Source organism: Podarcis tiliguerta, assembly GCF_965153285.1.
Source record: "Podarcis tiliguerta genome assembly, chromosome: 6".
Lineage (NCBI taxonomy): Eukaryota > Metazoa > Chordata > Lepidosauria > Squamata > Lacertidae > Podarcis > Podarcis tiliguerta.
Genome location: NC_139539.1, coordinates 39861272 through 39984477, shown reverse-complemented (window position 1 = coordinate 39984477; position 123206 = coordinate 39861272). Strand labels below are relative to the sequence as shown.

Sequence of the window (123206 nt, the reverse complement as noted above, 5' to 3'; positions counted from 1 at the left end):
TAAATCCTCAGGGCTATAGAGCTGCTTGTATTTATTTCACTGCTGTGTGCTTGCATGCTTGGTAACTAGAATACTGACCCTGGAGAAGGCCACCTGTACCTTATTCTGGGTGCGGGGAGTGGATCACAGGAGAAGCCAATGCCACGAATAAAGGGAAAATACAAACCATGGACATTGGTGTGACTAACAGGATGACAGCAGGGCCAGGCCAGCTCTCTTCCCATAGTCAAGGTCCATAGTACCCAAGAATGGCCAAGTCATTTTGGCACCAGAGGCTGAAAATCCCACAAGCACCTCTCCCTAAGCATAAAAATGTAGTAATAAAGCAATTCAAGCTCTGACCAGGCAGGGTGTGACACAGTAGCACAGCCACTGCCAGATCTGCAGCCCTGACATTCACACTGGCTGGGGGAGAAGGCAAGGGAAAAGCCTGCTCCGGGCTACACCATGCTGGAGCTGGCACAGCAAGTGGGTCAGGATCTGGCCCAATAGTGTTGTGGGGCCAGATTAAGATCCAGTGAATTCCAGGCTGGCTCAGCCCCTCCTCATTCCCAGAATGCCTCGTGTTGTCCTTCCCAATGGTGATAATTCTCCCCTTCCACACTTTCAGCCAGTGGAACAAGGAGATCCATGTGAGTGTTCCCCAGTCCGGATGGAAGGCTTCTTTCAATAGAAGAGGGAAGGAGCCAATTTCACCAATTTTCCTCACCCCCAACCAGAGGTGGAGCTAACTGCTTCAGCACCCAGAGCGAAGCACATGCTGTGCACCTGGGGGTGTGGCCAGGGGGCAAGATGCGCAGGGGGGGCGGAGAGAGCCGCCCATGGCGGGCTGCTTCCTGGGCGCGGGGGGGGGGGGGGGGGACTTTGCCAGCAGCCTTCCCTCATCCTTTTGACAGCTCGGGGGAGGCTTCCCCCTCCCAGGAACCAACCGTGACTCCCAAGCCTCCCCCGAGTTGTCAAAATGAAGGAGGAAGGAGGGAAGGCTGCCGGCAAGGTGGCACAGGGGGGCGGAGAGAGCCTCCCATGCCCCTTCTCCCGACGGCTTGGGGTAGCCTTGGGAGTCCCAGGTGGGTGGCGCGCTGAATGTCACCCCCCTCAGTGATGACACCCAGGTCATACCGCCACCACTGCCCCCTTCCTCCGCCCCTGCCCCCAACACCACCTGTCATGCTGTTATGAAGGGTCCCACAACAACACAAAGTAGATTTGGGGAGTGCTCTGACCAGGGCAGAGAGAGATGGAGGAAAGCAAGAAACTAAATATTTCATCATCACTCTCCCTTGCATAAGGCCAGAACATCACACTTGAATGCATCAGACTTGTCTTCTGGAACTACTTTTTTCTCACCTGAAGGAGCTTTGGATTAGAGGGAAAGCAATAATGATGGATTGAGTATTGTTTTCTTCATATTTTGACTGAAAGGCTATTTGGGCCTCACAAACATACTCTAGGAAAAGAAGCCCCAGAGCCTAATGAAAATGTCCTCTTCTTAAGACCCAGCCACAGAGATACATAATTGGCTTCTTACTATTATTGTCTGCATTAAGGATTAAAGGCTCCTTTTGGTTTTCTAAGGAAACACAGCAGACAAACATGTTTCCAGTTCCAGAGTTTGTTCACACCTAATGTCTGGACTTGCCTAATCCACCACAGACTTGGTAAATCCACAGGAACTCAAGGGCTAGGCCATAACATCAGGAAATGCAGCTGATGGCAGCTGCTGACATTGCTAATTTGGAGCTGCAGTCTATGTTGACCTTAGGCTGATCTAGGCTGTGGTGGAAAAATACATGCTGAGCTCTTTCTATATTGTCTTCAGGGCCAGCTCAATACATTTTGCTGCCTGAGGTGGACAAGATGGTACACCTCCACATTTCAAGCAGGCAAGCAGCCTCGACAGGCAGCTGAATCTTCCTTCAGTATTAGGGATGGGATAGTGTCCTCTGCAACACCTCAGGCAGCAGGCTAGTTTAGGGAGTCAAGGGCATGCTGTTTAGCAGACATAGGTGTATTTACAAACAGAGAGCAATGGGCCTTAGGAGAAATGATCAGGGGCTGCTGCCGCACCCCGGCATATGCTGCCTGAGTCAGGTGCCTCATTTTGCCTAATGGCAGGGCCGGCCTTGGTTGTCTTGCAATACAAGCCTTTATTCTCTCTAAAAAGCACGTTTCTGAAGCAGATATAAACTGCAGGTATTCTGCATGGATTGGATGGTCACATAATATTATGGAAACTAAGGAATTCATATTATTTTTCTGCAGATACAAGCTTTAAGTGATAATCAGTGTGATCACTTATCAGTGCTGTAACTGAGGGGTAAGCTGTTTGGACACCAAGTGATAAAAATCCTTGGGATCCTAAATAACAACTGCTTCCCCCTCCCCTTTACTGTACTTTTCCTGCTTGTCTCATTTTCTAGTTCTTGCAATAGCTGTAGTTTTCTAGTTCTTGCAATAGCTGTAGTTTGCATAAAATTGCAGCCCACAACAGCCTCCTGCCATGCAGACAGACCATGCAGAGAACCCAGAGAATCCATGCAGAGAATTCACACTTTCTCTACCAGATTTAATTGAAGCAGACCCTTTCTTCCTGTTTGTATCCAAAGCAAGCACACAGTTTGCCTTTCAGTTTAAAAACTCGCATTGAAATCAGCAGCACAAGGACAACGCAATATGTAAAAAATAATCATAATCATAATCATAAAGGAGTCTGAAAAATCCTGGAATGAAGAGGCAGAAATAGCAGCAGTATTACAGGTTGGAACATGTATTTACGATCATGCAAGAAGCAACAATACTGCAGAATAATTCTAATGTGGGTTGGACATCAGCTGTGTTTATAGTGATTGTGTGTGTGTGAGAGAGAGAGAGATAGAGAGACTTTTATCAATCTATGCTTCCTAGTCTCTCTCTTTGAAAACTTAGCATGGGGTAACTGGGGGGGGGGTAACTGGGTAGGCATCTATCCTGAGTAAGACAGATTCCATGGCTAGGCAAAATCTTACCATTAACCCCAGGGTCCAGTCTTTCTTGTTAGGTGGGCTGAGAGTGTGGATTTGAGAGGTATGTGTTGAATGTAACTTGTTCTCACTTAGTGCCAAACTTTGCAATCATAGAATTGTAAAGTTGGAAGGGACCCCAAAGGTCTATTCCAACTCCCTGCAATGCAGAAATCTCAACTAAAGCATCAATGACAGGCGACCATCCAACCTCTGCTTAGAAACCTCAGTCTGTTCCACTGTTGAACAGCTCTTACTGTCAACAAGTTATTCCTGAAGTTTAGTCAAAATCTCCTTTCTTGAATCCATTTGTTCAGCTCCTACTCTCCTACTTTTTCCATCTTCCATGTGACAGCCCTTTAGATATTTGAAGATGACTGTCATATCTCCTCTCAGTCTCCTCTTTACCAGGCTAAATATACCCAACTCTCTCAACCATTCCTCATAATGCTTGGTTTCCAGATAATCTTTGTCGCCCTCCTCTGCTCATTTTCCAGCTTGTCAATATCTTTCTTAAACTGTGGTGCCCAGAATTGGACACAGGCAGATGTGGGCTGACCAAGGCAGAATAGAGTGGGACTATTGATCTGGACTCTATACTTCTGTTGATGCAGCCGAGAATAGCATCAACATTTTTTTTTGCTGCTGCATCACACTGTTGACTCATGTCAAGCTTGTGGTCTACTAAGACCCCTAGATCCTTTTCACACGTACTACTGGTTTTTCCTGCCTAAGTGCTAAACCTCACATTTGTCCCTATTAAAATTTATTTTCTTAGTTTGGGCCCAGATCTGCAATCTGTTAAGGCCATCTTGAATCACCGAATTCAAAGGGACAGAAAGAGAAGGGTCTGTGTTTGGTTTCACTATGGGGTAGAGGAACTCCCTGGCTGAAATACAATTTTTAAAAAATGCAATAAATATATAAACCACTAAAAAAATAAACAGCAGAAGCTGTAATTAAAACAAATCTATAACATTCATAAGGACATATAAAATAACAATCAAGGCTGATTTACCTTTCACAGTTGCAAGAGAGACGACAAATGAATAGCATTTATCCCTTCCAAACTACAAAATAAAAACCTCCAGATGTGCCCATTTCTGCCTTATGATAAATCATAAAGCAGTTATTCTATTAGCAATCTACCACACATGTGCCATAATAGTTTGAAGGCAGGAAATTGGTACATAAACATTTCCCAGCATGGAGATGAAGTGATAGGATTATTGCGCCTGTTAAATTGCAGCCTTTCCTACACCTGCTCAAAGCACAGTGAGTCTGCCAGAGAAAAGTCATCAGTCTTAGGCCAGGCACTTGGCAGAATCTGCCCCAGCCCCACTTCCCTATGTTATGTCTAGCTACTGATTCTCTATCCAACAACAAGGTAGATTTGACAATATATTTGACAGTCTGCTCAGCAGTTGAACTGCTCCCCGCCCACCCTGAACCTGTTCTGGGGCTTCTGTCATCTCTCCAGAGCATTGGGGGGTACATGTGGGGTGGGGGGAACATTGGGAGTACATGTGGGGTGGGGGGGAGGGAAGACCCCTTATGCAAGCATAATTTGTTCTGCCTGTGCATTTATTACCACCCAGTGACTCCATCTGAAAGGGACCTGGTTTCCATTAAATTTATCTATGACATTTTCCGAGGCTGTGCAGTCAGTTTTCAAAGATGGCAAGGATCTTTTCTCCTTTTGTCCAGATCTTGTTAGGGGCCAAATGAGGCTCATTGTGAATTCTGTGGATGCAATTAAACTGCACATTTAAAAAAAAATGTAAATGGTTGAAGGAGTTGGAAGGTGGAGCTCCACCCTTTCCCTTCTGCTGTGATCCTGATGAAACACGCACACACATGGCTGCTATTTGCATTTGAAGGGAATCCTGTACTGGCCTTGAGAAGGGCAAATTCTTTCTCCACCCCTCCCCCATAGTCCCCATGCCGCTCACCATGTTAATTTCATTCACACAATGTCAGCTGGTTTGGCATTTTTTGTATAACACTTCCTATACCCCATTTCACAGTACAGAAGCCAAGAAACAGCACGATGTAATTATTTGAAAGGACTTTATACTAAGTTAGGCTGCAGGCCACCAGTATTTGTTGTTGTTTAGTCATTTAGTCGTGTCCGACTTTTCGTGACCCCATGGACCAGAGCACGCCAGGCACTTCTGTCTTCCACTGCCTCCCGCAGTTTAGTCAAACTCATGCTGGTAGCTTTGAGAACACTGTCCAACCATCTCGTCCTCTGTCGTCCCCTTCTCCTTGTGCCCTCAATCTTTCCCAACGTCAGGGTCTTTTCCAGGGAGTCTTCTCTTCTCATGGCCAAAGTATTGGAGCCTCAGCTTCAGGATCTGTCCTTCCAATGAGCACTCAGGGCTGATTTCCTTAAGAATGGATAGGTTTGATCTTCTTGCAGTCCATGGGACTCTCAAGAGTTTCCTCCAGCACCATAATTCAGAAGCATCAATTCTTCGGCGATCAGCCTTCTTTATGGTCCAGCTCTCACTTCCATACATCACTACTGGGAAAACCATAGCTTTTACTATACGGACCTTTGTTGGCAAGGTGATGTCTCTACTGTTTAGGATGCTGTCTAGGTTTGTCATTGATTTTCTCCCAAGAAGCAGGCAACTTTTAATTTCGTGGCTGCTGTCACCATCTGCAGTGATCATGGAGCCCAAGAAAGTAAAATCTCGCACTGCCTCCATTTCTTCCCCTTCTATTTGCCAGGAGGTGATGGGACCAGTGGCCATGATCTTTGGTTTTTTGATGTTGAGCTTTCTCCATAATCCAGCGCGTGTTTGCAATTTGGTCTCTGGTTCCTCTGCCTCTTCTAAATCCAGCTTGCACTTCTGGGAGTTCTCGGTCCACATACTGCTTGAGCCTTCCTTGTAGAATTTTAAGCATAACCTTGCTAGCATGTGAAATGAGTGCAATTGTGTGGTGTTCCAGTGTTTAGAAGGAGTTAAGTCAGATGACCCAAGTCTTCTTGCTGTGGGATAATTATTTCTCCATAATATTTATTTAATTCCCACTGTGTTCTAGGACTGCTTAAAAGTAACATGGTCTCTGCCAGAAGCATGTGCAATCTAAGTAGAATGAGCAAAGGAAGAAGATTGAGAATATTACTAAAATCTTGGCAGACAATAACAAACATCAGTAGTAGAGAAAATGAGATGCAGAGGTACAAAGAATAATCTGTAGGGTCCTTTTATTGCTGCTTTTCAGAAGCAGTGATCATTTCCAGTACTGCTCCTCAAGATGTCTCTGAACAGCTGATTTTTTTCTTCTGGATAACCAGCAGGCTCTTTTTGTATCCCTTCCATTCAAATTACAGGCTTAGGCTCTCATTGCCACTGGTGATGATGATGATATAATGAACATTATGGTCCAACAAATAGTTCCTGTGACACAGTGGCAAGATTTAAGTCTGAACTCAATGATAGCTCATAAAATTATCTCACGCAGGATCAGTTTTGTTTAGTAAGCTAAACAAGCTAATTTTGTGGCATTGTGCCAGCCTATGCCCTGGTTTTAATTGGGTGTAGAGGGCCATTGCGGGCATGAACGTTGATGCACATTTTTTGTAGCTGTTTCTTGGGCATTTTTGAACATTTTTGACTTTAAACACCCTCAAAGTAGGTGATAAAATAATGTAAAGAAAACTGTATCTCGATGAGCATGAAAGAAAGGAGATTCCAACTAAACATAAGGAAGAACTTTCTGACAGTAAGAGCTATTCAACAGTAGAATGGTCTCCCTTGGGAGGTTGTGGACTCTCCTTCCTTGGAGATTTTTAAGCAGAGGTTGGGTGGCCATCTGTCATGGATGTTTTAGTTGAGATTCCTGCATTTGCATGGGGTTGGACTAGATGACCCTCGAGGACCCTTGCAACTTTACAATTCTATAATTCTATGTCAACATTTTAATTGCATATTTATTTCACAAGGTGCACATATCTCCTAAGTGGCTTCTGAAATCAGACCATTTTGCATCCAAGCTATTTGTAGTGTTTACCATAGACACGTCTACTCAGAAATAAGTCCCATTGAGTTCAATGTGACGCACTCCCATAATAGGATTGCAGCCTAAAATATATGTAACATGCATGTTGCTTAACCTGTTTCTCCATCTAGTTTACTGCACGTTTTTGACAAGACCTGGTGGCAGATGCTTAATAGGCAGTGTGCAAGAAACAGAGCGATTCAAAGTAGAATTGTTTTATTTATAGAATTTACAAACCACTTCCCTTGAGGCACCCCAAAGAGATCTACAATATTGTAAAAGTGACATTACTGTATGTAAAACAGTTGATAATAGAGATAGACTTATAACCATTCAAGCAACAACAAAAATCCTTTTGCCCACTTGTGTTATTCTCACCAGGGTGGTGGCTTTGATTTGCCTTCCTGTGATTGATCCATACATACGGCTTTGTGTTTCCAACTCAAGACCCATTGAAGAACATCTCATCCAGTTCAATCTTTGAAAAACAGCTTTGAAAAGCTTTTTCATATTCTCCAGTGTGCTACCTTTGCCACTGTGGCGGCACGGGGTTGCCATTCTGTGATTGAACTTACGCTACTTGTTGAACGGTTCATTTATCCAGTCTGTATAATGTTTATTGCACATGTAACTTGTTAAGATAACTTGTGGATAACTTGTACATTTATCCACTCCATGATTACAGTATCTCCAGGCTTTGTTTTGCATATGGCACCTTAGTGTGTTTGTTGCTTGAATGGTTACAAGTCTATCTCTATTCTAGCTATTATTCTAGTAAACTTGGTTTCATACTTATAAGCCAGTTTGTGGTGGTGTTGCTTTGTTGCATTATTATTACTGTCACCACATTTGATACTTTGTGTATCAAAGTATCTTCTTAAAAACCCATCTTTAGATGCGGCCACGATGGCCAACTATCGCCCAGTCTCAAATCTTCCATTCTTGGGCAAGGTGATTGAGCGAGTGGTGGCTGTACAACTCCAGGCACGCCTGGAAGAAGCGGACCATTTGGATCCCTTCCAGTCGGGATTCAGGCCTCATCACGGGACTGAAACTGCCTTGGTCGCACTGGTTGATGATCTCCGGCGGGCTAGGGACAAAGGTGAGAGCTGTTTCCTAGTTCTGCTGGATCTCTCAGCGGCGTTTGATACCATCGACCATAACATCCTTCTGGACCGTCTTGAGGGGCTGGGAGCTGGGGGTACTGTCATACAGTGGTTCCGCTCCTTCCTCCTGGGCCGTGTTCAGAAAGTTGTGGTGGGGGATGAGTGTTCAGACCCCTGGGCTCTCACTTGTGGGGTGCCTCAGGGTTCTGTCCTCTCCCCCATGCTTTTTAACATCTATATGCAGCCGCTGGGAGAGATCATCAGGAGGTTTGGGCTGGGTGTTCATCAGTATGCGGATGATACCCAGCTCTACCTCTCTTTCAAATCAGAACCAGTGAAGGCGGTGACGGTCCTGTGTGAGTGTCTGGAGGCGGTTGGAGGATGGATGGCGGCAAACAGATTGAGATTGAATCCTGACAAGACAGAAGTACTGTTTCTGGGGGACAGGAGGCGGGCAGGTGTGGAGGATTCCCTGGTCCTGAATGGGGTAACTGTGCCCCTGAAGGACCAGGTGCGCAGCCTGGGAGTCATTTTGGACTCACAGCTGTCCATGGAGGCACAGGTTAAATCCGTGTGCAGGGCAGCTGTGTACCAGCTCCATCTGGTACGTAGGCTGAGACCCTATCTGCCCACGGACTGCCTTGCCAGAGTGGTGCATGCTCTGGTTATCTCCCGCTTGGACTACTGCAATGCGCTCTACGTGGGGCTACCTTTGAAGGTGACCCGGAAACTACAACTAATCCAGAATGCAGCGGCCAGACTGGTGACTGGGAGCAGCCGCCGAGACCATATAACACCGGTCTTGAAAGACCTACATTGGCTCCCAGTACGTTTCCGAGCACAATTCAAAGTGTTGGTGCTGACCTTTAAAGCCCTAAACGGCCTCGGTCCAGTATACCTGAAGGAGCGTCTCCACCCCCATCGCTCTACCCGGACACTGAGGTCCAGCACCGAGGGCCTTCTGGCGGTTCCCTCACTGCGAGAAGCCAAGTTACAGGGAACCAGGCAGAGGGCCTTCTCGGTAGTGGCGCCCTCCCTGTGGAACGCCCTCCCACCAGATGTCAAAGAGAACAACAACTACCAGACTTTTAGAAGACATCTGAAGGCAGCCCTGTTTAGGGAAGCTTTTAATGTTTGATGTATCACAGTATTTTAATATTCTTTTGGAAGCCGCCCAGAGTGGCTGGGGAAACCCAGCCAGATGGGCGGGGTATAAATAATAAATTATTATTATTATTATTATTATGTAAAACAGTTGAAACAACTGCATATAGAAAGGCAATTCAACAAACATTATAAATATAAAAAAACAGTGTAAAACGTCGACATCACATACACAAAATCAATTCAATTAATAGACGGGTAGCAGCTGGGATTTTAGAAAGCTTGTTTGAAAGAGGAATGTTAGCAGGTGTTGAAAAGATGATAGAGAGAACACCTTTTTGGTATGCAATGCCAGAGAGTTCCAAGCTGCTGAATGAACTATCAATTTTAATCCCGAAGGCAATGATGTTGTATGCATCATCTGGGCACATTACATGCATTCCTTCCACCCAAACCAAATAAGTAATCACACCCAAGCATAGGCTTTCTTGGGGGGGGGGGTGCAGGTGTTTCAGGAAGCCAGCTCCATTACAGGTCAGTGGGTCTACCCCTCTCCGCAGCTGGTGCTTTTAAATCTATATATAGGCCCTGATTTAGATTTGAAGCATAAAGAGCTGCTAAGCCATCAAACTGATGCCATGTAATTGGAAAAATTTCAGGGGATGCATATAAGTGGGTATGGTAGGTGGTTTTGCTTGAAAAGTTAACACAAATGTTAAAGTGTTGCCAGTGGGCCGGAAAAAAAGGCTTTTCTGAATGGGTTTGATACATGTTTATTAACTTTGTTAGCAGGACATGAATGATCTCCACCACCAACCTATACTTGATTTTGGACACTATTAACTGAGCTGCACTCTTTGCTCTGGAAAGAAGAGATGAATGAACTCTCTTTTGACTGAGACTGGAGCTCAGGGGCTCTCACTCAGCCTTTGGTATTGACAAACATACCTTGAACTTCTGATCTGAAATGCAACTGTTTTCTTTCAACAATGCAGCAGGGGGCAAGCATGCTGTTCAAGTTTTACACGCTTTAAAATGCATTTTTTTGTGGGGGGAGTAATCACATTTCTGGCCCAATTTGGTTATGATAGCTACTGATCGATAATAATGAGTTTCACAAATAATTTGTGTATTGTTGGGGGGATAGAGAATCTCCTTTTCCATTTTGTATGCACATTCTTCTGTCTTTTAGTAGCATCCAAATCTAAATAAGAAAAAGACACCTGATTATTCAAATACAAAAGCAAAATATTCTATCTGTCTGGGGAATGAGGGAGCACTGCTCCTGCTAACTTTGTTTTCTTTTAATAACATTCTTTGCCTTGTATTCCAACATGCAAATTTTTCCATTTATAATCACCATTTGCATTATTATCTACCTGCTACAAGATCCTGGTGTCATTCCATATGTTAATCACAACATAGTCCATGTTTTCTATCCTCTGCTTTGTATTTGGATTCTTAAATCACCTTATGCTTCCTTCAGGTTAGAAGTTAGCCTGGAATTAATTATTCCAGTGCCTGCGATGGCAAGGATGCAATAAAAAATGAGTGTGAGGTGGTGGTGATTATTAATTAAATAATTTCAATTTTGATGGTGTTCACACCTTCACTTGTCCGATGTGGATATCTATTTGGAGGAAGCCGGGTTTGATTTTGCTTTTAAATAACATTTTGCAGCAGAAAGCAGATAACAAAATCCACTGCAGAAAAATGGGGAAGCGAATGAATACAAAAGCCAAGTCACAAAATAATAGGCTTGTGTTTTCATTGCTATTGAAAAGGGGAATTGGATTGTTGGAAATGATCACAGGGCTGTCAGATCTACCTCATGTTGTTGTTTCTGTCCTTGGAACGGCAGAAATACTTTGCCCAGTGCAATTCAGCAGTGGCAGATAACATGAGTAAGGAAATCCTGGTGCCAGCCCTATTTTCCTGAAATGAATAGAGGAGATCAGGCCTCACTCAGACCTCCTGTATTACCCAAAGCCTACCCTTATGTCTACAAAATGCCAATATTGTGTACAACCAAGCCAGAATCCAAGGGTTTCCATTACTCACGTCTCTGTCTTCTCATGCCATTTTATACTAACGTGAGTACCTAGATTACGAGCTCCTGGGATCTTTCTAGACTGTGTTATCCTGGCTCAGTGACATAATAGCTAATGAGCTTGCCCATCCATCAACTCATTTTATATATTAAAAAATATTTATAGACCACCTCCTCATATCAAAACCAGCTGCTTTTGTAAAAGGCTTTAAGGTTTTCTACAATCAAGTGGTATATAATTTTTATGAAATAAGTAAGCTATTATACAGGTGTAATAAAGCATGAAACACCATAAAACAATGCAAAATAACCATCAAATAACTGGCTCATCTAGAAAAAGTTTAAACAACTGCACCACTGGGGGCCACCCCCTATGCATGGTTTTCAGTGGAAAATTACCTCTGCTCTGAACCTGGAGGTTTTAATTTATCTGTCATGCCTTCTTCTCCTGGCATCTGCTAAATCCCTTCAGGAACACAGAAAGCTGAGTTTGGTCATCTGATTCTATATTGCCAGCACTGACTGGCAGCACCTCTCCAGGAATTTCAGGCAAGTGGCCTTTCCCAGCACTACCCAAGGGTGCCAACTTGAATAAAATTGTGGGGGGGGGGGGGAGCCAGGTACGTCCCACACAATCAGTCACAAGATGTGGCAAACACACCCTATTTTAATGGCTATGCCCATCAACTTGGAGGAGGTGACGGTGATCCCTTCAAATATTTTATTGGGGAGGGGCAAAGGGACCTCGGTCCCTAGGAATTGGCTCCTATGGCACTAGTGAATGAACATAAATATTAAGATAAACAAGCTTTAGGGCTCCACTCTCTTGACCCCCCCCCCCCAAATTTCACTATTAATATACTTATTCTGAATTGTATTTCAGTTCCACAATTACTTTGATAAAATGAATATTTTGTTATGTGCAAATGGCTTTAGATACCTATTAGGTCCACAAATTACCATATAGCATATAAAAGGTAAAGGGACCCCTTGACCATTAGGTCCAGTTGTAACCGACTCTGGGGTTGCGGGCGCTCATCTCACTTTATTGGCTGAGGGAGCCAGCGTACAGCTTCCGGGTCATGTGGCCAGCATGACTAAACCGCTTCTGGCAAACCAGAGCAGCACACAGAAACGCCTTTTACCTTCCCACCGGAGCAGTACCTATTTATCTACTTGCACTTTGAGGTGCTTTTGAACTGCTAGGTGGGCAGGAGCAAGGACCGAGCAACGGGGACCGTCGCAGGGATTCAAACCGCCGACCTTCTGATCAGCAAGTCCTAGGCTCTGTGGTTTAACCCACAGCGCCACCCGCGTCCCTACCATATAGCATATATTCAACACAAAAAAGAGCGACAATTTGTTGTTGACAAAGGACAGCTGGACATATAAAGGGCCCCATGACTTTCATCAAACCTAAATCTGGCCCTGGGCACTACCTGGATATTGGGGTGGGGGGTGTTTTGAACCTGGGATCTTCTGCATGCAAAGATGATGGCCTGCCACCGAATCATAGAATTGTAGAGCTGGAAGATACCCCCAAGGATCATCTAGCCTGACCCCTGGAGCAAATGGTTCCACGAAAAGCAGCACCTGTTGAATTTCCGCCTTGCCGCTGACAACGCAGAGCGGCATCTCTAAAGCCGGGAGGGGGGAGGCAGCCCCGCCCCCTCTGCAGCCTCAGCAAAAAAACCCCAACACCCCAAAGCACCCCACGCCCGATGCCACCGAGCGACGGGGGAGGAGCCAGCGCCGCGCGAAGTCGGATTGGTCGCTCCCTAGCCTTGGCTCCGCCTCCTCCTGCCTCAGGTTGTCGCTGGAAACCAGAAGCCGCCAGTTCTGCTTTCTGCTCTCGGCCGGCCGGTGAGGAAGACCAGGGAGTCCCAGCCGGGGCGTGGAAGAAGGGCGAGACGCGCGTGGAAGCGGGGCTCGGGCGCTTTTCGAAGGGGAGCCCCTCGAAGCCGGAGCCGGTAAGCCCTCGCCGGCTCGTGCCCTGCGTGGCGCGCTTCTCTCTTTCAGTTCGGCGGCGCGACAGTGTAAACAGAGCAAAGGTGGGGCGAGGAGGAGGAGGAGGCTCCAGGAACAAGCGCCTTTTCTTCCAGGGCCCCCTTGGAGCTAAGCTCTCCAGCTTGCTCCTTCTCGGCTGCTCGCCTCTCAGGTTTTCGGTGGCTGTGTGTTGGGGCTCTCGAAGGGAAGAAAGTTCAGACCCCGGAGGAGACTCGGGGAACTAATTCGGTTTGGGGGAGAAGGCAGCAGCCCAAACAGACCCTGGGATTTGAAGGTTAACCTCACCTCTGACCTCCCTGGGTCTAGGTTTTGACATGGCAGAAGGAAACTGTGAGCTCTCCCTCCATGAGGACTGGTGACAGATTCCTCCACACAGAAAGCTAGCCCGTTACTGAGGTAATACAAGGACCAGCCTTCTCTCTTAATAGCTGGCTTTCTGTGTGCATGGAGTTATTTTGTATGGAGCATGCAATCCTGTGCAGGGTCCACTTGCGGTTTGGAGCGTTCACAAGTTTATCCCTGTTTCTTGTGTGTTTAAAAAGCCAGGCCATGCCCTGTGTTTATCTTTAGGTGCGTGCTGGTTTATCTGAAATCTTTGATGCCTGCAAACCATTCAGATAGTGAAGTTGGACATTATGTAACCTGGGGAGTCTTGTGTTCACCTGGAAGCCTCCCATATATTTTAAACCATATTATCCTGGCCTCCAGACCCCTTGAAGTGGACTTCTGTCAGGTACAAGCTTTGGCTTTTGTAGGAGAGGAGGAGGAGGAGGGAAGGGAAGGAACTCTGTTTTGGAAATCCAGTATGAGATTCTTCAAGCCTATTCTTCAGAGGTTTCTGTTTTTCTCTGCTACCTGATGTAATGTCCAAGCAAGAGTTAATCTAAAAGATTAAGCACACTCCTTTGCTCATACAACATTTTGGATTCCTCCAGCATCTCCATTGTTTTTCTGAGTTCATGGAGCAACTATCTTTAAAATACTTATTTGGCATGGTTTTCTTCCATAGAGTTAAGAGATTCCCTAAGCAAGATGAGATAATGCATAAGACTGGAGCCACCTGCCTTGCCAGACTAGAATTTGTGCCAGGGGTGTTTAAACTGACTGTTCTCTCTAAGAAAACAAAAGGGAGAGTGACTTTTGCAGATGGATGAGCACAATACTGGCATTAATTGTGAAGGGGAAGACCTAGTACCTTGAAACTTCAGGCTTCTGGCATTGATTTTTAATTTTTAATTTATTCCAGCCAAGTGAGTTGGAGTTGATTGGCATGTTGCTTTAGGGGTGATGAAATTGTTACTGTAAGGATGATGGGCTCTAATAAAGTTGAAGACAAGTATATAAGTATTAAGGAAGCTGGTGGAGCTGCTAGGCATTTGTAGCAGCTGACTTATAAAGGGACAGTGAAAAAAACCCATGGGTGGCAGAACAGGAAATCTGTTCAAATGTGACCTTCCTTCCATCACAAAGGTTTTTGTTTTTTTAATAGTAATATTAGACTGCAAGCATTTTCTCCAGTGGACATTAGTATGTTCTGTTCTCATTTGTATTCATCATTCCCTTCAGCTGGAAGTAGATCTAGAGGAAGAAGCTGTGCCATTCAGAGATGAGGATGGTTCCACTTTCATATAATCTTGGAGCGAGCACTTCATATGAAAGTATTCTGTAAAGAGCCAAGCTGTGCTGTTGCAAGCAACACCTTTTTCACTACTGTTGCTATGCTACACAGGTTGCCTAAAAGACTGTCTCCATTCTATTCCATCCCTTTCGTACATTTATCACAAGTCCTGAAATGGGAAGGGAGAGAGCAGGTGTGTGCTCAGTGCCTGCAAGCATTCTATGAAGCTCTGACCCTTCTCTTGGCTTGTGCCTCTTGCAGGAGTGCATATTGCACCACGTTCCCAATGCCTTTTATACGTCCTTAAACTTTTGACTAGTCGGCTATTCATAGTGCACCAGCGTTTTTGAAATTTTCCATGAGTAGGAGCAGCTGCTACATTTAGTGTCTGTGGGGAAGAATCCACTTTGAACCTGACTAACTTGAAGGAAGGAAGTTAAAAAAACAGAACCGGTGGCATTTGTTAGTACACTGGAGGAATGTTGTTAGTCAAGGCTTACTGACACAATCAAATAGCAAAGGTTGTTCCCTCATAACTGATATCTTGGGGTGTTCATCCCTTGTTTACTCAAACAAAGAATTCCAGGTTCTTTTAGGTGTATTGCCCACAGAGCCACCTTTCTGACACTAGCATCATGGCTGCTTACCTGGACAGTGAGCAGGTTGGCAGGCCAACAGAGAGGCTGGTCCTATGGTGGCAGCACCAGTTTGGCTTTGCCAAGACTTCTGTTCTACCCTGACTCTCCATTTGTACCATCCAAGTAAATGCCAGTGGTGCCAGTGTCAGGACAAGGGCACCACAGCACTGTGTTGACCACTCTTGAGTTACCCTGCTTCGTACTTTGACAAAATTCTTGATGCTACTGTGTTTTTCTGTGAATGCTATGTGACGTGGAATCTCTCTTGTTAGAGATTATTGGGTGACCACCTAGTCTCTGCTCATCAGATGTCTCCCATTGAATGTAACTGATCTGTAGAAAAGACTCTATGACCTGAAAATGCACATACTTCTGCAACCCAAGAAAATCTTTAATAATTTGTTTTTAAAAATACGCTGCAGTAGTAGTAGTAGGTTTCTTGAATTTAGCAAGGGGTTGGACTAGATTAGCGTTTCCCAACCTGTGTCCATGAGCTTCATTCAAGTGGTCCGCGATGTGTCTGTATTAAATATTCATATTGATTTATAATTGAATTTTTATTGCTTCTTTTATTTGCTGTGATACCATAAAATGCAATTTGAATTCAGGTTGTAAAACAACAAAATACAATATAAGAAATAAAAGAAGCAATAAAAATTCAATTTAAATCATGCGGCATCTATTACTGCACATTACAATTGCTACAGCAGGCAGGGAAATCATTAAGTGGTCTGCCAAGATGCTTAGCAATTTTCATGTTGCTGTTGGAAGTGGGGAAATTTTGGGTACCACTGGATTAAATGAACTTTAAGGTCCCCCCAACTATATTATATTATTATTGGTGTGGGTACAAAAGGTCTTCCTGGGAATTATGGACTTTCTGCCAATTTATTTCAATCTGCAATTCTTCTCTTGAACGTAGCAATAAAGAAGCTGAAGTGAGGTGAGTCCAGAGACTTTTATATCCCAGGGTAGTTAATTCCATAAGATACTGTTCTTGGGGGATGCCCTTAAGAATGTGGATTTGAACCTGCAGCCCCTCACTGATAATCTGCACTGTACAAGAGGCATTTCCCCTGTATAATCTACCTGTGTGAGCAAAAGTAAGAGAAGGGCAAATTGGGGAGTTCTCACTAGTTATGGGGGGGGGGGGCAGATCAATATATTGGGTAGAGATGCAAATAGTGTAGGTTAAAGGTCCCAAGAGAGAGTCCCTGTTCTTCTGAATAAATTCAGAATTGGACTACAGTGCATAATATATCAGCTGGCAGTCTTGCTCTTGCACATCTATTCAGGAAAGATTGAAAACTTACCCTGGGGGCTACTGTGCTACATCCAGTTACAGTGCTTTCCTTATATTAAGAGAGCTGTGGCTGCACATTCTTATGAGCAATTTAGAACACGGCAACCACTTGTGCCACTATAACTTATTTTAGAATCTGGATTGTTTCAGTTTCTGACATTTTAGCTGCCACAATGCAAATTTGATTGGTTTTAAGTATTGGTGGTAGCACCCTCTAGCAGCTAGCTCCAAGGTCCCTCATGCAAGGCAGCTCATCCACTCTAAACCACAAAGGAAAATTACTGCCCACAGAATAAAAACAAGGCCCTGAGGCATATGAATTTGCTTGAAGTTTCAAGTGGAGCTTCAGAATAGAGATAGAAGTCGAATGCTGACCTTGCCAGTCTTAGGGCAGTGTTGTGTCCTTCAAATTCTTTTTCCCTTGTGGCCTGCGACCTTGGACCCTTTCCCTTTCTCTTTTGAAAAACTCCAAATGGCAAAACATTATGTATCCCTGATGAAAGAAAAACTTTGGTTGTTCTTCTGGCCATTGAGTTTAATTTATAATCAATCTATGGAGGTGTACTTCATAGCTTTAGCTGTAAAACCCGTGCTTGCAGTTTGAGAAAAGAATATTATCTTTTTCATCCAAAAAATTTAATCTCATTTTTGTCATCTTCAATGTCATTTTGCCTTCCTGGAAACAGATATACAGTATTAGCATGCAGGACACTATGGAAAAGCACATTTTCCTTCTGGCTTTGTTACACACATCAGACTTTGGTCAGCTAAAAGGCAGGACTTCCTGAAGTTCACAAAGCTCTCAGTGGAGCAAAATATCCCTATCATGGTCAAAGTTATTCTTGATACCTTCCAGGTGCAGTACTGTAATAACATTGTTCATAAGAACAGTTGCTTGAGTTATGTGAAGAATTGTAGGGAGAAAGCTTCTCCTTGTCTCCTTCAATACTTTCAAAAAAAACTCCTATTGAGAGTCCCTTAAAAGTAGTTCCTGCTAGCCTGGCTTTCTTTCACAGTGCCAAAATTGAGTTATAGGGAGAAGTCAGAAGTAAAGCCAGGAAGTCAGACCGAGAAAGCAAGGCCCAGAGGAATGAACACAATGTGGCCTAGATCACACTAAGCCAAATCTTACTTAGTGCAACTGTGCATGTCTCCAGAGAGGAGATAATGGATGCTTTGCTTCATCCCTGGCTGCCTTCCTTATATGCTGTCATGAGCTAAGCCAGGGGTCAGCAACCTTTTTCAGCTGTGGGCTGGTCCACTGTCCCTCAGACCATGTGGTGGGCTGGACTATATTTTTTTTGGGGGGGTGAACAAATTCCTATGCCCCACAAATAACCCAGAGATGCATTTAAAATAAAAGGACACATTCTACTCATGTAAAAACACGCTGATTCCCGGACCGTCCGCAGGCTGGATTGAGAAGGCAATTGGGCCGCATCCGGTCCATGGGCCTTAGGTTGCCTACCACTGAGCTAAGCCATGGTTTATTGAGTTGTCTGAGCAGATGCTCTCAGTTTGCCCCCTCCAGACAAACCTTGAGCTATAAAGAGAAAACCTTGGTCACAGCTCGAAGTTTGTCTGGAACAGCAGCATTCTAAGTTAAACCATGGCTTAGATCACAGTAACATCACAATAGGAGGGCCAGAGAAGTAGCAAAACAACTGCAATCACTTCTCCAAGGAACCACACACTTGCACATTTGTACTAAGGTTTGGCTTAGGGTGGCTTGATTTGTGTGATGTATGTATCAGACAAGTATAGATTCTTTATTAAGTGTGTGGGGCACCCAATACCATGTACTTGACCCCATTTTTCATCTAGTATCTATCTAGTAAAAGGAAAATCAAATGATTGAAGTGCTCTTCTGGTTCCCCCCCACCCCAGGAAATTGGAATCTGTTTGTGCAATCTGCCTATTGAATCTGTCCCTTATCCCCTTATTAATGTGCAGTGCCCTTTTTTGCAAAGGGAAATGAGAAACAGAAAACTGCCTGGTGGCTGCTGTCAATGAAAGTGCCTGGATTTCAATCCAGCAAGCAATTAGGCTTTGCAGAACTGTAGGTAATCATCTAAAAATTCCATTCAAGATTCCTTTCTAAGGTGGCACCCCCCCCCCACTTGTCATGTCTGTTGCATCCTCCACTTGCTCCAACCCTACAGCCTTTGCTCTGGGGGCATTGTGAAGCTGTTCTTACTGAAGTATAACATCTACATTGGATATTGGAAAGAACAAATGCACTAGAAGCCTTATCATTTGTAGCAGTTCCTTGCAATATCTCACTATCTGCATTAGACATCTACTTTTGGAATATCTAACTGTTTTGAGACCCCAGTACTATGAATGATTCTGAGCATACAAAGAGTAAAATTTGGCTTGGTAGTGAATGGCTGCATCATCACTCACATATTTGGGAATAGTCTGAGGGTGCTACTTTCAGAAGTTCCTAAGCCCTGAATTGGAAAGCTAAAGCCAATGGAAAGGAATTTGCTCAAGCCCTCCATATGAGCCTGAGCACTCTTGAGTCTCAGATAGGGGGTATGTGCACCTTGTTCCAGAAATATGAAACCCAATCCAGATCTTAGGGGTATTTCTAGATGGTGGACTTGTCACATATCATGAATGCTCATTTGGTGTGTCTTGCCCTCACAAGCCACACAAGGATTATGCCAGTCCTCTTGCTGAGCCTTGCTACTTTGCTACTCCTAGCAGCAGAACACAGACTTTCAGAATTAGGTGGCACAATCCCAAACAGCACTGGTTGCTCCAAAGCTCAGCAGGAATGAGTGCCTCTTTCTTGTTGCACCTCTCCACAAACACACACACATATGCACGTGTTGTTCGGGGGCACAGTCTAGGGACCCCCAAACTCCAGGTCTTTTGCACTGAGCCCCAGATTTTCTTTCTCGTCGCCTTTTTAAAAAAATGCTTACAGGGTTGCTAGGCATGACACAAAGTGCTGTGACCCCCAGCTACAGACACCCCAAATTAATTTGCTCAAGAGACCTAAATCTGCACTATACATATAAGTTAGTACATGCATTTCCCTACCCCCATCTTCATATTTGTGTCATGGGCCTGTGCTCTGAGACTTTTCAGTATCTAGCAATGGCTCTTTGTGTACACACACATGGACTCTCTGACTCTCTCTCTAACACACACACACACACACCCAGAGAGAGAGAGAGAGATTATTGCTTAGCAATACAGTTAAATTTATTTTCTAGATTTCCACAAGTGAGTGGGAGAAACTGGTGTTCATAACTGTCTTATCTTCTTGGCTTCTACAGGGGCCAGAGGGCAGCAGATGCTTTCTTTCACTATCCCTGCATTCTGTAAACAATGAAGCAGTCAATATGCTTCTCTGCCACCTGCCTCCCTGCACAGACATCCATGTTGTATGGATTATTTCCAGAACATGTCTGGAACTAACCACACTCAGGCAGAGAGATGAGTAGGGCCAAAGTTGTGGCAGTCTCTTTTTCAGATGTGGGGAGTGGGCATTGGAGGGCTTGTGAGGCAAAGCAAAGGATGCTGTGTCCTGGACTTGGCTGTTTCATATCTGCACACCTTGATGCACTCAATTCATTTCAGACAGACAGGGAAGTAAATCTAGATGTACAGTCAGGACTAAGGAATTAGGTAAGGTTTTGATCTAATCTTTCTGAAAAAAGCAGAAGTGAGAAAAGGCATGTGGTTCCTGAAGACAGCAGCACATCAAAGGCATCCACTAGAGAAGCACAATAGAGAAATGTTCTTATGAAACAGGTGAGAGATTAGATAAAAGAGGAACAGAGGGAATTGTGATGGGTGCACAGAAAAGGCTAGCCTAAATCAGTCTAGCTATTATATACAAGCTGCCAGACCATTGCCTGGTACAATTGAAATAGCTCCAGATGAGACGTAAGGTCAAATCATATGTGATGGTGTAGTTATGTTTGTTGTTCATGTGCCTGCTCTATTCATCTACAAAGCAGTGCACGGGGTCTATTTTTAATATAAAAATGGATATTTGGGTGAGGGGAATTTAATTCTCCTGTGCCTTAGCTGCTGTCTCCCCAGACACTCCCCCTGCCCACTAGATGTCAATACCATGTGCTTTTTGGAACATCAGCATTTGCATTATAGAAGCAAGGAGCTTTGTGTCTGGCATAGAGTCCAGCATCCTATGTTGCTCCATTTCATCTTTCTCCTCTTAATCTCTGTTTCAACCTGTATTGCTGCATAGATAAGTTTGAAAACATGTCTGCAGAAGCCAAACTCAATTCACAAACTGCAAGAAGACTGAGCAAGACTTTTGATGGACTGGGCAGAAGGTGGAGTTTAAGCAAAAGTATGTCTGGCCTGCTCTCACACCTAATCTGATCCCAGCTGCTTCTGTAATCCGGGTGTCAAAGGATCCTACCTTATGCTTTGTCACCTTCTCTCAGGATTACTTGGAGCTTACTCAAGTGTTCAGGAAACACATGGGCATTCCTCCTGAAACCGTGCTGCCACTCAGAATGCACGTGGGAGATGACATGTTCAAATGTTTCCTTAACTCAAAACCATCATTTGCTTCCCCATATATGGAAAGCTTGCATGTCCAAGAAAAGGTAATCCAAGACCTTTATCCCAATGTGTTAGCTTTCTACCTGCAGGGAGTTCTTTATGTGGGGAAAATCTGGCATTCTTAACTATGAAATACCAGTGAGCTTCTTTCCCTGCTTTCCCCACTACTGCTGCTTGCATTGGATCCTCTCAGAAATAAACCAGGCTATTCCCCAGAAAATAGCTTGCCTTATTTCTGAGCTAATCCTCCTCCTACCTAACTCCATCCCTGTGAGCTTTGACATGCCCTCCCCTTTCCACTTAAATCTAGAAGCAGAAAGGATTCTGGAGCAGAGGGAGGAGAGGCAGGCTTACAGCAATGACTCTGGGAGGAAATTACATTTCCTTAGGGCAGGGGTAGGCAATCTAAGGCCCGGGGGCCAGATGCGGCCCAATCGCCTTCTCAGTCCAGCCTGCAGACAGTCCGGGAATCAGCGTGTTTTTACATGAGTAGAATGTGTCCTTTTATTTAAAATGCATCTCTGGGTTATTTGTGGGGCACAGGAATTCGTTGTTTTTTTCTTTCCTTTTTTTCAAAATATAGTCCAGCCCACCACATCTTCTGAGGACCAGCCCACAGCTGAAAAAGGTTGCTGACCCCTGCCTTAGGGCTACTTCCTTAGAAGTAGAGGTAAAACAATTTCTCTAAGATGTGTGATAGGATCTTAGATGGAATTGTGTCTCTCAGTGCTCGGCTTCCAACAACCATCTCTGTGCCAGATCCACAGCTTGTCTTCCTTCCTTTGGAGATCTCCCCAAGCCCCAGCCTGAGTATCTTTCAGAAACAGTGTAAAATTATTCTCTTTGCTTTGGAGAGGGGATATATAAGCTGGTAAGAGGACTCTAGGTTTCGGCATTTGTTATTAGCGATGGTGGCGTTTGCTGATTTTTAATTCTGTTATAATGAACTAGCTTAATTTTTGTTGTTATTGATTATTGTCAGACAGTTTGTCCACAACTAGGGAACCACTTCACTATGCTGAAGATTAGGGGGGGGCAACTAGTTAATGGATGTTTTCTCTAATTTAAAGAACGAGGAGTGCATTTTAACCAACTCTCTTAACATGAGTGGAAATATGTTCACATCTGAAAATATTTAATGCAGATTTCTCTTGGTGTGTTAGTTTTATACCTAACATTATAGTCTCTCTTATCCTTTTATGATCAAGGTAAATAGCATCTGGTGCGTGTGATTGTTCTTGCTAGGATGTTTTTGAGTGTGTGTGTTCGCATGTGTGTCTGGGCTATTTCTGTACACTGGAAGTGATTTTGAATTTGCTGTGGCAAAAGACTCCTTCACACTTCATGCATATCCCTGGCATGCACAGTTTATAGGTGTGTGTATCTCCTGTGTACCTCTCAGTGTGTTAGAGTCATACCATGGGTACACTGTGTATTCATGCCAAAGAAATCACTGAATGATCCTGAATTTCCACAGCGTGTGTATGTACACATAGATAAGGGTAAACAAAAAGGGCGTATGCCTCTTTCCACTTGAAATATACAGCATTACAGACATTTCACAAATTTATGTAACGTGGAGCATTCCTAATATTTGGTCAAAGCCAGGGGCGCAGCTGAATCTCTTGTTAAGTGATTAATAATTGTTGCACAGGACTAAGGAATTATTAACTGTGATTTGCTGAGCATGCCCAAAGCCCCCTTCGCCCTGTAAGATGCATGTTACAGTATATTGACTTCTGCCAGAAATTGCTGTAATGGCTCTTATCAAACCCAGTTTGTACATTCAGTTTATGTTACAGTTTACATATAGGACGCCAAAGATTTCTCAAACTACTTAGGCTGGATTAGTCCTATTTTACTTTAGAAGAATTTTTTTTCTTTACAAAGTCCCAACATCTTGTGTATCATCATACAATAGAGCAATTGTGCAATTTTGGTAATGGAATATAGCTTTTTGTGTGTTTGAGCTATGGAGAAAGGGGTGTGCGTGCTCACCAGTAATTGTACAGTTGTGTATTTGCAAATAGCATTGGTTTCAGTGGTCATTACTGCAAATAGAAAATTCAATGGGACCTAAGAAACTCATTTGTTTAGCTTTTGTGTTTCCCAGCTTGTGTATTAAAGACGTGTGTCAGGAAGCAGCTGCAATATGACCAAAGTCCATCATTGTAATGTTGAAAAAACTAGCCGCAAACCTTTATGCATTTATTCTCTCTCCATGCCCCCAACACTTGTGCTCCATCTTTCACTAATGAAAACTGAAAGCAGCTTGCAGTGCTTTTTGTAAAAATAAAATTACAGCTAAGACCAAGACTAAGAACAAATATAATAAAAACAGGCAATTAAACAACGTATCATTACAAGATCCTTGTAAATTTCAGTCCAAACAATCAAACATAACAAGAAGTCAAAAGATAACAGGAAGGATGGGTACAATGTAGCCAGAATGGTTGCAGAAGAATTGATACTTAGAATTTTTGCAGGGATGCGGTTTTCTGAAAATTTCCATGTTGAGCTTATCCTTAGCAATTCCCCCCCGTAATTATCATTTTTCTCTTTGATCTGCACAAGAACTGGATTTTTTAATTATACCCCTAAAGTAAACAGCTGCATATAACAATACATATAAACTGTATACAAACACGTATTAATACTTACAAAATTACCCTCAGAAATATACAACCATGTAGGGCATTATTTTTCCATATGTATTATATGTCTAATATACATAATATATATATGTGTGTGCCTGTATGACAATAAGTGAGCAGCTCTTTCCTAAGTGGGTGATTCAAACAAGGGGCAATTCAATCCAGTCAAAACTTGATTTCCATGTATAAATCCATGTAAAACAGATTCTTCTTCCATCCGTAACTTTAATGTATTATTATTAATGTAATGCAATTTATAATAAGATGGCAATATTTTGAGGGGGCAACCCTTTCCTCTGTGTTGAGACTCTGAGGAACAAACATGTTTTTACTTTATAGTGCACCAATTGCAATCTGAGAACTGTGAAATTTAGTGATTTCTAAGCTGGATGGAGTCTCCATGGAGACTGAAATGTTTCTGTACTGGTTTCTGTATGTTCCAGTCTTTCATGCCTCATTAGTGTCCATTTTGTTGAAGAGTAATTATGGCAGCAGAGATTCACACATGATATTCAGCAGCGTTGAAAGTGATTTTACGTTTATTTGCATGTTACATTGTGGCGGAAACTAGTGTTTATGTATGAAGCCGTGAATTGGTCATCAAAATTTTGAAGGGGGGGGGGGAGGCCATAAGGGAAAGGAAGGTACAGTGCACCAGAAACCAAGTGTCACCAAACCATGGTTGAACTCATGAAAGTGTGACACTAACCACTACTTCCCCTGGCAAAAGTGTTATTTCTCCAAGCTTTGTCTGAAAGCATCAAAGGCGGATGCTTGATGCCCCTGTCTGATTGGAGGCAGTTTTTATCCCTGAGTGTCATCTCTACATTTCTCAGTGCATTTATCTTTTTTCCTGATTAGACACCTCATTTCCACAAACCTTTAGACATGATAGCAAATACCAGTTTAGAAGCTTTAATTTACAAAGCTGTCATGTAGGTCTAAAAACGATGTCTGTGTGTCAGAGTGAGTTCCCATGTCCCGGTCTGCTTTGCTTTCCTCATATATCTACTTCCATCTCTGTCACAAAACCTTCTAGTTCTCAGTTATCAAACAAGGTAAAGTTCCTGTTTTATTTTTCCACTAAGAAGTTTGTCCCTAATCATGAATGCTGCACCCGGATGAAAATGGTGAATATGCATAATTGTGTATTAAATACTTGGGATTGCTTCTCTGCTGGTGTGTAAAATTCTTGAATCTCGGTCTGAAACTTGAAGCATCCGTGTTGCTATGGAGGCAGTCTGACATATCCTCCAAAGTCAGTGATGTTACCCAAACACCCAACCCAGGTATATGTGCTCCCACACAGATTCTGGTATGGTGAGCAGCACCCAGCATGAACTGAAAATGCACTCCAGAATCCTCTGTTCCTCATTAATAAGTTGCACGGCAAACAGACCCATCCAAAAGGCCTGATTTCCCTTTCTGCATTGTAGTATGTTATGCTCTGAGTATATACCGTCATACACCACCTGGATTGCTCAGTTGGTTAGAGCATAGTGCTGATAATGCTAAGTTTGCAGGTTCGATCCCTGTATGGAACAGCTGCATTGCAGGGGGTTGGACTAGATGATCCTTAGGGTCCTTTTAAGCTCTACAATTCTATGATTAAATCCATAATTAAACCAATTGGACAATGTAGCACATACATATGTGACTATAATGCATTGATGATTTAATGATTTTAGAGCATCAGGCTCATGTCATCAGCAGTGTTCTTTACAATAATAAAAGTAGATTACACATTCTTCTGAAACTCTTTCACAGGCAATGAATGTTTTGAGTGGGGGTTGTGTTCCTGACACCTGCACACAACTGGCAGAGAATGTGCATGCCTGCCCTGCCCCGTTATGACCCCTGCCTCACCCCCTTTTCCAGCCACTTCCGGCTTGTGGTTATGCACACATGCACAACCACACATGCTTTGAACGCATGCAAAACTGTTGTTGCCTGTACTCAGAATACTGTAATGCAGTGTTCTTCAACCTTGAGTCCCCAGATGTTTTGGAACTGCAGCCAGTAGCAGATTTAGGCGAGCGCAATCAGTTTGGTTGCACTGAGCACAGAGCCCAAAGGGATACCACAACTGTTATTAGGAATGGAGTGCAAGAGGTGGGGGGCACAGAGCACAGAGCGCCACTGAAATAACCCCATGTGGGTTATCTTCTAACTGGGGCAGAGAAGGCTCACTCAACCTGTTTATGTGGGCTCTAGGCTGCATAAGGAGACTCTAGGCCAGGGGTCAGCAACATTTTCCAGCCATGGGCCAGTCCACCATCCCTCAGACAACGTGGTGGGCCGGACTATATTTTTTTGGGGAGGGGGATGAATGAATTCCTATAACCCAGAGATGCATTTTAAATAAAGTACACATTCTACTCATGTAAAAACACGCTGATTCCCAGACCGTCCACAGGCCAGATTGAGAAGGCGATTGGGCCGCATCTGGCCCCCAGGCCTTAGGTTGCCTACCACCTCTAGGCTGCTTTGGATGCAAATAAAACCAAGATCTCGAGTACTTACATGGAGGAGGTGATGACAGCAGGACAAAAACTTGACAGCCTTAGATGGAAACTGCAGAATCTGCCTTAATCCTGGGCTTTTCAGTCAAGGGGGAAGCAAAGGCCCAGCAAATGCAAGGCTGGAAGCCTGGAAAGTTGAGTTTGAAGAGATCCCTCCAGCTCTGAGGGCAAACCCACACATGTGCACTCTGAAGGTAGTCATGTGTTTTGAAGGGGAAATACTTTTGAGCTTTTGAAAGAAGAAATCTGTTGCTCTTATGAAAAAGGAGTTTCTCTTTAGAGAAAGAAGAGCACCCCCATTTGCAAGCAGTACAGTGGTACCTCAGGTTACATATGCTTCAGGTTACACACTCCGCTAACTCAGAAATAGTGCTTCAGGTTTGCTTCAGTATAAGAACAGAAATCGGGCTCCAGCGGCGCAGCAGCAGCAGCAGGCCCCATTAGCTAAAGTGGTGCTTCAGGTTAAGAACAGTTTCAGGTTAAGAACAGACCTCCGGAATGAATTAAATACTTAGCCTGAGGTAGCACTGTATTATCCCTAGCATGAAAATAAATACCCCAGCCCAGCAAATTTCTACCTTAATTCCTCTCCTGACTCGTATCTGGACCTCCCTCCGTGCGTATCAATAAATCTCCTTGGGCCCCTGGGCAGGAACAATAGCAGCACTTTTCTGTGCTGCAGTGAGAATTTTCTTAGTGCTGTCCATGGGCTTTGTTGTTGCACAGTTTCTAAAGAGCTGTGGTTACTTTGTGACACTTTAAAGGCATTGGCTGTGCAAGCAATGTGCTGCCCCCCCCCCCCCCGGCCTCAAATTGGGACCCAGCACGGAATTATGCTGAGGTGGAAAGAAAGCCAGTGCAACACAGTGAAAGAGCTCTTTTTTAATGTTAAGCTCCCCTGCCTTCCTGCAGGAAAGGAGATTCCCTCAAAGTGTTTTCTGTTAGAGATTGAGAACAGGCCATTGGGAAATGAACCACCCCAGCAGCCCGCCTTCTGTTTTAAGCTCTTAATCCATCCTAGCCTCCTATTATGAATGATTAATTTATACAATTAGTAGTGTTATGGTAATGAGCTAATGGCATCTTTGTTGCCATCCTACGTGGGGATATAGCTAATTGCATGTTGCATGATTGTTCCCAGAGGCTTTTTTTAACACAAGAGGAGAGTGACTTCTACTTCCTGCCACTGAGGCAATGCCTATTACTGATCTGTAGGTGATTTATGTGCCTACTCAATTAGGTAGAGTATGGTGCTGGTAATGCCAAGGTCACGGGTACGATCACCATATAGGCCACCTGAATATTCCTGCACTGAAGGGGGTTGGGCTGGGTTCCTTTCAGCTCTACAATTCTATGATTCTAAGTACATAGTAGAATTATGACCTTCCCAGTAATGCACACTCAGGGGGCCCTAGAGGTACCCACAGATGCTAATGTTGCTCTATAATCTGCAGGCTGGATGCTTCTAAAGTGACTTTCAGGCATTTGATGCAACTAATAACCCAGACTCTACCCTGATTTCTGTGAAAACACTGTACCTTTGCATAATAGGTAAGCGCTTAGTAGGAAGGTGTTGATAGCTGGTGCTCCCGTCAGCCTTATGACACCTTCATGGCAGTTCAAAACACCTGAAGAGTACCACACATATGCCAGTTAATAGGGTAGGTTTCTGCCCTCTAATGGTGTATCCAGCACACACAAATTATTTTTCTAACTGTTCAATGGTTTGCATATTTCTTGTTTAGATGTGTACTTTGCCCTTAAAATATCAGAGTGGCTTATGCTAAAATTAGTAAAAGCATAATTAAATAACTAATATATTAAAGTCATCTGCAAACAACAGCATTTTTTCAAATGCAGCATAAAACTAATCCAAGTAAAATCGTTCAAAATATATTCATCTGATGCCAGAAAGGTATCTGAGCAGATGCTGAGCAAGGCTTTTTGGAGGAGAGTAGAGGAGAGCGCAAAATATGATCTGAAGTTCAACATCAAAAAACCGAAGATCATGGCCACTGGTCCCATCACCTCCTGGCAAAGAGAAGGGGAAGAAATGGAGGCAGTGAGAGATTTTACTTTCTTGGGCTCCATGATCACTGCAGATGGTGACAGCAGCCACGAAATTAAAAGATGCCTGCTTCTTGGGAGAAAAGCAATGACAAACCTAGACAGCATCTTTAAAAGTAGAGACATCACCTTGCCAACAAAGGTCCGTATAGTAAAAGCTATGGTTTTCCCAGTAGTGATGTATGGAAGTGAAAGCTGGACCATAAAGAAGGCTGATCGCCGAAGAATTGATGCTTTTGAATTATGGTGCTGGAGGAGACTCTTGAGAGTCCCATGGACTGCAAGAAGATCAAACGTATCCATTCTTAAGGAAATCAGCCCTGAGTGCTCACTGGAAGGACAGATCCTGAAGCTGAGGCTCCAATACTTTGGCTACCTCATGAGAAGAGAAGACTCCCTGGGAAAGACCCTGATGTTGGGAAAGATGGAGGGCACAAGGAGAAGAGGACGACAGATGGTTGGATAGTGTTCTCGAAGCTACCAGCATGAGTTTGACCAAACTGCGGGAGGCAGTGGAAGACAGGAGTGCCTGGCGTGCTCTTGTCCATGGGGTCACGAAGAGTCGGACATGACTAAATGACTAAACAACAACAACATCCCAAAACTGGGATACCACCACTGAAAAGGCCCTTTTCCAAATAGCCATCTATTACATCTTACTGGTTCTGATGTTCATTATTATAAAACAGTGATTTAACCTAAGCTGATCTGAGAATGTGCCCTCCTCACTCCCATCAGTTCAGAGAGTCAACTTGGGCTGCATCGACGTCCCATGGAAGGACCTGTGTAGCTGATGGATAAATTTGTAGAAACGTCACGAAACATAAGCCACCCCTCCCCACAAAGGGAACAGCGCTGAGAACCTGTAAGAGAAACAGAGTAAATTAAAATTTGTATTCTTCCCCACCTCAGATGTATTCAGATCTTGTTCCTGTGCTTAGTCTACTTCACTCACCCACTCTTCTTCCTCTTTGAAACTCTCCGATCTCTTGTTCTGAGGCAGCCGTTCAGCCTCCCACACAGGTTGAAGTTTTCTCTACATGCAAGTAACTCTGATTCTGGTGTCCTTGAGAAATTAGCAACACTTTCAAAAGAAAGAGAGGGAGAGAAAAGGGGGTGAACTTTGGGAGGCTGGGGAGATGACAGAACACAGCATGAGGTAGAGAGGGTGTTCAATCAATTCTGAGAAAGATGCACAGCAAGGTTTTGCTGCCCTTCTTGTTCTGCCCAAAAGTATTAGGTCCAACAAAGAATATGAGTAGGTTGCACTGATGGGCAGGTGACTCATATACACACTTTTTCTGTGTGTGGCTTTGGGCACATTATTCATTTGGTCTTCCCTGTCTTATGTGTAAATATGATAGTGATTCTGTGTTGTATCCCTAGTGTTCTTTAGGTTTTCAGGATAGGGAACTTTTCTGTGCTCTCCTGCTGCATATCAAGGCAACAGCCATCTCTACCATCTCAGTGTGGTGTAGTGGTTAAGAGTGGTAGTCTCATAATCTGGGGAACTGGGTTCGCGTCTCCGCTCCTCCACATGCAGCTGCTGGGTGACCTGGGCCAGTCACACTTCCTTGAAGTCTCTCAGCCCCACTCACCTCACAGAGTGTTTGTTGTGGGGGAGGAAGGGAAAGGAGATTGTTAGCCGCTTTGAGACTCCTGAAGGGGAGTGAAAGGCGGGATATCAAACTCCTCCTCCTCCTCCTCTTCTTCTACATGGAAGGAATTTTAAAAGTGCATGATAGCACTAGGCCTACTCAACAAGAGTCTTCTAATGTGGTTAGATCCCTGCTGCATGACCTAACTATCAACTCAGCTCCACTCACCTGATTTTGGATGGGGTAGCCCCCTCTCTTTCTCTTCAGTATGGCAGTGTAAGAATTGCCAAGTCACAAAGAGAACTCAAATTGTCAAAATTCAGACCTATCCCTAGAACATGATTATAGGCATATTCAGTAGGAGGTCACGAGATTCACACCTTTGTGTTGCCAGTTTCATTTGCTAGTTTTAATTTTTTTATTGCAGTTAGATTTCCATGAATTCAGTATTATTTCCCTAGCCCTGGCGATGATGGTGATAAGTAGTAGATACAGTATCTGCAGTAAGGATATTTGAATAAGCTACAGCTGTTGCTCAAATTATGAAGGGTGCTTTTCAAATGAATTTAAATGGTGTAAGTTTAGCGCCAAAAGCTGACCTACTCAGGGAATTTGCAGCACACTTCATTTGCAAAGAATTGCATACTGAGAAGTGATGTATGTATCTGTGTGGGAGGTACTGTGAAGGCCACAGGGTCAGAAACTGTGGTTTCTCTGAGCTTGTGAATATTTCCAGATTCTAGACGATAATTCTGAGCAGCTACTGGTCAGATTTTACAGGGATAGTATGAATGCTGGTTCAAAATCTATCAAACTGCAGAAAACTGTGACTCCATAATTGCAGAATCCACAGGGCTTTGTTGTTGGTTGTTGTGTAGTCCTGTACCTTTCTTTCTTTATTGGCACTTTTGGATGCAGTATTTTGTGGAAGCTGGTGAAAATGCCATGTATGCTACTCTTTATTAGGAAGCTAAGGTTTGCGTTGGGACTGAGCCTGCAGAAGCAATTTGTTTCATGTGTTATAGAAAAATGATAACAGAAAGGAGCATCTTGCCCCCATTAGACTATGACAACCTGACATGGGTCAAGATGTTCAGATCTGTACTACTTCTTCTTTTGTGGGAAAACCAAGCCAAGTACTCCATTCTCTGTGAAGCAAAGTTACAAGTAAGGCTATAAATTGGCAGAAAGGAGGTAGAGTGTTAGGATCCAGGTCAGAGTTCTGCTCCTTCAAGGCCTTATCCTTGAGAAAGAAAGGAAGTGATCTTCTGGGGTCATCCAGCCCTGGAGAAATAAAAGCCTTCAGTTCGTTGTTCACTTTGAGCTTGTCTTGCCTCATCTGGGTGGTCTTGCTAAGGGAGGGACTAGATACTGCAAAGCAAAGTTGTTTGGATGAAGGAGCTAGGGTTGTTATCCTACTGTTATCCAGAATGAGGCAACCAGTTTGGGGTGTCCTGATGCGGCAGGGAAGTGCTAAGTTATTTAATTTATTGTTGTATAATAATAATAATAATAATAATAATAATAATAATAATAATACCCTGCCCATCTGGCTGGGTTTTCCCCGCCACTCTGGGTGGCTCCCAACAGAATTAAAAACACAATAAAACACCAGGCATTAAAAACTTCGCTAAACAGAGCTGCCTTCAGATGTCTTCTAAAAGTCAGATAGTTGTTTATTTCCTTGACATCTGATGGGAGGGTGTTCCACAGGGTGGGTGCCACTACCAAGAAGGCCCTCTGCCTGGTTCCCTGTAACCTCACTTTTACTGCCAGAGAAAACCACATGCAGATTTTCTGCCTTGGCTGCCAAAATAATATGACCAGCTTCCCGGGAGATATGCAGCTTCCTGGAAGATGGGGAGAGACTTGTTTGCCCTGCCTGAGGTAGCAAAATGTCTTGGGCCTGTTCCAGAAGTAGTAGTAGTAGAGCCTGGGACTGGAGAAGTGGATTGTTCACTTGTTTAAGATTTAGTACCAGCACCTTGCATGATATGCTGCAAAATGAAGGGCCCTGCCCTACAGACACACCACTGAATAATGGGACCTTATGGTGAAGGGTGGTTAATAAATCGAATTGATGAAAATGATGATGTGAGGAGAATACAATGAAACCTTCCTCACGTGGTGTGTGACCAAGAGACAGGTGCTTGGAACTCAGCTGTGATATAGTAACCCCCCTGTTTTAGAATGTGTTTGTGTGTGTTTGCTAGTTAGATGTTAAAACTAGCCCCAAAGTTGCCATGGTAGCGTATAGATTAGTTGCATCTTCTATGTGCAGATTTGAGTTCAGTCCCAGAGAGACACCAACTGTTTCTGGTCCCTAAAATGCTTCCTACACTTCTGGTGTTTGCCTTGAAATGTGCCTACATGGATACTTACTGCATTGATGCTGTGTTGTTTTTTCTTCTAAAATTTGCTGCTGAAATACTTTCATGTCTTGAACTGTTAGCTATATTCTTATTGAAATATTGTTTTTGAAACGACGTTTCAAAACCATGTTTTTGTTGTGATCTGCTTTGAACATAATTTATTTTGTGAAAAGGCAACACATAAATTAGACTAGTCTAGTCATAGGATAAACAGGGACATGTGTAGCTTTCTCCCTTGGCCCATTGTGAATGCATATGTATTGCTGTTTAGGCTCAGGTGCAACTTAATTTATTGTTTCTAATTTCCAGATTTGCACAGTAGTGATGGGCTAGCCCTCACTCGCAAAGCAAACACACACACCTTTGAGAAATTTTTGAATTGTTTTTTGTCTGAACAAAGATTTTAAACAGATACTTGAATATGAACATATACAAAAATGTATTACCTCCTTGAAGTTTGGGAAGGAAGGGCAGGGAGGACTGAGTAGGTACAAAAGCAACTGTCTTTGCAAGAGGGAAGGTGTAGAAAAGCAAAGTTCATTGTGCAACAAAAGCCACCCACCCACCCCTGTTCACAAGTACATCTGTCTTCACAATTATGCATCTGTGCTGCCAACTTGCTTCCAGATACCAGCCGAGTCCCTAGCATAGCTAAATGCCAAAAGGCTGCTGCTTCCATTTTATAATGAACTGCATGATTTGTACTGTTCTTGCAAATGAATATAGAGGGCTAGAAAGCAATTATACTGACTCTGGAAAGCAAGCATTTATTTTTCTTCACTTTCCTCAGAAATTTCAAATCAGCTCTATACAGGGACAGTTTGATGTCAATTGCTGTCTGGTCACTTCCTGGTGACCTGTTTATTCATCCTGATTTGCTTGCACAAAGTTTGCAGAGAGGCTTTGCAGGATCATATCAATATATTGTTACCCAGTGCATTTTCTCATCACTTCCCTTACTGCAAGAAGACTGGGTGGAAGTTCAGGGTTTGGAAGCAGGATTGGTGCACATGGACCACACATCCACATTAATTGCCCAAACTGAACTTGTCAGTATGTGACTGGATCCCACCTGCAAAGGAGCAAGCCGTTTGCGCAAGCTCCACACCTGAACCAGGAAATGCTAGTCAAGCCCCATTGATCTCCATAGGACTTGTGTTAATCATATCCTGTTTATATTAAAGGGACTTAAGGTATGGCTTCTATCCTTTCCACATTTTATTTGAATTCAGTGGGACGTACGTCTGACTAAATATGCATTGTGTTGCTCTGTTGCTGTCTTTGGATTGGGCCCCTAGTATAAAGGTCAAGGGACGTGGGTGGCTCTGTGGTTTAACCCACAGAGGACTTGCCGATCAGAAGGTCGGTGGTTCAAATCCCCGCGATGGGGTCAGCTCCCGTTGCTCGGTCCCTGCTCCTGCCAACCTAGCAGTTCAAAAGCACATCAAAGTGCAAGTAGATAAATAGGTACCGCTCCAGTGGGAAGGTAAATGGCGTTTCCGTGCGCTGCTCTGGTTCGCCAGAAGCGGCTTAGTCATACTGGCCACATGACCCGGAAGCTGTACGCTGGCTCCCTCGGCCAGTAAAGCGAGATGAGCGTCGCAACCCCAGAGTCGGTCACAACTGGACCTAATGGTCAGGGGTCCCTTTACCTTTACCTATAAAGGTCAAATGTAGCTCACTTCAAATCACTAATGGTGCAGCATGAAGGAAAGAGTTCAGCTAAGTGCAGAGTGGGCTGGTAAGACATCAAACCACAGAGACTCATGTAAAAGAATTTATAGGAATGTAGAGTTTTAGCAGCATGTAATACTTTGCCTCCAATACAGAGTAGGGTGGGTCTTGCCAAGCTTCACCAAACCTGAGGAATGTCCACCCATTGAGGGCAAATGAGAACATTCAGGGAGTTCATTTGAGGAAACTGTTTGTTCTGCTGCAGTGATCTTTTCAGCCTGGCTTGGAAGTAGGTACTTCATCTGAGCTCTTACCAAATGTGCGGCCTCAAATCAATCAGGCGTGCGTGAGATGTTGGAACATGATGCCTGTCTCACTCGCTTGCTGTGGTTTTTATTTCCCTTGCTGCCTACCAATTTGTTCTGGAAAGTAATGGGCACAACTCTCCTAATTTCTAATAACTTCTCACCACCTCCTTCTACCCCTCGGTAAGCCTGTACCAATTATTCTCCCTGCTGAAGTAGAGCAAACCCACCCACACTGCACGCTTTCAACAAAGAATGGAAACTTCCCCAGAGACAATTGCAAATGATGCTCCAGGCATCCCACTGCCTGGAACAATGTGGGCTGTGTGTTGCAGGAGCTACTGGCAGGGGCAGACTTTGGTAATATGGCGCCCTGACTGAGGACAAAATTGGGTACATGCCCCTAAATATTTCTTATTTTCACAATAATACCTTTTGGTACAGTTGCTTTTTGAATGGATCTTCTCAGTAGGTACCTGTATAAATATATGTTGTTGTTGTTATACATCTTGGCTTAGTATCCTGTGCAGGAAAGCCACCTGCACCACCCTAAATCCGGTGCTGCTACTGGGTAAGACTGATGAGGTAACTATTTGAAATAGAGGGATGGAAAGAGATTTCATCAAAAAGCGACACACATTATCAGCTTAGAGCTCCAAATTTTTGCTAGTAAGAGCAGTGATTTGGTGTGTGGGGGGGAATTAATTTTGTTTTGTTAACTGATATTGATTCTGTCATATTGAAGAGTTAGAAATGTGTGGAAATATTAATAAAACTATATCTGTTCTGATGACACAAGATTAGACTGTGATGAATGTGTCTTCTTGGCTCTGCTGATTATATAAACAAGCAACTCTTTTTCTGTATGCATGCCTTATTTTGTGCATTGTTGTTTTTTATTTTTAGTATGGCTAGAGGCCTCAACAGCTGGAGGTGGCCCAGGCCTCCCTGGACCTCTAATTTGCATATGCAAGATAACCACTGCAGAACAAATGCTGCAGATAAACTGCTTCTCAATGGAAGTAGTTCACATGTCAGCTATAGGGAAACACTGTTAGACATTGTCTCTCTGAACTTGTACAGAGAAGGGGGTTGGGGATAGTGCCTGCTGATCCCGTTATTGATGCATGTTCATTGTAATGTCTGAAAGAACCTGAATGCCTGTGAGTAACCTGGGACCCTTAAAATAGGCAGAATCCTTATTGTGCAGACAGAGCCTACATAAGCACACTTGGTAAGCATATAGGCTCTTTCAGACATTGTATTGAAATTGTATCAGGTTAGGGGACAGCAGTCAGGAAATTAAAAGACGCCTGCTTCTTTAGAGAAAAGCGATGCAAAACCTAGACAGCATCTTTAAAAGCAGAGACATCACCTTGCCAACAAAGGTCTGTAGAGTTAAAGCTATGGTTTTCCCAGTAGTGATGTATGGAAGTGAGAGCTAGACCATAAAGAAGGCTGATCGCCAAAGAATTGATGCTTTTGAATTATGGTGCTGGAAGAGACTCTTGAGAGTCCCATGGACTGCAAGAAGATCAAACCTATCCATTCTTAAGGAAATCATCCCTGAGTGCTCACTGGAAGGACAGATCGTGAAGCTGAGGCTCCAATACTTTGGCCACCTCATGAGAAGAGAAAACTCCCTGGAAAAGACCCTGATGTTGGGAAAGATTGAGGGCACAAGGAGAAGAGGATGACAGAGAACGAGATGGTTGGACAGTGTTCTTGAAGCTACCAGCATGAGTCTGACCAAACTGCGGGAGGCAGTGGAAGACAGGAGTGCCTAGCGTGCTCTGGTCCATGGGGTCACGAAGAGTCGGGCACGACTAAACGACTAAACAACAACAGGGGACAATCCTACCCCTCAGAGTTCAGAGTATTATTGAGCAGGGCTTAAATGATAAGTCATTTAGTGACATCGAGTGGCATGTAGAGTCAAGTGTGAATCAGACTGGTTTTTGTTTCTAAATAAAATAGAATCTGAATTCTAAATGCAGTTCCCACTGGGTTGCTACTGGTCATTTTATATTGCTTGGCAGAATAAGGAAACCAGAACTTCCAGATCTGAAAGTACTGAATATCTGAATAATCAAGGCGCATTGTATTTCTTTGTATGACTTTTTCAGAATTGGGAAGAGAACATAAGCAAGTTATTTAGATTGTAAATTGCTCAGAGGTGGACAAGAATGTCTCCTATTCTATAACTTCTACACATAATCCTTAGTATGCTTAACAGAAATGACAATAACTATGTCTTCAATTACAGGTCTCCTACCTTTTTTGGAAATTATATCCATGAGTTCATGCAGTGAAATGCATGAATGAAAGGGACACAGCAAAACAATGGGAAATTTAAGGACTGAACAGTCTAATTTTATTCTGCTGAAATTTTGTTCAGAATATATTTCCTTTTGATTCAAATGCAAAGTGATAACCTAATTTAAGAGGCAGTATGTGCCATAGTGATTTAATCAAATTAGTAGTTGAAGCCTGTCATTCTCCAAAGTCTGCAATTACATAGTTTACCCATGTCAGCAGATATTCAAATTATGTAAAATGTATGTTAATCTTCAGAATATTACATAATTGCCACATTTTGGCTTATGCCTTAAATTTTCTGGTTGTTCCAGTCTAACACAAGAGGTGGGATCCTCCCTCTTAATTTAGGACCATGATTGGTGTTCTCTCTCTCTCTCTATATATATATATATGTATAACACACACACACACACACACACACACTTAACATTTTTAGGAGAAAATGGAAAGGGGTGAGTCAGGGTTGCTTCCCTTTTGACCACACTCACACGCCCAGCGGACTACCTGGCAAGTCCTACAAGGCACCTGGGACTGGTGAGGCAGAAGGTGCCCTCAGGAGACCAGTTTTGGCAGCCACCTGTTATTCTATAGCCTAGGGCTATGTTCTCTCTTAATCCACTTGTAAAAAAGTCCTTACAGACCTGAGGCCTTCTGCAGTGATGTGGACTTTCAGGTTTCATCATAGCAACCCCTAGAGCAGGGGTTTCCAGTGGGAGCCAGGACACCCACCGGTATGGCCTAAATCACCCTTGAAAGGTCTCAGGAAATATGCCCTCATAAATCCACAGTACTCAAGAGACTATTCAGTCTTCCTGCTCAGTTCCTGTTTGTACATTTCTACATTGAATACCCCCCTCAAATCTTCCCATTGTGTCACTAGATGCCAGAATTGGGCACCCTTTCATCCATTCTGAACAGGGGAGAGGTGCAATGAGCTTTTTTCTATGAGCAAGTGCTGATGGAGGTGCCTTTCCCCCCATTGATTGGGGGGGTAGGTTCATAACTATACCATTTTGTAGTCCTCTATCCCCCCGCCCCGCCCCGGCGCTATTTTAGAGGTGGCAGCTATTTTCTGTTATGCAACGTTTGTGGCTGGTGCCCAGAGCACTTTTCTCAAAATTCCATATGCGTCTGCTGACCCCAAAGGGTTGGCAACCCCTTCAGTGATCCAATTTAGCATGTTTATATTTATTTTAAAAAGCCAAGCATCTTGCAGCTGCTAAGCCTGCCTAATATTGCATTTGCAATTAGCGTATATTCATTGTTACTAACAGACTTACGAAACAGAAGATTTTCAACTGAAAGTGTTCTGCCCCACATCACTGACTAGACCTGAAATGTATCTTTTGGGAGGAAGGTTTTGAACTTGTCTAAAATCCAAAACATAATGTTCAGCAGTGGAACGGACTCCCTCAGGAGGTTGTGGACTCTCCTTCACTGGAGCTTTTAAAGCAGAAGTTGGGTGGTCCTATGCTTAGTTTCCTTGCCCTGGACTCCTGCTTGCAATCCTGCCAGTCCTTCCTTCACCCTGAAACAGCTTTCTCACAACCCTTTTCCAGACTAGCCTGCCTTATTATGGCACTTTATCAGTACAACCCAATTAAATATACCAGCCCACACTCATAGAGGCCCCCAAAGCAGTTTATGCACTTTTGAAAAAAGAAAACATTTTTAAAGAACCGAAATAAATTAATAAGAGCTGGCTATGACAGGCTGTTTGGGTTTTTTCTTTTTTCAGAATGCAGTGCAGGTCTGGCTATTGTGCGGTAAAACAGCATGCAGCATACGTAGATGAGAGCCTTTGGCAATAAGTAACCAGAGGGAAAGGGCACTGCAGCAGTGATCCTTGGTGTGGCGGAAAAGGTAAGTACACAAGAGCACCCTTCTTTACAACACCCATCTTTTGAGCTTCCTGTGAAGTCTTTAATTTTTAAAATTTCAGTAGAGATGTTAAGGAAGCTTATCTTATGGTTAAATTTAACTTAGAGCCTCTCCAGGCCTCCTTTTAATTGTTCTTTCGTGATCCTTTGTGATAATGGTGGCATTGGGGTGGTTATACACAATCCTGCTTTTAATATAGTTTGGACCTTCAAAAGTTTTGGGTTGGACATACTGCTTTGTTTCTAGTATGTGCCATAGCTTCCTGCTGAAATCCTGTGACTCTGGGGGTGGACCCACTTTTGTTGTACTATACTGAAAGAGTGCCCCCCCCCCCCTAGATGGCCATAATGGGGTAGCATTAGTGAAGCATGACAAAACAACCAAAAGTGAAATGGTATATGGATGTTCTGTAATTCCACCTCTAATGCACTATTGTTGTGTCAGTGACATATTGCAGAACACCCTCCTCAAAAACAATAGTCTGGAGGGGACCTGATTTTTGGGCTGTTTCTCTATCGTATGCCACTTTGAAACTGTGGTATTAAGCAGTATTCAGCTTATTTCAACAAATGCCGAAATGCTGTGGTATTATAGAATAGGGATGACATCACAAAAACTCACATAAAACATTATCAAAACAGCATTAAAAAGACCAGCCTAAAACAAGTGTTAAAATTGAGTATGAAAATAGCAAAGAAAAAGCCATTTAGAATTTAAAAGAGAAAGCCATATCAGAATGCAATAAAACATATCATTCAAATTTAAAGGTCCTGGAAGAGTACAAAGGTCTGCACCTGGCATTTCAAAGACTATAACAAAGGCCCCAGGTGAACCTCTTGAAGGGAGGGGGCATAATCCACAACTGGGATGCATGCACAGTTGCTTTTGGTTTAGCCTTTGACAGGGGGGCGGGAGCCAAACTGTTTGGTTTCCTGGCTTTGTATGATGTGGCTGTGTAGCAGCTTTAAGCAGCGTAGATTTGGAGCCCCACGGCAGTGAGGCTTAGGCGGCTAGTGCTATGCAGCAGCAGCACTGCTGCTACACCAGCCTCTGAGAGTAATCTATTATTTATTGCCCCTATTGCAAAACTGGTTCATTAAGCCAGGATAAGAAAATGGGATAACTGCCGTCTTTTATTACAGCTCCTGCTGCTGAGTTCTTACTAGGCAGAAAGTCCAGGGAATATTGAGCCCTTTGGCCTTTAACCGGAGATCTGGCTTTCTTCTGCAAAAGCAGAAGAGACTGCTAACCCCATGCTACTGGGGAAGGCAAAGTTGGACTCCTCTTCCACCCACCCAGGTTTGTGGGAGCATTGGGCAAAATGCCAGGTCATCTGTTAGAGAAATAAAGGCTGGTCCATTGGGACGCTTCCTTTCGTGACAGATGGTTCATGCTAAAATTCACTGCCCTGCACAATTATTAAAGGTGCTGGGGCCCTATCATTTTTCATCTGACCAGCCTAACGTTCATTTTAGTGGCTGCCCTGTCCTGGTCCCAAGGAGAAGCACTCTGTGCATGGCAGCAAGGAGAATTAGCAATTTGCCTCTGCGGGGGCTGGTGGTGAACTGAGGCCTACTGAGCACCTGCCTCCAGCCCAGCTGTTAGGCTCCACCCCCTTCCCACATTTCTCCTTCGCTCCATGATTTCCCATTTGATGCACTCTCTGTGGTGTTGGAATGGGAAGGGTGCCTGCCCTGGTTCTATGGACCTTGTTGCTGTGGGATCTGGTCCAGTGTGCCCCGGGCTCAGAACCCGAAGCTGCTCCATAAGATAGGGTACTAATGCCTAGATAATCACGTTAGCCCCTTAATTGTTCTATGTAGCTATTTCAGTTTCTGGTGTGGGTAGTGAAAACAAAATAACAATGCTATGCATTATATTTCTACAAAAGAACTGTTATTGATTTTTTCCCCCTTAAAAAATAAAGCATGCTTTCTGTTTGCTGCCTCCAGAAACAATCTTTTCTTAATGGCATTTTTGAAACTGAAGGAGTTGAGGGACTGATTTGTGTCAGAATAAGCTTCATAATTCTGCCTTTTAAAAACAATTGCAATATTTTCTCCATCATGTTTTCTGCTTGCCCTGGACTGAGCTCCAAAACTATGACTAATTCAAGTTAGACCAAGAGATGATCCTGACACATAGGGTGCCAGTAGAAGAATAAGCAACCTTAAAAAGGTGCAGCAAGAATGGACCAGTGCAGGTTCATCTCACAAATTTGTTCATGGAATCATAGAGTTGAGGGTCGTCAAGTCTAACCCTCTACAATGCAGGAATCTCAACCTAAACATCCAGGACAGATTGCTATTCAATCTCTGCTTAAAAGGGAAACAGACGGATTTTGTGAATGTGTGCGTTGCTTGAACGGTAAGCTCTGGGAGGTGGCTTGTCACATCTGACTGCAAGAGAAGATGTCAAATTAGAACTGTGTGAACACACAGGGAGAGCAGGGAGCACCAGCCCATTCTATTTCCTATTCCACCTGTATTATGTAACATCCAGAATTATCCTTAGCCTGCATCCCTTTGCATCATTCTGGATCATATGTACAGGTAGGTCTGTGTGTTATCCACATGCGTGCTATTGCACCTTGAAAGCTTGAATTTTTGGCGCTGAGAAGATCTATGTTATGATTATGGATACTTGATAACTTTTTATGAAGGGGGACAGGTCCGCTTACATTTCTGAAAAGGTGGCTGATTTTTTTTCAGAGCAGCAGTTTATAGCTTTGTGGGGACGCCAAGTTAAATTCTTCAGCACAGCAAATTTTCATTTGACACAATGCCAAGTTTTAATAATTATTTTAACTATGTAATGTATTTTATTCTGTGTTGTTTTCTAATGGCTTCAGCTTCATTAAATAAATAAAAGATAACAATAACATGTTATGATTACGGTGGCCAGATGGAATAAAGAACAGGATCCCTCACCTTTAATAGTTGTGCTGGATGCTGAAATTCCCACTTCTTAGTTAGTTAGTTAAAAAAATTAGTTTTTTTATTTTTAAAAAATGTTTCTAGTCCTTCTGACTGCAAAAAAAAATAGCTCCTTTCCTCCAGCCACTGGCTCTTGCTTAACATTGCTAGCCGAAGCAGACATGTACAAAGGCCTGTAAAATAATTTGGCATTTGTATACAAACTTGGGCAGTGTATGCAGAGCATAGAACTAGAATTTATATTCAATTTTTGCTTTGCAAGGTAAACCCATCTCTGAGAATCACTCATTCATTCACTTTTCCCTCTTCCTAGCCAAACACTTGCTCTTTCCTTTGAGCTGTGAACTGAGCCCAAGAGACCTGCTTCTCTTAATTGCTCCGTCTCGCTTTCTTTCCAAGCCAGGAATAGAAGCCTGATACCTTGGATCCCACTCCCTCTGCTTTAATCACTTGCTGCCACATGACACTAAGAAGAAATAATTAAGGGCAGCACAGAGTAAAAGTAAGACGGCTAGTCTTAGCTGTCGCAAGTAGCAGGACCTCTTCTCACTAAAGAGCAGCATTCTTAACTTGCAGTCATCTCTGCTATTTCCTTCTGAGGTTGGATTGATGGCAAGCTGAAATCTTGCATGTCTGAAGTGGAACAGTCCTAGGCTTTTCATGACTCTGGGGATCCTGGGGGCTCTGTGTGGACTGGAGCGTGGCAAGGATGTAGAGATAATGAAAGCACTAATTAAAAATAGGAAAGGGAAAGAAAGAATTAGCCAGCCTACACCAACCCACAGTGTCTGTACGGGAACTTTTTATTGTAGTGTCAGTACCATGTCTGTGCTTCTCAGTGTTGACTCATTACCTGGGAAGAATATCCAAGTGATTTGGTTTGAGGATGTGTGTAGATTTAGGCAAGATTGGGTCAATATATGCACTGCCAAGATCACCTTGTTTGATGTTGGAGAAGTCATTTTAAGGCTTTGCACAGGCATACGATTTGTGGTTTGTGAAGATGCACCCTCAGTGTTTGGTTAACATATTCAGTTACGGTAACATAATGTGTTCAGTTAACATAATCCATAGTCTTTTGAATACTTCTTTAACTTTCCCCATTGGAGGATGATGTAGCAGTGGTTGCAAGCAGTGGCCCCAGCGAGGTATGTTTGGGAGACTGAGTGAGTGGCTCCAACCAGTGATTGATTCACTGACATGCCTGAAAGTTCAGGTTTGAAGATGAATTCAGAGAGCATATAATGAGCACTCTCTGGGCTGTCTTGATCTTATTTCTGTCTTCAGCCCTTCATAATTTTTTGACCTGGTCCATATGCACACTTGCAGTACATTAGGCTTGCATGTGAGTAGCTGTGCATAGCATCACTGCGCGCTTGCCTTTCCAGATGGATGGTTGGCTTTGTGCTCAGGGTAAGCAGAACAAGTTTAGAATGGGGGGTCAAGAGCTGAAAATGTTTGAGAAACACTGCCTCCAGCCTTGCTCCAGGCTGTCTCATCCCCATAGTCCATAAATGACATTTCATTTTTCAAAACATTATTTAGTCTTCCTGCTTGAGCCTGAAAGTAAACAAATAAAATAAAATCCTACGATATGGAAAGACTGAAGGATGGAAATTTCAAATCACATCTCCATGTGTAGCGGAGGAGTGGTGCTGTGGCTTTATAAAAACCATCCCTCGATCCTCTCTTGATGGATGCTGCTGTAGTTCTGTGAACCTCTGTGGTGATAACACTGATTGACACTGGCTGAAAGCGTGTGATCCTTTGAAAAGCAGGAGTGTACCATGCAAAATGCTGACACAACCAACTTCTTTACAGTTCAACAAGAACCCCTCTAGGAAAGCAGACAATATGGGTATTGAACAAGCCATGGGCACTGGGGTGTGACTTGACAAGCTGGCACATAGTAGCACGTTATCCGGCCAAGGGAAACACAAGATGCATTTTATCACGTCCAGTAAAAGAATTGATTCCTGGTGTAGATTCATTTAATGAGGTTAAAAAAAAAAAAGTGACTGTCGTTTTAGTGTCTTCTGTCTGAACTGCTCCGCTCTTGTCACGGTTGGAATGAAAGGCCTTAGACTGAGATAGCATCCACCCAGTACTATCTGTCGGTTTCTCTCTTTTTATGCAGAGGTGAATATACCAAAGTGAAAGCAGCCCCCTCTACTCTGCTGTATAATGCTGCTTCCATTACTGGATGTTGCTAGGTCTTCAATGAAACCCAGGTGAAGCTCCTTCCTTTGCTTCTTATATGCACATCCTCATTGCAGATTAATGAGTCTCATCTTCAAGGGCCTTGGGCATGCCTGTACACCATCCCAGACTCAACACTTGCAAAGACACCAACCTTGATCACTCCCTTCTTAAAACAGCAAAAAGCCTAGAGTCTTCCTGCTGGGCAATTTACTGCACAAGGAAGGAACGCCCATAAAACATCTGCAGACTTACTTGTTGCTGGTAAATCTCTTGAGCCGAAGAGAATAGGCTTAGATTCCCAGGTGGAGAGAAGTTGACACAAGTGATGAATCTGATTACAAGTGAAGAATGAAGGCCAGGGGATCTCTCAGGCAGGCGAAAGGTGTGTGTGCTTCTCATGCTTCAGTAAGAGCTGGTTCATACTTCTTGCATTTGTTATACATTCCACAGAAGTGGGCTGTTGCTCATGGAAGATTATGCTGCAACATATTTCTTAGTCTTTAAGGTGTTGCTAGATTCTTGTTTATTTTGGGGGTAGATGTGACAGTCAAGATGAGACTCAAAGTTGTACCTTTCATGGATCCTTTCATGGTCCTTCTTTCTTCCCACCCTCCTTTACTTGTGTGAATCTGAAATTTCCAATATATACCACTTACTTTCCCTGCCTTCTTGGTTGTTTTGTGCTGACTGTTGTTTGTATGCACTGCATGGGGCAAAGGCTCAGAAGGCTGTGTTATGAAGTACCCCTAATATCCATCTTTTGCCACAGTAGCCTGTGCCTGATCAGGAAAGCTTTGTTTTGGTCTTGAGAGACAGTAAAAGAAGGTGACTCTAGGTGATCTTCATTCTGAGCATTTGTTCTGATTTGTTTGCAGGCAGGTTAGATGACATTGGTGATACTTAATGAACATTCACTTGTGGGGAGATATACAGTGTTGAATCAAAGCAACTGTTGTCCCACACTTTCCAGTGCATTTTCATGTCACTTTACTTGTTGCAAAAAGTCTGGTATTTGGCAAAAGTAGGTTTATTGTGCAAGAGTTTCTTCCAAAAGCGCCTGCAGCTAGACTGCCACCAGCCTCCTAAGTGCCTTACTTAAAAAATGAGTATTAGTGACTTTTCAATAGTTGTTACTCCGGGGAGGATAACACTTCTTTAAGAGTGACCACACTCAAAGTCTCTGGCAAACTTGTTACAGCAGACCTCTTAGAGACCCAGCACTTTGTTCCTGTGGACAGGCATCAGCATTTCCTTCACCACATGGAAAAACTCTGCTGGTTGACTGTTTGTGGATCTGATGGAGGCAGCAAAGTAAGCAAAGTTAATAACTAATAAATGCGCAAATGCCCTTTTGATATGATCAAATGGCTTGAGATTTATCTTTGTTGCCCTTGACTACATTACCCCTTGAAGTGCCAAATTCTGGAGCATGTTCAGGTTCAAGGTCATAAGTTCCTAAAATAAGCGCCAGGCTTGCAGGCTTGCATGCATACTGTATGCTTCATAACATTTGGGTTCTTCTCTGTGCTGCTTGACTTGTGGTGAAGTATTTCACTTCCACTTACATGAAAGTAGGGGTTTTTTTTAACACTGGGAGATATCAGATGCATCCAGAAGGCAATCCACTCTTCTACATATGTACTGAAATGCATGACCAGGCAAATGGGACGCTGCAAGTACATTCATTCCATGTAGCTGTGGCTGGGTGCTAATGGGAGTTGTTTTGATCCAACAACATCTGGGGCAGCAGGTTCCCCACCTTTGACATAGATAGGGTGGAAATAGCCCCATTTCTAACCAAGCTGAAATAGGGCATAAGACAAATTCTGCCATTTTGGTCAGCCTAGCAAAAAGCTACTGCAAAGGTTTTTCTTTCACGTAACTAGTGCTTTTTTCTGGGGGGACGCAGGGGGACGCATACGCCCTAAACATTTTGTGAATCTTTGTACTTTTGTCCATTTACTGTATTTATTTTTCCCAATTTGAGCTATAAAATGGTGATTTTCTTGAGCCAAAATGAGAGTACCCCAAGCATTTTTTTAGGGGGGGGCGGAGCACTGCATGCAACTCATATTGTTTTTGATCTCAGGCTTTAGCAGTTTGCTGTAGGAGACATATTGATGTGCAGGATTCCAATTGACTTCTTGCAGACAAGAATGTGACCACCTGGCAGGGAAGCTTTGTTTCTTGTCAGTAAAATGTCAAGACCCTGACTGAGCGGCAGAGTCCTGTGGAGAGAGATGAGCAGGTAAGGCAGGGAGACTGCTCTGTCCTCTCTGCTCTCAGGTACTGAGTAATGGGCTCAGCAGTCACCTAGAGTAGTATAGAGAAAGGCTTCTTACAGCTAACAAGTGATGTAACCCTTGCCCTTTCAAGTGCATAGCAAGATCCTGGGAAGGATTGTTTTCTGCTCAGGTGGAGAAAACAAAGATAGGTTCATCTCCATGTTTTTGCCTCAAATAGTGGCAACCACCATGCTCAGGTATGTGCTTCAACATCAAGGGGGCTGATTTATTTGATACTTTTCCAAAGCCAGTTGTGCTTCCTTGGTTGGAGGGGTTCTCAGAAAGCCATCTTCTCACTGCTTTTTATAAGAAGAAGAAGAGAAGAAGAGTTTGGATTTGATATCCCGCCTTTCACTCCCTTTAAGGAGTCTCAAAGCGGCTAACATTCTCCTTTCCCTTCCTCCCCCACAACAAACACTCTGTGAGGTGAGTGGGGTTGAGAGACTGTGACTGGCCCAAGGTCACCCAGCAGCGGCATGTGGAGGAGCGGAGACGCGAACCCGGTTACCCAGATTACGTGACTACCGCTCTTAACCACTACACCACACCACACTACTTTCTGAAATAGGGATGCGGGTGATGCTGTGGGTTAAACCACAGAGCCCTAGGGCTTGCCGATCAGAAGGTCGGCGGTTCGAATCCCCGTGATGGGGTGAACTCCCGTTCCTCAGTCCCTGCTCCTGCCAACCTAGCAGTTTGAAAGCACAAAGTGCAAGTAGATAAATAGGTACCGCTCCGGCCGGAAGGTAAACAGCGTTTCCGTGCACTGCTCTGGTTCGCCAGAAGCGGCTTAGACATGCTGGCCACATGAACCGGAAGCCGTACGCCGGCTCCCTCGGCCAATAAAGCGATGTGAGCACCGCAACCCCAGAGTCGCCAGCGACTGGACCTAATGGTCTGCTAATTGTGAACTCTGCTTCTGAGAAATGACTGGAGAAATTATCTGCTGCCCTGTAGAAATTAGGTGAAAATGGCACCCCCAATTTCTCTGCCAACAAATTATGGCAGGACATAAGAGACCATTTGCACACAGTTTTAGTGTGGGATGAAGTCATGAATTGCAACTGACTTTCACTTCCCTACACCACTGCAAGACTGAATGTTGTGGCAGGAAGAAACAGGGAGTGGAATGGTTGTGGGGGAGCAGGTCCTGTGTGTTTGGGCAGAAGTGGGGATTACAGGATTAGCTGTGCAAAGGATATGAGTTGGTTCTAAACCACTGAAGAGGAACTAGGGCTTTCCAAACATTTTTTTGCTGGAAAATTTTCTAAAACAATTTTGTACTCTACCTGCGGTGTTGACAGAACCACGTTTCCTCACAATGACTGTGGTTGCAAGGAAGTGGAAATAAAGGACACCTTCAGTTCAGTCTAATATCACTGACTCACTTCTTACAACTGTTGTCCTTAATGAACATTTGGGCAGCCTTAAACATTTGTCAAATTAAGCACCAAATGGGCTGTGGATTGCAAAATAACCTTGAGATTCTATCCTCCTGCAGTCCTCCTTTACCCACCAGCAGGGTGTTTTTGCTTGACAAAAATTGTCCTTTCAGCATTTCCTGAGCTGGAAGAAATGGTGTGTTCAGTGGAGAGAGAATCTCACTAGATTCCTTTTTGCCTGCTGCCTTGTGTGTGTCTGTTGACTGCATTCTCTTTGCCACAATTCAAATCAATCATTTGATGGCATGGGATTCCTTAGGACAAGGCTGAAATCACACGTGACACCAGCTGCGTGTATGCTTCCCTTGACTTTTTAAAGACCCAGAGCAGCCTTGGGAGGTTGCAGTCTTAAAGGGGGCTGGAGAAGGACTGCTTAACCCTTTCCCTTCCATCCATTTTTCCTCCTGTTCAGTGCCCTCCAAGCTGCTTTAACCCAACGATAGGAAATAATACAGTCACAGGGGGGAACAATTAATGTATCTAATTCCAACTGATGGCAGTACATAATTTATCCAAGAGATGGAAAAAATGTGTTTTATGCTAGCAGGGGTATAAACACCTTCCCAGCCTAGCCTTGAACACATTCATGAAAGGGAGATATTTTCTACCCCACTTGGACTGCTTTCAGCTCCTAGATACTGCTGCAGTGGCATATGCGCTCAGGGAATAAGAAACGTGATATTCATGCAATAGCCATAGGTTGTCAGACTCCAAAGACCCTGTCTAGGTTATAAAAGTGTTTTTGTTTTTTGCATTTGCAATTGTTTGTTTGTTGCAGAAGATTCAGGCACTTTCCATGTTTCCTTTTCAGGCATGTCATGTTACATTTTCCCTCCGGCAATATTTTGTTCCCTGTGCAGCCGGTGATTCTTGCACAATTGGTACTCATGCGAACATGTGATGCAGCAGTTATTAGAGAATGTAGGGAGTTTAAAGGCCAGTTGTTTGCACACATACCTCATGGGTCCCTCATAGTTTCAGTTAATTCCTTGTTATTTGTCTCCAGACTCCCCAGGATGCTCAAGAGAAAATGAGAAAGCTGGAGGAATGAAAAAGGCAGGGGCTGTTAAAAAAAGAAAGGAGCATGAAGCAAAAGGGTGCTTTGGCACACACACACACACACACACACACTTTGTTTCCGATCTTGTCTAGGATGTTGCCTTTGTCAGGAGCAAACCACAAAACTTTTCCCTGGCTAATTTCCCTCTGAGCCACTTCCTTATGCTCAGAAGTCCGGCTACCGGCCACCAACAGAGTCTTTTCGATTCTCTGCTTCCCAAACCTCTTCTTCACAGCACAAGGGGAGTGTTCATTCAGCTGCATGTGTCCATGTTATAATGTCTGAGCTGACACACTGTTTTCAACTGCAGCAGCCTTTCTCATGTAGTTTCCTTCAGAGGCTTTGCTTCCCCTTCCTTCAGCTACAGCACACAATCTTTCTGTTGTTTGTGAAGCAGTGTGGCTATTCTTCCTCCACTTCACCCCCCCCACTCAAGTAAAAGGCTATTTCCCTGGAGCAAAACGTGCTCCCTTCTCTCACCATCCCATTTTCACAGAATACACTCTCTTGCTGCTTCTCCCAGCAACTGCACTTCCTTCTGGAACCTAGTAGAATTTGGTTAGGGCTGCCATACGTCTGGATTTTCCTGGACGTTACCGGGATTTCAAAGGTGGAATTGACATGGGGGGGGGGGATCTCCTAAAGATGGCACTTTGACCTGGCAAGTCAATTGAATAATTGCAGGTTTTTGATGTTTTTGTAACAAAAGGCTCAACAATTTGGGGGTATCCTGGTTTTTACTTTTTGAAATATGTCTACCCTAAGTTTGATGCTGTGGCCACTGTTCCCCCTTCCTCTGCACCAGCTGTTACTAGTCTGTGCTGGCCTCTGCTAGTCATTACAATCAGCGTAGGAACCAGTATTGTCCCTGGGTACTTTGCAGGTGTTTGGGCACTCTGGTTCAGCACATCCAGCCATCTCATCCCTGTATACTGAAGCACTAGTGCTTGATCATCCAGATAAACCAATATGTACTCCAGTGTCATGCTCATTTCATTTAGTATTGGGGGCTATCAGGAAAAAAATAAAATAAAAGCAGGGTAGTGCTCAGGGAGCAAATACGAAGTTAGGAGTGTGGTGAAGGAGAACACCATGCACATCACAAGCTGTCCACTGAAACATAAGGAATTGTTTGCCTTAATGAGCTTCTACCCCAGCAGTGGCTGTGAGTGTAAAACAAGTTGTCCCCCCCCCACCCCAAAAAAAATGTATTTTGGGCAGTACAGGGCAATCCTGAATATTGCATTGTTTTATTTTACTTACGGCATTTGGGTGCCACACCATAACATAAAGTTCTCTGGCTGTTTTGCTATAAATGCATAAAAACCAGTTTTATCGAATAAAGGGCAAAACTACATCAATACAGTGGTACCTCGGGTTACATATGCTTCAAGTTACATACGCTTCAGGTTACAGACTTCGCTAACCAAGAAATAGTACCTCGGGTTAAGAACTTTGCTTCAGGATGAGAACAGAAATCGTGCTCCAGCGGCGCAGCAGCAGTGGGAGGCCCCATTAGCTAAAGTGGTGCTTCAGGTTAAGAATGGTTTCAGGTTAAGAACGGACCTCCGGAACAAATTAAGTACTTAACCCAAGGTTCCACTGTACAGCAAAGTGGAACTCACTGAAAACCCAAGATAAAATAAAATAATTTAAAATAGGAACCCAGTCTTTCCGGGTGGTGGCTTGTTTTTTTAAAGGGTTTCTGGTAACAGAAAGGTCTTCACCTAGCACTGGAAATTCACAGAGAAGGGTCTAGGCATTTCCAAATCTGCGGTGCACTGAAAAGGCCCTCTCTGTGGTGGCTACCAGTTGGAGCAGGTCTTCCAAATAGGATCTTAAGATTTGGGCAGAGTGGGGCTTGGGAGCATTCAGAATTGAGATGCATTGTCAGAGCTAAACTGGCAGGAAACATTTTGATTCAGGACTCAATACTGGGCAAACCTTACCCCTTATTTTGTTTTGGCGTTTCGGAGCGCAAAACATTATATACAACTGAGTAATACTTGGAGTAAATCTATTAAAATAAGTGGATATAAGTAGCACCCATTGATTTCAATGGGTTTACTGTGAGTAGGGCTTAGTTGGCTACAACCCAAAGATATGACATAAAATAAAGTTGCACTATTCTTCCCATGTAATTGCAGAAGCAAAGTTTAACATTTTGGGAAAGCATACATTGAATGCTAGTTTGGGCTGTAGTTAGAAAGTGCACTTTTGGCAGCTGACTGTATGAAATCCATCCAGAGGGAGACAAGACTTTTTGTGGCTCATTAGTAGGTAACCTGTTCTATGCAGCTATAATGAAACCATCTGCCCCAAGTCGCATGCAGGCTGAGAGAAGAGTGAAACAAGTAGGTGAAAGGGAAATGCTGTCATAACCAGTGACAATGCTGATCGAGCACATGGAAAAAATGCTAAGGCTGCAATCCTGTGGCTTGACGGGTCTATTTCCAGTCTATGCCACTTTTTCCTGTGTTCATGCCATTAGAATTTGCATTATTTTTAACAGCTGTTTTCCTCAAAGTATGCGTTTTACCCTAAAATGAGCATTTTGGTATTTTTTTGAGCTGTAAACCGGATTGCAAAATTTGTAGAATTGCAAAATTCAAAAGATTCAATCCACATAATAGTCTAGAAAGCATGAATCAGTTTGGCTTGCTGAAAAAATGTGGGCCAAACAAAAACCTTGAGCATCCCAGTGTGCACACTTCCTCCCATTGGGCCCTGTGGGGATCACATTGGATTAGGTTACATGGCAGAAACAGAACATGTGTCTATAGCATTTCCCCCATACGTTTCATCCCATGAGCATATTCAGAAATGGACATAGAGCCTGACCCTTGAGCTCATTCATGTCAGTGCAGATCTTTCCATAAACATTAAGGGGTCTTCAGTCAGGCTCTTGTAGTGTTCATTATGCATTGCTCTCTCAGGAAGCCCAGAGGTTCTTAGACTAGGTCCCCCTCACCCGGCGTAGAAAAAGTCTCTGGCTGTTCTTCAGTTGATCGACCTCCAAAGAAGCATGACTTTTCTGCTGTTGCAAATTAAGTCTGAGATGGAAATTCTCTGGTGAACTTCTTCAGCTTATGGAGTGGGAAAAGGTTTCACAACCTCGCTCTCTGGTCATTATTTTCACCAGCACCTGTTTCTGTTGTGAAAGTGGCAATTATATTATTACTATTATGTGCTGCGCACATTATTATTATTATTATTATTATTATTATGTGTCCCACTCTGGGTGGCTTCCAACAAAATATAAAAACATCATAAAACATCAAACTTAAAAACTTCCCTGTTCAGGGCTACCTTCAGATGTCTTCCAAAAGTCATATAGCTGTTTATCTGACATCTGATGGGAGGGCGTTCCACAGGACAGGTGCCACTACCAAGAAGGCCTTGTTCCCTGTAATTTCACTTCTCACAGTGAGGGAACCACCAGAAGGCCCTCAGAGCTGGATCTCGGTGGCTGGACAATGGTGGTGGAGACGTACCTTCAGGCCATACAGGGCCGAGGCAGTTTAGGGCTTTAAAGGTCAGCACTAACACTTTGAATTGTGCTCGCTCAGAGGTCACATAACTCATGCTTCCTGTTGCAGCTGGCCACCATTTCACAAGGTGGCACTTGCTCAGATTTGTATTCAGTTATTACATAACCATATCTCACCAGCTATGATGAGGCATTGCCATTACGCCAAATCAGACTGAGGGCAATGGTTCCTGGCTTCATTTTGGGGTTTTTTTAAATGGTGCTGAGCAACAGAAAGTGGTTAATTCATCTCTATATGTAGCCAACACCCCATATCAGTGAAATGCCCCATGTGTATAAGGTGGCAAATTGAGGAGGGCATGTCAACTCAAGCCTCTTTGGCATTCCTGCTGATGGAGAACTTTTGCTGCACCACAGGTACAAGCTCTCTGAGCTTGAGGGTCTTGCAGCTGAAAAACCTGAAGCAGACAAATCCTTTGGGACAAGTATGTGAGGTGAAACCTGACCCTGACAAATGTTGGGCAGGCTTTTTAGCAACCAGGCAGCACCCCTAGCAAAAAGTTGGAAGGCTTTCTGATTTATTACAACTATTGGTTAGAAGTACAGACTGAAACAGGGTGAACACTTGTTCTTGCAGGAAGCAAATGAGCAGCAACAGCCCCATCCATCTCAACCTGTGGACACTTTAATTGGAGTTCCCCCTGAAAGTGGCAGAAATGTCCCCGTCCAGTTAAGAGAAGCAGCTCAAGTTCTTGAGTTCAGGGAGTCATAAAGATAATGAATGCGGAATAGCCATGCACACAGCAACAGCACCTAACAATATCCTGTGATTTCTCAGCAACTATTTATACCCCCACCTCACTTCCTCTCTGAGCAGAGTTATATTTAGTAGTACGTAACAAACAAGACATATGAAAAGAAATCTTTCACAGTCTGCAATTTCTGTGCTACCTTTGTTAGAAACCATTGATCCCTAGTACCTGTGGGCACAAAGAGCCAGAGCAAAGGGTCTTGTTTTTTAGCCAAAGCTTGTTTTAATCACTTAACTCCACTTTACATTGAAGTGTGCACTGTAGCAGCATATCAGTAACAATGTATGGTAAGCAATAGGAGTGAGGAACCTGGTGACCTCTAGATGTTGTTGGAGTCCAAATCCTGATTGACTGTGCTAGCTAAGGCTATGGAAATCAGATGCTGAGAGTTGTTCAGTAGCCTTTGGAGGACCATAGTATACTAGTTTTTTTCACTGCAGATGGTGACAGCAGTCACGAAATTAAAAGATGCCTGCTTCTTGGGAGAAAAGCAATGACAAACCTAGACAGCATCTTAAAAAGCAGAGACATCACCTTGCCAACAAAGGTCCGTATAGTTAAAGCCATGGTTTTACCAGTAGTGATGTATGGAAGTGAAAGCTGGACCATAAAGAAGGCTGATCGCCGAAGAATCGATGCTTTTGAATTATGGTGCTGGAGGAGACTCTTGAGAGTGCCATGGACTGCAAGCAAATCAAACCTATCTGTTCTTGAGGAAATCAGCCCTGAGTGCTCACTGGAAGGACAGATCTTGAAGCTGAGGCTCCAAACTTTGGGCACCTCATGAGAAGAGAAGACTCCCTGGAAAAGACCCTGATGTTGGGAAAGATGGAGGGCACAAGGAGAAGGGGACGACAGAGGACGAGATGGTTGGACAGTGTTATTGAAGCTACCAGCATGAGTTTGACCAAACTGCGGGAGGCAGTGGAAGACAGGAGTGCCTGGCGTGCTCTGGTCCATGGGGTCACGAAGAGTCAGACATGACTAAACGACTAAACAACAACAACAACAACAATGTACACTAGTTTAAGAAGTGTTGCAAGTACTCTAAACTATGTACGAAAGCAAAATGTTTCAAGAAAAGCAGCTCAGACACAGCCCTTTTGCAGGTGTTTACATTGCAACTGAAACAAAGGGTGCTTTGGGTAGGAGTCATTCAGCTCCAGTTTTTCTATGTGCATCATTGGCATGTTGGCTTCTGCACATTCCCACTTTTTCAGCCATGGCTGTCCATTGCTATTGTGCTGCTTGCCATCCACACGAGTAATGGTGTGTCCAGAGGTGTTTTGTGTGAGTTTGTCACTCCCTGTAGTCACTTCTCCTCCACCCTCTACTCCCTTCTTTGGTTCTTGGCAGAGATATTTCTTTACCTGTACGTGCACAACTTAAAAAAAAAAAATCCCAGGAAGTGTGCCAGAGCAAACTAAAGTTGTCAGCTTTAGTTATCATATTTCACAATGCAAGATGGAGGCTTGTGCTTTTTTGGGGGGGGGGGGCAATGTAAATTTCCAGTTGTGTTGCTTTTAATTTTTAATGCTGAGGAGTTGCACAACTAGAGTGACATTTACCTGACTAAGGCTTGCACAAGAGTGAGAAAGAGGTTATGCAAGACCTTTGTAATAACACACACAGTCTGTCTGTCTCTCTCTCACTCTCACTCTCACTCTCTCTCACACACACTTAAAGCCAGATTTATGAAATGTAGTTCATAAGATAATCTCTGTTGAGAGCTTGAGAGAACAGCTCTTCCTCACCATGTCGAAACTGAATGTGCATTCAGTATCTTGCAGTTAGTGGAAGTAGCCAGTCTCATCGCAAACAAAATGACTGAGGTGTGCTCAGGTGAGTGTAGCGTTAGAGGCCACCCAATGACACAGAACCACACGTGACCAAAAAAAAAAAAGGACTGACAAGCTTCGATACCAGTAGTAACTACAGATGGATTTATATTTATAGATTATTTTTTCCTGCTGGGCTTTCTGTGGTAAGGGGAAATCCAGATTAAATGTGTTTTAAAAAAGCATGGACTTGCATTTTGAAGATGACATCATGTGGACACTGCAAAAACCTTCCATGCATGAGCAGGACTGATTGCATAATAAACTCTGATTTGGAAGTTTCCAAAGTGGCTATTCTGTAGAGATGCTGGTCCAAGCCAGTGCTATTTTTCTAGAAAAAGAGGTGCCAGAACTCGCCATGAACGCCTCTCTTGTTCTCTTATAATGGCACCTGAGAGGTGCCAGAACTGAGTTCCGGCTGAAAAAAAAGCCCTGGTCCAAACCATTCTGAAGTCTATGCAATCTAGGCAGACATTTGTCTGCCTGGATTGCAGGAGCCCATTATGAACAGGTAGGTAATCACTATGAATGCCTGAGGACAGACCCTTTACCTTTACCTAATGGTAAGTCAGGAAGTCATCAGTTTATTTATTTATTCTGTTTCTGTCCCATTGTCCTTCCGAGGAGCTCAAGGAGGTGCATGGTTCTCCCCATTTCATCCTCACAGCAGGGACACCGACTCCTGGGGACCAAGCCCTTTCGAGCACCCCCAGTATTTGGGGGGGGGCAGACCCCCAATGTCCAAAGAAATCAGTGGGTAGAGGAGGCCAAGTGCAGAGCTGAGCTAAGCACAGAGCTGAGCACAGCGTGCCTTCAGTGGCAGGCTCCTCTTGCTGCTGCTGCCATGTAGGGGAAGGAGGGTAAAAGCAGACCCTTGCTGGTGGCGGTGGCATCAGGTAAAAGCAGACCTTGCTGGTGGCATCAGCAGTAGAAGGAGCTACTGGTCATTGAAGCTGCACTGCTGCTGCTGCTGCTGGATTCATCTCCACCCTCAACTCCTCCTGATGTTGCCCCCCACAATTGCCCTCTCAAGCTGGCGCCTCTGCCTCTTTTAACCCTGTGAGGTAGGGTAGGCTGGGAGAGAGTGACTGTCCCAAGGCACCTGGTGAGCTTTGTGGCTGAGATGGGGAGTCTAGTCTTTGGTCCCCCAGGTCCCAGTCCAAGTACTCTGATGCTGGTTCTCGGCATTTGGCGCAGACATGTCAGTGCATAAATGGTAGTCACTGTGTAGATTTCACCACCTTGTCCGTTGTTCTGAACCTAACCTGGGTTGAGCCATAATCTGAATTGTTTACATGCGTAATAAATATTGACCAAAAGCAACTAAACTTTTAGTTGGGATGGCAACCTTTGGTTCTGTGAACTGGCTCTGAACTACGTATTTTGGCAGTTGTGGACTTTTGTGATATTCCTTGAACCATCTTGCTTTTGCAGTGACCGCATGCCCTCGTTTGCAGGGTCACTTGCCAGGTGAAGGACTATATTATTTTTACTGGCTGGCTGTGTGACGCTAATTCATATGTCATGGCTTCTGAGAGGCATTCCTTCCATGCGTGTCAGCTTGAGCTTGCTGCCTGTGCTAGATCAAACAACTTTGTGCTCTGCACAGCCGTGCAGAACTTGACCTGAGTGCTAACTTGGCTGAGCTCCAGTCTCCCACTGGCTGAGTCGGGTGGTGGAATGGGTAATGATGGGCAGTGAAGCAGAACTAGTGTGGAGCAAGGTCCTGCCTCTGTGTAGGGGGAAAAAGAGAAAATAACTCAAATCCTGTGGGAAACGCACACCCTAAGCCCCAGGGCCAGAGTAAAGGATCTGCCCTCCTTAATTTCTCAGTCATGTGCTCAGGGAGGAGGCCTGGGGACAGGCTGGGCGGGGTGGAAATCACCTCAGGGCAGCTTTTGCAGGGTGAATTTCACACTGCCTGTTAGGATAATGCTGAGGAATTTGGTACAGCTGTGTTTCCTTCTTGATGCACAGAGAAAAGCCCGCTTGCCAAGCCTCTTGTCAGTCTACCGTCATTCATGAGCATTTAAAGCAAGGTAATTGTGGGTGTTTGCTAATGCTAGAGCATCATCTTTCTAAACATGTTGTTATGCATAATAATAGAGTTATCCTACTGTGTGTTCACATCCAACCTTGGCACTTGACACATAACGCCGTGCTGAAATGTTAGGTGTCTGTGTGTCGAGGAGTGCTAAAGTGCAGGTGTTGCCTGCAAAGCAAGCAGAGCTGTGTGCAAGATTGTTGTGGCTGATACTGATTGGGGATATTGACATTTCAGGACCAGATGAATACAGGATTAAATTTGTGTCTCTAAAAAAAATTGATGATCCTGGGTATTGTAAGACTGAACAGGAAGAAACTGGTGTGGTTCAGTAGTAATAGTTAAAACTCCACTCCTATCATACACAGCTTCAGCCCCTTATTTGTGAAATATGAACAATAATCCTACTTCACAATGAAAGCAATCAAGTTTGCAGACCAGTTTGCAAATTAATGTCTCAGAAGCAGCCCAGTTTAGTATTCAGGATTCATCCAAAACATATGAGCATGCTCATAGTAACCAGATGCCTTTGGGAAGCCCACAGCCAAGGCACGAAGGCAATACCCTTCCATGTTGCTTGACTTATGCATGCCCCACCCCACCATCTGAGGCTGCATATATATTACCAGCTTAAAACTAAACTAGGTCATTCTTTTTCTCAATTTGGATTAAAGCTGTTGGACAGGGAACGGTGGGTGGGAATGCATCAAAACCAGGACTGGCCCATCCATCAGGCAAGGTGAGGTGGCACGATTCACAGGGGCAGCAGATCTGGCCTACAAGGAATGCATCGCCCGCTTTTGCTGTGGTGCAGCAATGGTTGCAGCACTCTCCTTGGAGACCAGATCTGCCACCTTCTCGGCAGCCCCCACTATGCCCTCTAAGAGTGGCTTCCAGGCAAACAGCAGGTTCTGCTGGTCTCCTCCCACCCTTGTTTCCAATGTAGATCTTTACTTCTCCCCTTGTTTGCTTACCCATTCTTCCCTGGTGGGATGAGGTGCCATTTTGTGGTTTGCCTCAGGTGCCAAAATGTGTTGGGCCGGCCCTGCTCAAACTCTGCATTTTCTAAGAAATGACAGGTTAGATAATGGATTTTGGCTAGCTTCATGTGCACGAAACTTTCCAGTTCAGCAGTGGGAGCACACTGGATGCAGAGTAAACAGAGGTGTGTACACAGCCTGTTTCAGATGCCTCTGAAACGAGAGGTTCCATTTAGCTATGCGGCTAATAGCAATTGAATGACCTTTGCTCCATGAATTTGTCCAACCCATTTTTAAAGCCATCTGGATTAGTAACCATTGCACCTTGTGGCAGTTGTATGAAAAAGTGCTTTATTCTGTTAAAGTTGCATAATAAGTAGTTTAACTGGCAATGAAGCATCAATTGCTTAAAGAAAGGACCTGCTGCCTGTTAGTAGTTGTGAAAGGCAAAATTTCCTTTGTGAGTTTAGGGGTGTGTGCATTGTAGGAGCTGATCCTGGGCTTCTGGCTTTAAAAGAAACCAAAGAGGAAAATCTCTTCCACCTTTAACACAGTTTACATTTATTTAAACCTGGGGTTGTTAAAAGCTAGCACTATTCATTACATTTCAGATGGCTTCACAAGAACACCATAAAAAAGGTAGAAATTTGCTTTCACTTAGTAGCATCCATAATTGCAATGGTGCCAAGAAGCTCATTTTGGTCCTCCTGTTGCATTATATGCATATAATTTCTAACTGTGCAATCAAGCCAGCAACTGGTTGCCACAGTGGCTTGATGCTATTTGTGATGCTCCATTCAGATTGCAGAATAACCCTTTCCTTTCATTATGTTTCCTTGCTGGTATGTGAGGGATGCTTTCTCCAATCAGCTGCTACAAGAATGATACATTTTAGAATGTAACTTTCCAAGCAGCCTCTTAGTTCCCAGTTCTATAATTTAGCAGCTTGAATTACTAGGACCTTTGTCATTCCCTTCTAATAATTTGCCCGTGTGTGGAGATGGAGGTGTGCTAAAAAGTAATAGCACAGGATAGATGTCAGGTTTTTGAAGTGCCGTTGTGTTTTCTGTTATATCCTTCCTTCAAATCTTCTGTTCCTCCTCATCTTATCCTCATTTTGTGACATGACTCTCTTGACAGAGGCAGGTGAAGGGGAAAGGAAAAAAGCATTTGCTAAGCAACTCTAATATATGATCCTAAACTGCCCCTTGGACATGGCACTCACATTCACAGGCACACTCTGGCCTCATCCTGACTGAGCAAGGGTTGCATAGTGTAAACTTTGAACCCAAAGCAAATGTTCTGAACTCAGGGCACAGCAAGTAAAGGGCTGTCCTTGTAATGTCCCCAGAACAGCAGTAAATTAGGCTGTATAATGTTTGTGTCATTGATAGATAATCTTTTAAGCTTTGGGGATACATGTATATAAACCCATGTGTTCTGTTGCCATGGTGAGGCAATGCATTAGCTCTGGATACGGCATTTGACCACATCAGACTGGAATGTCATCTTCATTTGTGCTTATATCCCATCGTGGGAATGGTCAGGGAACAAATTGCACCTTGTCCCAGCCCTTAGTTCTGCCTTGCACATCATACTTGAGTAAGTAGAACTGTCCTCTCTGCTTGGTGCACTGGAAGTTCTAGCTAGTATTTCAAAGCTCATCCTATCTTGCAGGATGGGAATAGTCTTTGGAAGAAAGTTCTTTGTTTAATGGGAATCTGTTGTCTGTGTGCATGTTAAGACTGAGGAAAGCAACTGTCCACTGATGAGGAGTCATCCATAAATGCATTCTCCCTCCCACCAACAATTGTGAACCATCTTTTGCAAGGTTTTGTTTCAACCTCTTTTAAACAGTGCCTGCTATATTAACTATGTTGTCCTAGTTGGCAGAGGGAAAGTATGTTTGGTACAGGGCTCAGCCTCCACTGCAGCTCAGAGACAGGCTGTTCTGGTTCATCAGAGGGCTGTCAAGTCATTAGAGTAAAAGCATTTATGGATTGGAAATGGTATTTTCCCACCACAAACTCCTCCCAGTGCCTCCATAAACCACACAGCGGCTAGCAAGGCTTTTCTGCATCTACGTGGTTGCTTAAGACTGTGAAGGCTGGTGAGTTACAAGGCAAAATTGCAAGGTAGAATGTCTGAATTGAATATGCATGATATGAGGAAGGAAGATATTGAAATAAGGAAAATGAAAGTGGTAAGCTGGGGTTGAAGGAGCCATGTTTTGTGTGCATATGTGCACATCTGCATAGCCTGGGAAAGTGCTGTGTGGGCTTTAGCTCAGTGCAAAAACTGCTGAGGATTTACTGAACTGTGTGCAAGTTTACCTTGGGAGAAAGGCAGAGAACAGCAGAGAGGGTAGTAAATCATATCTATGGCAGAAGGACATGCTAGATATCAAAGCAAAGACTAAAGGTAGCAAAGGGCTTCTGGATTATGATTGAAAATGGATTTGGGAATTGGCTGAGCTATTCTAGGACTGGGATGTTGATAGTGGCACGTGGCTGGCATTGGGAGAGTCCTTCAAATAGCCTTAGGACAAGAACTGAAGGGCCAGCTCCAATCTGCCTGACTGCTATGCCCCAACATATGTGCATGTTTAGCTAGCTAGCTATTTGCTAAATCTGCCACTGGAGAGCATTGATTTTTCTGCTAGTTTAGGCTGCAGTCCAAACCTCCTCTTCCCAACAGCAATGGCTTTACAGAGAGGTGGGGCCCCATTCACAGAGAGGACCAGAATGTGGCCGGGGGCAGTAAGATCTCTGTGCCAGCCTGGAGCTGCTACAGGGATTGGGCCACACCATAATATGACAGCAGTGAAACTGGCTTGGGATCCAATGGCTCTGCCTCATCCCCACCCTGTCTCTGGAATGTCCTGTTGTGTGGCCTTCCACTGGCTACCACTGAGAAGGCACCCAGTCTGTGATGATCCAGCCCACCCACACATTCAGAGGGTGAAAGCGGGAGTACCATTTCCAATGTCCATGGGAAGGAGGGCTGTCAGGATTTTGGGGGCCCCAGAAACCCTCTGGCTTCTTCTCTTTCCTTTATTATTCATTTTCTTTACAACAACAATTTACCGTATTTTTCGCTCCATAAGACACACTTTTTTCCACTTAAAATCTAAGGGGAAATGTCTGTGTGTCTTATGGAGTGAATGTGTGCTCCCTGGGGATGGGGGGGGGACGGGACTCGGGCTTCCCCTGCCAGCCCCGACCTGCACTCTAGGGCTGGGGCAAACCCGGGCTTCCCCCGCCAGCCCCGACAAGCTCCTGAGCAGCTCTGGGGTAGCCCATGAAGCCTCCGCAGGGCAGCGGGGAGCCTTCATCCCGCTGCCCTGGGGAGGCTTCGTGCGGCTATCCCTAGCTTTTGCGGGAGGTGGGGGAAGGGACAGGGCGGGGCTCTCTCACTTCCCCCACCTCCCACAAAAGCCCCCAAGAGCCGCATTTTTTTTTTCTTGAATTCCCCCCCCCCCCAAAAAAAGTACCATAGGTGCACCTTATGGTCAGGTGCGCCTTATGGAGCGAAAAATACGGTATATACCATGTAACACAGTGGTCTTGGTGCACTATAAAGTAAGGTTTAAAAGATGCAATGAAGATAGACTTTATTGGTTTCAGCTGTGGAGGGAGTTTGACAGAACTGGGCCCACAGTACTGAGCACATGGCTGCTGGAAGATACGAACCCTATGTCCAAGCCATGGAGGACCACGAACAGTGGTTCCCCAACAAACCTCAGGGATCAGGCAGGGATGTAAGGAATCTGATAGTCCCTTAGGTGTCCTAGACCCAAGTTGTTATGGACCTTGCATGACAATACAAAGTTAATACAAAAACCTTGAACTTGGCCTTGCAGCATATGAGCATCCATTGCTCACACACTTTCAAGCTCACCTCCCCAGCCTAAAGGACTCGAGTCATGTTTCTTCCTCCACCCCCAAACCTCCCCTCAAGCATGTAAGCAGCACTGGTCCTGGGTCCTGGATTATGTATATTCCCAACTTTTATGTTTCAGTCTAGGTGTAGTTCTTTATTCTAGTATTCTTGTTATTATTATTATTATTTTAAAAATGTTGTTTTCACATGCTGCAAGGGCTGTGACAGAACCATTTCCATCACAGGTTGCAAGAAGGGAGTATTAAAGAATAATTAAATTGGAAATGGCGGCAGTATAAGGATGAAACTGAAGCAAAGAGATCACCACAGGAATAAAATTGGATCTAATTTATCCAGGAGACAGAGAAGGAAGCAAGTGAAATGTACTCTTAAGAAAAAGCCAAATGAAGTGAATCTTCATACAGTTCTGTCAACAGCTCCCTAAGGGTAGGTTCTGTCTAGTTGCATCTACACTGCTGAGCAGCTGCAAGAACCAGCAAAGTGAGGGAAGGTAATCACATTGGAAATAAACAGTGTTGCATGCATACCACAGGTGTGTGTGTTTTAGCAGTTGGATTGATAGGGCTAGCCCTTGGGGCTAAAATGGTTTTAGCATTAATACTGTCTTGGAAACAAGCAGGAACTGTTAACGAACCACATGCTCCAAATCTGTGTGCAGGCACTTTGAAATTTAAAATCTAACAATGCAGTATGAAGCAAAAGTACAAGGAGCCTCTAATAAATGCTAAAGAAGGAAAGAAGATCAGTTATTGCTTCATCCAAGGGGGGCTGAGCCTTAGCACACCACAGTGTTCTATTTCTTTATTTTGCTTGGAAAGCCTATCAGAGTAATCTTATGCAAGTTTCACACATTATGCCCAAAGTCCAGGATTCCGTTTCCCAAAGTGGCTAGAAAGCCTTTAAGTAGGGTGGGGAGACAATAGCTCTCTTGAACCATAGCGTTTATAATTGTATACTCTGTTTTCCTGGGACATTGCAGCGAAAAGCTGGTAAGAAATATGGTAAATAAATTCCCCCTTCAGCAACTGACATTTAACTGTAGCCTGTTGCTGCGAAACCTTAGTATCTAGTATATGCGAATAGACATTCTCCCTGAATTTGTTTGAATTCTTTCCAAAGCTAGCTAAGCTAGTGCCTTTGCCACATTTCACAGCAGCGAATTCCATAAATCTGTTATGATCTGTGTGAAGAAGTGCTTCCTTTTGCATGTCCTGAATGTACTGCCAACCGGCTTCATTGGGTAAATCCATGGCTGGCTTCCTGCTTTGGATGTATTTATAGAAATGTTTGCTGTTTTGCCCCTGTATTCTTAACGATGAGTTCCTCACATATTGTTCTTCTTGTTATTTTCTTGCTCTATTGTTAAATTGCATTTGTTTTGCCAGGATTTGTTCTTATTTGAGTGACACTTCCACATCTTTAAGGAAGCCTTCTTGCTTTTTATAGCTTCCTTGTTTCTGCTCTTGCTGGCAAGCTGCTCAGCTATCTTTTCTAAAGTATGGTGTGCATTCTAGCTCAGCTTCTATTGCACCAGCTTTAAATAACCTCCAAATACCCTGAAGACATTTAGAGTCATAGAATCGTGGAGTTGGAAGGGATTTCGAGGGTCATCTAGTCCAACACCCTGTAACTGAGGATTCCCAACTAAAGCATCTATGATAGATGGCCATCCAACCTCTGCTTAAAAACCTCCAAGGAAGGAGAGTCAACCACCTTCCAAGGGAGTCCGTTCCACTGTCAGTAAACTCTTACTGACAGAAAGTTCTTCCCCATGTTATCGTAATCTCCTTTCTTTTAACTTGAATCCATTGGTATGGGTCCTATGCTCCAGAGCAGGAGAAAACAAGCTTGCTCCATCTTCCATGTGACAGCACTTGAGATATTTGAAGATGGCTATCATATCTCCTCTCAGTCTCCTCATTTACAGGCTAAGCACACCCAGATTCTTCAACCGTTCCTCATAAGGCTTGGTTTCCAGACCCATCATCTTGGTTGCCCTATTCTGTACATGTTCCAGCTGGTCAATATCCATCTTAGATTGTAGTACCCAGAACTGGACACAGTATTCCAGGTGTAGTCTGAAAGCAGAATAGAGTGGGACTATTACTTCCCTTGATCTGGACTTCTGTTGATACAGCCTAGACTAGCATTAGCTGTTGTTTTTGTGTGTGTTTTTTGGGGTTTTTTGTGTGTTTTTTTGTGTTTTTTTTTGCTTCTGCAGCACACTGTTGATTCATGTGAAGCTTGTGGTCTACTAAGATCCCAAGGTCCTTTTCACATGTACTACTGGCAAGCCCAATATCCCCCATCTTATCCATCTTTGACCTACTTGGCTTTCCCTTTAACTCATTTGTATATTTTATTTTCTAGAAGTTCCATCATTTGAAATTGAATGCATCTGGAAATTGGAAATTTTCCTTTTACGTATACTGTATACCTAATTTGATAGCCCTGTATTCACAAAGCCCTTGCTTTGCCAACACTTATTTCTTGCCCTGGGCACTGCTCAGCATTAAGTCCAGGGTCACTTTCTCTCTCACACACACTTATTTATGTATGTATGTATGTATGTATGTATGTATGTATTTAAATACTTACAAGCCACACTTTAATAGAAAATAAACTACATCTCCCATCAGCCAGATTGGCTGGGGCTGATGGGAGCTGTAGTCCAAAGCATTTGGAGGGCACCAGGTTGGCAAAGCAAGAACATGTCTAGAAGAGCAGCAATGCTTAGGATGCTAGAAACTGCAGCCAGACTGGCCTTCGTGCCCTGGGTGCATATGTGCTAATTAACAATTGAAATGTCCCTGTGGAAGCAAAGTTAATTAATGGGAGCACAAGATGTACAGTTTTAGTTGCTGTGTTTTGACAACCTCTCTCCTCTGAGAGGCTGCAAATTCCTAACTGTATGTGAGCTGAAATAAAGGAGACCTGAGTCTGCCCCAGCTAAGGCTCTGTTATTCCCTGGGCCCCAGATGTACAGCCCAACCAATGACACATATTTTACACTGAAATCTAAGTCTTATACTGAGATGATTCTCTGAGAAGAATCCTAGTCTTGCTATCTAGCTGCTCCAAACAGCTGATAATCTATCGTGCTTATTAGTTTTGTTGTGGGGTGGGGGTGGGGAACCCCAAGGGGAAAGCAAAGCTGGTTTGAGGCAGCTGCAGGCAGCAACCATCTGCTAATGTTTTTAGAATGAATCATTTCTCAGGTAAAGGCCAAGGAAAGGTGGCCTGACTAGAATGCAGGCAGCCTGAGAGGAAGCTGAGTGATGAGCTCATTGTTGCTTTTAATAGATTGTGTTTATAATTTGAAGATAATGTCTCTCTAGCTTTCAAGGATGCTTTCACAAAACCACAAAATTGGCCCCAAGTGATCTTGAATCTGAGGCTTCTAGAAGCAGTCATAAACTAGAGACAAAGTGACAACTGAGTTTCATTATGGGTGGTCAACTTCAGTGTGCTTGAAGTGTTTATTTGGAGGCTGATGTTGGGGACATAGATGTATCCAAATTGCATTTGCAATTGCTTCTTTCAGATTAGGAAGCAGCCACTTAGTGTGGTGGCATTTTGTGCGATTCTAAATCATTATGTAGTAGTTGTTTTCATGGCATTTGTATGCTGCCCATCTGGGCAGCTTCCAATAAACAATACTTATTTTCATTTAAATGCAAAATAAGGCGTAAAACCAAAGCCTTGCATTAATAAAACAAAAACAAAAGTTTCCACAACCCAAAAAGTTAAAACACAGATTTAAGAACTGAGAGGCCCAGACTGCAAGTTGTTTGAGTGAATAGAAAGGTCTTTACCTAGTGCTGAGAAGACCACACAGATGGTCTCAAGTAAGCCTCCCTGGAGAGAGGGTGTACCACTACCAAGGTGCCACAACCAAAAAGGCCCTCCTCCTGCCCTGGTCTCATTCAGTGGGACCACCTGGAGCAAGGCCTCTGACGATGATCTTAAGGTTCAGTTGGGTACATGTAGGACACATTAGTTTTTAAATAACCTGATCCCAAGCCGTTTAAAGAATTTGAGAATTTACCCTCTAGCCCTGGGATAGGGAAACTGCAATTCTTTACAACTGCAATTTCCCTTGGCTCACACTGATGGGGTAATTAGAAGGAGGGAGAGAACTAAACAGTCTTGCAATGCTGCAAACCCCACCCACTTTTGACTGTGGCTCCACCCACCATCTGTGCTGACTCTGCCCACCATTGGCTGTGGCCCAGATTGACTTGTCCTATGGGTCAATGGCCCATCATAGGAAAAAGATGGGAATATTGTTCTGAACTTTGGGGATGAGTAACCAATGATTTTTCTGTTTTTGTTTTGCCATATGGGTATTTAGGTAAACTTGGGCAAAATGTCTGAATGTAGCTCCTCTCTCCAGATACTTTTCTTCCAGTCAGCAGTAATAATAAAATAATGTTATAATAATTTATTATTTATATCCCACCCAACTTGCTGGGTTTCCCCAGCCACTCTGGGCAGCTCCCAACAGAATATTAAAAACACAATGAAACATCAAACATTCAAAACTTCCCTAAACAGGGCTGCCTTCAGATGTCTTCTAAAAGTCAGATAGTTGCTTATTTCCTTGACATCTGATGGGAGGGCGTTCCACAGGGCGGGTGCCACTACCGAGAAGGCCGTCTGCCTGGTTCACTGTAGCTTCAATTGTTGCAGTGTGGGAACCACCAGAAGGCCCTCGGTGCTGGATCTCAGTGTCGGGGCTGAACAATTGGGGTGGAGATGCTTCTTCAGATATACAGGGCGAAAACTGTTTAGGACTTTGAATGTCAGCACCAGTACTTTGAATTGTGCTCAGAAACGTATTGGGAGCCAATGTAGGTCTTTCAGGACTGGTGTTATATGGTCTCGGCTACCACTCCCAGTCACCAGTCTAGCTGCCACATTCTGTATTAGTTGTAGTTTCCGGGTCACCTTCAAAGGTAGCCCCACATAGAGCACATTGCAGTACAGTTGTACCTTGGAGGTCAAACAGAATCCATTCCGAAAGTACATTTGACTTCCAAAATGTTCAAAAACCAAAACACGGCGGACGTTTGGGTTTCAAAAGAACATTCACAAACCGGAGCAATCACCTCTGGGTTTGTGGCGTTCAGGAGCCAAAACGTCCGAGTTCCAGGGCATTCGGGATCCAAGGTACGACTGTAGTCCAATCGGGAGATAACCAGAGCATGCACCACTCTGGTGAGACAGTCTGTGGGCAGGTAGGGTCTTAGCCGGCTTATCAGATGGAGCTGGTAGACAGATGCCCTGGACACAGAATTGACCTCTGCAGGGTCAGTATTGGGGTATAATTACCAGGCACCTGCCAAGGCCCAAACCTTACTTATCATGGGTTCTATTGCTAACCCACTCTGGCCATGCTCCTCATCATCCTTATTGCTGTTGCTCCCTGTTTACCTGTCATCTACCAGCCTGCAAGCCTTAGGAAGAACCAGAAGAAGGTGCAACAGTTTATCCTTGCTCTGTCCTCTCCTTTTGAGCAGACATAAATCAAAGTCAATGAGCAGTGGTGTGGAGGTGGGTGCTCTGAGAGCATATTTCCCAAGCCCCACCCCTGCACACCTAAATCTGGAGCTGGCACTACCAGCCAGGGTCCAAAACCAGAAGTTGAAAGCACATACACTTTTCTGTATAATCAAAACTCTGCATTTAAGCACATGGAACTGCTGCTGTTGTGTTACACTGGACCCTAAAAGTCCGTTCCAGGCCTGCTAAATATAGATCCATCTCATCAGATGACAAATAAGCTCTAACCCAAAGTTGGATGAACTGCTCCTGAATGGAACACTGGATTTTTTGGGGGGAAATATATGTCATTGCAATGGGGTTTGGATTTCCTCCTCTGGGTTTGGATTGCAGTGCCCAGGTACACTGCGCTGTAATCTGGCTGAGTTCCTCAATGGACTGTTTTTCCTTCCTTCCCAATCCAGATCCTGTTGTCACCTTGCTACAGAAGGTACAATGAACAAGATGAAAACTTTCAAGCGGCGTTTTTCCCTTTCGGTTCCCCGGACAGAAACGATTGAGGAGTCACTGGCAGAGTTCACCGAGCAGTTTAACCAGCTCAACAACAGAAAGAATGAAGGTAAAAAAATAGCAGGGGTCAGCAGCACTGAATGGGAGGTGATGGGGAGCAGGTGCCAAAGCCCATCTCAGGCAGCGGAAGTTCCCAGAGACAATACGTGTCCATACAATTGGGAGTAGTGCATGCTTTGTGGTGATTATGGTTCCATTTCATTTAGTTTACATGAATAAACAAATAAATATCTCTGTTTCTGAGGTACAGAGGTGGGTGTGGATCCTTATATAGGCAAAATGGCACTGTCCACACAAAAATAATATTGGCATTAATTCACTATGCAGGTAGCAGAGCCTAGGGCTTGCTGATCAGAAGGTCGGTGGTTTGAATCCCCGTGACGCGGTTAGCTCCTGCCAACCTAGCAGTTCAAAAGCATGTCAAAGTGCAAGTAGATAAATAGGTACCACTCCAGTGGGAAGGTAAACGGCGTTTCCATGCGCTGCTCTGGTTCACCAGAAGTGGCTTAGTCATGGTGGCCACATGACCCAGAAAAACTATCTGCAGACAAACGCTGGCTCCCTCGGCCAGTAAAGTGAGATGAGCGCCACAACCCCAGAGTCATCTGTGACTGGACTTAACGGTCAGGGGTCCCTTTATCTTATATATTCTAGAAACATAAGTCGTACAAAATAGAATGTTGAGAGGCAAAATAATTTAGAATCATCAGAGGAAGTGAGTTTTCTATTCCATTGCTTTGCATGAGTTTATTCAGATTTTTGCAACTGGAAGGAAAGCCACTGGCAGAGCAAAAAAAATTACTGTACCTTCTAGCAGGTAAATTATAGAGATTTTACTGTCATTTACTAAGAGAGGAAGCATGGGTTTTCTAACTTCCTCATAAGGCAATTAGTAATGAGGAAGATCCTCTGTCTCACCATAGCATTAACAGGGACCCAGACTTTTCCCTCTGTATGCAAATGGGTTTTCAAAATGACAGTACAATAAAACAACAATTTATAGGCCCTCTTATTTGTCTTGTGCCTGGAACCATTAGCAGTAAGAGAGCTCCGGATGATTCAGGGTATAAAAGTGAAAAACAATGAATACAAACTAAGCCTATACATAGATGGCATTGTGGTGACCTTAACTGATGCGGTCTGTGAAATTAATGGAGCTAGAGGTAGCTGAAAATGGAAAAATAGCTAGTTAAAAATAAAGACAGTGAAACGCAAACAATTGGAATTAATCTGCAGAAGAGACATCTGGTGTCCTCCAGATCACTTGGACTACAACTCCCATGCTGCCTGCAGCTGATGAGAGCCAACATTGCCCTGGTTGGAGCTGATGGGAGTTGTAGTCCAAAACATCTGGCGGCCACCAGGCTGATGAAAGCAGGGCTAGCCTATCATTTAAACAACAGGCAAAGTAAGGTACTTTGAGACACACTTGAATGGTAGGAAAGAAGAACTATGTACAAATAGAAGGAATGTGTTTTGATGTAAAATCCCTAACAGGACAATAGCTACAGTTGCATCTGCCATTTTCAATATGGTTTTCTTCTGTAAATATGGTTTTATTATCTCAGATTAGCTTATTGTTTCAAGTGCTGCCCACACAGCTGGAAGATAACCACATAAAGAAATAGCAGGAGCTTTCTCTCCAATTTTTATAGGAAAGAATGAGAAACATAAACCAAAGGAAACAATAGCACAATATGCGAAGAAAGGAAAGGGAATGGAAAACTTTGATCTTCAGTTGTGTTATCAGAGCAGTTGTTTACAGACAGTTATGGATTGGATCTTGATGTGTTTATTTATTAGACTGGGTTTTATTTGTTTATTTGTTTCCACATTAGTGCGTAAGGCACCCTACAAAGATAGAAAGATATACAAGACAAAATAATATGTATATAAAAAAAAAGCAGATAAAATCATTCCAAGTACAATAAAAACAGAGTGGCAGATGGTTATGGCCAGTTAAAATCCCCATAAGGCTGAGTACTCATATCATAGGCCAAAAGCCTCCTCTTAAAAAAGGTCTTTGCCTGACAGCAGAAGGTTAATCAATGAAGGGGCAAGACCAGCTTTCCTGGGAAGGGGATTCCGGGGGGGGGGGGGATACTGAAAAGGACCTCTCTTAACCCTTCCAGATGGGCCTCAGATGGGCCCCAGAAGATCTTAAAGCCAGGGTGGACTTATGTGGAAAACAGTAGTTCTTCAGCTGCCCTCATCTTAAGCTGTGTGTGTCCTTACAAGTCATAACCAGCACTTTGAATTGGGACCAGAAACTGACCAGCAGCCAAGAACATAAGAGCCTTCTGGATGAAGCCAGTGGCCCATTTCGTCCAGCATCCTGTTCTTCATGAGGTGGCCCAAGCCATTTTACTGCCTGAGGCAAAGGACAAGGTGGTGCATTCCCCATTCTGTGCCCAAAATCTCCCTAGACTGGTAACTGAATCTTACTTCAGCACTGGTCTAAACCCTTGAGGAACTCCACTTTCTATCTATCTCCATCAGAGAACTGTCCATTTATTCCTACTCTCTGCTTTCTGCTATTTCTCCAGTTCCTGATCCACGTCTGGATCTCTCCTCTTATTCCATGACTACTAAGCTTACTCAAGAGTCTTTGGTAAGGTGCCTAGTTGAAAGCTTTTTGAAAGTCCAAGTATGCTATGGCAACCAGACCACTTCTGTTTAACTCATACAGATACAAGAGACAGGACGTGCCCTTGCAGAAGTAATTGAGAGCCAGTGTGGTGTAGTGGTTAAGAGCAGTGGACTCGTAATCTGGTGAACTGGGTTCAATTCCCCGCTCCTCCACATGAAGCTGCTGGGTGACCTTGGGCCAGTCACACTTCTCTGAAGTCTCTCAGCCTCACTCACCTCACAGAGTGTTTGTTGTGGGGGAGGAAGGGAAAGAAGATTGTTAGCTGCTTAGGGTAGTGATAAAGCGGGATATCAAATCCAAACTCTTCATTCTGGCTCTGCTTCTTCTATATGCTTGGTTATTTGATCTTTAACAATACCACCCATTTAAGCAGAACAGACATTAAGCTAACCAACCTGTAATTTCTAATTTAAAAATTGGTGTGTCATTAGCTACTTTTGACATTGTCAAAATTTATGAGCTATATTTGCATAATAGAGAGAAGACAAACTCTAGCTTTGTTCAGAACTGGTCAATTAAATGCTATAAAACCAGTCACACTCCTCAGTGAATAGAATATATGCTTTTGAATTGTTCTTGTTTGATTATAGTGGAATCTAATTGTTGAGGGGCTAATCTTGCATCTTTTTCAGATTTCTTAAGCTGCATATCTATGCACAGTAAGTCCATTTAACTTAGAGAGTAAGTCCATTTAACTTAGTGGGGCTTACATTTGAGTAGATATGATTGCACTATTAATATATTGATTTTTAAAATTTTGTATTAAAATGCAGTGCCCATTATTTAAGAACATGGATTGTCTCTTGTTTCCTGGCTAAAACATCCTGCTCAAGTTTATGGTTTAGTCTACAGTAAGCCTGTAATGTTTTGCTCTGTGCATCACACCTAAAGCCAAAATTGTATATAGTCAAAACCCATTGGGTTCAATGGCAAGTGGGATTGCCAACATCATTTCCCACAGAATCCTATCCCTTTTCATATATTTTTTGCCACCCACGTAAAGCTGAATGTGTACAAGTTAAATGTGTTTAAGTTACGAGCTTATTGTATTTGCAAACAACAAGAGAAGACTGGGGTTTGGCTAAACTTGGACTATATGCAGCATTACAAGGTAGTAGCTTTGGACTCTGCAAGGAGCTTAGTACCAAATGATTTCACTTCCAGGTACCAGCACCATATTTCTGTTACTTTGATTTTTTTTTTTGATTTTTTTAAAAAAGCTTTTATTGTAATTTTGAGCCTTTGTCAGCTGTCTTGGAAACTTATTGAAGGGCAGCATATAAATCCATAAAACAACCTAATAATTTCAGTCATATGAGTTCACTGCTGTCAAGGACCAAGGACAAGGGCCCTCGACTCCTCTCTCTCTCTCTCTCTCTCTCTCTCTCTCTCTCTCTCTCTCTCTCTCCTCCCCCGCCCCCTCTCTCTTTCACACACACACCTCACCTGGGCAGAGGGAACAATAAATCTCGCACAGGAAAACCTAGGTCGACGATCAGAAAAGCAAACAATTACCTAACTGGGCACAAGGAGTTCCAGGCAGTGCCACCTTTGGGCTTGGCGTAGTCTGATGGTACAAAGCTGTGGGTTGATATTTTTCAAAGTCCCCAGCAGCCCAAGAAGCACCTTATGCTCCTCCACCTATACTGACCTCCTGTTGTGCCAGTCCCATTTGGAAAAACTAGGGATGTCATTTCCCTACCTCTGATTTACAGCTGTTGGAGACCACTGAGGTCCTTCTAAGAACAACAGCAGAGTTGCAATTGGACTAGCATTGGATTACAGTTCATTCTATTCCTCTTCTCTACAAAATCTCAGAGCGAATGTGGAGCAAGTCAGGAAGATTCTCTAGGCTCTCTGCCTATACAATGGATACAGTAATTGTTTTCTCTTTCTCTTCCTCCCACTCCACAGAAGAGCTGTAAAGGTAAATGCAACAAATTTTGTGCATACAGACAGACTAGCAAATGCTACAGACAGAAACAGATTGAGGGGGATGTCTGGTTTTTCATTGATAGGCTGATTGGGGTGTAAGAAATAAAAGATTAGCGGAAAGAATAGGCCATATAAAACAGATTTTTGTGGAGATTGGCCCTTAGGACTGAGCAGAAATGTTAACGCTTAGCAAAGTAATTAAAAGTTTGCAATTCAAGTAGAGCAAAGAGAGATTCTGGCCTCTTTCCCCAGGAGATCAAAGCTTGTTTTTGGCAGAGGCAATGTTTAAATATATTTATAAAAGGATCGAGACTTGTCAAAGGCAGCGGCAGTGTCTGCAGTTTCTCTTTTAATTTGCTTTGATATTGTATGCACCCTCATTATGCTCTGACTGTCGAATCCTGCTGTAATCCTCATAAAAAAAAAAGTGGAACAGAATCAAACAGGTCTCTGCAGTGTTCACCCAGAGTCTGCCTACATCTCTAGTAAATACCTTGGCCAAGGCAGTTACAGGGCTTCAGCCCAGTAGGATTCCTGCTATGGAACTCTGCTTGCTTGGCACTGTCTTTCACTTCCCTGCTGACTGAGTGGGATCACTATCTTTTCTTCATAGGGAAAATACTCTAGCCCCTTTCTCTTTTTCACCTACTCCATGGGACAACCCGAATTCTGCACAGCATTCAAAACGTGGCTGCATGACAGCTTTTTTATTATTGTGGTGTTATTATACTTGCTTCTTCTTCTTTTCATCACATTTTCTCCTGCCAAATAATCATTTAAATTGGATTTGCCATTTTGATCGATAGCTGCCAGCATACTAGCTAGAGAATCTTCCATGTGCGGGCCTGTTGGAAGCTCGGCAAAGCATGAGACTCTTAATCTCAGGGTTGTGGGTTTGAGCCCCATGTTGGGCAAAAGATTCCTGCATTGTAAGGGGTTGGACTAGATGACCCTTGTGGTCCCTTCCAACTCTACAGTTTGCAATAATAGAGTTGGAAGAGATGTTGAAGATCATGAAGTCCAACCCCCAGCTTGGTACAAGCTCTACTGTGCAATCTGGAGTCAGATCTTGTTCCACTGTGTATTCTAATGCACTCATTTGATGTTTGTTTTCAGGGCCACCTAAGCATCATATTTTTAGCGAAGTAGTTTTACAGGGTAGTCTTCTACAAAATATTGTGTGAAGTTGCCATGACACACACCTCATGTTTTGCAAGCCTTTACTCCTATTTGATGTGTTAATTCTGAGTTTATTTCTTTATTCATGTGAATGCCTGTATGTCATTAAACATCCCTACAATAGATTTGCACTAGGGCAGAAATGAAATAGCTCTCCCAAATTTTCTCCCCATTTGCAGATCTATAAGGTCCATATGGGAGACCATTTTGGAGAAGCAGTTTGGGCCACACCGAACCAGTATTTGGGAAAGGGTTCATTTATCAATGATGGCCAGGAAATATTGATGCTTTGAAGAAGTTCCATCTGCAGTTTTTCATCCCTGCAATGAGTTGTTCAATACAGGCAGCTGTTTTGATCCATGCAGCGTGTACATGTTCATTGGTTAGTGAGCATATCGTACAACTGTCCAAGCAGACTGAAATGAACGCAGTGAAATCAATGTTTGCCATGTAGGGTAGTTCTCAGCTGGTGAGACTGTCAGCTGTAACCCAGCAGTAAGTGGGGAAGAGTGCAAGGGAACATGCCTTGGGCAGCTCAACATTGTATTTTAGTTTGCTTAGAAGTCCACCTGCTGATATTTGGCCTTTTCATGCTCATAGGCTGCATTTCCTGTGATGAATAAAGCACACAGAGCAGATGCAGCTGGAAGGGGGTTTGGGTACATAAGAGATTTCCAGTTTGGACTAGTGATCAATTCTGTTTTTCTGTTCCTGGCAGTGATCCCATCCCTATCCATTTCATCTGTCCTTCTGATTATGTTATCATTGCAGGAATGGTGAGAATTGTTCCCATTGCCCTACTCCCCACTGCTTTGTGGCAAAATGACCAGGGCAGCCTTTTGCAAGTGCACATCTTTCAGAGCAGTGAGCACACGGGAGGCCTAGATTAATTTTCATGGTAACGTCATACTTTGAAATGCTTGGTAGTGAAACAGCAGTTAGTATTGACTGTAATGTTTCTCAAAGCAGCCTTGGCATATGCCCCAGAAGCTAGCAAATTCACAGTCTACCCCTACCACCAAAGTATATTCTTTTAAGTAACTTCATTATATAGTTTCCATCCTTTGCTGTAGACACATCGCTTTATCCTAGCCCTTTATGGTTAAGTCTTTTATGAAACCACCACAACTGCCTGATGTGCACTCCTGGGTTTGTTTTTAAGTGTTTCATTGGCTTTTAATATGGTATAATTATAATGGTTTTAACATGCCTCAGGACCTTGTGGTGAAGGGTGAGTAAGAAATCCCTTAAATAAATAAATACTCTCCTGCCTTTTACCCTGCCTCTCCTGCTTCTTTTGAGAGTTTACAAAATTTGGGGTTTTTTAGAAGGAATGGAAGAAGCAGCACAATCTCAACAGGTTCCTGCTTCTCTTCTGTCTCTTTTTGAGAAGCATGGCTTTGATGTGTGCAGTCATGTTTCAGGCAATTGAATCGTATCGCCATGCCACTTCAACAGACCTTTTTCCCTGTTGGCAGCATTTCGGCAGCATATTTGTTTGCTTGCTTTTATAATAATGGTCAGGATTTAAATTTGCACTAGAATGTTTTTTCATCTATATATAAAAACATTATTTGTACAGTAGCTTTTAAACAAGAAGGGTTTTAACACGAATTTTATAAAATGATTAAAAATATTTTTAAAAAGCTAAAATGGTGTGCTTTATCATAGAAGTGTAGAGTTGGAAAGGACCACAAGGATCATCTATTCTGATCCCCTGCCATGCAGGAATCACAGCTAAAGAATCCTTAAGAGATGGCTTAGGTGCATGATTACTTTCCTGCTCAACAGAACTTCAGCTGTCAGGGAAAAGGCTAAGCTTTCTTATGCCCACTAGTGTGGATGGAATATAGCAGGATGCATATGCAAAAGTCCACATGCAGCTCCTTATACAGCTCACAGGGAGGGAGAACTAAAGAGCAGAAATTGGAAGGAGCCATTTAGCAGTGTCACTTGGCAGATCAGAAACAAGAGGATGATTTGCATCTTTCTGCCATGCTGGCTCCTAACTGTCTTTGAAATCTGACTTAGGTTAAAATTATGTAGGTAATTTCTTTTCCATTTTTTCCCATGACTATTTTTTCAGCATGGACAACGTTGCCTACCTCCGCAAAGGGCTTATGTAATCAGTTCGCACTGCCAAATTCAGTCTTGTTTGATTGTGTTTCATGCATGGTGCTTCTGCATCCATCTTTTGTATCCTTTGTCAAAAGAGCCCAGTTTTCCATATGGAAGGGTGAAGGAAATGGGCAGGAAGCAGGGCTGAGTTCTCATTAAATGCTACATCTCTGTCCAGAAAGATGATAATTAGCAAACAGTTCATTTAGGTCTTTCATGACTGGTGTTATATGGTCTCAGTGGCTGCTCTCAGCCTCCAGTCTAGCTGCCGCATTCTCGATTAGTTTTAGTTTCCAAGTCACCTTCAAAGGCAGCCCCATGTAGAGCACATTGCAGTAGTCCAAGTAGGAGATAACCAGAGCATGCACTGCTTTGGCAAAAGTGTCCACAGGCAGGTAGGGTCTCAGCCAGCATACCAGGTGGAGCTGGTAGACAGCTGCCCTGGACACAGAATTGACCTGTGCCTCCATGGACAGCTGAGAGTCCAAAATGACTTCCAGGCTGCGCATCTGGTCCTTCAGGGGCACAGTTGCCCTATTCAGGACCAGGGAGTCCTCCACACCAGCCCGCCCCCTGTGCCCCCAAAACAGTACTTCTGTCTTGTCAGGATTCAGCATCAATCCATTAGCCACCATCCATCCTCCAACCGCCTCCAGACACTCACACAGGACCTTCTCCGCCTTCACTGATGTATGTACATTAGGCTGAGAGATGCTGACTAGTGCATGGGTGAGTCCTAGCCCAACACTCCAATCACTACACCACACTGCATCCTCTCCAAAGGGCTCTTTTCACACCTGCCATATTTTGCCATGGCTGCCAACTAGAATTAGGGACCTTTGATATGAAAAATGTCATTCTCAACAGCTGTTGGGGGGGAATCAAACCTGGGAAAAACACAAGCATTATCTAAACCAGTTCCTTCATGCACATCAGATTGTGACCATCTTCTTCTGGGAAGAAGGCTTGTGACAATCATTCCTGTTTGGCGCGGCACATTAAAATACATTTGGGCCTTCACACCATCATTGCTACTGGCTAGTGTGCTCTACATGGGAGGATTAGTGGAAGTTTTAGGATACTTTCAATGAGCCTGGGTCCTTAGGTTAGCACCTGGATAGAACACACACACCCCCCCACTTATGGGGGATGGAGTGGTTCTGAAACTGGGACATTGGTGTGCCACTCCTTCAAAGTGTACCCCTGAATGGTTATGGCATTTCTAGGACACCCAGAAAAATGGAATGGGGTGTGCGTATAGCCTAAGATTCACTAATCAGTAGTGAAATTGGAGAATTGAACACTTTGGCACTTAGCACTCACAACGTGAGGCATGATGTTTACTTCATAATAGTTGCCAACATTCCAGCACAAAACAGAATGTTGGGCTGTGGGGATTCTATCCTGGCCTCTTTTAGTCTTGGGTTGGGTAGGGGGAACTCCATGTAGCACAGCAACCAGAAACAGATCTGTGCTTTCGGAATAGCAGCTTAATTTACTAGTATGCCATACACAAAAAAATATAAAATAAAATTGGTAAGAGCTGTGTTAACAAGCTACAAACATGGGGAATTTTTTATAAAATATTTCAGGCTTCTCTGCCGCTCAAAGTCTTTTGAGTCCCTCTTTCAGTTATGTCTCAGGGCTGCTTCACTCCTATGGTTTCTTATATGGGCATTATTTTTTGCTTTGGGAGACCATGTGTGCAGTCACCTCTGATGAGTATAGAATATGGATGTCCGTTTGCTGAAACAACATATGATAGGAAATGGCAATTGGTTGTTGCTTCATGTGTGTGCTCATCAAAATAGAAGCAGCAGGTGGAGACTTCTGGCAAGTTTGGGGTTGTCCTTTCTTATGGGTGCCATTTGGGAACTAATAAAAATGCTAGAAGGTCATGCAAATGACCAAGTCTCTGTGAGCTGCAGTATCCAGATGCAAGGTAGTGCTTAACTAGTTAAATCCATCCAGGTTAAGTTTTTTCCAGCTGTAAATTCCTTAAATAATGTATGGTGTTAAGTCAAAAGTATAGTTAAGTGTCCTAAGTGCTCAGGATAGAATGGATTAAAAAGGTTAGAGCAATAAGGTCACTTTGTTTGCCTTCATTCCTCTCAGCAGTGACTCCAAACTGTCCAAAGTGTTGACAGTCTGCGGAATCATCTGGTCAATTCTATCTGCTCTTCTTTTCTCATCAGATATGGCACAAGGGCACCTGCATCTGAGTCATCTGAACAGGGACATCCAGCCCAGCTCCACTTCGCCTTTGGAAGGCCCGTCCCCAACCGCTGTGCGTTACCGAAATGGCAACCAGCGTCGGTTTTCAATGGAGGTGATACACAGTTGCAGAGTGCAGGGAATCTGTATGGAATGTTAGAAATTAGACTTGTGTACAAATGGCCTAAGGGACGCGGGTGGCGCTGTGGGTAAAACCTCAGTGCCTAGGACTTGCCGATTGTATGGTTGGCGGTTCGAATCCCCGCGGCGGGGTGAGCTCCCGTCTTTCGGTCCCAGCTCCTGCCCACCTAGCAGTTCGAAAGCACCCCTAAGTGCAAGTAGATAAATAGGTACCGCTTTATAGCGGGAAGGTAAATGGTGTTTCCGTGTGCTGCGCTGGTGCTGGCTCACCAGAGCAGCTTCGTCACGCTGGCCACGTGACCCGGAAGTGTCTCCAGACAGCGCTGGCTCCCGGCCTCTAAGTGAGATAAGCGCACAACCCTAGAGTCGGACACGACTGGCCCGTACGGGCAGGGGTACCTTTACCTTTACAGATGGCCTCTTGAATTTCGCCACCCTATTTGTGGGCACAGAAACTGAGTGGGTGGGGTGCCATTTCAGACAATTTCTCCGGAGGGAAAAGAAATTCTCCAACAGTTTCCCGGCACTCACCGTTAGCAATGACAAGTAGCATAGACTCTTTCCTCTTTTTTTGTCGTAGTGGCAGCCTGGCCATCATTCTACATCCCCCACAATGCCAGTGTTCTAGGACATTGTGGAGCTGAGATGGCAGCTGCCACCAAAAAATAATAATATGGGGGGGGGGGTGTAATTACGCAAAGTGGGCTTCTTTTTCTAGGAGGCTGAGAAAAAGAAAAAGAATTCTTGAAATGCTTTCTGAAATGTCATCAGTTGTATTCTCAGAAAAATTTGGAGAAATTTTATCTTTAGCTCTAATAGATATGATGTTTATGGACCCCTTTTAATTGCAACAGGATGCTGACTGTTTGAGAATCAGAGTCAACCAAGAATCTGCCTTTGAGAATGAGTGGTCTGTTCATATCAGAAAAGAACTAGTGTTGCAATTGAAATTTATTTTATTTTAATATACTTATACCCCACTTTTCAGCTCCCAAAAGATTCGGGCGATATACAAATCAAATATCTAACAACATCAACACTGGAACAAAGTTGATGGCCCCTTCCCAGAGAGCCAGTGTGGTGTAGTGGTTAAGAGCGGTAGTCTCGTAATCTGGGGAACCGGGTTCGCATCTCCGCTCCTCCACATGCAGCTGCTGGGTGACCTTGGGCCAGTCACACTTCTTTGAAGTCTCTCAGCCCCACTCACCTCACAGAGTGTTTGTTGTGGGGGAGGAAGGGAAAGGAGAATGTTAGCCGCTTTGAGACTCCTTAAAGGGAGTGAAAGGCGGGATATCAAATCCAAACTCTTCTTCTTCTTCCCACATTTTTGTGTTTTCCTCCCCCAATTAGTGTATTCAGTTAGTCTTCAAGATGTGTGTGCTTTACTCAGTGTAGGAATTCTTCTTACGAAACTTTGAAATAGCTTTGAAATAGCTGCATGAGTGCCTGTTCAAGGATGTTCCCGTAAAGTGGTCAGCGTTGGCAAAGTACATTATGTGACCTTGGGGAACTTGGAGTTACTTTTCTGGGGAATATGTCTGTGCCGGTAGAGGCTACTGACTTCTTGAATTTGCAAGCTACAATTCCACCCCCCGGCATCAGAATTTGAATTCCATTTGTACACAAAAGTGTACCTTTAAAGCATATGCAAAATGCCATGGTCCGCCTACTGAGAAGCAACAATTATTTCTCCTATACCCATAGATGGGGGAATCGCTTCTTTGTGAGAGGACATGAGCATTAGCTCCAGACAAAGTTGAGACCCAGTATTTAGAGATTAAAGTCACACAACATGACATAAATGCTTGAATTCATGTATTTTTAAGAGAACACACATACCACTTGCTCAAAACTATCAGTTTGAGGCTAGAGAGTGGTTTGAAGAAGTGAAACATATAAACAAGGCAATGTAGTTGCATTTAATTGTATTTCTCCCACCCTTCAAATGCTAGCGCTGCAACTGTTCTATGCTTCCAAATGAGCAGAAGATGAAAGGGTTGTTGTGGGACAAACAGCATTAGGGCTGTGACCACCAGAAGTCTTTTGGATGGCTAGGAGGCCTTGGGAACTAATTCTGTGCTGCTCTTCTCCACAGGACGTCAGCAAGCGCCTCTCTCTGCCCATGGATATTCGCCTTCCTCCAGAGTTCCTCCAGAAATTAGAGATGGAAAGTCCAGAGATTTCAAAGCCTCTTAGCAGGATGTCTCGACGGGCTTCTCTTGTGAGTCCCACTCTTTGACAGGGGTTCAGAACATGCAAGTTCATGCACCGCAGCAGAACTTTGCCCTTGTGCACTTGCACATATGAAAAAGCTCAAGTGTGATGGGTCTAAACCAGGGCAAACACCTACTTCAGTACTGAAACTCTGGGCAACTAAGGCCAGCAAGTAGCTCTTTATTTTCCCCCAAGAAGAGGTGGGGTTGGAACTCAGAACTCTAAGGCGGAAAGAAGAAAAAAACCTTATATCTCAGGGTTTCCCATTTACCTGTGCAGTGTTGTTTGTCTCTTGAATAAAATATATGCAGCTGAAGCAAGTGTCCCATAAATATCAATAACCTCATAAATTAACAATGTGTGCTGCTTTGAAACTCACAAATGTAGGGCTGTTACTTTTGTGAAACATTGGATCATGTTAAAGCCTCCTTTGCTTTGTCTGCAGCCTTATTATCATTTTCACACGCAAATAGAAGTATTCCTGCTTAAAATATGGAAAACGTTTGCTTTTCCCCCTCCACTTCACTCCACCTCTGGCCAGTCCTGCCTGGGTTATGGCTGTGCAGGTTGCAACCCGTTTTCAGAGTTTGTGTGTGGTTGACCCTTTAGATCCAGCAGGAATCATAGTTGTAAGATTCATTTTAAACCAACAACTGATCAGGCCAAGAAGCTTGTTGAACTGGAGGCAGAAAAGCAGGGAGAGGGCGCTTTTTGTGTAACATCTCTGAGGTATCTAAAATGCATTGCAACCCAGTCCTAAGCATTACTTGGAGGTGCGTAGGAGTGCCAGACTAGAGAAGTATGTCAGAAGTGCGTTGTGTTGAAATACTGGTAGCTGATTCCAGGAAAAGGGACAAGCTATGTGTTGCTTTAAGTACACACTTTAAAAACAGGCTTACCACCCTGTTTCTTTAGGAAAAGCAGCTCCCCTGAATTGCTTTCTTTCTCTGCTTTCCACACTCACAGCCGCTGTGTGTTTTAAGTTGCAGTGTGATCGATCGATCTGAATCCCATGGCTAGAATCTTGTTCACGTTCCCTGCCCCCAGTATTTAGGTGCTGAGCTTGAAGAAAACACCTGAAATACTGAGCGAGAACCATTGGTTAATTCATGATCCTAAATTGCTTCAGATGCAGCCCATTCACAAGTTTTCCCTATTGAGCTGAAAATGAAATATTTATTGAATCCCATGGGTCCTTTTCTGCAAAGGTGGCTGTCTCTTTACCACCACCTAGTGCTGAATAATATCATGCTTAAAAGGCAATACATGACCTAAGTAGCATTAATACTTGCTTTGAAAAGCCTCTTATCACCACAGAAGGTTTAATCCTGTTACTCCATCATGTTTACAAATGGTACGTACATTCAAACGCCACGTTCACACAGTAAAATACAGGCCAAATATGCAACGTTTAACAAGAGGCATTGCTAGCCCTATTTGATATTCAGCAAGAATAGAGTACATGGGATGTGAACAACATTTGACTGCTTATTCTGGGCCATATGAGGTGTTGGTGGAAGAGGTTGGGGGGATTGACCTGGTTCTCCTGACCCTGGGTCAACGCTGAGCCAGGATCGAAAGGCATTACACAAGGGAATCTTGTATAATGGGAAGGGAAGACCCAATTAGGCAGCTTAAACAGCTCTCTGAACAGAACAATCTGGCAGACTGATGGAGAAGTGTGAGAAATGAAAGCAATTGGAAGTTTTCCTTGCTGCAACACACCCCAAGTGAAGAAAGCAATTTCACTGAATATATTATGCACTAGCACTATGGGGACTTGTCCATGATTTCACTTTTGCAAGAAGTAGCTCACACAAGGTGTTTAACTGTGTGTTCAAGGACCTGCCTTGATTTTTTTGTCCCCTTCCTCTCCACCAAATGTATTGCAGGCAAGAACTGCTTTGCAGAATGTGATCATCAGTAAGTTCCCTAAGGAAGAGAATGTGATCTTTTGTATTGACACTTCTTCCTTTTTCATGACAGTCAGACATTGGGTTTGGAAAGATCGAAACCTATGTTAAACTGGAGAAGCTAGGGGAGGTAAGAATAAGTTCTGTCATCATTCTACTCCCATGTTGTGTCACTGTGATAGAATTTTAACTGTTGTCATCCACTTTGGGAGCCAGTCTTGATATGTTAAGGGTTTTATAGATTTAAAATGGGGCTAGGGGACCAGTGGCTCTCCAGGTGTTCCTGGGCCTTGACTCCCATCATCCCTGAACCTTGACCTTGCTTGCTGAGGCTGATGGGAGTTGGAATCCAATAATATCTGGAGAGACACCAGGTTCCTTGCCTTGCATTTAAACTTGCTCCTTGAGTTGTGAATAGAATTTTTCAAAAGTTTTGCAAGGGATCAACAGCATAAGGAAACAATTTGGTTCTGTTCAGCGTCCTATAGTACGGACTAGGATGTGCTTCCCAAATTGAATGCTTCCTCCGTGCTGAAATAAACTTCTTCTTTTTTAAAACTAATTTCAGATCATTTGATGCAGATTATTAAGCATATATTTACCAGCAAATGCTTCCCAAAGAAGCATGACAAGAAATAAATCTAGTTTGTCAACCCAAAAGAGACAAAGTTTTAAATCAGATGAAGCGCATCTGAAAATATTGTTTGGAAGAAGACTGCAAAGGAGTCATTTTTAATCCAAATTAAGCAGGGGTGCTACAGGGATCTAATCCAGTTCAGGAGAACCAGAATAATGCTGTTTTATGTAGGGAGTAATGAGTGGGGTTTGCTGTGGGGTATGTTAGTGAGCTGCTTACTTTTCTTGGCTTCTTCCTCTCAGGGCACCTATGCCACTGTCTTTAAAGGGCGCAGCAAGCTCACCAAGAACCTGGTGGCCCTGAAGGAGATCCGATTAGAGCACGAGGAAGGGGCCCCCTGCACAGCTATACGGGAAGGTGAGGAGCAGGGTTCATTTTCCAAAATGTAAACAAACGGAGAAACATCAGGCAGTGCTATTTCCACATACACTTGCCTTGCTTATACACAAACATGATAAGGAATAGAAACATCCGATCATGTGAACCTGCAATAGTAGCAATGGAAATACTGACAGTGGGGGCCACATGCCGGGGGAGGGGGCTAAGCCAGATGCCAGAGTGGGTGAGGTAACAAATGTAAATTTTACCTTGTACAATAGGGTACTTTCTACCCACACTCACAGACCCCCACCCTCCATCCAGGCAAGCAAGAAACATTATCAGAGTTCAAGGGCACATTCCAGGCAGGCAGACACACTCACTGAGTGTGAGAAACAGGGCTGGTGTGGGGTCTGGCTAGGGAGTTGTGGTCTGGGGGGAGTCTTGAGGGCCACAGAGAGAGGCCTAGTGGTCTGCCTTCAGTCCCCAGGCCTGAGATTTTAGTGCAGGGCGTACACCCCACCCACATACCCTTGTGACTGAAGTCTCTCTGCCTTGCAGTTTCCTTGCTGAAGAACCTCAAGCATGCGAACATTGTGACCCTCCACGATATCATTCACACGAAATGCTCCCTAACTCTTGTCTTTGAGTTTCTGGTGAGTCAGGACCTTCTGTCTTAGAGGGAGGCTGGCTGGTCCAGGCTTGTCTGCAGCACAAGTGTTATTTGGGCAGTAAGGGAAGGGCTGTAGTTCAGTGGTAGAGCTTCTGGTTCACATGCAGAAGATCACAGGTTCTATCTCTGGCATCTCCAGGTAGGGCCAGCTATGTCCTTAACCTGAATCCCTGGGGAGCTGCTGTCAGTCAATGCAGACAGTACTGAGATAGATTGACCAAAGGTAAAAGGCAGCCTCATGTGTTCAGGGTCAGTGGTAAGTCTGAAGGTTCCCTGCCCCCCAACAGCAGCATCTTGCAGAAAATGTGGTCTCCGTGTAGTACACAGTAAAAAAAAAAAGAAATCATGTTCTCTGACCACAATTGCTTACCAATATTCCAGGTGGAACACCATGCAGGTCCAATTGGGTTTTGTGGGCTTGCTCCCAGTTAGGTGTGAATAGGATTTTCCCTAAATAGCAATAGAAAAATGTGTGTGTTTTCTCAGAACAAAATGTGGTTTGAGTTCAGGGAACCTGGAAATTCTCCACAACATACGTGCCAGTTAAGGGACAAAATACTTGGACTGAATCTGACCTAGCTATGTTGATTAGGATAGTGACTTCGAATCTCTTGCCGTAGCAATCTACTAGTATGCATTCATATAACAAAACAGATACATCTGGAAAGGTTGTGTAGTTTTGATCTGTGTATGAGCCAGAGGAGACAGTTCACTTCAAGCGTCTACCTTGCTTCGGAACTGCTGGGAAATACTATTTGACTTGCATTTTTTTGTTGCCAAATACATGTTTGGTCACTTCAGGGGCCTTGGTCTTCAAGGCAACTGGGGCCTCTCAGGACATGCTTGTCTTTGCAGGACAGTGACCTGAAGCAGTACCTGGATAACTGTGGGAATCTGATGAGCATGCACAATGTGAAGGTGAGTGAACAGGCTGGATAGGTGCAGGGCTTCCTCTTCTGTAAAATGATTGGTAGGCTTTCAAGTCAGGGCAGGGGTAGGAATCCCAAAGTGGCCAACCCCTCATGGGCCCCATTTGCAAGTGGGTAGGGTTGCCCACCCTTCAGTCACATGGTGACCTATGTCAGGCGCAGGAAAGGAACAATTGAGGGTACACAGTTGAGGATGTGTTCTGCTTGTTCCTCTGTAGTCACAGCTTTACCTGTCCCACACCTGATGGCAGGTGAGTGGCAAGTGTGTGTGACTTGCCCAGAATGGCCTTGTGGGTTAGACCGGACTCGGGCAGCCCAAGGTGTTTTGGCACCTCCAGTGAAACACCCTGCTGTCACCCCCATGATGGGGGGGTGCATACTCCATAATGAATCTCCACTGCCAGGTCCTTTCCAGATCCCCCCTTCCTGCCCTGCAGTGGAACTTTGCATCAGCTCCTCCTTTAAGCAGAAGCTGGTGCAAAGCCCCCCAACCAGGTGGCAAAGCTGAGTGGCAGAACACTTCCCTTCTCACTGACTCAGCAGGAGGGAAGGCATTCCACAGAGCTTTGCCACTAGTCCCTCTTGGCCCCTAGAGGCTGGGGAGACCAGCAACAAAGCTGGGCAGCAGAACAAAGGTGACACCCCAAGAGGGATGCTGCTTGAGGTGGCTGCCTCACCTAGCCTCATGGGTGAGCCGGCTCTGAGACTGGAGGTCTGGTGGGCCAAATTATGCAGGTTCCCCCACTGCCAAGTTAGAGGATTTTCTATCTCTTTCAGGAATGATATCTCATGCCTTAATTCTCCACAGAGCAGAGTCTGCCATTAAAGTATCTCTAACTGCTTTCTCTCCCCTCTTCTTTCCCTGTGGTTCCAAGATCTTCATGTTCCAGCTGCTGCGTGGTTTGTCCTACTGCCACCAGCTCAAGATCCTACACAGAGATCTCAAACCACAGAATCTGCTCATTAATGGGAAAGGGGAACTGAAACTCGCAGATTTTGGTAAGTTAGGAGATAAGCTGGGGAAATGCCAGCACAAATTTCAGCTCGGTTTTGAATAGGAGGGTACTATGTCAGGGAGCAGAAGGACCAACCTGTGGCCTGCCAGATGTTTTTGGACTGCAGCTTCCATCTGCCCCAGCCAGCATGGCCAATGGTCTTGGGAGGAAGGGAGCTGTGATTCGGCAACCTCTGGAGGACACCAATTTCCTATCCCTGGCTCAGGTGCTCCTACATTTTCAGATTGTGAGGAAATTATTTTGGGGGACTTCTACCACTACTGCCCCCCACCCCACTTCTAATTTACATGCAACAAGTTTTAAACGGAGTGAAGATGTTTGCCAAACACAGACTTTCAGTTATTTGTTCATGTGGTGCTTTATACATTATGGCTTAGAGACCATATGAAACTCCACCCCCCCCCCCCACACACACACACAAGCATCTTTAGGCTGCAATCCTATACATAGTCACCTCAGAGTAAGCTCAGCTCAACTCAGTGAGACCCACTTTTTATTAGACTTGTCTAGGATTGTGCTACTGGCAACTTGTATTCCAAATATTCTGATCCGTCATGCTTTGCACCTCTGTGCAGCTCTCAACAGCGCTTGTGGAATATATGACCAACATTAGCAAAGCATTACAATTTGTGATGCTCCATGAATCCTGTTGGGCTGGTGGGTTTACTTTCCAAATCCAAGGAACAATTTCCATTATTGCTCTTATAGGTTATACAATTATGCAATGCCTGCTCAGTGAAGCAATCACGAAATTGATTTTTCCTAGCTCAGCCCACTGTATTTTTCTCTTGATTCTTTAATAAAATACTCCCAGCCACTCTCTAGGGCCACTGTTGGAGTCATGGTAGATGGTGTGGTACCTGCTAAAGCCCACGCCTTTTCTGGGGAATCACTGTCCCTCACACATACTGTCAGGATGAAACTGGTAGTCGCAAACCACAGGATTGCATCTCACTGACTTAGCCGCTTTGAGACTCCTTAGGGTAGTGATAAAGCGGGATATCAAATCCAACTCTTCTTCTTCTTCTTTCCTTCCACCCTCAGGTCTAGCCAGAGCCAAATCTGTCCCAACAAAAACATATTCCAATGAAGTGGTCACATTGTGGTATCGGCCTCCTGATGTCCTACTAGGATCCACAGAATACTCCACTCCCATTGACATGTGGTGAGCCAAGGGGTCTGTGTTTGGGAAAGGGTGGGTACAATAATTCTCTCCATTGTGACTTTTTTTTCTCCCGATTTGCCTTCTCCGTATTGCTTCCAGAGCCTTTTCAGTGTTTAACACTATTCAGGAGGAATGTGGGACTTGGTACTTTAGAGATGTTTGGCTGGATGCCAGCACTCATCATTCCTGACCATTGGCCATGCTGGCTGGATCTGGTTGGGAGTTGGGCTCCAGTATCATTTAGAGAGCTATAGGTTCCCCATCCCAGCTACAGGCAGTTTCTCATGGCTTGTTCCTTCATGTTCCTGAAGTCCTTCTTTTCTCTACTGATTAGTTTGGCGGGGGGGGGGGAGAGAGAAACAGTTCCTGCCTCTCACATTGTCTTCTACAAAAGATCTTGGTGGTCCTCCTGCTTTTTCTGCAGAGACTGAAGCAATGAGAGGAAGACTTGGCAGAGAATAGGATGTTCTGAAGGACCTGATTGCTTCATGTTCTTGTATCTCTTTTTGGTCTGTGGTAGGGGTGTGGGTTGCATACACTATGAAATGGTCACAGGACGGCCCATGTTCCCAGGATCGACCGTGAAAGAAGAGCTGCATTTAATATTCAGGACATTGGGTGAGTCCTTTGTAATTCTCTACTTCTTGATGTGGACTGGGGAGGAGGGTGGAATGAATAGAAGAATACAGAAAAAACTGTAGCCTTTAACAGCTACGTGTGAACTAGCAGGGTTATTTGGCTGGTGACAGAATGCACAGCCCCCAAAGCAAATCTCTGTCAATGATGTTTTCATAATTTAAATATGCATCCAAGGTTTTATTTTGTTTTGTTCTGATTTTGTTTAAGAGCACATCCAGGGAGACCAGGGTTCATATTTCCACTCAGCCATGAAGCTCACTGGATGACCTTGGTCAAATCACCTCACAAGGTTGTCCTGGTGATAAAATGTGGAGGGGGAGAAGTATGTGAAACACCTTTAGCTCCTAGGAAAGGTGGGATGTAAATGCCCAAAGTCCCAAGTTTCTTACCCATCATTTTCAGTTTAAAAGGGTCTGAGACAGCAGGGCCAGAGAAGCCCAGTCAGATTACACAACAGTAGGCTAAATAAGTTCAGTGACTCAGCATCAGGCATCCTCCTGTGTTCTAACAGCCCAACACTCCATTTGGTTTCTGAGTCTTTTAACAGCAAGTGTGTTTCTCAGTGTTCCTCTGCCGTGAAAAGGGCTTTGTGTCTGTGGGTGGATGGATTTCCCTCCCTCTGTGTTGAGTTTTTCATGATTCTAAATTCTAAATGCCAGATATTGGATTCCATCTTGTGCAACGCTCCATGTGGATACAGTAAATGGTGCAACTAAGCCTATTTCCTGCAGGAACCCCTACAGAAGAATCTTGGCCGGGCATCACATCCAATGAGGAATTCAAGGCATATAATTTCACACAGTATCGAGCCCAGCCATTGATAAACCATGCACCAAGGTAGGACAATGGCCTTAAAAGGCAGGGCAGACTTCTTAATGGGTTTCTGCTGCTGGAAAAATACTAGGGGAAGGAAAGCACCAGTTCTTGTTTTTCACTGGATGCACACAAAACAAGCAAGGGTGACAAAAGAATCTCTGTTAATTGTGTGGAATAGTATATCAATAATCTGCATTGCGATCAATGTATGATCAACGGTTCTTCTTTTTCTCAGTATACACCATCCCCATCTCCTTTTGGTCTTTCTGGGGCTGCCACTAGGTGGCATCAGCATTCTGCAAGCAGCATCTATGTCCAACTTGTTGAGTTGCCTCTTCCCCAGGAAAGAACCTAAATTGCCACTTGTGGTCTAGTATTTTCTAGACGTTCCACAGCTTTTCCTCATATGTTCTGGTGTACACGTGTCCCAAGTGTACTGCCCTTGACAATAGCCAATTGCCTCCCAAGCTCCTTTCTTCTCTTGCAGACTGGACACAGAAGGAATCGACCTTTTGATGAGTCTCCTCCTGGTAGGTGGCTTCAGTTGCTGAGCCAGATACCAAAGATTCCATCCTTCATCCAACATATACTTTGCTGCTGCAGCTGCTTATTGTCCGGGATGGTGGTGATGGCTAAGTACCAATTTTAGTGGTTCTCCCACTTAATGGCTTAACAGGGAGTATCTAGGTGCAGAGGGCAGAACCTCCCAGTGACAGCTGCAAATATTCTGCTGAGGGAATTGTTTCAAGTGTCCATCTTCTTCTACGAGTCTTGATATTTCTGACAAAGGCATCTTTGTGCCTGCTTCTTTTCAAGGGTATAAAAGGTTACATAGGGATGGTTTTTTAAAAGCTTTAAGATACAGATTACGTCCCCTTTCTTACCTCATACAGACAATGGTTTGGAGTGATAAATGAATGAAGTGTCACATCAAAGTGTAGATCTCTTTGCCCGTGTAAATAATATTTTTGATGATTTGTGAGATGTATTTACTTTTTTGTTTGTTTATATGGTCATCTGTCATGGATGCTTTAGCTGAGATTCCTGCATTGCAGGGGGTTGGACTAGATGACCCTTGGGTCCCTTCCAATTCTATACTACTTTTATACCATGAGACTCTTAATCTCATGGTCATGGGCTTGAGCCCTGCATTGGACAAAATGATTCCTGCATTGCAGGGGCTTAGACTAGATGACCCTTTTTGCCCCTTCCAGCTCTATGATTCTTTGATTCTATTATTGTGTCTCATTTTGCATTTAAAACCCAAATGAAAATCCATATATAGTTACATGTTTTATCACAAAATACAATGTGTTTTCTCTCAATGTACACATTTCTAAATGTATTGGATCCTAAATTGGTGTGCATTTTTGGGGCATGAAATCATACTCCAAAATTTGAGCAGGTGCAGAATCATACTCACACACTCACTCACACACCTGGGCCCATGATGTAAATGCTGATACTTGCCTGTACATGGACACTTATGTCTAATCATATTTTGATCCGTGTATTGTCCTTAGCTTAAAATGAAGCTGATTAGCTTTAAAATGCTGACAGAACTAAATTCTCCTCCCCCTCCAGGTGAGAAACAAACCCAACTGGTAAGCAAAAGCCAAGGAAATACTACAGCCATTGGCAGGACAATTCATAGCACAGAGACCTGGGAATAGTTGGACAGCCCAGACTTCATCAAGTTAAAAAATAGAAGACCCTGATCAAACCTATCAGACCATTTAAATTACCCCAAACTGGCTGGCGTCACTGAATCCGTTTCAGAGGCTCCCTCTGGGAGACAGGGAGCTGCCTGGTGTTATGATTGCTGGATCCATCAGATATCTAACTTCGCTGCCCACCCACAAGTTAGTTATGGGGGAAGCCTGCTGAGGACACCCTGCCCTAGCCACCCTAGAGTCAGGCACTCACAGATCAAAACTATGTCAATACCTGTTATCTGTTAGGTATGACTTACTGCCACTTCACAGACCCAGAAATTACCAAAGTGGAAATTAGTATGTAAGCCAGTCCTCAGAAAAGGATTTGCTCAAAGAAATGCAAGATGTCTGGTCATAATGGGGAACTGAGACAATGGTTCCTCCTTTCTTGACCTGAACTTTGATCTTTCCAAGCTTCCGTAATCGAAATCAATGGAAGTCCAGAGCATTGTTGATTGTTCTGCTGGCTTGGCCCTCCCTCTCCTGCCAAGATTCTTTTGCTCCTGTTCAAGCTCTCCTAGGAGAGACATTGTTTAGCTCTGCAGCAGCTGCTTGACCTATCCCAGCTGAGCCAAAACTAAAGTACAAAACGTAGAGTTCCTCAGGTACAATTGCATTTATCTTGGTCAGTGGGATATGAAGTGGCAGGGAATATTTCACTCAGGTTTGGCCTTGAAAGCCAAGGAAGCTTTTTCCTCCCCTGCTCAACTTCGATTACTGGCCCTGCTTTCCTGTATGTGCATATTTCAAAGGGGAAGCCTGCGTCATCACCTATTCTTTCCATAATCATTGAGACCATTAAAGTTCAGTCATTCTTTCCAGGTGCATTATAGCTACACACAATGATAATGCAAACTCTACAATGAAGATCATATTTACCCTTCAAGGAGCTTACGATTGTAATCTTCTGCACACTTACCTGGGAATAAGCCCCACTGAACGCAATGGGTCTTGCTTCTGAGTCTGCATGCATATGGCTGTGCTTTAAAGGAATGTTGTATGTATAGCATCAGAACAGCCTTGCAAAGCAGGGTAGGCTGGAAGAGGTGGACTTGTCCAAGATCACCCAGTGCTTCACACTTGCTTCACTATGCTGTCTCTGTGTACAGGCAGGAAAGTATAACTGCCGCATAACAAGAAATGCCACATATTATCCAGAAAGATAGAATGTGGCTGCATGCAGCCTGAGCAGCAAAAAGAAAACATGCATGGCACAGCTGCACAGGGGAGTTGAGTATTTTGCTGAATCAGTTGACCTCCATGAGCCACATAGCACCCATACTGAGCTGCACAGGAATGTTGGAGGGTTCAGGAATCAGGCATGCCTGCATACATACACACTCAAATAAGCACCTGGGCACATGAGATAAATACCCATACTTACATGCATATGGACACTTATGTGTAAACCTTTCTGCCTCTCTCTCTTGCTAGTATGAAGCCAAAAGACGCATTTCTGCAGAATCTGCCCTGCGGCACCCTTACTTTACGGCACTCGGTGAACAAGTGCACCTCCTTCCTGAGAGTAAGTGTGTGTCCACTGCTGCATGGAGCAGCTATATTCTTCTCCCCTGCTTTGACTGTGCAGGTGACTCACTAAATCTACCGTATTTTTCGCTCTATAAGACACACTTTTTCCCCTTCAAAAATTAAGGGGAAATTTGTGTGTGTCTTATGGAGCGAATGCAGGCTCCATGGCTTCAGCGATAGCAACGCGAAGCCTCCGATGCGCAGTGGGAGAGGTCCCGCGCGTTGCTTTTGCTGAAGCCTAGAGAGCGAGAGGGGTCGGTGTGCACCCATCCCTCTCACTCTCTTGGCTTTGCTTCGCTGGAGAGGCGCTGCGCAGCTTTCCCTCTCTGCGCAGCGCCCCTTCAGCGAAGCTGGAGGAGAAATGGAAGGGGCTCCGTTCTGCATAGGATCACAGAGTGGGAGAGGGAAAAAAATTTCTTGTTCTCCCCCTCTAATACTAGGTGTGTCCTATAGTCGGGTGCGTCCTATAGAGTGAAAAATACGGTAGTTCAAGGAGCACAGCCTGTTTTTCTTATTGCTGGCTTAAAAGAAAGGGGATGGGGAGTTTGAGTGCAAGGAGAGAGATAATTCCCAGAAAAGGAGAAAAGGAACTGCTGCCGGGATGAACCACCTCTGACAGATTTGGTAAAACCTAGTATAGTAGTCTCTTTGCACAGACAACACTACTTGGAAAGATTAGAAGCAATTCTAAGAGAGTCATACAGTATCAAGGACTTTACTGGAAACCTAAGACTTATGCTGAGACCTTTATTCCCTTCCCTTCCCTCCACCCACACACACTGGTATACCAGACAGACATTTCATATCTCTCCTGCAATCCTTGTTTTCTGTAATATAAAAATGGAGCTGGTGGCTGCTCTCCTATACACACTTACCTGAGAGCAATTCCTATTAAACTTAGTGGTCCTTGCTTCTAAGTAAATCTGCATAGGATCAGAATGGCAAGTGAACTGTGAGCAATACAGTCCATATTCTCTGCCCTTCGTCTTCAGCTAGGGGCACCTCTTCCTGTCTCTATGCTTCTGTCTCAGTTCTCTGCAGAAATTGTAATTTTGAGGTACGCTAATTCTCATCCCCTCTGTCCTTGTCTCCTCATCCACCCTTTTTCTCCAGCTGCCTCCATCTTTTCTCTGAAAGAAATACAACTTCAAAAGGACCCTGGCTATCGAGGCTCAAGCTTCCAGCATTCTGGTAGGTACCTGATGCTTTTTTGGTCTTATTGTCTTGTGGGGTGGGAGACGAGCAAGTTTCAGGGCCTTTCAGAAACATGCTGTCTTCTGTGCTACTGTGCCACTCAGTCGAAAGTCTCCCAAGTGCAAAGCAGCCATGTTGCAACTTGATCTCATAGCACACTCCTCTGTGTGTGCTAAAGCATTATTGAAGCCTGATTTTGCTGACACCTATTTTGTAAGTTCCCTGGTGTAGTTAGCAAAATGAAAAGGGGGACGGTAGTGTCCATCGCATCTTTTGCCCTGCTGATAGTAGAATCCCAGTAGGCCAGACTGTCTTCCCACTTGTTCTTATGACATTCCCTGGACCAAAGACCTGACAGTGCTTCTTTACAATAGACAATCCCACTCATATGTACACCTTGAATGGGAAGCTTTTAATGTCCCTGTCCCTGTTAAACATACCTTGCTGGGTGCACTTGCCCAATTTCCAAGTCCGTTTGTTCTGAATGTAGCCTTAGTTACGGTGACAAAGTTGATCTATAAGCATTATTCAGGTTCCTGGGCTCTATTGGCTGTCCTTTTTTAAGACTGTTTGAAATACATATTTTAACCATTATTATTATTATTATTATTATTATTATTACTACTACTACTACTACATCCCACCTTTCCTGCAAGAGGCTCAAGGTGCTGGAGTACATGGTTCCTGCCCTCCCCCTCTTATTTTATCCTCACAACAAGGCATGAAGCCAGTGAGCCAGTATTTGAAGTATTAGCTAGCGTGCAGCACAGCATGGCCTAACTGCTTCTGAGCGATAAACTTCAATAAACCTTACAATGTCCAGAGCCGCTCTCTGGCACTTGTTGTGACTGTTGTGATAATTTAAATCATTATAAACCTTTAGAGGCTGAGGAAGAAGGGACTGAGCAGCTTTCTCTCACACGCACTCTCTGTCTTATCCAAATATTCATCTTCCTCACGTGCAATTCAGCAAAGCCAGAAGTTTCAAATTTGGGTATTAGGATACATTGTGCAAATGTAGATTTTTTTCCGCATTTATATGATTTAGGGGATCATGACTTCAGATTTTGCCTCACCTTGGCATACAAGCTGTCAGCTTCCCGCCCCCCCCCATCCTTTTCCCATGCTAGAGATTGTTAGAAAAAAATGTTAATCAAATACTGTGTACATTTCTGGTCACTGTGTCTCTAAAAGGATATTGTGGAGCTAGAAAAGGAACAGAAAGGGTCTTGTGCTCTTAAGTTCCTTGGGATTTAAAAGGGCACCTTGATCTGCCCTTCCCCCTGGAACAATGTACCCCTAAAGAGAGGAAGCTGCCTTATACTAAATCAGAGCATTGATCCATCTAGCTCGACTGCTTCAATTTGCAGAATTGGCACTACTGCAGGTGCCACATAATACTCGTTCCGCATTTGTAAGAACTCAGTCGTTTAGTGCAGGCATAGGCAAACTCGCCCCTCCAGATGTTTTGAGACTGCAATTCCCATCATCCCTGATCACTGGTCCTGTTAGCTAGGGATAATGGGAGATGTAGTCCCAAAACATCTGGAGGGCCAAGTTTGCCTATGCCTGGTTTGTTGTTGTTGTTTAGTTGTATCTGACTCTTTGTGACCCCACGGACCAGAGGAAGCCAGGCACTCCTGTCCTCCACTGCCTCCCACAGTTTGGTCAAACTCATGCTGATAGCTTCGAAAAAACTGTCCAACCATCTCGTCCTCTGTCGTCCCCTTCTCCTTGTGCCCTCAAGCGGCACTGTATTCTTTTTCAGTGCCTGCTAAATATATTCTTGTTTAGACAAGCCTTCCCAGGTGCTTAGAAATGCTGGAGTGACTTTTAATCTATTTTAGTATATTTTAACTGTTGTATGTTTTATGACTGCAATTTTTTCATGATTTCTTTTTTTTTTCTGTTTGTAAACTGCTTTGAGGGTTGTTGTTTTTTACGATCAAGCGATGCATAAATTTTAAGAAATGAATGAATAGCTCAGCACTGCCTACACTGACTGGCAGCAGCTCTCCAAGTTTTCAGACAGGATTTTCTCCCAGTTCTACCTGGATATGTCAGGGATTGAACCTGGGATCTCCTGCATGCAAAGTCCTGTGGAACTGCAGCTCCAAGCCATGTGGGAAATCTGTGTTAGAGAAGAAATTGCATTCTGAGTTCCACCTTAGCCACTTACAGTGACACTCGGTACCTTGAGCATGAATCCTCCTCTAAAACAGGAGAAACGTAATGAACAATGCAACCTTTAGGAATCATACCATCCCTGTGATGATGTGGCTCTGTGAACAATGAAGCTCTTGATTGCTGAAGTGTCACAGATGGTCCATTATGCTAGACCATACCCCACGGGCAAAAGCTCGGGGGACAAAAGATTCCCTGCGAAGGTAGCCTGTGTGTTTGAACTGGTAGTTCTGGTGTGTGGTTTGGAAATTGCACATACATCACCTTCTGTGCAAAGGGATCGAGCAACTTTATGTTATAATTATCCCTCAAAATGTGAGTCAATGGACAATTGGAGATAAAACTGGGCTTGGGAGGCTGAGTGACCGAACCCCAATATTGTGCCAGAGATCCCTGTGCAGAGGCATTGTCCTTGCATGCCTCAGTTCCCCGTACGTTGCCACCCTGTTTTGTGGAGGAAAACTCCTCTTTGAAATACCCTTTGCTGTGTAATCTTCCAGGCTTTGACCCATCGTTCTCAGGCTTTTTTAACATTTCTCATTTCCCCCCAGCTCGAGGAAAGAACAGGAGGCAGAGCATATTTTAAACCTGGTTTAACTCATTCATTGCATCACTGGGGAGATCAAAGCACTGAGAAGGGAGAGGACCACACAGATCCCATGGAGGCCACGCTCAGAATGATGAAGGCCGGTATCGATACAACCAAAGCTGCCCTGCATTACAAAGCTGCTGCATGACTGCTTTCCAGGATTCCACAACTTTCAGCAGTCCCCCACCCACAACACCCCAAAAAGACCTGGTGCCTGGCCCAGCCCCCATCCATCACACAGCAATTGGCATAATCCTACTCTCTGGATGAGGATCAAGCAATTAACTGCCCCAAATACGCTTGCTGTTTCTTTAGAGGGAAGCAACATGGAGGCAGCAAACCAGGGCCAAGATCTCGCTGCAGAGTCAACACCTGTTTTGCTTCTTAGATGACGTGTCTTGATGAATGTGCAGAATTCCATTCTTTGTTTCTCCCCCCACCCCCATCACCAGGCGACTCCTAGGACAACATGATGAGTATGATGTTAACAGCAGGAAAGCCCTTTGATCCACTTTTATGCAGAGTTCTCTGGCTTTGAACTGAAAAGGAAACCTGTTTTCTTTTGAGTTGCTTCTGCTCTCTTTATCAGGAATGAATCTCAATTCCAAATGGTACAAACATTTAAGAGAGAGGATGGGAGTGGGGAGGCCTTTTGCTGGATTTTCTTTGCCCTCTCGCTCCCTGCCTCATTCTGTTTCCCAGTGTTTGTTTTCTGAACTGAAGCTGCTATACAAGGAACCGTGATTTCTTAGATTTCTACCCAGTGTTTCTGAAAATCTCTCTGTAGCTCGTCCTGAGAATCATTCATCAGAAACCTAAATAAATAGGTGCACTTTCGCTACAAAAGAGATCCAGGATCCCAATAATTCAGGAATTGCAGAAACAGCTGAGTCCCTATAAAATGTGTCACGGTAAAATGTGAAAGAACTCAAGCCATCCTTCCACTTGCTATTCCAAGTTTCTTTTGTGGATTCTGCCTTTGTGACCAGAGTTCAAAGATGTTCTGTCCCCTTACTTTTTTGCCCATATCACCAGGGAAAGAAACCTTATTTAATAACCAGTAAATGTTTTCAAAGGACACATATGCACACAAACTGAAATCCATGCATGTTTACTCAGAAGTATATCCTGTTATATCAGTAGGGCTTACTTCCAGGTAAGTGGGCAAAGGCCTGCAGCCATATGAACCCAGTGAAATCTATAGGACCTAAGTGTGCTCTTAGGTTCCAGGGCAGGCAGTTTGTTTTTGCTGCATCAGCAGCAGTTGCTATTCAGGCAAGTCAAACAAGGCTCTTTGGGGAACATGTCTCCAAAAGGGCAGGCCAGTTCTGAAAATGTCTTGATTGTGAACGTTAAAAAACAGAATCTGAACTTCTGTCACTTTTCCTGTATTGGTCTATTTTTATTTCAACCGTCAGCTAGCCACCAGCGCAGTATGTGTATGGACAGAAATGTCATGAGAAAATAGCACATTCTTATAATCAGATATGGTTTCTTGCCTGCCTGTTCTGAGGTCTTATCCTGATTATAAGATTCAATCGGTACAGCCTCATGAGAGAAATAACCCCTCAGGGTTCCAGTCACTAAAGGGAGACATTTGACTGAGTGATATTTCTGAATACTGGCAGAACTATACAGGCATTTGTATGGTGCAGTAAATCAAGCACACAGCTGGACTTACCAAGAAACAGATTCCATAAGGAGCACCAAGTGAACTGTCTCCTCTCTTTATCTCTCTGATTTTTCTTTTTTCAAATAAACTCCTGGCCAGGCAGGGTTTAGAGACAGAGATGGTGGCGTTGCTGCCCTTTAAGTTGAAAACTTAGGTAAATAAGCTAGCATTGTAGTTCCCCTTCTTGAGGCGAGGTGTTTGGGAGCAGGAAAGATTTCACTGCAAATATTGCATGTATTTCTATCCAAGGCAAATAATTGGGTGTCTAATACAAATCAATATGTGAAATTCAGCCTCTTCCCTCTTGCTGCTTTTTACCCAGCAGTGCTGCAGGGACAGTGGAATCTAAAACTGACAGAATTCCCCTTCTCTGCAACTCTTAAGGGCATGACTAGGTCTGGACTGAAGATGGAGCGATCCTATGACCTCTTGACATCTTGAGCCCTTCAGACTTCCCTTGCCTGTCCACTCCTTCCTGATCATAATGCACAACCCTTCCTGCTGCGCTCTGTGTGATGTTTTACCCCAGACTTTCTTTTCTCATCCTATCTTCATGCTGTGTCACCTGCAGCTCTTGTTTCCTCAAGCCACTGCTTTTCAACCCACTTCTTGCTTTCATCCATTTGCTTTAACCATCCTTTCTCTTGGCCTACCTGTGCTGCATTCCTCATAACATAGCTCCCTGATAGTGGCTACCTTGGGGTTCATTCAAAATTCCTTTTGCAAGAAGCTGCTTGGTTTCTTGTTTCTTTTCCTCAGGCCTCCTTAATCCCTTCAAGTTCTTGTTTCTCAGTTCACAGGCTCCTTTGTACCCTTCCTTTAACCACCTTGCCTCTGAATCCTCTGTTGTTTAAGCTTCCCTACCTCCTGGAGCTTTGCACTGCCCCACAAAGTTGTTCCTATCTCTACAGCTTCCATTCAGCCTTAATCTTCAGCCAGACTGCCACCTTTCCCTTCCCTCACAGAAGTTGAACAGAAAATATTCTGGCAACTTTAGTTTCCTGAACCTGCAGATAAACACATTTTACATTGACACACCATTTCAGCCAAACAGTTTGGAACAAATAGGGCCTCTCAAAATAAGGTGGTCCCTGCATATTCAGAGGATGCTTATGTGTGCCAACGTATTTTCATCTGTAGATTAAGAGGTAAATAAATGTTTAGAAGAAGTTTGTCAAGGAGCTATGCCCATGGACCTCCAAGATCTATGGACTGCAGAAGGCAGTTGAGCCAGGTAATGTTGAGTGTGTCAGTTGAAGTGGGAGAAGAAAAATGGGCAGACGTATTTGCCTGCTTGAGTTTCTTAAGAATATTATTGGGGTGGGGGGAGGTTAGGGTTAACTGGATGCATCCCATAAGTTTTTTTAAAAAAAAACCACCCTTCAACATTCTGTATTTTTCTTTCTCACTTTCTCACTCAACGCTCAGATTCAGGGCTGGCAGCCAGCCGCAAAACTCCATCCTTAAAGCTCTGTCTTTAAAGTTTTCAGGAGGATGGCACCTTCTCTGCCACTCTACCAACCCTGAACAGTACTACAGTGGTCCTGTTCCAACCTAGAGCAGGCCCTTTTCCCACCACGATGTTTTGTTACAGGTGCCTTGTAGATTTTGCAAGAGCAAACTGTAACTGGAGGCAGGGAATGTGCATTTCAGCATGCGGACTGTGCTCTTAGAGATACAGATTTCCATTTTTGAGTCAGGTCCTGCTGTGGCTTCCACAGGAAAACATCGTGTGAGGCCCACTCATTTTGGTGGTGCTTCTTTATTAGTACCTCAAAGGTGAGATTATATATCAGGCCTTAAGACTACACGTACATTTACATTTCAGAACTCTTTACATTCTTCTGTTTCTAAGTCTCAGCCTTCAGTCTTGTGCTTGCTTACGTGAGAGTAAGCCCCATTGAACTCAGTGGGATTCATTTCTGAATAGACATATGTAGGGTTGCCCTATTAGTGTGGTGCAGGAAAAAGCAAAGCACTTCTATAATCAATGGAAATAAATAACCAAGCACAGCTCACCAGCTTTTCTCTTCACCATATGCGAATGAAGCAAAGTTTGAATGTTTTTGTGAAGTCGGGTTATTAGACTAATAACATATGTCCCAATAAACACTCTGTTGAGCTGAGCTTATAATGGTATTGTTTACCTCATTCCATGCTCAGATTGGGTGCTTCAAATAATTGACTGCATGCGAATGCTTAATAGTCACTTAGTATTGACTGAGCTTCACTGGCTATAGTGGCTCAACTGACAGTCCTATTTATGAGTTAACAGCTCAGCTGCCTGTTTGATCCTTAGATGAAATTGCTCCCACAAGACACCGACTAAGCAAAGCATTTAATCGTATGCTAATGCTCAGCACCTAGGTTGCCTTATGGAGATCAATACACTAAGAATTAGGCTTGTGCCTGAGCACCTTGGTAGCTTGCTGTAATAAATCTCTTCCAAGGTAATAGGATGATAATCCATATTTCTGCTTTAAAATAAAGGGTTGGGGGCATATGCCCCTTTCCGTAACACTTACAAATAGATTTGTACACCAAAAAGCTGCTTTTGATTTTTATCTCGCCCTTACATACTAAAGCTTGATTCCTGTAATTCACTTGCAGGGTAATCCTAAGCAACTTTACAATGAAGTCCCAATGAGTTCAGTTTTGCTTCATCCCTATTGGGTTTGTATTCAGGATCGCAGCATACGGACAGATATTTTGGCATAGTGGGGCTTACTTCTGAGTAAACATGCGTAGCATGTTAACCATCTTGAGTCCAAATTTTTGCAGATTCTAGCTTCAACACTTATTATTATTCTCCCTTGGTGTTTGAAAGTCCCATTCAGGAATCTGGCAGGATTTTCTGCCTCCCCTCAGGTGGTGGCTCAACATGGAGTTCTGAGCACCTGAAGCAAAATAAACTCTATATAAATTCAAAGCCTGCTGATGTCATACTGGAGGAGGGGAGGCATCAACATAATCATACTATCAGAAACTCTAACAAAGGGTTCCAGACCTAAACAAATATACATACCTGTGAAAAAGCATCGGCTTTAATACAATGCTTTCCTAGAGAGAGATAAGAGCAGTGTAACATACATCTATCCTTTTGGGGCTGATGGGGGATAACAAAATTAATATAGTGCAGTGTATATTGGGGCCAAAGTCAAATTAGTACAGTATTCTCCAACCATAGAATTGTAGAGTTGGAAGGGACCCTGAGGATTGTCTAGTTCAGGCTTCCTCAGCCTCGGCCCTCCAGATGTTTTTGGCCTACAACTCCCATGATCCCAACTAGCAGGACCAGTGGTCAGGGATGATGGGAATTGTAGTCTCAAAACATCTGGAGGGCCGAGGTTGAGGAAGCCTGATCTAGTTCAACTAATCTCAACTAAATCATCCATTACAGACGGCTATCCAACCTCTGCTTAAAAACCTCCAATGAAGAAGAGTCCACAACCTCCCAAGGGAGTCTGTTCCACTGTCAAACAGCTCTTGCTGTCAGAAAGTTCTTCCTAATGTTTAGTCGGAATCTCCTTTCTTGTAACTGGCAAAGGAGTGGTAGTCAGTGCCACCCAGGTGAAATCAGTACATCCCTCTTGACTTCTTTGAGTGTCTTCATCTACACATCTTCTAATGGCTTTGAACAAAATCCCAGAGCTTGCTTAATTGAGACTATGAAAGCGACTCTCATCTTGACCCAGCGATTTCATTGCACATGTACACCAGCAACTTTCTAGTGCTGTTCCATAATTCTTATTCACTTCAGTGGGATTTTCCTGTGAAAAGAATCCCAGTGTCCTCAGTTTAAATGCCCACAGAACCTCAGCAGAACTTGTGCCTAGAACTTAATGCAAAATCATTGCAGCTGATGCATGTAACCACCTCCTACAAAACCTGACCTAAGGGATATTATAACTGTGTCTGCAAAGTCCTTGAACAGCAGGGAAAGGTTATTCTGGCATTTATATGCAATGATGCAAAAAACTCCTGCTGAACTTCCTCTTGCCAGTCCGCTGTTAAAGATCTAGGAGTTTTGCTGGTGGGGGAGGACGCTGGCGATCCTACATAAAACTTGGGGGTACTGTATGTAGTTTTTCTACAAGAGTGCAAACGTGTGTCACGATTCAGCAGAGGGAGTAATACACAACTCTCTTTTGTTTCTACTGACCAAAAAAAGAGAGAAAAGAAACAAAACAATGCACTGTAAAACATGCAGAAGTTAAAATCACATGCTTTAAAAGTTCAGTATTCACAACTAACAAAGAATCTGTTTAAACTACATGGTGATTCATAGCTACAGATATTAAATCTTATTCAGAATGTTCTTCTTCAATCAACAATAAATTAATAAAAGGTATCTTTAAACATCCTAGATGTTGGTGCTGACCTTTAAAGCCCTAAACGGCCTCAGCCCAGTGTACCTGAAGGAGTGTCTCCACCCACATCATTCAACCCGGACACTGAGGTCCAGCTCCGAGGGCCTTCTGGCAGTTCCCTCACTGTGAGAAGTGAAGTTACAGGGAACCAGGCAGAGGGCCTTCTCGGTAGTGGCGCCCACCCTGTGGAACGCCCTCCCATCAGATGTCAAAGAAATATCAAACTATTTGACGTTTAGAAGATATGTGAAGGCAGCCCTGTTTAGGGAAGTTTCTAATTACTGGTGTTTTAATGTATTTTTCATCTTTTCTTGGAAGCCACCCATAGTGGCTGGGGAAACCCAACCAGATGAGCAGGGTATAAATCATTATTATTGTTGTTATAGCTGTTTTGCACATTCACATGCCCAACTTTTCTATTCAAATTTTGCTTCAGCCTCACTCTCTGCAATTCTTGCATGGCCAAAACTTTGAGTGACCGTGGATTTGGGGCAGCTGGTCCAATAAATTTTGCTACTTGTGGTAGAGCAGCAGAAAAGGTGTTTGACCTCCCTGGCTGTAAAAATACAAGAAAAAGTAAATGTAAAAACCTAACAATTTCCTGCTCTTTCATGACATCCCAAATCTGCTACCTGAGGCAGCTGCCTCACTCTGCCCAACACCAGCGTTGGCCTCAGGAGACCTGGACAATGGTGGCTAGCAAGTGATTTAATATATCAGCAGGTTCTGTTTGATGCAAGACCTGTAAAGGGTAGCAGGAACATGTGCCGGCATTGTGTAGCATGGAATGTGGCCATTCTGTAACTCCACCGAGTACATTGTGAGCTACAGCATACTGTAATAGAGAACCAGTACAATCTAAATCTTGCCATTCCCATTAACATAAATCCTTCACCTCTTGGCTTTGTTAGTACAGAGCAGATCCAGGGTCTGAAATGCAAGGAAATGTCTGAGCAAAAGACCAGAGCTGAAAAGTGGTTTCCTATGGCTATTAGGGAGAGCGGAATTAGGAACCTTCTCTGAAGCTGAAAGCCTGTTCCTGTAACTTGTTCCTCTGCCTACTATTGAATAATTTAGCCAGGTTTCCCCCACAGCTCCTTCCTGAAGGATTTCTCATTGTCAGGACGCTGTTATTTATTAGGTCATGTCTGGCTATCGGTGTGAGTTTGAGATAACCGCTTTTGTTCCAGTGCAGTTCAATGGCTCTTTACTCCTATTCAGCTAAGTGATAATTGTGTGCAAATATTTGGCTCTAGGCTGTGTGAGCCTTGATTTATAATCCCGCTTTGCTTGCCCACTCATGTGGCTTGGCAGACTCTGTTCCAGTCGGTGGCTGTGTTTGTTTGTGTGCAGACGCACACACTGCCTGTATGACTTTTCCTTTTCCCTTGTGTCTGAGTAAGCACTTGCAAGTCAGTAAGTCTGCGTAGGTATCATTCTAGCAGAGGCAGTAACAACACTGGCATGTTCCCTTTTGTAAAGTCACCTAGTCCCTCTGATTGTTTATATGCACTATCTCTATTCTCTTCACTGGAGATAACCAGACTGTTGTTAGAGCACAGTGGTAAGTGGCTGCCCTAATTATTTTGAAACATTCGACTCCTCTGTATACACTACCTGTGTCCACTGTAAAGGAATCCAGCCACTTGGGCAACTTCTGGTTCTTCAGGTGTTGTTGATCTCCAACTTCCACCAGCCCTGGGCAGTATGGCCAATGGTCAGGGGTGATGGCACTTGTAGACCAGCAATGTCTGGAGGGTCAAAGCAGCCCCAGCCCTGAGCTGCAGTCCTATACGTATTTTCTCTCTCTCTCCCTCTCTCTCTCTCTATATATAGCCATACCTCAGGTTGAAATAGCTTTGGGATGAATATTTTCAGGTTGCGCTCAACGGTGACCCGGAAGTAACGGAGTGCGTTACTTCTGGGTTTCACCGCCCACGCATGCGGAGACACTCAAAATGATGTCACACACATGCGTGGAAGCGGCGAATCGCAGCACGCGTGGACATGGGTCGTGTTCGCTTCAGGATGCGAATGGGGCTCCAGAACGGAACCCGTTCGCATCCAGAGGTATCACTGTATATATATTTTTTTCTTTTACTCGTGCCAATTTTTCCTTTCCTTTCTTCATCCTGAAGAATTCAGTTCCTAATAACTATATTGATTCAACAAAAAAACCGTAAACTGAGGGAGCTAGATGGGACCCATTTTCCAACACAGAGCTTTGCCTTCTCCACCTTCAGCCTGAAATCTTGTACTCATACCTGGGAGTAAGACCTGTTGAACTCAAAGGGGCTTACTTCTGAGTTGACATGCATGGGATTACGTGGCCAACTACCTTGCCTTCTCAGATCTTGGCAAAAACTTGAAGTGGAAAAAATACATTCTTAATGCATAATAGAAATTTTTGATTATGTTATTATTACATTTAAATCCTCCAGGGAACTCAAAGTCGCATGCATAGCTCCCTCTCTGCAGAGAGCTAGTGCACTGTGCAGAGTGTTGAACTATGACCTGGGAAACCAGGGTTCAAATCTCCAATCTGTCAACTATTCTGCTTCTCATGGGGTTGTTCTGAGGATGAAGTTGTTTGTTTTGTTTATTACATTTACCGGTATATTTCACCTTTTCTCTGAAGAGCTCAAGGTGCAGGTACATACTTCACCTCTCCCCTTTTATCGCCACAACACCCTTGCAAGGTAGGTTAAGCTGAGAGTAAGTGACTGGCCCAAGGTCACCCAGTGAGCTTCATGGCTGTGACTGAGAGGGGATTTGAACTCAGTTCTCTTGAGTCCTAGTCCAACAATTTAACCATTATGCCATGCTGACTCTCTCCCTTTCCTCCAGCGTATACTGGGAAACTGTCGCATTTTTTCTCCACCCCATCACTTCATTTCATCCCTCTCTCCCTCCCCCCTCTCTCCCTCCCTCTTTCTCTCTCCCTCTCATGCATTGCTTTCACTTTATAAACAAAACAAGACTGTTAGAACATGAACTTGAGGTGTGCTTTTTTATTTTAAAAAATTGTTTACTTATTTAATTTAACACAGATGTGAAGGCAGTACAGGCAAGCAGGCAAATATCATGTGTTTCCAGCAGGTGCTAAGATCAGCTGACGGCAGGTTAGGAGCACAGGGCCCTGCAATGTCATGTTTTAAAGGTCCCCTTTGAAAACGCTTTCACTGTCCAACTCAGGCTCACTGGCGCCTGCCTCACGGTCTCTTTCTGAGCCCCAGGCTGTGGTCCTGCTTTCATAATCGCTGAGACCTGGGATGGCTTCACTTTTGGTCCTTTTCCTTCCCTTGTCTGGTTATGGGTATGAATCCACGTGGCCCATTTACACTACATACTGGGTTTAAGTACAAAAGCAGTGCACTGTATTTCATGTGCACCGTACTTCTTTTCCTGATGAGGCCAGGATGTGAAACAGACGAGGCTTTGGAAACCAATAGCCATAGGCTGATGCCTGATCCATACTACGCTGGCTGTGCCTGTATCTACCTTAGTTCCTGTCTTGTAGAGTACTATGTGGAATGTGCCCAGATGCTCCCTTTCTTGTCTCTTGCTTACTGGTGCCCTGCAGCAAAGAGGCCCAAATGTAGCCCTGAGGTCAGAAACGCCTCCTTTGGTTTCTGCCTCACCCTCCACATCAAGTAGAGGAGGAAACTTGTGTATTCAAGACGGCACAATATATCCTACTGTGAACATTCTCTCGTGCGATTCATACTGAAAATGCAGATAATATATTTAAGTGTATTGTTATTGTACAAACAAAAGACGTGTTTAAAGGGGAGATGATTGTATAAGATTTATTCCAAGTGAAGCAATGATGTTTTTAATGGAGAGTTTTGGAATAAATGGAAAAGTTACCAATATAAAAACTGTATTCATTTATCAGCGCAGTGTCTGAGTGTTTTATAAAGAATGGGTGGGTGTGGGTGTTTTGTATTGCAGACGTGACATGGATTATTGTGAATGTTGATCATTTTCTCACAGAGGCTTGTACTGCAAATATATCATAAATGCTACAAACACTGGAAATAAACTTTGCTGAGTACCAGGTTGTTCTGATCAGAGATTTTATTTTGGAAAATAGAAAGATGAAATGCCAATGTTTTTTTGTTTTTTTTTTTTTGCTTTAAAATGCAAAGGCTGGCTGTTCCAAATCCCTCCCACATGGTGTGGATAGAATCATTTTTAAAAGGAAGGTGCATTTTATGATAAAAGAACAGTTGCACAGCTTAAATTTGTTGTTGTTTAGTCGTGTCCAACTCTTCGTGACCCCATGGACCAGAGCACTCCTGTCTTCCACTGTCTCCTGCAGTTTGGTTAAACTCATGTTGGTAGCTTAAATTAAATTGACAGTTTAATGTATTTCTTTATGGTAATTATATGCCACATTTCAGGACAAAGCCCTCCTGAAGTGGCTTGCAGAAAAGTACAAAGAGACGTGCCTGATACACATTGATGACATCTGTATCATCTGGCATTTGAGCAGTTGCACAGGGATTTCAATAAGCTTTACTGCAATATTGACCTACGCCTCAAACAGCCCATATAAGAGATTCACATAATGAGCATGAAAACCACTACCTTATAGAGGAAGCTATGCTACGCATCCTTACATGCTTCCAGCTCCCACCACAAAACCCACTGTCTCCAGCCAAGCCATACAATGCAACCACATTTGTTCAGATTCACCAGCCAGTGATTCACAATGTAAGAATTCCTCAAAGTACAATACCTGCCCAGTAAATGGGGGGAAACAACAGATCAGCAAAGCAGAATTTGTACCCAGGAACCATCATCTACAGGGCAGACAGACTTAGAGAAGAAAACAACAGAATACCATATGTCATGGTGTGTAACTAAAACCGCTTCATCGTATTAGTGATCTGCAACTTCTCTTGACCAATGACACTTTGCACAGGCCTTGGGTGGTAGGGCTATACAGTGGTGCCTCTGGTTATGTACTTCATTCGTTCCAGGGGTCCGTTCTTAACGTGGAACTGTTCTTAACCTGAAGCACCACTTTAGCTAATGGGGCCTCCTGCTGCCACTGCTGCGCGATTTCTGTTCTCAACCTGAAGCAAAGTTCTTAACCTGAGGTATTATTTCTGGGTTAGCAGAGTCTGTAACCTGAAGCGTATGTAACCTACAGCATCTGTAACCCAAGGTACCACTGTACTTGCTTACTCTCTCTCTCTACTTAGCAGCAACAACAGACCACACATAACAACGATGCAGACACAGGGACCAACCCCTGTGGCATGCCCAGATGCCAACACTGTCCCTGTATATGCTCTGGCAACCTTATTACAAGAACTTCCCTCTAATCCCACTGTTCACATTCCCTGCCCTAAAAAAACCAAACCCACCAGGTATACTTGCAATTTAGGAGGACGCTTCATGCATATGATGAAGTGGCCTGTAGTCCACCGAAGTTTATGCTGTTTGTGAGTCTTTATAGTGCAACAGGACTTGCATGCTTACCCCCCTGGACATATCCAGGATTTTGTTGGGGGGGGGGCAGCCAAAGTTCTGCTTCTGTCGGGAGGGCAGGCTTCCGCTGGGGGGGGGTGGACCTCAGATAACTGAGTAATTTCAATGCCTCTCAATAATCTTTGTGGATATTGAATATTTGTGAAAATCCCCCCCCCCGGTCCCCGCTAACCCATGGTTACCGCATGAAAGTAGTTACATCATAATTAGCTTCATAGGCAGAACAGAATTGCAGTGTCATACACAGAAAAGCAATCTCTCAAAGAACCTGTTGATGGCATTTTACCATTGTACTGTTGAGAGTGTATTAACTTATGCTCTGTGTGTGTGGTTTGGGAGCTGCACGGTCAGGGGAAAAACAATGCTGTCCAGGGTTGTAAAGACTGTGGAGAGAATAACTGGGTGCACTCTTCCCACCTTGGATCAAATCTATGCTTCCAGGTGCTATAATAAAGCTGCAGAGATAGCGCAGGTTAGTGCACACACCCCGGAAATGATCTCTTTCAGCTTCTGCCTTCTGGAAGAAGGTACAGAGTTATAAAGACTAGGACTAGCCACCTGAGAAACAGTTTCTATCCAAATGCAATTTTGGTTTGAAACGCAGTGTAAGGAGTCTCTATGGGAGAATATTGTATTTTAAAAGTGGGGTGTCAGAGTTTTTAGGGGACTAACCAGGTTGGGATAGCTGGGATAGCAGGCTTATTGGTTTTGAATGCCTTGTTTGGTTGGTTCCCCCCCCCCCCCAATTTCGTTGTTCTGTATGGGACAATGACAATAAAGATTATTGTATCATATCGTATCGAGCAGGAACATTGTACTGTTTACAACTTGCAATGGTTCTAATCCTGCCCCCCCTTCCTTTTGCCCATTGGCATGTGTAATCCAGAAAATGTGCACATCCCTTTAACATTTTTTAGTCACTTCCAGCCTCTCCCTTTCCCCCAAATGTCTCTGGGCCCCTCCTTCTCTTAGGCCTGCCTGTTGAAGACTTACCCTGGAGATAGGAGAGAAGGATTGCCAAAGGAATTGAGAGGAGTACAGAGAAAGGCAGAGAAGCTCCCAGTTAATTCAAAATGTTTAACAGCTCTCTGGCTTGCAGCACAGCAGTAAGAATGTGTTTTGACTGATAGCCCCTTAAAAAATCTAAGCACTGTTCCGAAGTTAAGAAAAAAGAAACCTTGCCCACAGGCTCACAATCTAATAAAAAGAACCCCTACATATATTTGGGACAAGTTCGCTACCACTTACTTCCTGACATCCCTGCTGATGAACACCAATACAATTTTATAGAGCTGTGTGCCATCAACAGAGAAGAAACCAGTTTATTGGGCTTGCACTCACTCCGTCATCTGTTGGTGTCATTATGCCTGCTATCCAAATACAGAAATAGGAACTAGCAGCAGCTGTACTTGGCAATATGTTTCTCCTCTGGGACACTGCACAAGCAATAAGCCAATCACAAACTGGGCCCATCTGTTGGGAGACGCAGCTCAGCTCAGAAGAAGACTTGAAGCCCGGGAGAGAACCATGCAAGAGCAATAGGTGAAATACAAGCACTGCATGTTATTATGCAATGGTTGGAGTCGCCACCAAAACTAATTAAAACAAAGTGTGCAGTTTTGTCAAAAGCACCGCAGTGTTTCATGTTTACAGCCCTCTCATTGAATCTGCTGCATCAAGCGCACTAGTATTTTTGACATCAAACCAACAAGTATTAGCGGATGCAAGTGGCTGAGATGGCTCAGTACTGTGTGAACCCCACACAAGGGGGGCCCAGACTGCATGCAATGCAACCCTAAGCATGTCAGTTCATCAATGGAGATTGATGGATTGGATCCAGACTAAGCAAGGTCCCTTTGGGGGGCGGGGGACAAGGTGAAAAGTTGGCCACAGCTAACTTTAAAGTCCCATTGATTTCAGTGGGAACAAAATAGCATAGTCTGGATCCAGCCCAATGAAACTAAGTCCCTGTATGTTTGCAGCCTTAGGCCCATCACTTTACCTGGTTTTAGAAGGCAAATCAGATTACCGGAGTCAGAAAAGTGTTTTAAAATGGCCACAACATGGACATGAGTTTCTAAAGCTACTTGAAGAGCATCCTTGCCTCCCACATTTCAAGATGGGAAAGACTGATGCTCAGTGGCAGAGCAAGTGCTTTTCATGCAGCAGGTCTCGGGTTCAATCTCCAGCATATATATATATATATATATATATATATACACACACACACCGTATTTTTCGCCCTCCAAAAATGAAGGGGAAATATGCATGTGAGGAGCAATTAACGCTTGTTGGCTTTCAAGAAGCTCTGTGAAAACGATTGATAGAAATGTTGCTTAAAAGATATGATAAGATTAAGATTGTTAAAGCGCAATATAAATTTAAGAAATGTGAGTAATTGTGATAATATGGAAAATTGTCAGACAGGCTGAGGGAAGTCTAAAAGATGTATATGTTAGAAGTGGATGTTAAACATGGATGGAATGTATATTGGAAATTGAATAAAAATTAATTATTTAAAAAAACGAAGGGGAAATGTGTGTGCGTCCTATGGTGCGAATGCAGGCTTTGGCTGAAGCCTGGAGAGCGAGAGGGGTTGGTGCGCACAGCACCCTCTCGCTCTCCAGGCTTCAGTAAGCTCTGCGCAAGCCGCAGGAGCCCTCCCCCAGCTTGCGCAGAGCTGCCTCTTATCCCGAAGCTCCCGCAGCTTGCGCAGAGCAGCCTGTTCTGGGGGCTGGGGTTGGGGGAAGCTCGGGCTTCCCCCGCCCCAGCCCCACGCCTGGGGGGGAATAATTTTTTTTCCTTTATTCCCCCCCCCCCAAAAAAAAAAAAACACTAGGTGCGCCTTATGGGCCGGTGCGTCCTATGGGGCGCAAAATATGGTGTAGATGATAGATTAGATAGATAGATAGATAGATAGATAGATAGATAGATAGATAGATAGATATAGATAGATATATGTGGTGTGTGAGTGTATTGTTGGCATCCATCTGTCTCTTTTTTGTTTTTGTATATTTATTGAATTTTATAACAATTAACGATACAAATCTCATTCATCATGTTATTTACAATTTATTCTCGCTCCTCTGGACTTTCCCCAACTCCCCCTCTGCTGAGTTATTTAGTTTTATTTATCATATCCTGCTTTTCCTACACAAAAATAAAATCCCTTATCATTTCTCTGAAATATCTTTTTCTCAAATGAAATCGTTGAAGTTTATTCAAATCCTGCCAGTGAATCTAGTCCATTCTGTTGTTTCTGCAAATAAACTGTAAATGGTTCCCAGACTCTTTTGAAGTCCTTTTTGTCCTTCTCTCGTAGTTTGTCTGTTAGTTTAGCCAATTCTGCATAGTTCATCAGCTTTTCTTGCCATTGTTCTTTTGATGGTATTTCTTCCATCTTCTAATATTGTGCAATCAAAATTCTTGCCGCTGTTGTAGCATACATAAATAATGTCCATTTTTCTTTTGGTAGCTCTTGATTTGAGATACCTAATAAAAAGGCTTCAGGGTGTTTAACAAAATTCATTTAAAACATCTTTTTCAATTCATTGTATATCATTTCCCAATATTTTTAATGCAGTTGCATTCCCACCACATATGAGAAAATGTTCCTTCCTTTTCCTTACATCTTCAACATATGTTATTTTCTTTCCTAAACATCTTTGCCATTTTCACTGGTGTGATATACTATCTATACATCATTTTCATGTAATTCTCTCTTTATAGTATGCAATCTGTTAATTTTATATCAACTTTCCATAATTTTTCCCAGCTTTCAAATTGGATGTTGTGGCCCACATCCTGAGCCCATTTAATCATAAATGATGTAATCTCTTCCTCTTTGGTTTCCCACTCTAATAAAATACCCAATGCTTTTTTTAACAATTTAAAATTCTCTTCCACTATTTCTTTTTGAAACCTGGAGATTGTATAACTGAACCCTTTTTTAATGCCTTCCTTAAAAATTTCATTTAATTGCCCATGGTGTAACCAACTTTGTAAATAACCTTTCAGCTCATCATACTCTTTTAGTTTGAGTTTAACTTCTTCTTCTGTTAACAACTCTCTATATATCAACCAGCTTTCTTTTTTGGTCGACGTAAGTGAAATGCTTCAGTGGATGACAAGTCTTTATATTTTTCCCACACTCCTAATGACTTTGTTATTATATGGTTTGAAAAGCCTTTGTGTATTTTCCCTTTCCCGTACCATAAGTATGAGTGCCAGCCAAATCTATTGTCGTGGCCTTCTAATTCTAACTCTTCTTCTTTTTCTAATTTTATCCAATCCTGTATCCAAACAATTCATGCTGCTTCAAAATACAATTTCAAAACTGGGAGAGAAAAGCCTCCTCTATCTCTTAAGTCTGTTAGTATCTCATGTTTTATCCTTGGTCTTTTCCCATTCCAGATAAATTTTGAAATATCTTTTTGCCATTTTTTGAAGACTATATTGTTATTTATCACTGGGATCATCTGAAATAGAAATAGTATCTTTGGCAAAGCACTCATCTTTATTGCTGCAATTTTCCCTAACAGGGAAAGATTCATCCTTCCCCAGATTTCTAGGTTTCTTTTAATTTCATTCCATATTTTCTCATAATTATCTTATTATATATTTATGTTTCTCGTTGTTAACCATATTCCTAGTTACTTAACTTTTTAATGAATTTCAATTCCTAACTATTGGGGTAGTTCTTTCTTCTCCTCTTCTTTTTTATTTTTAAGAAGTAGCTTAGTTTTCTTCTTGTTAACTTAACTTAACTTGGCATCCATCTGTCTCGAGAGACAATGGCATGCGCCTCCAGGGGTGAAATCAAACTGTGTGTTAGGAGCTATGGATGAGAGCTGAGTGCAGGGTAGGGACCAAAGGTGGGCAAAGTATCCCAGAAGGACTACAACATGTCCTCCACCAGAGGTACTACCCCTCCCCTAACACCCCATACACCCTCTGTGTGTGTGGAGGGATGATAGATAAATAGATTACTAAGCTATTTCTCATGGGATCTAATACATCTTCATATGTCCTTCCTTTAGGATATGTTATGCAATTCAAATTCAGATCCTGCTTACACTTTGACATCAATTTCAGCCATACCCCCTTGTTTCTCCTGTCTACCTGCTTCCCACCTTGCACTCTCTGAAAGTAATAATTTGATACCTGGGCTGCCATGTTTACACTGAGAGACTCTATGACAAAGGTTGGAGCAGACTGCAAGCTACCAACATTGCAGGCTGGGTTTAATATGTAACGTGAACTTCCATTGAATGTTGGAAGGAATGTTGGTGTCTTGCCAGCTGTGCTCATGTTCAAACAAGGATGCAGCCTGGAACAGGTATGAGTCATACATACGAATGAAATGTGGGTGACAATTGTTCACCAAACAGGTTTCCTCCATTTGCCATTCCTTTAATATTGCTTCAGACTTGGCACCCCGGCATGGCACCTGCAACATTCCCATGGAGAACCAAAGGGAGCAGAGATGTTACCAAGTCCAAAGGCAGGGGTAATCTAGGCTTAGAGGTGTCAAGGGCAGTCTCCCATACACCCAGTCAACTTACTGGATGAGTCACACACTTGTGTTCATCATGCAGCTGTCATAGGGTAGCAGTTTTCCAAAATCATGAAAGTGGAGATTCACAAGCTAAGAGCTCTCTTATCTTGTGAATATATTTTATCCTATCAATGGGAGGCATGCTTATTGCTGCCATGTTGGTCAATCATAACCCGCAGCCTGTTGTGACCACTCTTGGCTGGACCATCTCTTTAAAAAGCTTCAGCTTCTAACGGCAGCCAAAAACACCAACGATTCTTATAGCTGCTGCCTTGTCAGGATTGAAGTGAGTTTTATGTTGCTCAGCTGAGTTTTTAACTTAACCTCATTTCTAGCCGATGAGTCATTTCAAAGTGTGCAAAATAAGCTGCCTGTTCTCACAGCTCTGTCGCATCACTTGGAAAATGGATGTGCTGCATAGGACTTAATGGGGAATGGGGGCCGCCAGGACAGGGCAGGATAGGATAGGAAAGACTCTCTACTAAGTCCTGGCTTTGCAGCAAGATAACCTTCTACCTCCCCAAACTGTCCAAGGTAGACACACACACATGTTCAGCATTTTGGGAATGCCCCCTTCACTGCTGAAAGGATGCGGGGTGGAAATCAGCTGCTGATCATGTGACCACAGACCTGCATCCTTCAAGGCCAATTCTAACCAGATTGGTTAGAATTTATTAGTAAAACAAAAAACAAGACCAAATGATCAGTTAATAGGGATAGTAACCCCCCTGCCTCTTCACCAAAAGGATGGGAGGTAATTGGACTCTCTCTGTTACTCAAAGGGATCTGGGGAGATTTCTCTAGATCAGTGATGGGGACCATGTGGTCCTCCAGATGTTATTGGATTTTAACTCCTTTCACCCATGATGTCCATTGGCCATGCTAGGTGGGATTGAGAGGAGCTGGAGCCCAAATACATCTGAAGAGTCACATGTTCCCCATCCTGTAGTAAATGAAAATGTTACTGCTCTTCATAAAAAAAACACACACCTAGAGGTGCTGGTGTTAAAAATGTCCTGACCCGAAACCATTGATCTGCCAGGTGATGAACCAAGAACATACAACCTACTTTCCCCAGCTGCTGGCTCTTTCTTAATGTGTTCAGCTTTTTACGATCAGCGGGATTTAAAAATGGAGCTTCTTTCAAATAACCAGGCCCCTATGTGCAGGCACTTCCAAAGATGTACCATGTGCCCCCTCCATTACATTTGAATCAAACCTTTGGCTGCCATGCACAGGTGATTTGCAGGTGAGCCACAGCTCTTTGGTCCTTCGGCAGTGTGTTCACCTCTGACGAGAAGCCATCCTCTAAACAAAAAAATCCTCTCACTGTGCCTTCCAGATTCCCCAGCTCTTTCGCTCTTTCACAGCTGACTCACTGAAAAGAACTACCTGGTTTGTGGTGTGGGGCTTTTGTAAGCATTGTTGCTGCCTCACACCCTTAACAAGTTCCTGCTTTCTCTTTGCTTTGGGCATGTGTGCAAGCATACAAACACACACCGAGTGTGACCTAGAAAATGCTTATTAATTATCCACAGGGTGGAGATAGCAGGGAAATGAGGCAGGCAGTTGCTCAGAGTTGTTTGTGTGAAATAGTTACGTAATATCTCCCTCTTGACTCCACAGAAGTTTCAGAGACCATTAACTAAATTCTCTGCTATGAGAGAGAGAGGGAGGGAGGGAGAGAAATAGAGTAATTTGTCCAGTGCCATAGGTTTGTGGTAGAGATGGGGACAAGCATATGAAGCTGAGATGCTCAACTATACAAGCACCCCTGCTTGATTGATTGCAAATGGACTATTGTGGCTCCCTTGAGCAGATCCCCTGCCTTGATTCTGCTTACACCTCATCTCTGGCTAAGTGGTCCAGACTGCTTTTTGCAGCCCAACACCATAGCTATTGTCAGTGGTGCCATTAGCAATGGACCTTGGGGCCAAAATCCAGAGCCTCGCAGTGCAGGGAGCCCCCAAAGGACATCCATAGAGTGCCTATGGCAGTGGCAAACAGGCTTCACATCACCAGCAGGGCTGGCCTAGGAACGTCAGGGCCCATTAGGTATGATGCTTGTCACTGCAGCATCATTTTTTATTTTCTTAGAAAAGATATATAGCCAGGAGGACAAGCAGGTAGGCATCTACAGGGTTTCAGGTGCTCATTTTATTACTTCTACATTATATAAATACTACCCTTTTCTGCAACAAAATGGAGCTTATTCCCTAGTAAATGTGTGCATCAGGGCAGCAGAAGCAGACCCATTTTAATTCTGTAGTCATGATGGTGCTATGATTTTGAGTGGGTTTAAAATGCTCAGAATATATACACTTGTTTAATTGGGAGTTGGCATCTGTGTTTGTTTGTTTGTTTGGTTGGTTGTTTGTTTGGTTGGTTGGTTGTTTTTTCTCTAACATATCAGGAATTAGAAGCAGATGTAAAGCATGGAACAGCAGAGGAAAGTCCTCTTGAGTGTGTGCTTCTCATCTGCATCAATACACATGGCTATCTAGAGGGTCCAGGGTCTAAATTACCTAGCTGCATCACCGGCTGCTATGAGCATCCATGATCCATGATCTTGGGTTGAAGGAGCGTCTCCACCCCCATCGTTCTACCCGGACACTGAGGTCCAGCTCCGAGGGCCTTCTGGCGGTTCCCTCACTGCGAGAGGCCAAGTTACAGGGAACCAGGCAGAGGGCCTTCTCGGTAGTGGCGCCCACCCTGTGGAACGCCCTCCCATCAGATGTCAAAGCAATAAGCAACTACCTGACATTCAGAAGACATCTGAAGGCAGCCCTGTTCAGGGAAGTTTTTAATATGTGACATTTTAGTGTATTTTTCATCTTTGTTGGAAGCCGCCCAGAGTGGCTGGGGAAACCCAGCCAGATAGGCAGGGTACAAATAATAAATTATTATTATTATTATTATTATGATGATGATGATGATGATGAAGAATTGCTGGAAACCACTGTGAGAATAGGATTCCCGACTAGATGGCCCATTGGCCTGATCTTATTATAAAGGTAAAGGTACCCCTGCCCGTACGGGCCAGTCTTGACAGACTCTAGGGTTGTGCGCCCATCTCACTCAAAGAGGCCGGGGGCCAGCGCTGTCCGAAGACACTTCCGGGTCACGTGGCCAGCGTGACATCGCTGCTCTGGCGAGCCAGAGCCGCACACAGAAACAACGTTTACCGTCCCTATTTATCTACTTGCACCCAAGAGTGCTTTTGAACTGCTAGGTTGGCAGGCGCTGGGACCGAACAACGGGAGCGCACCCCGCCGCGGGGATTCAAACCGCCGACCTTTCGATCAGCAAGCCCTAGGCGCTGAGGCTTTAACCCACAGCGCCACCCGCGATCTTATTATATTATTATGTAATTCTCTCTGCATAAGAAAGCTTAGCACCTCAGGTTTAGATCCTGAGATATAAGTACCTCAGAACACGTACGTATGACTGTGCAGCAGTGATTCAGGGAGAAGGCTGCTTCTTTGGTCAAGGTTGCATAAGAAGTCTGAGGAAAACAGAAACCCAAATTCAACCTTTCCCAGCCAACACCCTTACTCTCAGGCCAATACTGCTCCTTAGCTGTTGAAGTAGAACACCTCGCTGCTAACTGTAAAGGTTTCTGAGGCCGAGGCATTTTTATTTGGCCAACGAACTGGGCCTTTGAGCCCAAGGTTCAGGATCTGGAACAAATCCTGACTTTCTAGACAGGGTGTGCTCAGAGTGCATTTCAAGTACAGGGCAGGCTTCAAGAACAGGGAGTTTCCATTTCCACACCAACTTGTTAAGTGAGTCTTAGCCTAGCCACAAATGTTGAAAGGCTTTGATTTTGAAGTTCACACCCCTAAGTAGGAAAAGCAGAAGCTTAGGCATCTATTGTGTAAATAGTCCCATTGTATAAAGATATCCGTCTGTTGCCTCAACTAGGAAAAACTGATTTATTTTTGTGGCTATACTGGACTAGATGGAGCAAGAAGACTTCCCCTTCAGCAATGCATCCCCCTGGCTGGAAATCTCTTGAGTGCTCAAAGGAAGCACCAAATTAATAATTTTCAGCAGGGTGGTTCCCCCCCCCCCAATGTTTTGCCTTGAACACTCAGAAATGTAAGTGTTCTTGTCACCGAGTAAATGAACCTAACACAAAACAAGGAGTAATAACTTCCCACTACTCCAGACAGACCTGTTGTTTTCCCTTTTGCTGCCCCTAAGCGTTTAGAAGTACCTCAGATTCTCAAATAAAATCAAAATATACATTTATCAGTAAGGTACAGCAAACAGAGCAGGGAGCAGTTAAATGTGAGTGGGTGTGCTATAAATATAGGGAACACAGTACAGATTCAGAAGAAAACAGGGATCATAATCGAAATTCATATAATGGGGATTCTGCTCTATAATAAATATGTAGCTGCTACCTGTGAAGTCTGAACATGTTATTAAATAATATCTCTGAAGTTTCCCTGCTCCAAAATTCCTCTTCTGTCTTCCAAGGTGAGTTATCCTCAATGGTGGAGAATTCTTATTCTGTAGCACTGCAAGGTCCTAATTCATTTTCTTTTAAAGCTACCATTTCCTTTCTCCTTTAGAAAATGGTCCGGTGAGAGAGGTAGCAACAGAAACCACACCATAATCACATTATGCTGAATGCGAGCATCTGGCTTCCTGCTGAGAGCACTATTAAAATGCAGTCATTGTAAGTCACGTCCCATTACATTAAACAGGCTTTGGCTTGCGCCAACTGCGAAAAAGGCAACCATCTTGCAATAATGAGAGACGTTTAATAAGAAAGAGAGACTTTTGTGCTCTTGCAAAAGAAAGGCTCATGTTCTGGGTAGTGGAAAGTGTAACTGCAATACCCACCTGAATGTATCAGACAGGTCCTAGTAGCTCCCTGTGAAATGGGGAGCTGGGTGATTTTTAGCATTTAACATGGGAGAAGAGGAGGAGAAAGCTGATCCCTTCCTACCTGTCCTGTTCTCTTACTATCCACCATCTCCATGTCCAGCACTTACAGAATAAGGCAGTGGACCTTTAAAAGAGCAGACTGCTCCTCAGAGGGGGCGGGGCCAATCGGAGGGTTCAAGCCAGCCTTTAGAAAGCTTCAGCATACTGCTGAGGTAACAGCTCCCTCTGAGTGAGTGCTACGCTTCTGTGAGCTCTCCGGGGTGCTGATAAGGTATTTTATGCTCTGCCTGGCCCTGTCTGAGCTGTGGTAGCATCTAGTCTTACTGGAGTTGCCTTGCTGTGATTCCTCCTCTTTGGGATGTTACCTTTGTTCTATGAGTAAATGCCCTGCTCCCTTTGCCAGGGAGAAAGCAGGGCACCGTGGCGCTTTCCCTCCCCAAACCACTTTTTCGGTCTCATTTTCTTTCAGCTGGGATTATGTCTGCCAGAGCAGAAAATGGCTTAAATGTAGGTTTGGGGGAGAAGTACAGGTGTACCTTTGCTGCTTCATGGGGTTCAGGAGCAGTCCTGACCCTTCATATCTAGTTTAGCCCCAGTGGTGCTAATCTCAAACCCACTGAAGTATATACCAGCTTACATTATCTCGATTTTGTGAACAGAGAAGCAGGCACAGTAAGGTTCCATTAGCTAGTCCATGTTGTTTTAAACATCAATAAGAGTTTCAGCAGTTAGAGACAGGCCTTTTCAATGCCTTAGTCCAGTCCTGGCATCAGCTCCTGACATCCTACAGCTGCTGCCAGGGCCCCAGTAGGGTCCACCTGCAATGGCATCTTGTCCTAGGCTTTGTATGTTATGCCTGTGAGCTTCATGATGCCCTAGAGTGACACTATGTTGGGACACTGTGGGAAATGTAAATGGCAGCTTCCAGCCTCCCTTGGGCAATGTTGTTTCTGCCACCACTACTGCCATGTAAGCCTGAGGGGACTCACCAATGTAAGAGGGGGCCCGCCAGAGTACATGTACTCCAGAAGTCCCTCAGACCTGGAGCTGAACCTGACTTAGTTACCCTAGTCACCAAAAGTAGCATTTCCCTACTTTTTTGCTTATCGGTGGTGCAGCGATTCTAATTTGCAATGTGAACCACAAGTTGTACTTATTCTGTTAATCAACCTGGAGTAAATGGATAAGATCTGACGAATGTGCCTTCTTGACATTAAATTGCCAAAAAGGCCTGAGTGACATGGCAATCTATAATTTTCAAAAGTGAAACATGATATCATTGATACCCCACTTAAAACTTGCATGCTGTTCAGTCCTTCAAGGACTTCAATGTCACTGAGGCTACTGAAACAGCAAGGGTGAACCATATTATTGTTTGCCAGTTGTAGCTTTATACATTGTTAGATAGATTTGCACCACAAGCATACTGAGGCAGAGAGGTTGCTTTCAGGGGGAACTGAAATGTTCTTCCCCACCCCTCTCCATTCCAAATGTTCATCTTTTTCATTCCTGTTTGCAGCCTGATCTGCTACTATTTTGGCACAATTCCCACCTGCCCCTTGGTTAGGGAACTTACTTGCAACCTTCAACTTACCTGCCCCTTGATTAGGGAACTTACCCACAAGAAATGTGATGGCATCGTAGTGTGAAGTAGCCAATCCTCTCTGGCTCTGTGATACTGTAATGGGGGCAAATGAAGCCGGTTGAGAATAGGGTCAAAGAATGAGGTTGCACAGAGACCTCCAGGGAATCAGAACCATCCCTTGCCTTTATTCTAAAGCAGCTTCATAGAGAAATGCATCTGCAGCCTTTTGAAACATACCCAAAGGGTTTAAAGGGTGGCAGCATGATCAGTACATTAACTAATGATACTTTGCTCTGCTTCGCTTCATCCTTAAAAAATTGCTGTTAAAACAACAAGGCTAAGCACTAAAGTAACTCTGCTCAATGCATGCCTATAAAGAACGATACACATTGCAAGTAGATACAGGAATGGGACTATTTGGTATCCGTTTCCATTCTTTAAGCTGCCTGCTATGGTAGCACAAGCAAAAGGTTCCAAGTTCAATCTCTAGGTAGGACTGGGAAAGGCTCCTCTCTGAAACCCTGGAGAGCAACTACAGCCAGTGTAGACCAGTCTTTCTCCAGCCTGACACTCTCCAGATGTTTTGGGCTACAGAGGCTGTGCTGACAGGGTCTGATGGGGAGCTGTAGTTCAAAGCATCTAAAGGTACCAGCTTGGGGGGGACGGGACTTGTGTAGACGATGCTGAAGTCTGGCTCAGTATAAGGCAACTGCCTATGGTCCTATCTGCAAACTGCATCTAGTAGCAATTCTCACTATTGGCTTAGATTGATCAAATACCAGTTGCTGATTGGTGGCGAGAAAAATTCATACAACTTCTGACTGAATCCCATACTCTGCTTGGAATATCTCAACAACATTTCAGCTTGAGACTGGCCTGCTGTCTCTTTCCCTTTGGCTCTGCTTGGTTAAGTCCATTGAACCTTCTACCGCTTTGCCTTTAAAGATAAACTTCTATCTTTTCCGATTTTGAATCTGGCCTTCATCCTCCCTGGGAGAAAACAAGCCAGAGATAGTTTTGTTACCTGGAGATGAGAGGGTACTTGGAAGGCCGAATGTTGCGGATGTATTCTCTGCGGACAGATTGTTCTTAATTAGGCCAGATGGTGTATGACAAAGCACATTTCCATGCTTGTACTCGTTTTCATGCAGTGATCTGTTCTGTGCAGCAAAGCATGTTAGTGACTTCAGGATATGGTGCGAAAAGAGCTGGACAAGGGCGGCTCACAAACATTTGGACTTCAACCTGTGATGGGATATATAAAAACCAATATAAAATCAGCAGACACATTGGTTCAGTTACAAAGAGCCTCACCCATCAAGTCCTGGTTCTCCCAGTTGCCAGCCAGGTGCCTCTGGGAAGCCCACAAGCGGGTGTCCCTCCTGCAACTGATATACAGTGGCATGTCGCCTCTGAACACTTAGTCATCTTTCAAAGTGGGCTTCCCTTGCTTTTTAGAAGCCTGATTTTCCAGGGAACCTCCAGAACTCATTCAGGGCAACAGGAATAGCAATGGGAAGTGGAACTAGCTAACATTCTTGTCCCCATGCACACACACACACACACCCTTGTAGATCTACGAAATGAAATGAAGAACAACTCTAGAGGGCCACACCTCTCTTCTGAAATGATGATGTCCCATGAGGCAACTGAAAGGCATCAAGGTCATGGGTGAACAGCAGAGAGAGGGGGGGTATTTCTGACCTTGTCATTAACGTATACAGGACTTGCCCAAGGCTTTCTTTCTGCTCCAGCCATTATTCCTCCAGCAACTTGGTAGATGACTTATGATCCAATGTTGTTGAGATACCTCCTCAGTTCAGCCTCTGAGTGGTAGGTTCAAAGTTGTTTATCAACTTGGCCTGTTTACCTCCTTTGTTCCGCATGCTAATCAATGCTATAAAATCTTTTACAACGAGGCCTGATCTACACTTTAAGAATCCAACATACTCTCCTACCTCCCACTGCACCCTATTAGCTGCAGAGGCTGTCATAAGCATAAGAATGTTTTGTAACATGCACACCACTTCTAGAGCATGAGTCAAAACCAGCCACACACTCTTCACCCGGCTAGCGCATTAACCTAAATGCAACGATCCTTCCTTTAATGATGGTTCCCTTTGAAATTACTGTTTTGCACTAGCGACATGTTCTTGCCACTCCTCTTAATTAGCACTAATATAAATGGGATCTATCTAAATGTTTTGATTCTTAAATTTATTTACTTGCTTTATCCAACATCTTTCTGCCAACGCACTCCCAAAGTTGTTTGCCGTTTAATACCACAGCTTACAGTCTAGGAGGCATGCTACTAGAGGGAAAAGGGGTGAAGAAAATAAGCAAATTAAAGTCACCAACTATTTCACAATGTTGTATTGTGGAGTTGCCTAAGCAGAACTACTGGAGGCAGTTCTGGGGAGGAAGGAGCTAATTGTCAGCTGGTCCTGGCTGAGCCAGTGGAGGAGGCCTTGTTGCCTTATCTCTCACTCTGATGCAGCTGGGGGAATGACCACTGAGAGACAATCGAATAACAGAATCAAAGAACTGTAGAGTTGGAAGAGACCTCGAGGGTCATCTAGTCCAACCCCCTGCAATGCAGGAATCTCAACTAGATCATACATGACAAATGGCCTCTGTCTTAAAAGCTTCCAAGGAAGGAGAGTCCACCACCTCTCGTGGGAGTCCATTCCACTGTCGAACAGCTCTTCCTGGCAAAAAGCTTCTTCTCAGATCTTATGTTTAGTCAGATTCTCCTTTCAACTAAATCGAACTAAAACAGGCCAAACAGAGAACCTTTCACACTCCAGATGTTGCTGAACTATAATTCCCATTAGCCCCAGCAAGCATGGCCAGTGACCAAGGATGATGGGAGCTGTAGTTCAGCAACATCTGTAGGGCCAAAGGTTTCCTACACACATAATGGCTTTCTAGTTTGATTTTCTGAAACCTCCCATTCCCTACTCATTTTCCACTATTCATTTTGGGAATGCATACTAACTTTTTGCAATAGAGAATGTTTTTTAAGACATATTTTAAAGATGACTGATACATAGTTTTTATTTCGCTGCATATGTTTGCCTACTTATGCGCTTGTTACATTTTATGTGAGTCATGCTAGGAGACCCTCCTGGTACTAGAAAGTGTCCTTCAAATTTTAGTATAAACCAGGGTTGGAAACCCTGTGGATTTTGTTGAACTACAACTCCCTTAATCTCTTGACCATTGGTCATGCTGGCTGTGGCTGATGGGAGTTGCGGTCCAACATCTGAAAGGCCAGTTTCCCTGCTCTTGGTATAAACATGGACACCACAAGGAACTGCAAGATTAATGCTATGTTTGCACAAGCCTCCAGATAACTATTGCCAGGCATGCTGCCCTTGAGACAGAGAGGGATAGCTAGCTGGAAGTGTGTTTGTATATGTGTTTTTGTCAATTTGTGTGATTTTGAGGAGACATGTGTTCAACTGTAGCATCCTAACTATCTCAATATTGAAGTTGTTTTGCTACTAGCCTTGTTGCAAGGGTGCATTTATATTGCTGGTTTTAGCTTCTTCTAACATGATTTGAAGGTGCCATGCACGGAAGTGCTGAAGAGCCTGAGCACAGTGATCTACTTCCAAAAACTGGACAACCATCATATATACTAATATCTATGAGAATGTTATGGGACACGGGTGGTTAAACCACAGAGCCTAGGGCTTGCTGTTCAGAAGGTCGGCAGTTTGAATCCCCATGACGGGGTGAGCTCCCGTTGCTCAGTCCCAGCTCCAGCCAACCTAGCAGTTCAAAAACACGTCAAAGTGCAAGTAGATAAATAGGTACCGCTCCAGCAGGAAGGTAAATGGTGTTTCCGTGTGCTGCTCTGGTTCACCAGAAGCAGCTTAGTCATGCTGGCCACATGACCCGGAAGCTGTACGCCGGCTCCCTCAGCCAATAAAGCGAGATGAGCGGTGCAACCCCAGAGTCGTTCGCAACTGGACCTAATGGTCAGGGGTCCCTTTACCTT

At 43.8% G+C, this 123206-nt stretch overlaps 1 protein-coding gene and 1 long non-coding RNA gene across 5 annotated transcripts; one reads left to right on the top strand and one right to left on the bottom strand.

Moving 5' to 3' along the window:
• Positions 1-13077: 13077 nt before the first annotated feature.
• CDK18 (cyclin dependent kinase 18) lies at positions 13078-96461 on the top strand. 4 transcript variants are annotated; one of them, XM_083444505.1, is made up of 17 exons: positions 13078-13240; positions 38637-38761; positions 67741-67895; positions 77924-78057; positions 80179-80304; positions 82284-82340; positions 83090-83204; positions 83727-83821; positions 84694-84756; positions 85643-85766; positions 86828-86948; positions 87469-87566; positions 88319-88424; positions 88891-88933; positions 91553-91643; positions 92762-92839; positions 95578-96461. In XM_083444505.1, exons 3-17 carry the CDS (start codon positions 67772-67774, stop codon positions 95610-95612), a joined length of 1410 nt encoding a protein of 469 aa, XP_083300631.1. In that variant the 5' UTR covers positions 13078-13240; positions 38637-38761; positions 67741-67771; the 3' UTR covers positions 95613-96461. The 4 variants fall into 4 exon arrangements, with proteins under 4 accessions (XP_083300631.1, XP_083300632.1, XP_083300634.1 ...); XM_083444506.1 differs by lacking the exons at positions 13078-13240; positions 38637-38761 and adding an exon at positions 59912-59978; XM_083444508.1 differs by lacking the exons at positions 13078-13240; positions 38637-38761; positions 67741-67895 and adding an exon at positions 72001-72423.
• Positions 96462-97075: 614 nt separating this feature from the next.
• LOC310679443 lies at positions 97076-106925 on the bottom strand. Its single transcript, XR_014512266.1, has 2 exons — positions 100646-106925; positions 97076-100496 (listed from the first exon to the last, which is right to left on the bottom strand). It is a non-coding gene; the product is annotated as an uncharacterized lncRNA (long non-coding RNA).
• Between the last annotated feature and the right edge of the window lie 16281 nt (positions 106926-123206).

Bases quoted from the DNA above. Each gene is read 5' to 3' on its own strand.
- CDK18 (XM_083444505.1), top strand. From the start codon at position 67,772: ATGAACAAGATGAAAACTTTCAAGCGGCGTTTTTCCCTTTCGGTTCCC. The intron at 80,305-82,283 runs GTGAGTCCCACT...TTTTCATGACAG, and splicing joins TGTCTCGACGGGCTTCTCTT to TCAGACATTGGGTTTGGAAA. The intron at 83,822-84,693 runs GTGAGTCAGGAC...TTGTCTTTGCAG, and splicing joins CTCTTGTCTTTGAGTTTCTG to GACAGTGACCTGAAGCAGTA.